Genomic DNA, 143,488 nt, shown 5'->3' on the forward strand with positions numbered 1-143,488 from the left:
CAATGATACTCCAATAACGAGTCCTGATCTTGATATATCTTTAAAAATATTAATTTTAATGGCTATTTCAAGGGCCTTCGTGTTACAGACCACAGGTATTCATTCGCTGCAGCTGAAGAAGTTATCCGGGAGCTTTTCAACATGCAGTCATGCAAGAATCCTAAATAAACATGGCCCCCCACTCTTGGAGTAGCTTTCCAAGGGGTCAGCCTTTGACCTTTCAAGCCATATCTTCCTCCATGTTTCTTTAGGGGAGTTTCTAGTCCTGAGAACTCTTGTGTTGGAAATCGAAGCTCTGGTCCTAGCCGCCCCTTCTCCTGTCCCTACCCAAATCAATGAAGTGGTTTTTGTTTTTGTTTTTGACCTGGAAAGTAGGATATAACATGATGGCATTTATTCATTTATTTTTGCCTAAATGTTCTATAGTCATCTAAGTAAACAAAGGCATTGAGATTTTGTTTGTTTCTAGGGCTTCAAATCAGGGCCCCCGGGAAGTGTCCTTGGGCTTCTTTGGCTCAAGGTTACAGCTCTGTCCCCATTGAGCACAGCTCCAGTTCTGGGTGTGTGTGTGTGTGTGTGTGTGTGTGTGTGTGCCTCACAGGAGATCAAAGTCTCATGGGCTTCCCCCCTCCTGGGGATGACTTCTAAGGAGCTAGGAGGACAGGCAGGCCCAGGCTGCTCTCTTGTTCTTTTAATGCATCATGGAAGTCATGCTGGAGATCAAACCCTAGACCTGAGACTCGGGTCGTGGGACTTGAACTCGGGGCCTAGCCGGTGGACCCTGAGCTCTGCCACGCGGAGCCACAGCTCCCCTCTGAGCTTCCTTGGAGATACAGAGTCTCACGGTCTTCCCTGCCCTGAGCGGGCTTTGAACCGCCATCCCCTGGACCACGGCATCCCCTGGACCAAGGCATGAATTCCCCCCCAGGGGCCCACCAGCCCGTTACCTGTTATTTTAATTCATCCTGAAAGTCAGTCACATGGGAGATTTAAAATTAAAAAAAAAAAAAAATCTAGACTTGGGCCTCTTGTCACCATGAGGGATTTGAGTCACCGGTGACCAAAAGGAATGGATGGCTCCATGCAGGCCGGAAGCTTCCCTTTGTTAGGGCCGGGGAGCAATCACTTCCGGGGCATCTGTGCCGAGCGAGCAGTCACTTCCGGGGAATTCTGTGCCGAGCGGGCCGTCAAACATCCCGGTCATTCTGTGCCGAGTGGGCAGACACTTCCGGGTCGTTCTGTGCCGAGCGGGCCGTCACGTCCGGGTTGCTCTGTGCCGAGCCGGGCAGTCATTTCCGGGTCATTCTGTTCGGAGCCGGACGTCACTTCCGGGGCGTTCTGTTCCGGGCCCGACGTCACTTCCGGGCCGTTCTGTTCCGGGCCCGCGGGCTCCCGCCAGCCCTGTCACTCAGGCCTCTGGTGACGCTGTCGTAGGACGGCGGGAAGGACGTGGCGGACGCCGTGGCCGACTTGCCGGGGAAGGCGGCCATGTCCTCCCGGGCGGGTGACGGCGGAGCAGCAGCGCGTGGAGGCGTCCGCGGTGGCGGCGGCAGCGGCGGAAGCGGCGCGGTGCCGCACGTAGCTCCGGTACGCCTTCTGGATGACGGTGGCCGAGACGTCTTCCTGCTTGAGCCGCAGGGTGGTGGCGATGGGCTCGTACGAGGCCGTGGAGAGGTTGGTGGCCATGAACTTCTCCTCCATGCTGGCCTTGAGGGAGTCCAGCTCGCCCGACTCGCCCAGCACATGCTTGGTGAAGGCGAAGAGGATGTCGAGGCAGTGGATCTTATCCCCGGGCACCAAGGGCAGGTCCATCTGGATCAAGGTGTTCTGGTTGGGCCTGGGGATCCGCAGAGGGCCCGAGGAGGGCGTCGGCGAAGTCGGACAGGGCCGAGTAAGCGATGAACTGCGTGGCCTCCGGGTCGAACTTCTCCCAGGTCTCGTAAAACATGTCGAAGTCGTCCTCGCTCAGGGGCTCCGTGCTCTCCTCGGTGGCCACGTTGAAGTTCTCCAGGATGACGGCGATGTACATGTTGACCACGATGAGGAAGCTGATGATGATGTAGGTGGTGAAGAACACGATGCCCACGGCCGGGTTCCCGCAGTCTCCCCGGGAGCCGCAGCTGTTGGGCAGATCCGGGTCGCAGTAGGGAGGCCCCGTGTTGAGGATGGGGCTCAGGAGGCCGTCCCAGCCGGCCGACGTGGTGATCTGGAACAGGCACAGCATGCTGTTGGCGAACGTCTGGAAGTTGAACATGTCGTCGATGCCGGCTTCCCACCTGACGTGGGGGAAAGAAGCCATGCCGAAGATGGAGTAGATGAACATGACGAGGAAGAGCAGCAGGCCGATGTTGAAGAGGGCCGGGAGGGACATCATCAGGGCGAAGAGCAAGGTGCGGATGCCCTTGGCGCCTCGGATCAGCCGGAGGATGCGGCCGATGCGGGCCAGGCGGATCACGCGGAACAGCGTGGGCGAGAAGTAGCTTTGGATGGAGTTGAGAAGGGCGGAAAACAGCAGACCTAGGGAGAAGGAAGCAGAGCAGGTCGCGTTCGTACCCCTGGCTGTGATCACATTTCCCGGTGCTCCCTCCTGATCCCCGCCCCCCTTTTTTTCCCCCCTTGGGTGTGCTGGTCCTGGGATTTTTTGGAACTCAGGGCCCAGAAGGCTGCTGTCCCTGAGCCTCTTACATTCAAGGTGGGCGCTCTGCCACTTGAGCCACACACCTTCACTTCTGGCTTTTTGGGGTTTTTTGGCTGATGCATTGGACAGAGTCATCTCCTAGACTTTCCCGCCTGGGGCTGACTTTGAACTGCGATCCTCAGAATCTCAAGCCTCCAGCGTGAGCCACCGGGTGCCTGGCTTATTTTTAACACAAGGCTGGATGGAGCTCTAGCACTTGAGCCACACCTCCACTTGCGACTTTTTTGCTTGTTAATTCTAGAGAAGGGTCTCCTCAGAGCTCAGCCTCCTGAGTCACTAGGAAGACAGGTAGGAGCCACCTATGCGTAAGTAAAAAAAAAAAATCTTATTTTGGCCAACACGTAATGTGTGCATGTACAAGCACCGGGCAGTGAACTCCATTCATGTTTGCAATTATCCTCTGTTCCTCGGTAACCCGGCCCCCTGGTATGTCCTACAACCCAGAGCAGCTGGAGGTGATTAGAGGCTAGTTCACATTCCCACAAGGCTTTATCCCTAACATGACACAGACCCTGGATTGTTTGTTTATTTGGGTTTTTTGTTGTTGTTTTGTTTTTTGCCTAGGTCTATAGTGTTTGGCCATGCCTGTTACTCCATTTTGGTTCTGTGCTTGGGGAAAGCCAGGATCCCCTTGTGACCTATCTCCACATTTCCTACTGTGAAGATTGACTCAGTTCCTTGTACACGTTCCCTCGCTCCCCCCCCCACCAGATAATTATATACAGCCTGGTCATAATTATAAAGGGGGGGGGCTAGAAATGGAGCCATGTGGTGGCAACTAAAGCAAGATGGCTTTGAATGGCCAGCTGGCTGAATAATGGCTTTAATTGGGTTCTTTCCTTTCCAGCTGTGTCTGGCCCAGGGCCTAGCCGGGGACTTTTCAGGTAAGTCATGGCCTTTAACCCTAACTGTGAAAAAAGGTTGGGAAGATAGAGAACGTACATGTTCCAATGGACTTTTTTTTTTTTTTACAGTCCTGGGGCTTGAACCCAGGGCCTGGGCACGGTCCCTGAGCTTTGATCAAGGGTAGCACTCTACCACTTGAGACCCAGCTCCACTTCGAGTTTTCTGGTGGTTCATTGGAGATAAGAGTCTCAAAGGACTTTCCTGCCCCAGCTAGCTTTGAACTGTGATCCTCAGATCTCAGCCTCCTGAGTAGCTAGCATGACAGGTGTGAGCCACTGGTGCCTGACCCCAGAAAACTTTTAAGATGCTTTAAGGAAGGTGCAAATAATAGGCTCTTCTTAACATATAACACTTAAAAAAAAACCCACAGAGTTAGAGCTGGGTGCCAGTAGCTCAGGCCTGTCCTCCTAGCTACCCAAGAGGCTGAGACCTGAGCATCACAGTTCAAAATCACCCTGGCAAGGAAGTCTGTAAGACTCTAACTTCCAAATTAAGCACTCCCTAAAAGCCAGAAGTGGAGCTGTGGTTCAGATGGTGGGGCCACTAGCCTTAAGCACAAATGCTTAGGGACAGTGCCCAGGCCCTGAGTTCAAGCCCCAGGACTGGCACAAAGAGAGAGAGAGTTAGATCAGGTACCAGTGGCTCATACCTGCCATCCTAGATATTCAGGAGGCTGAGATCTGAGGATTGGCAGTTCAAAGCCAGCCTGGGAAGACAAATGTTGAGCCACTCTTATCTCCAATGAACTAGCCCAAAGCTGGAAGGGGAGGTGTGGCTCAAGTGCCAGCCTTTGAGTTAAAAAATAAAAGCACCAAGGGCGAATAATGCGAGGGCCCTGAGTTCGATCCCTACTACTGGCACACAGGAAAAGGTGACTTGGTTGGCCCTCTAGTGTTGTAGTGTTGGAAGAGCAGCCAGCGACCCCACCAGTGAGGGCCCCCAGCCCCCCCCCCATCCTTACTCCCGATGGAGAGCAGGACGACGATGAGGTCGAACACGTTCCAGCCGTTGGTGAAGTAGTACTGCCCGCAGAGCAAAGACCTTCAGGACACACTCGGTGGTGAACACCGCCACGAAGAACTGGTTGATCTTGCCCAGGATGCGGGTCTTCTCCTCGCTCTGGTCGTCCGTCTCCACCATCATGGTCACCATGTTCAGGCAGATGAGCACCATGATGGTGACGTCGAAGGCCTGCTTGGTCACGATGTCGAAGACGAAGCCCTGGTACTTGTTCTAGGGAGAGGGGGAAGGAGAGAGGGGCAGAGGTCAGGACCTCCGGGGCAGCAGCACCCCAAACATCTGGAGCACTCAAGAGGCCAAACAACCGGGAAAGACCAAGCTGCCCATCCAGGAGTCCGCCATGTTCTTCCTCTCTGCTTTCCTGCCGACTCCTCAGTCAGGAAGAAGCTCAGCCCTCCAGGATCTCACTTTCAATGGGTTAACTGACTAATTAATGGATTGATTAATCGGTCAGTTAATCCATTGACTAATTAATTAGTTAATTCAGCCATTGAGTACTAGATGAATTAACCAGTCAATCTGCCAATCAACCAGTTTAACTAGTTAGTCCACCAATCAATTAACGAGTTAACGGATTAACCCACTAATGAGTAAACTAATTAATGAACTCACACATCAACCCACTAGCTAATCAATGATTTATCAATTAATATGTCAGTGATTGATCAATGAACTCATCAAACCATTAGTGGATTCATTAGTTAACCAATTAGGCAATTCGTGGATTCATTGATCAATCCATGCTTCACATAAACCTTTCCATCCTTGGACCCAGAAAAACACATCTCCTCCATCTTCAAACTCAAACCCACAACTCCCAGCCCAGGCCTAGGCACATTCTGATAGAAGGAAAACTCTGAGGGGCTCACCAGGGGACGAGGAATGGGTTTCTGGGGTTTTTTTGGATCCCAGCTTCTTCATGGCATTGTAATATTTCTTCTGTTCCTCTGTCATGAAGATATCCTGGCCCCCTAGGTATTAGAGGAAGCCACACGGCTGTTATTAAAGCTTCTTCTATGGGAAGGACCTCCACCCTCCAAAAGATAAGTAAAAAATAAAAATGGTACACCAAGCCAAGGAGCACGGAGAATCTTGCCCAGATTCAATCAATGACCGAGCGGTGGCCATCTTGCATTGGTCTTGATCATTTGGGATTGACTCTCTGCCTGGATCTCTTTATCAAGCATAGTGGGCTGCTAATTTCCTAGGAACTCAGAGAGGCTGCCTGGATGGGGGGATGGATGGGGTGGCGGGGAGATTTGTGAGTTAGGACTCAAGGGGCTGATATACACCTCACCAGGTGCTCCTATCATCCTAGCTACTCAGGAGGCTGAGATCTAGCAGATCATGGTTCAAAGCCAGCCCAAGCAGAAGAGTCTTCAGACTTCTCTCCAGTGAGCTACCAGAAAACCAGAAGTGGCACTGTGCCCAAGGGGTAGAGTGCTAGCCTTGAGCAAAAGAAGCTCAGGGACAGCACCCAGGCCCTGAGTTCAAGACCCAGGGTGCGTGCACATGCACACACACACACACACACGCACGCACACACACACGAAGGTACATGCTCCACTTATCTTTTTCTTCTGTTGATTGAAGTTGTCAATGATGACTCCTACGAAGAGATTGAGCGTGAAGAAGCCCCCGAAGATGATGAAGATGACAAAGTACAAATACATGTAGACACTGTGCTCCCACTCAGGCTGGCTGTCCACCTGAGACCAGACACAAATGAACATGGGGATGAGGCGGGCAGGTGGGTTGGGGTCGTTGCCAAGGGACCGGTGGCTCCCGCCTGTCATCCCAGCTACTCAGGAGGCTGAGATCTGAGGATCGCGCTTCAAAGCCAGCCTGGGCAGGAAAGTCTGTGAGACTCTTATCTCCAATGAAACCACCAGAAAACCAGAAGTGGAGCTGTGGCCCAAAGTGGTAGAGCATTTGCCTTGAGCACAGAGCTCAGGAACAGCACACACACACACACACACTCACACAAATACTTCTCAAGGTGACCATCAAGGGACAAGGAAGTTGGGGTACTTAGCTACAGACTCCCTGAATGGATCATTGAAAGTTACTTCCACCCCTCCCTCCCTCCCTTCCTTCCTCCCTCCCTTCCTTCCTCGATCCCTCCCTCCCTCCCCCCTTTCTTTCTTTTTTTTTTTTTTTTGGCCAGTCCTGGGCCTTGGACTCAGGGCCTGGGCACTGTCCCTGGCTTTTTTTTGCTCAAGGCTAGCACTCTGCCACTTGAGCCACAGCCCCACTTCTGGCCATTTTCTGTATATGTGGTGCTGGGGAATCGAACCCAGGGCCTCATGTATATGAGGCAGGCACTCTTGCCACTAGGCCATATCCCTAGCCCCCTCCCCCCTTTCTTTCTTCTTTTCCTACTTCCTTCCCAGTCCTAGGGCCTGAACTCAGGGCCTGGTTGCTGTCTCTGAGCTCTTTCACTCAAGGTTGGTGCTCTACCACTTTGAGGCACAGCGCCACTTCTTTTTTTTTTTTTTTTTTTTTGGCCAGTCCTGGGCCTTGGACTCAGGGCCTGAGCACTGTCCCTGGCTTCTTCCCGCTCAAGGCTAGCACTCTGCCATTTGAGCCACAGCGCCGCTTCTGGCCGTTTTCTGTATATGTGGTGCTGGGGAACCGAACCTAGGGCCTCGTGTATCCGAGGCAGGCACTCTTGCCACTAGGCTATATCCCCAGCCCCACAGCGCCACTTCTTGTTCTGGTGGTTCACTGGAGATAAAGAGTCTAACACACTTTCCTGCCTGGCTGGCTTTGAGCCTCGATCCTCCCGATCTCAGCCTCTGGAGTAGCTGGGATGGCAGGCGCGAGCCACCTGTGCCAGGTCTTAGAGATTACCTAATGCTCTCAACTCAAAACTAAACAGAAGTTTTTGAAAAGCCCCCCTTCCCGCAAGAGGTGGCATTGTAGAGATATGAGCCCCCCATTTTCTAAAAAGCCAACACAAAGCCAGACAGAAAGCTATGTGCTGGTTCAAAGCCAGCCCAAGGTTGGAAAGTCCATGAGACTTTTTTTTTGTCAGTCCTGAGGCTTGAACTCGGGGCCTGAGCGCTGTCCCTGGCTTCTTTTTGCTCAAGGCTAGCACTCTGCCACTTGAGGCACAGCGTCACTTTCCGGCTTTTTCTGTGTTTGTGGTGCTGAGGAATGGAACCCAGGGCTTCATGCATGCTAGGCAAGCACTCTACCACTAGGCCGTATTCCCAACTCATGAGACTCTTTATTTCCCATGAACCCACCAGAAATCCAGAAGTGGAGCTATGGCTCAAATGGTAGAGTGCCAGCTTTGAGCCAAAAAAAAAAAGCTCAGGGACAGTGCCTACACCCTGAGTTCAAGACCCACAATGGACCAAGAAAAAAATGAACAAATAAATAAAAATAAGAATAAAAAAAAATAAAGCCGGAGAGAACATCTCAGTAGCAGAAGGCAGGTGTGATTGGCCCTATCGTCATTCCATTCCAGGTGCAGAATAACACAGGTTGGGCAGACAGAGAGAAGGCCGGGGCAGCAGGCATTGTGGCCACTCACTTCCCGTGAGTCAATGGCTGCATACATGATGTCCATCCACCCTTTGAAGGTTGCCTGAAAACACAGAGCAGAGCATGCTGAAGGTCGATAGCTGCCCCGATTGGACAATTCCAAGGTCCATAGCTGCCCTGATTGGACACTTCCCAAAGTCCATAGCTTCCCTGATTGGACGCTTCCCAAAGTCCATAGCTGCCCTGATTGGATGTTTCTCAAGGTCTATAGCTGCCCTGATTGGACACTTCCCAAAGTCCATAGCTTCCCTGATTGGATGCTTCCTAAGGTCTATAGCCTCCCTGATTGGATGCTTCCCAAGGTCCATAGCTGCCCGGACACTTCCCAGGCTCAATGCAAGAGCAGATGGGGGCTCGGCTAAGGAGACTTGAGGAGGAAGGAGTTATCTGGGTGAAGTGGTTTTGCACCCCATGCAGATGGAAAGCCACCCCAACGTGGTTCACGCCTAGCTAGCTCAACAGATCTGAGACCTAGAGGATCACGGTTCGGGGAGCCAGCCATGGGCAAGGAACCACCAAAAAAAAATAAAGTGGAAGGGAAGTGACTCAAATGGTAGAGCACCAGAATCTTAAGGGTAGGTGCTGAGGCCCTGAGTTCAAGCCCCAGGATGGGCACATGACACAAATGAAACCAAATAGAATGCTATTAAAGAAATGGAACGTTCTAGAATGTGACAAGGAGCTGGGTACGTACATGTCCAGCTGTAGGATGGACTGGTAATGAAGGTGCTTGGTGCTCTTTATTAAGTATCCCCTTCTATCCCCTCCCCCCCGCCTCCCCCCTTCCTCTCTTTCCACCAGTCCTGGGGCTCAAACTCAGGCCTGGGGACTTTCCCTGAGCTTCTTTTGCTCAAGGGTAGCACTCTACCACTTTGAGCCACAGCGCCACTTTTCAGCCTTTGTCAGTGGTTTATCAGAGATATAAGTCTCATGGGCTTTCCTGCCTGGGCTAGCTTTGAACTGTGATCCTGTAGATCTCAGCCTCCTGAGTATCAGCTAGGATGACAGGCGGGAGCCACTAGTGCCCAGCTTACTTATTTATTTTTCTTTATATGATGGTACTATGGACTTGAACTCAGAGCCTGAACACTCTCCCTTACTCTTTTTTTGGAGGGTGGGGTTATTTGTTTGTTCAAAGGTAGCACTCGACCACTTGAGCCACAGCATCACTTCTGGTTTCCTGGTGGGTCATTGGAGATCAGAGTCTCATGGACTTTCCTGCCCCAGGCTGGCTTCGAACTCTAAACCCTCCAGATCTCAGCCTCTTGAATAGCTCTGGCAACAGGTGGCCCAACCATTTCTCCTATTCGTGGAGTTGCGACTTATCTCAGGGTCTCCCCGTGGTGTCACGCTCTCCTGCAAGATTGTCCAGCCCGGCCAAGTTGTGTGGTCTGTGGTCCCAGAGAATGACCTTCAGCTCTTATGCCATGCTGACCCTCTGTCCCCTTGGCCATTCACGTTCCTCTAGGTAACCCCCCCCACCCAAGGGTTCACCGTTAGAGTGAGCGGGGCAAGGAAGAGACCACGGTAGCGGCCTCGGTGACTCACCACCTGCAGGAGTGCGAGGTAGCCCATGGCCACGTTGTCAAAGTTGACTTTCACGTTGACCCAGAACAGATGTCCCGTGTCATTCTTAAGCACACACTCAGTCCGGTTGTTCACAATCGTCCAATTCACCAGCGAGAATCTTGGTTGGTGTGGCTGATGCACCGCCAGAACTTGCCGGCGAACAGGTTCACGCCCCATGATACTGAAGATGAGCCAGAAGATGAGGCACACCAGGAGAACGTTCATGATGGAGGGGATGGCTCCCACCAGCGCGTCCACCACCACCTTGGGGAAGGGGGGTGGGGACAGAGAAAAGCACCTCGCATGTGTCACTCCTGCTGGCGTCGGTGGCTCATGCCTGGCATCCCAGCGACTCAGGGGGGCTGAGATCTGGAGGATCGCGGTTCGAAGCCAGACCAGGGCAGGAAAAGTCCATGAGACTCTGATCTCCAATGAACCCACCAGGACACCGGAAGTGGCGCTGTGGCTCAAGGGGTAGAGCACTAGCTAGCCTTGAACACGAAAGCTCAGGGACAGCATCTAGGTCTTGAGTTCAAACCCAGGTTTGGGACACTAAAGGTGGCCAAGGGGAGAAAGTTCGAGAGAGGCCTTACCCGCATGCCCTCAAATCGAGACAGAGCCCGCAGAGGCCGCAGGGCACGGAGCGTTCTCAGGGCATTGATGGATTTGACTCGAACTTCAGGATCTTCGCGATGAGGGTCACGAGTGAGATCTGAGAGCCGGCAGGAAACACAAGCTTAGGACTCTAGAAAGACAGCCTGGAGAAAGGAAGAAGACCCCTCTCCAGCCCCAATTCCCAACTCGCTTTTTGGTCAGTCCCGGGGCTTGAACTCAGGGCCTGGGCGCTATCCCTGAGCTCTTTTGCTCAAGGCAAGTGCTCTACCACTTGAGCCACAGCGCCACTTCCTGTTTGGTTTATTGGAGATAAGAGTCTCATGGATTTACCTACCTGGGCTGGCTTTGAACCTCAGTCCTCCTGAGTAGTTAGGATGACAGGTAACTACCTTCCTTTCTTCTTTCCTTCCTTCCTTCCTTCCTTCCTTCCTTCCTTCTTCCTTCCTTCCTTCTTCCTTCCTTCCTTCCTTTCCTTCCTTCCTTCCTTCCTTCCTTCCATTTCTTTCCTCCTTCTTTTTAAATAGAACATTTTTAGGGGGTGACAGTGTCCAAAAAGAAATGTACTCTTCCCTTGACTTATATAACTGTCACCCTCTGTATATCACCTTTATAACAATAAAAAAAATTTTAAATATATTTTTAACCTCACAGGTCACAGTCATCAAGCTGAGAGCTGGTGGCTCACACCTGTCATTCTAGCTATTCAGAAGGGTGAGATCTGAGGACTGTGGTTCGAAACCAGCCTGGGCAGGAAAATCCGTGAGACTCTTTTTTTTTTTTTTTGGCCAGTCCTGGGCCTTGGACTCAGGGGCCTGAGCACTGTCCCTGGCTTCTTTTTGCTCAAGGCTAGCACTCTGCCACTTGAGCCACAGCGCCACTTCTGGCATTTCTGTATATGTGGTGCTGGGGAATCGAACCCAGGGCCTCATGTATATGAGGCAGGCACTCTTGCCACTAGGCCATATCCCCAGCCCCCGTGAGACTCTTATATCCAATAAACTACCAAAAGAAGCCAGAAGTGGCGCGGTGTGGCTCAAGTGATAGAGCACTAGCTTTGAGCACAGAGAGGCTCAGGGACAGCGCCCAAGCCCTGAGTTCAAGTCCCCTGATCCACAAAAATATACCATAAAATGAAATTTTTAAAATGCGGTTATCCATCAATGATAAAGACCCTCCTACCTTAAGGGGCTGGTTACCCACTGAGCCACTCACATTAACAATAAGAAAATCCAGCCAGCACCATGCATTGGTGAAATATTTCTTAAAGCCATAGGCCACCCATTTCAGTAACATCTCAAACACAAAGATGAAGGTGAACACGCGATCTGTATATTCCAACAAAGCCTTCACCATCGGCTTCTGCTCCAGGTGGCAGTCTTCGAAGGCCTGGAGGAAAGGGAAGAGAAGAGCAGGCTGCCTTGACTGATGGACAGACGGACACCCTAGGCCAGGAACCCCCTCCAGTTCTGCCTGTCGATTTTCGGAAGACTGTCTGAATCAATCAGGTTACTCCAGTGTTTTCTTGACTCTAGGGAGGCGAGTTTGGAAAGTGGGAAAAACTTGGTGAGACATAAGCCAAGACTTTATTATGGTCAACAGAGGCATAGATATTCACAGACATTTTATAGGGTTTGCAAAATGCAATCTGAGAAGGGAGATTTTCTCAAATTGGATTTTTGGACATGGACCAAAATGGCATCAAAGGATGTAGGCAAGGAAAAAAAAAAATGTAGTAGATACCCAGAAAGCGCTGAAAGAAAGAAGGTTCTAGATTACTGGTAATCAAGGAAATGGAAATGTAAAAGCGGATAATTTGTGTTGGGCACTAGTGGCTCACCTCTGACATCCTAGCCACTCAGGAGGCTGAGGTCCGAGCACTGTGGTTCGAAGTCAACCTGAGCAGGAAAATCTATGGACTTTTATCTCCAATTAAACACCAAAAAGTCAGAAGTGGAGCTATGGCTCAAGTGGTAGAGCACCAGCCTTGAGCAAAAAATCTCAGGGACAGCGTCCAGGCCCTGAGTTCAAGCCCCAGTACACACACACACACACACACACACACACACACACACACACAGGAATTGCTTGAATAAATTATGGCGCCTTTCTATCCTGGATTATATTGCAGCTATTAAATGAGACATATATGAATATTTTCTAGAGAAAACTGTATTGAGAAGTTACAAATTGCCCAGGTGTGTGTGTGTGTGTGTGTGTGTGTGTGTGTGTGTGTGTACGCGCATGCGCCTGCACTCACGCATTGGTATTAGGGTTTGAACTCAAGGCCTGGGTGTTGTCCTTTAGCTTCTTTTACTGAAGGCTGGTATTCTACTGCATGAGCCACAGTTTCATGTCCAGCTTTTTGTGGTTAATTGGAAGCAAGAGTCTCATGGACATCTGTCTGGGCTGGCTTTAAACCTCAGTCTTCAAATCTCAGCTTCCTGAGTAGCTAGGATTACAGATGTGAGCCACAGCACCCATCTTCAGGCGCGCGCGCGCGCGCACACACACACACACACACACACACACACACACACACATACACTGTTATATAGATATAAATACAATATATAATAAATAAATAATAAATAAATATATAACATCTCTCTACCTATCTACCATCTATCTGTCTGCATATCTATCTATCTGCATATCTATCTATCTATCTATCTATCTGTCTGCCTATCTGCCTATCTATCTACCTATCTACCTATCTCTATCTATCTATATATCTATCAATCTATCTGCCTATCTATTTACCTACCAACCTATCTATCTATCTATCTATCTATCTATCTATCTATCTATCTATCTATCTATCTATCTATCTGCCTATCTATTCTATCCATCCATCTATCTATCTGCCTATCTGCCTACCTACCTTTCTATCTATTCTATCTGCCTATCTATCTATTCTATCTGTCTGCCTATCTATCTGCCTGCCTATCTATCTATCTATCTATCTATCTATCTATCTATCTATTCTATCTACCTACCTATCTGCCTATCTATTCTATCTGCCTATCTACCTACCTACCTATTTATCTATTCTATCTACCTATCTATCTATCTATCTATTGATCTATCAACCTACCTACCTATTCTATCTATCTGTCTACCTATCCATCTCCTATTTAGTCTATCTATCCATTCATCTATCTATCTGCCTATCTACCTTATCTATTGAATCTATCTATCTATCTATCTATCTATCTATTCTACCTACCTATCTGCCTATCTATCTATTCTATCTACCTACCTACCTACCTACCTACCTATCTATTCTACCATCTATCTATCTGCCTGCCTATCTATCTGTCTGTCTGTCTGTCTGTCTGTCTGTCTGCCTATCTACCTACCTACCTATCTATTCTATCTACCTACCTACCTATCTGCTTATCTATCTATTCTATCTTTGTGCCTATCTACCTATTTATCTACCTACCTACCTACCTACCTACCTATCTAGCTATCTATGGGAGGGAAAAGGTGGCCAGGCCTTGCTGAGGAGCAGATGGGAGGGGCAGGGAGCAGCCTGGGCTGCCCTTCCTGGCCTGGGTGGAGGGCAGCCGGCATGGGGGCCTCAGAGGTGCACGTGGGGTAGAAGGCGGCGGGACCCGCACCAGGCCTCACCAGGGCCCCGCTGCTGAGCAGGATCATGAAGACGATGAAGCTCTCGAACCAGCTGTGCTCCACGATGTGGAAGCAGGTTCTGCGCACCTGCCAGGCCCACGGGCACCGCGCGGGGTCTGCCGGGAGGGCCGGGGCAGCGCCGGACACAGCCTGCGAGGAGAGGCAAGGAGTCAGCTCCTGAGGGTGCATGTACACACATGCACGTGTGTGTGTGCCCGTCCCGGGGTCTGAACTCAGGACCTAAGCACTGATCCTGAACTCTTTCCTTCAAGAATGATTCTCTACCACCTGAGCCACAACTCCAGTTCTGGATTTTCATGGTTCATGGAGATCAGAGTCTCATGGACTTTCCTGCCCGGGCTGGTTTTGAACCGCCATCCTCAGATCTCAGCCTCCTGGACAGCTAGAATGACAGGTGTGAGCCACTGGCACCTGACTGACTGATATTCTCTTGAGATTTTTTTTTTTTCTGCTCCAGCCCTGCCAAGAAATCACTCAGTGGGGAAATTCACTTGTGATCTTATTGGAAGAAAATTCTTTCCGGGAATATAAAAGAATGGTCCTCCTTTGCAAACTACACCAGTCCTCTGGCTCCAGTGCACCACGGCTCTCAGGAGGCTGAGATCTGAGGATCACAGTTCGAAACCAGCCCAGGGCAGGAAAAAAAATCCACTTATCTCCAGGGAACCACTAAAAAAAAAAAACTGGGCGTGGAGCTGTGGCTCAAAGGGGTAGAGCCCTAGCCTTGACCGAAAAAGCGAAGGGACAGTGCCCAGGCCCTGAGTTCAAGCCCCGAGATGGACACACACGCACACGCGCGCGCGCACACACACACACACACACACACAGAGGAATTGATGGCGAGGGACTCTGAGGGCATCTCACAGGTCTGTCCTCCAGGACTGTGACCCTTGGTGCTGTATCTGGTTGGGACGCCTTTTTTTTTTTTTTTTTTTTTGCAGTCGTGGGCCTTGGACTCAGGGCCTGAGCACTGTCCCTGGCTTCTTCCCGCTCAAGGCTAGCACTCTGCCACTTGAGCCACAGCGCCGCTTCTGGCCGTTTTCTGTATATGTGGTGCTGGGGAATCGAACCTAGGGCCTCGTGTATCCGAGGCAGGCACTCTTGCCACTAGGCTATATCCCCAGCCCTGGTTGGGACGCCTTTAATCCCAGAGAGATCTTGGGAGGGGCCCTGTGGTTTGGCTCCTCTGGATCTCAGGCCATGGCCGTGGCCACAGAGGTGTCCCTGTGAGCGCTAAGCTGGACGTGGGGGACCCCCCCATACCACACGTGGGAGAGACCTGCGGCTGCTCCCACCCCCCCCACACACACTTTACCTTCTGGAAAGCAGTCCTCAGGTTCTTCCAGATCGTTCGCCAGCTCCGGAATCTTCTTCAGGATCTCCTCGGGGTCCGGACAGTCCACCGTGCTCCCCTCCGAGCTGCTTGTATCATCCGCTTCCTGTGGGCCAGAGCCTCGGGTCAGAGGTGGGGGGGGGCGCTCCAGGCCTGGCGTGAGGATGGGGGCGAGGGATGGCCTCCGGGACCCCACGCCTGGCTTCCTAGCTACTCGGGGAGTGGAGAGCTGGAGGATCACGGTTCAAAGCCAGCCTGGGCCAGACAATCACAGAGAATCTTTATCTCCCTCAGAGCCACCCAAAGCCAGGAAGTGAGGGTGCGGCTCAAGTAGGAGAGCCCCCAACCTTGAGCCCAAAGCTCTGCATTCAAGAGGAGGGGAGAAGGAAGAGGAGGGGATGAGAAAGGAAGAGGAGGAGGAGGAGGAGGAGAGGAGGAGGAGGAGGAGGAGGAGGAGGAGGAGGAGGAGGGGGAGGAGGGGAGGAGGGGGAGGAGGGGGAAAAAAGGGGGTGAAGAGAGAGGATAAGAGGAGGAGGAGATGAGGAAGAGGAGAAGGAAGGGGAAAGGAGGAGGAGGGGAGGAAGAGGAGGAGAGGAGGAAGAGAAGAGGAGGAGAGGAAGAGGAGGAGGAGAGGAAGAGGAGGAGGAGGAAGAAGATGACAAGAAGAGAGGAAGAGAAGAAGAGGAGGAGGAAGAGAGGAGGGAAGGAGGAGAAGAGGAAGAGGAGGAAAGGGAGGAGGAGAAGAGGAAGAGGAGGAAAAAGAGGAGGAGAAGAGGAAGAGGAGAAGAGGAGGAGGGGAGGAAAAGGAGGAGGAGAAGTGGAGGAGGAGAGGAAGAGGAGGAAAAGAAGGAAGAGAAGGGGAAGAGAGGGACAGGAGAAGAAAAGAATGAGGAAGAGGAGGCGGAAAAGGAGGAGGAGAAGAGGAAGAGAAGGAGGAGAAGAAGAGGAGGAAGTAGGATGTGTATCTTCAGATCCTAGGCCTGGGACACTAATATTTCCCCTTCAGCTTAGCTGAGCGTGGAAACAGCTGTTGGGGATAGGAGTACTGGATGGCTGGCTAGCTGTGACCCTGTAATTACACCCATAAAAAAAAAAGCCTGGGTTGCAGTGCACTTGAATATTTAATCAGGGAGCCGTGCCCTGTGGTCTGGTCTGACTCCCTCTTGGCAAACAGCAGCCTATGTAATGTTTCCAGAAGCAATTCAATTAGGAATCGAAGCCATGCTCCTATTAGTAAACCCGATAGCTCGGCTTAATGGATCCAAATGGCAGGGTGGATTCTCTGATCTGTCACCGATAGACAATTCCCAGCCTACCCTAGGGATTGTGGGTCAGAAAACAACAACATGCTCCCCCCCACCCCCCAAAAAAAATCCACATCAAAAAAGAAACCCCAGGGGCTGGGGATATGGCCTAGTGGCAAGAGTGCTTGCCTCGTATACATGAGGCCCTGGGTTCCATTCCTCAGCACCACATATACAGAAAATGGCTAGAAGTGGCGCTGTGGCTCAAGTGGCAGAGTGCTAGCCTTGAGCAAAAGGAAGCCAGGGACAGTGCTCAGGCCCTGAGTCCAAGCCCAGGACTGGCAAAAAAAAAAAAAAAGAAAGAAACCCCAACACCCAGGAATTGTGTCCTGCACACATGGAGGAGCGAGAAGGAACTAGGAGGCGAATGTAGAGCACATACAACAAGGCCAGGTTGCACGTGGGTGTGGTGGGTCGAGCTTGTCATCAGAGGAGGCTGAGATCTGGAGGATCGTGGTTCCAAGCCAGCCTGGGGCAGGAAAGTCTGTGAGACTCTGATCTCCAATGAACCAGCAGAAAACCGGAAGTGGCGCTGTGGCTCCAGGGGTAGAGCGCCAGCCTTAAGGTTAAAAAGAAGCTCAGGGATGGCGCCCAGACCCTGAGTTCAAGTCCCACGACTGACCGCAGAATCAAAAGAAATGAGTAAAGGGAGATGGGGCCCTCACTCACCCGACGGTGGCCTCAGCCACCCTGGCAACCCCGTGTCCCGGCCAGGGTTAATCTTGCAGGCTGAGGCTGGGCAGCCGGCCAGGAGCTGACATTCCTCAGGCAGAAGGACCCAGATAATTTTGGAAATGGATGGTGTCTGGCTTATCTCGGGCCAGGTACACGGGTCCCCCCACACTCAAGGGGCGAGGTGTCAAGTGAAATTCTCGGATCTCGTCATGGAACTGCACACGGCCATTAGGAAGAAGGAGATGCGGGGCAAAGCGAGATCAGCCAGGTTGGGGGCCACGTGGGCTCTCGTGTGAGGAAGCTAGATCTCAAATAACCCTGGAGGGGCTGGGGATATGGCCTAGTGGCAAGAGCGCTTGCCTCGTATACGTGAGGCCCTGGGTTCGATTCCCCAGCACCACATATACAGAAAACGGCCAGAAGCGGTGCTGTGGCTCAAGTGGCAGAGTGCTAGCCTTGAGCAAGAAGAAGCCAGGGACAGTGCTCAGGCCCTGAGTTCAAGGCCCAGGACTGGCAAAAAAAAAAAAATTATCAACATGAACCGCGGGCAATGGACACAAGGGGGGTTCTTCCTTCGTCGCTGTGTTTTTTGGTTTTCTCTTCCTTTCGTCCTGTTTGTTCGTTCATCTGTCTTTGGGAGGGTGAGGTGGGGGGGGTGCATGGGAATGGGGGGGGGACAGAGGGGTGAACAAAGGCAGCCGTGGGCACAATGTGGAAAAATGAACCCTGCAACTCGGGGGTGGGGACGGGAGGGAAAAATTGAGAGAGAGAGCGAAGGAAAGGGTGGGGGGACATTGTCTAAAAAGAAATGTGGGGCTGGGGATATGGCCTAGTGGCAAGAGTGCTTGCCTTGTATACATGAGGCCCTGGGTTCGATTCCCCAGCACCACATATACAGACAACGGCCAGAAGCGGCGCTGTGGCTCAAGTAGCAGAGTGCTAGCCTTGAGCGGGAAGAAGCCAGGGACAGTGCTCAGGCCCTGAGTCCAAGCCCCAGGACTGGCCAAAAAAAAAAAAAAAAAAAAAAGAAATGTGTTCTTTACCTGAATTATGGAAGTAGAGCTCCTCTGCCCATCACCTTCATAATGACGATGACATATTTTTAAAAACTGAATTGATTACAGTGGTTAGAAAAGATACTGATTTTTTTTTTTTTGGTCAGTCGTGGGGCTTGAACTCAGGGCCTGGGCGCGCAGTCCCTGAGCTCTTTTGCTCCAGGCTAGTGCTCTACCGCACTGAGCCACGGCTTTACTTCTGGTTTTCTGGTGGTTCCTTGGAGATAAAAGGGTCTCATGGATTTTTTCCTGCCCCAGGCTGGCTTTGAACCGGGATCCTCAGATCTCAAGCCTCCTGAGTAGCTAGAACGGCAGGCGTGAGCCGCTGGCACCAGGTGACTTTCAACCATTATATGATTCTTTTTTTTTTTTTCCTTTCCAAGATTTGTGAGTTTAACATCTCGAAAAGTTTAGTTTTAAGATTTGTGAGTTTAACATCTCGAAAAGTTTAGTTTTAACGTCGTGTTGGATATTCCTACCTGCTCTTTCAGCCCTAGTTTATTGAGGGTTAGAAGGGGGGGGGGGAAGCAGGGACAAAAGAAAGTTGGGGTGGGGTGGGGGTGGGCAGGAAAGACACCCCGATCATCTTCAGGCATTCCCAACTTGTATCTGCTACCTTTGGAAGCTTTCTGACTTCCCGTGTGTGTGTGTGTGTGTGTGTGTGTGTGTGTGTGTGTGTGTGTGTGTGTGTGTGTGTTTTGTTTCCTTTCTTCCTCGGCTGTCATTTCCCGGGCTCTTCCTCTAGCTCAGGCAGGAGGAAATAACTTGACAAGCAGCACTTCATTGAAGGCTTAAAAAAAAACCATTCTGCCAAGGCGACACCCACAATCCGGACCCCTTTATCTGGTGGGTGTCTCGGTAGGTCCTGGAGTTTGAACTCGGAACCTTGGGCACTATCCCATAGCTTTGTGGGCTCAAGGATGCTGCTCTGTCTCTGGAACCACACCTCTACTTCTGGCTTTTGGTGTGGTTAATGAGAAGGAAGAGTCGCATGGATTTTTCTTCCCCCCGCACCTCGGGCTGGATTCAGATCACGGCCTCCTGAATAGCTGGGATTACAGGCGTGAGCTACCAGGCCCGGCTCCCTCTGCAGTTTTACAAGCAAAGAAGCAAGGGCTCAAGAGAAGCTGGGGAACTGTTTCCAGGCCCCACAGCTGGCTGGGGGGGTCTGCCAATGTTGTAAGAAAGGGGTTGGGAGGGATTCAAGAAGGCCCAGCACGCAAAACGAGGTTACATGGTTGGATTTCATCTGGAATATTTGGTCCTGGGTCCATCCTTCAGCATCCAATCCCTCCAGGACGCTCACGCACTTACCTCGGCAGGGACCTGAGGAATAGTCTTGTCTTTCCATCCGTCCCCCAAGAATGGGCTCAGATCCTCCAAAGATGACCCAGACCCTGGGCTCCTACAGGCCAGGTGGTACTCATGGCTCCCAAACTGCTGCCATTGCTCCTGCGGGTGAGAGAGAGTCCCAGGTAGGTATCTGAGCCAATTGGAGCTGATCACTTTTTTCCAGAGCCAAGGAGCTTTTGCACAAAACTGGAACTAAGGATCTTATTTATGCAACTAACCACACACACACACACACACACACACACACACACACACACGCCTATATATAATGGACATGAAATAAGCATGAAGACTCCCTAGCGAGGTGAATTAGTGTGTAACACCTAGCTCCCTTACTTCAACGCTGTGTGACTTGAGGCAAGAATTTAATCTCTGTGAACATTTTCCCCCCTGACTGCAAAAATCGAGAAGGCAAGATCGACTCCATTGTTATTTAACGAGTGGACTTCGCACCATACTTATAATGTATGATTATGTGATATATAATTATAATTATTCTACATAATTATCTTTAATCATAATAAAGGCATCATATTTATAATAAGTAATATAATAGGTTTGGAACATTATATTTGTAATATATATAGTAAATATATAATAGGATATGTACCATTAGCCAATAATTATAATTGTTATATATAATTGTATACATATTTATGCATACAGTTATAAGTTATATACCATTTTATACAGTTATATATAATTGTTATATATAACAAATATAATTATACAATACAATGTATAATTACATAATATGGATATAATAGAATAGCATGTAATTCTAATAAAACATAACTGTGGTTATAATTAACTATAACTATAATGAAACGTGACTATAGTTGTGTAATTAAATATAATTATACAACATGAATACAATTATATTTAATTGTAAATTATGTATGTTTATATAATATGCTTACATAATATACTCATATGTAATTACATATGAACTATATAATTACATACGTCCATGTGATCATCTACAGTCTGTCATGACGTTATATACACGGTGTGTCTGTCATTGTATCGCTGTTATTTATGTTATTACGTATACAAAGCTATATACATATCGTTTTAAAAATTATCTTTAGGCCACTGTCCAAGAGGGGCGTGAATTCAACATGTCCGTGTATGGGGTTGGATGGCTCTTGATCCATGGCCTCCTTCTACCCCTCCCAGCCCTTGCCTCGGACATTGAATATTATGACTGCTCCCCCCAACCTTCCCTCTCTCAGAGGAGAGGCGTCACCCCGTTCTCAGTCCTCCTGGCATAGGCCACGCATACACACACACACACACACACACACACACACACACGGGTGACCACGCGTGAACTCTCTCGCAGGGGGTGGCTTGAGTTCATGGACACCAGCTGTGAGGATGACATCCCTGTCTGTGAGGCATGAATCTGACCATCTGTCCAAGCCCTCGAGAACCCCAACAGAACTCCACAGGGCCCCCCACCCCCACCCCCGGGCTTGGCCGGCCGCCGTCGCTGAGTTCACCCACGTCCTTCATCCTGGGAGAATGGCGCCCTGCCTTCAGCTGCCACCCGGACAAAGGCATGTGAAAAATGGCAGCTGATAAGAGCAGCTACTAGAATCCCAATGACAGCTATTAAGAACCAGAGAGAGAGAGAGACAGAGAGAGAGAGAGAGAGAGAGAGAGAGAGAGAGAGAGAGAGAGAGAGAGAGAGAGAGCTCTGCAGGCTCCAAGCACAGCTGTCTGAGGCCACTTAGCACCTGGCAGGCGTCCAGGCTGTGTGTGTCCCACAGGCCCCGCAGGAAGTCCCGCCCTCCACAAGGCCCAGGCTGTTGTGTGTGTGTGTGTGTGTGTGTGTGTGTGTGTGTGTGTGCGTCCCACAGGCCCCGCAGGAAGTCCCGCCCTCCACAAGGCCCAGGCTGTGTGTGTGTGTGTGTGTGTGTGTGTGTGTGTGTGTGTGTGTCCCACAGGCCCCGCAGGAAGTCCCGCCCTCCGCCAGGTCCAGGGCCACCAAGTGGCCTGGGTCCCTCCCCCAGGACAGGTTCATGCTCCTGCCTGCCTGTCATCCTAGCCACTCAGGAGGCTGAGGTCTGAGGATGAGGGTTCAAGGCTGGTCCTGAGCAGGGAAATCTAGGAGACTCTTAGCTGCAAGGAGCCTCCAAAGAGAGCCCGGCGTAGAGCATTGATCCATTCAAGGGGGTTAAAGCACCGACCCAGAGTGGAAAAAACCAAGGGAGAGCTCAAGGCCCTGAGTTCAAGGCCCAGGAGTGGTACATACAAAATCATGTCATTTTCCTATGCTATTCCTTGGCAGGAGAGGCTCTGTCAGTAAGTCACGTGATCCTGCTGCCTTCTTCGGGTGCTGGTAGAGATTAGATGGGCCTGCTCTTGAGTAACATGATGCTGATGATGACGATGCTATTACTGTTATGAGCCAGAACTCAAACTCGGTACCTGCTGCTTTTGCTCATTGGTTCATGACCTACCAACTGAAGCAGGCCTTCAACCCCTTTTATGTTGCTGTTGTTTTTGGTGGTGGTGGTGGTGGTGGTGGTGGTAGTGATGGGTGTGTTTGCTAGTCCTGGGCCTTGAACTTGGGGCCTGGGTGCTGTCCTTTAGCTTTCTATGCTCGAGGCTGGCACCCTGCCACTTGAGCCTCAGCTTTCCTTCCTTTTCTTTGGCTGGCTCATTGGAGATAAGACTCTCATAGACTTGCCTGCCCTGGGCTGGCTTTGAACCATGATCCTTAGATCACAGACTCCTGAATAGCTAGGATGACAGGCGTGAGCCACCGGCACCTACTTAGGGGAGGGGCAGTATGCCATTATTTGTTCCGTATAAAACGATTCACATCTGATCTCCAGGGCCGGGGGTGGGCCAAGCCCAAGGTGCAATTGTTCACAGAAGGCCATTTTGAGTCTGCCTTTCCCATTTCCCTGCCTGGGGACTTTGAATGTCTTTTCTTCTAGGACCCACTGAGGTACCATCCATTCCATTGACCTTGATGTGGCCTCCAAGCTTTCTGGATGCCAAAGGTCACCGCTGTTTAATTTCCCCAGCGGTTCTTCAAAAGAGAAAACAAATTAGTGTCAGCTGCCAACCTAGGCATAATGTCTCTCTCTCTCTCTCCTCCCTCCTCAATCATTTCCTTTCTACCCCGAGTCACTCTCTTTCCCGGAAGTCCCTCCCCCAACTTCCGGTGGCGTATCCCCTTCAGGGGAACAACACTTACCCCCACTTCCTTGGGGCTCATTTCCTGTCCTGAACTCTGAGCTTCCTGTTCACCCTCTTCTTCTTCCTCCAGGTCGGATTCCCCTTCGGCGATGGGTACAGAGACCCACACAGTAGGGTTGGTGATGAAGTCGCCATGTTGGTCGTTGGGGTCTCTGAGTGTTGGCATGTCCGAGCTGGCCACCACACCATCCACAACAGGGTGGTTTTCCATTTTGGAGTTGTTGTTGGAGAGTGGAAGTTTCACCACCATCTTGGATCTTGATTGGGGGCCAGCCCCAGTGACAGGCCCTCCTGAAGAATTGGCCGATGGCTTGCCTGGTGCGATGACCAAATATCTGAATCCGTGCCAAGGCCACCTGGAGGTTGTTGACTTCTCCATCATCCTCGGGGGTTGTGAGGTTGTCGGCACTGAAGGAATTGAGCAGGAGGGCGATGAAGAGATTGAGGACCTGAGGAGGAAGCATGGATGGGAGATGTCAACCCAGGGAGCGCCATCTTGGATCTGCCTGCTTAGTGGGGGAATGGTTGGACAGCCACAAGCTGGGTTTCTCCAAGATGCCCAGAGTGCATGGGAAGAGAAGTCTTGAGAATGTTCCAGAATGCCTTGCCATGAGTCATGGGATGAGACCTAGGTATCATGCTGTTTACCAGAGGGGAGGATAGTCATGTTGAGAGAAAGGATACAATGGACGTGAGAAAGCAAGCTTGGGCCTGCCCTGTTGTGTTTTTTTTTAACTATTATTATTTTTAATATTTATTTATTTATGTCAGTTGTGGGGCTTGAACTCGGGGCCTGGACCCTATTCCTGAGTCTCTTTGTGCTCAAAGCTCTACCACTTGAGCCACAGCACCACTTCTGGTTTTCTGGTGGTTTCATTGGAGAGAAGAGTCTCACGGACTTTCCTGCCCAGGCTGGATTTGAACTGCGATCCTCAGATCTCAGCCTCCTGAGTAGCTAGGATGACAGGCGTGAGTCACCAGCAGCAGCAGCAACAGTTGTTTTAGTGTTGACACTGGAACTCTATTTTTTCAATTAAAAACTTTTTGTGCCAGTCCTGGGCTTGAACTCAGGGCCTAGGTGCTGTCTCTGAGCTTCTTCGATGAAAACTAAACTCGCGCCCTAGCACTTGAGCCACTTGCTCCACTTCTGGCTTTCTTGGAGTCATTAGTTAGAGATCAGAGTCTCATGGACTTTCTGGTCCAGGCTGGCTATGAACCACAGTCCTCGAATCTCAGCCTCTTGAGTAGCTAGCATTAAAGATAGAAGCCACCGGCACCCAGATCCTTTTTATTAAAAAAAAAAAATTATTGTTATCCTTGGTGCTGTTTTGTATTGGTAGTGGGGCTTATTTTTAATTTAAAAAGGTTTTGTTAGCTGGGCAATGGTGGCTCACTCCTGTTCATCCTAGCTACTCAAGAGGCTGAGATCTTAGGATCATGGTTCAAAGCCAGCCCAGGCAGGGAAGTCCATGAGGCTCTTATCTCCAATGAACCACCAGAAAACCAGTAGTGGTGCTGTGGCTCAAAGTGGTAGAGCACTAGCCTCGAGCAAAAGAGCTCAGGGAAGCACCCTTGAACTTGAGTTCAAGTCCCATAACTGACAAAAAATTGTTTTCATTTTTCATTGTTATTGTAAATATGATGGACTTATGATGATGTTATAAATATGATGGTTATAGTGGCATAAGGACACTGTCACCCCTTCCTTCGCTCTTTCTCAGTTTTTCCTTTCAGTCCCCACCCAGAATTGGTGTGTGTGTGTGTGTGTGTGTGTGTGTGTGTATGTGTGTGTGTGTGTGTGTGTGTATGCCTAGTACTGGGGCTTGAAATCAGGGCCTGGACCTTGTCCCTTATCTCCATATAACCACAAAAAGCCCCAAAGTGGCGCCATTGGCTCAAGTGGTAGAGCGTCAGCCTTGTGCAAAAGAAGCTCAGGGAACAGAGCCTAGGCCCCGAGTTCAAGCCCCAGGACCTGCATCAAAACAAACACACAAGAACCTTTGGAAAGCTATGGAAGCTCAAGGCTTCTCAGGGTGACTCCGGCATGGCACGGTCCCCCACAGACCACGAGCACCCCCTCCAAATGGAGTCACTTACTCACCACCAGATTACCCAGCACCATCACGGTCAGGAAAAGGATGAGGCAGATGGATTTCTCGCCAACCTCCATGCAAACCCACATGTTCTCAATCCATTCTCCACAGAGGATCCGGAAGATGATGAGGAAGGAGTGGAAGAAATCCATCATGTGCCAACGAAGGCCACTGTCGCCACGAGGGATGACGCGCTCACTGTTGATTTTGTATGGATCGCCCAGGAGCTGCTTGCCAACCAGAGCAAAGATGAAGACGATGATGGCCAGGATGAAGGTCAGGTTCCCCAGGGCCCCCACCGAGTTCCCGATGATCTTGATGAGGGTGTTCAAGGTCGGCCAAGACTTGGCTAACTTGAAGACACGTAGCTGTGGAAAGAAGGAGGAGGAGGAGGAGGAGGAGGAGGAGGAGGAGGAGGAGGAGGAGGAGGAGGAGGAGGAGAGGACACCATGATGCACAGGCTCTGATCATGCAACCAGAGAACTTGACGAATGGATGGGGTTGGGAAGATGTGATTCACTTCAAAATATATGTGCACCAAAGAATCCAGACTCTACAGACAGCAGAGGGTGAAAAAGGACACTGTCCTAGTTTTAGGGGGAGATATTTTGGTACACCACTGTCTCTAGATTGCCAGGGGTACTGGATCGTGATAAAGAGGGGACACAAAATGGCCCACACAGCACAAGGTTCTCCGTCAGGGGCCATTAAATAATGGAGCTGCAGAGTGCACATTCAGAAAGACCTTCTTCTCCTGCTCCTCCTCCTTCTCTTCCTTTTACCACCTCCTCCTCCTTTTCTGTCTCTTTCTCCTCCTTTTCCTTTCCTCTTTTTGTTCCTCCTCTTCCTTTTTCCTCCTCCCCCTCTTCTTCCTTTTCCTCTCCCTCTTCTTCTTTTCTGCTTCTTTCTTCTCCTCTTTCTCCTCCTTCTCTTCCTTTTCTTCACTTCCTCTTTCTAGTCCTCCTCCTCTTTTTCCTTTTCTGCCTCTTCCTCCATTTCTTTCCCCCTTCTCCGCTTCCTTTTCTGCCCCTTCCTCCTTCTCTTCTTCCTTTCCTCCTCTTCTTGCTCTTCTTCTTCCTCCTCCCCCTTTTCTACTTCCTCCGCCTCTTCCTGTTTTACCGCCTCCTCTTCTTCCACTTCCACTTCTTGCTCTTCTTCCTTCTCCTCCTTCTCTTCCCCTTCTTCCTTTTCTGCCTCCTCCTTTTTCTTTTCCTCCTCCTTCTCTTCCACTTCCTCCTCCTCCTTCTCCTCCTCCTCTTCTTCCTTTTCATCTTCCACCTTCTCCTCTTCCTCCTTCTCTTTTGTTGTGCCAGAACTGGGGCTTGAACTTAGGGCTTTCCATTCCCCCTTAGCTTGTTCACTAAGGCTAACCCTCTACCACTTAAGCCATAATAAGACTTCTGGCCTTTTCTCAGTAGCTTATTGGAGATAAGAGTCTCATGGGGACTCTTCTGCTGGGCTGGCTTTGAACCTTGACCCTCAGATGTCAGGCTCCTGAGTAGCTAGCGTGAAAGATGTGAGCCACTGATGCCTGATGCTTATTATTATTTTTTTTGCCAGTCCTGGGGCTTGAACTCAGGGCTTGAGCACTGTCCCTGGCTTCTTTTTTGCTCAAGGCTAGCACTCTGCCACTTGAGCCACAGCGCCACTTCTGGCCATTTTCTATACATGTGGTGCTGGGGAATCGAACCCAGGGCTTCATGTATACGAGGCAAGCATTCTACCACTAGGCCATATTCCCAGGCCCCTGGCGATAATTTTTTTTTTTTTTTTTTTTTTTTTTTTTTTTTTTGGCCAGTCCTGGGCCTTGGACTCAGGGCCTGAGCACTGTCCCTGGCTTCTTCCCGCTCAAGGCTAGCACTCTGTCCCTTGAGCCACAGCGCCGCTTCTGGCCGTTTTCTGTATATGTGGTGCTGGGGAATCGAACCTAGGGCCTTGTGTATCCGAGGCAGGCACTCTTGCCACTAGGCTATATCCCCAGCCCCCCTGGCGATAATTTTTTGAGGAATGATTTCACCATGTCATTCAGGCTGGCCTGAAATTTGCCATCCTCCTACATCAGGCTCCTTGGTGTTGGGGTTACAGGTGTAAACAACCACACCCAATCAGAACATTTCCAATACAATGAGCCAAAAAAATTTTTAGCAAGGTTTCAAAGCCTTAAAACACACTAGTGTATGTTCTCTGACTATAGTAGACCTAAGTCAGAAGCCCATGTTATAATGATAAACTGAAATCAAATTCTTAATTTCAAAATATACATGGTATTTCTAAGTTATCTTTTATGGGTGTGCTGGTACTGGGGCTTGAACTCAAGGCCTGGGCGATGTCCCTGAGCTTTTGTGCTCAAGGCTAGCTTGCTACCACCTGAACCACATCTCCACTTCCAGTTTTTTGGTGGTTTATTGAAGAGTCTCCTAGTCTTTTCATGCCCAGGCTGGCTTTGAAATACAATCCTCAGATCTCAGCCTCCTGAGTAGTGAGAATCACGGGTGTGAGCCATTGGTGCCCAGCTCTAATTCACCTTTGAATCACAGAATAAACCAAAATTGACGTTAGGAAATATTTAACACAAAACAAGAAGGAAATATCGACATGTTAAAGAAGTTCTTAGTGGGAAATTAAAGTGTCAAATGAATATATTGGAAAAGAAAAGCGACTGAAAATTGCATCATAAGATGTGAACAAAGAACAAAATACGTAGCACAGAGAATGTAATTAAGATGTAATGGAGGTTATTAAAAAATGATGAGATGTGGCAGAAGAGATGACTATTTAGAAAGAGAAAAGGCAGCAGAAACATAGGCAATACCGGTTATTAAAAATAGGAACATAGGGAGAGGGAAAGGGGGAGGGGGAGGGGGAATGAGGGAGGAGGTAACCAACAGTACAAGAAATGTATCCAATGCCTAACGTATGAAACTGTAACCTCTCTGTACATCAGTTTGACTATAAATAAGAAAAAAAAGAATTATTTAAAAAATAAAATAAGGGCTGGGGATATGGCCTAGTGGCAAGAGCGCTTGCCTCGTATACATGAGGCCCTGGGTTCGATTCCCCAGCACCACATATACAGAAAATGGCCAGAAGTGGTGCTGTGGCTCAAGTGGCAGAGAGCTTAGCCTTGAGCAAAAAAGAAGCCAGGGACAGCGCTCAGGCCCTGAGTCCAAGCCCCAGGACTGGCCAATAAATAAATAAATAAATAAATAAATAAATAAAATAAAATAAAATAAAATAAAATAAGAACATAGCCAGGAGCTGGTGGCTCACGCCTGTAGTCCCAGCTACCCAGGAAGCTGAGATCTGGAAGACCACATTTCAAAGCCAGCCCAAGGCAGAAAAGTCCATGAGACTCTTTTCTCCAATGAACCATCAGAAAACTGGAAGTGGTGCTGTGGCCCAAGTGGTAGAGCGCTAGCCTTGAGTAAAAGAAGCTCAGGGACAGTGCCCAGGCCCTGAGTTCAAGGCCCAGGACTGGCATATAGACACACACACACACACACACACACTCACTCACACACGCACAGAGGACAATGCCCCCTTGGATCTGTTTGGGAGTTTCCTAGTGGCCAAGAGATAAAGTTACCAAGCGGAAAGTTCGAAGCACAGACAAGCTCCCTTTCTTGGCCAAACCCAGTTCTGACAGGCTCACAGTGACGATGATACAGTCAAAGATGTTCCATCTCTTCTGGAAGTAATAGTAGGGGTCAAAGGCGATTATTTTGAAGACCATTTCAGCAGTAAAAAACGTGGTAAAAACCTGTGGATAGGAAACACGATTTTATCACTTGGGGCTTTTGACTCAGTAGCAATCATGGAGGAACAAAAGACTGTCGGAAAGTCTCATTACAAATAGCAACTCTTGCTGGGCCCCATAGCACATACCTATAATCCCAGCCCTTGAAAGGCAGAGAAAAAGAGAATCAAAAGTTGGAAAACATCCTTGGCTCTATAGATTTGTGTTAACCAACCAGCCAACAAAAGGTAAATAAGGTCAGGTACTGGTGGTTCACACCTGTCATCCTTGCTACTCAAGAGGCCGAGATCTGAGGATCGTGGTTCAAAGCCAGCACAAGGAGGAAATCTGTAAGACCCTTATCTCCAATGAACCAGTAGAAAGCTGGAAGTGGAGGTGAAGTTTAGCCGGGAGGTAAAAAGCTCAGGGACAGTGCTCGGGCCCTGAGTTCAAGTTCCAGTGTGGGCACAAATACAAAGCTAAATACGGCAAATCTTGTGTGTGTGTGTGTGTGTGTGTGTGTGTGTGTGTGTGTGTGTGTATTTTGCCAGTCTTGGGGCTTGATCTCAGGACCTGGGCCCTGTCCCTTAGTTTTTTCACTCAAGGCTAATGTTTTACCACTTGAGCCACAGCTCCATTTCTAGCTTTTTCCTGATTTGTTGTAGATTAAAAAAAAAAACAACTCACGGATTCCTGAGAATTCAAGTGACAGTAATAACTCCTGTGATGTGCAACTAGCTGCTTGGGCTGGCTTCGAACCTCGATCCTCAGGTCTCAGCCTCTTGAGTAGCTAGGATTACAGATGTGAGATGCTGGTGCCCAGCCCAAGGCCTGTACGCTGCTCCTTCAGTTTTTTTTTTTTTTTCCTTTCAAGGCAGGCACGGTGCCACTTGAGTGCTCTCTCTCTCTCTCTTTCTCTCCCTCCCCCTCCCTCCTCTCTCTCTCTCTCCCTCCTTCCTCTCTCTCTTTCTCCCTCTCTCTCAGTTGCTTGACAACCTGAGCCCTATTCCACATTTCTGATACTGGCACTTTGCCAATGAGAGCAACATGTTCCTGAGGAGGCGTGGTCATCCATCAGCCAATGAGAGCAACATGCTCCTGAGGAGGTGTGGCCACCACTCAGCCAATGAGAACAACATGCTCCTGAGGAGGCGTGGTCATCCATCAGCCAATGAGAGCAACATGCTCCTGAGGAGGTGTGGCCACCACTCAGCCAATGAGAGCAACATGTTCCTGAGGGGGTGTGGCCACCACTCAGCCAATGAGAGCAACACATTACTGAGGAGGCTAAGCACTTGGCCAATGAGATCAGCCCATTCCTGAGGAGGCTCAGCACTCAGCCAATAATATCCTCCTGTTTTTGAAGAGGCTCAGCACTCAGCCAATGAGATCAGCCCATTCCTGAGGAGGCTCAACACTTGGCCAATGAGATCCTCCCATTCCTGAGGAGGCTCAGCGCTCAGCCAATGAGATCCTCCCGTTCCTGAGGCGACACAGTGCTCAGCCAATGATATCCTCCCGTTCCTGAGGCAGCTCAGTGCTCAGCCAATGAGATCTTCCCATTCCTGGGAGCGTGGCCCACGTGTCCACCTCTCCCCGCCCTTCCCCGGGCCGCGCACGGCGCAGCCCTGGGGCTCACTCACGATGTTGCCTGTGTGCAGCATGGACTCGAAGGTGCCGGTCATGCCGTGGTGCTCCATGGCCATGAAGACTGTGTTCACCACGATGCACACCGTGATGGTGAGCTCAGCAAAGGGGTCCGTCACCAGCTCAAAGAGGAATGTCTTGAGTCTCAGCCAGGTGGGGCAGCACTCCCAGATCAGATACTTCTGAGCCAAGCTGATCAAACAAGGTGGACACCTCTGTTCCGACTCCTCCAGCTCTGTAACGCAGCCGGAAGTGAGTGACAGCTGTCAATCACGTGTCATCTTGGAGTTTGCACCTCTACCCCCAGCTCATGGCCCAAGTCTCCTTCTATCTTTTTTTTTTTTTTTTTTTTTTTGGACAGTCCTGGGCCTTGGACTCAGGGCCTGAGCACTGTCCCTGGCTTCTTCCCGCTCAAGGCTAGCACTCTGCCACTTGAGCCACAGCGCCGCTTCTGGCCGTTTTCTGTATATGTGGTGCTGGGGAATCGAACCTAGGGCCTTGTGTATCCGAGGCAGGCACTCTTGCCACTAGGCTATATCCCCAGCCCCCCAAGTCTCCTTCTATCAATGGGGGATCACTAAGCTTAACATCTTGCCTCAGTACCCCCAAATCCCCTTGATCACCCCTTCCTTGGCAAATCCCTTTAGCTCTGCCACTGCAAATAATAATAATAGTAATAATAATACTAATCTGTCACCATTGCCGGGAGCCAAGCCTGTAATCCTAGTTACATAGGAGGCTGATCTCAATTCAAAGACAGCCCAGGAGGAGGGAAGATGGCGCCGTCACAATAGGGAGGCACCCCAACTCACTCCAACCGAATAGTGAGCTGGGAACTCCAGCACCCAACACCCCATCAAGAATCCAGCAAACCGATCCAACACCCAGAGGATTAGTAAGGGAGCTGAGGACCTAAATAACACCATTTCCCAAATGGATCTAACAGACCTATATAGAACCTTCCACCCTACAGAGACCCAATACACCTTCTTTTCAGCAGCCCATGGATCATATTCCAAAATAGACCACGTCATAGCCCACACAAAGAACCTCAGCAAATACAAAAGTATTGACATCATCCCATGTATTATATCTGATCACAGTGGATTAAAGGTAACCCTCAACAACAAAGGATACCACAGAGCCTATACACACTCTTGGAGGCTAAACCCCACACTGCTATCCAACACTTGGGCCACAGATCAAATTAAAGATGAAATCAACGAATTCATAAGCCACAATGACAAAGAAAACACATCACAAAGAAACCTATGGGACACAGCTAAGGCAGTACTGAGGGGCAAGATCATTGCACTCAGTACCCACATTAAAAGAATGGAAGCAGAGCAGGTGAATACCCTCACGATGAAACTAAAACAACTGGAGAAACAAGAAATGACAGAATCTAAAATGACCAGGAGGGGAGAGATTACAAAGATTAAAGAAGAGATAAATCTGATTGAAAATAGAAAGACCATTCAACAAATAAATAAGACTAAAAGCTGGTTCTTTGAGAAAATAAACAAAATTGACAGGCCCCTTGCAAGACTCACAAAAAAAAGAAGAGAAGAGACTCATATTCGTAAAATCAGGGACTCCACAGGAAAAATTACGACAAGTACACACGATATTCAAACAATCATAAGGAGCTATTTCCAAAACCTCTACTCAGCAAAAAACAATAATTTTACAGAAATGGATCAATTCTTAGAGAAGTACAAACTGCCCAAACTGAACCAAGAAGAAATAAATCAACTAAATAAACCAATAACTTACAGTGAGATACAAGAGGTAATCAAGAACCTCCCTACTAAGAAAAGCCCAGGCCCAGATGGATTCACCAATGAATTCTACAAAACCTTTAGTGAGGAGCTAATTCCAATACTCCTCAAACTCTTCCGCGAAATAGAAACGGAGGGAGAAATCCCAAACTCATTCTATGAAGCTAATATCATACTCATCCCCAAACCAGGCAAAGATCCAACAAAAAAAAGAGAACTACAGACCAATATCACTAATGAACACAGATGCAAAGCTTCTCAATAAAATATTAGCTAACAGGATCCAGAAACTGATTAAGAATATCATACATCATGACCAAGTAGGCTTCATCCCTCAGTCACAAGGATGGTTCAACATCCGTAAATCAATCAATGTAATTCACCACATAAACAGAACTAAAATCAAGAATCACATTGTTATCTCAGTTGATGCCCAAAAAGCCTTCGACAAAATACAACATCCATACCTATTAAAAGCTTTGGAGAGAACAGGAATAGATGGAACATTCCTCAAAACAATAAAAGCCATATACAACAGACCAACTGCTAATATCATATTAAATGGAGAGAAACTTAAATCATTCCCCCTAAACACAGGAACAAGACAAGGATGCCCACTCTCCCCACTTCTGTTCAACATAGTGCTGGAATCCCTAGCCATAGCAATAAGGCAAGAGGAGGACATCAAAGGGATCCACGTCGGCAAGGAAGAAATCAAGTTATCCCTATTCGCAGACGACATGATCTTATATCTCAAGGACCCAAAAAACTCAGTACCCAAACTCCTACATCTAATAAACCAATTTGGCAAAGTAGCAGGATACAAAATCAATCCACAAAAGTCAGCAGCTTTTCTGTACACCAGCAATAGACAAACAGAAAAGGAAATTATGGAAACAATTCCATTTACAGTAGCCAAAAAAAGAATAAAGTACCTAGGGATCAACTTAACCAAGGACGTGACGGACCTATTCAATGAAAACTACAAAAATCTAATAAGGGAAATCAAAGAAGACACAAGGAGATGGAAAGACCTCCCATGCTCATGGGTAGGCAGAATCAATATAGTGAAAATTGCCATATTGCCCAAATTGTTATACAAATTCAATGCAATACCTATCAAAATCCCAGCCACATTCTTCACTGAAATAGAGAAACCAGTCCATAAATTCATATGGAACAGCAAAAAACCTAGAATAGCCAAAGCAATTCTAGGCAAAAAACATAGTGCAGGAGGTATCACCATACCAGACTTCAAGCTCTACTACAAGGCCATCATAACAAAAACAGCATGGTATTGGTATAAAAACAGATCGGAAGACCAGTGGATTAGAATTGAAGACCCAGAAATAAAACCGCACTCTTACAGCCAACTGATATTCGACAAAGGAGCTAAAGACATACAATGGAATAAACATAGCCTCTTCAACTACTGGTGCTGGGAGAACTGGGCAGCCATATGCAGAAAACTCAAAGTAGACCCAAGCCTATCACCATGCACCAAGATCAACTCAAAATGGATCAAGGACCTCAACATCAGACCTGAATCCTTGAAACTACTGAAGGACAGAGTAGGAAAGACACTAGAACTTATAGGCACAGGAAGGAACTTCCTGAATAGAGTCCCAGGGGCACAACAAATAGGGGAAAGACTCAACAAATGGGACTACTACAAATTAAAAAGTTTCTGCACAGCTAAGGTCATAGCCACCAAAATAGAAAGACAGCCAACGATATGGGAAAGGATATTTACCAGCACAGCAACAGACAAAGGCCTGATATCTGTCATCTACAGAGAACTCAAAAAACTAAGCCCCTCCAAGCCCAATAAACCTATTAGGAAATGGGCAAAAGAGCTAAAGAGAGACTTCACAAGAGAAGATATAAAAATGGCAAAGAAAAACATGAGGAAATGCTCAACATCCCTGCTAGTAAAGGAAATGCAAATAAAAACAACCCTGAGATACCACCTCACCCCAGTTAGAATGGCCTATACTCTGAACTCAGGAAACAACAAATGCTGGAGGGGCTGTGGGGAAAGAGGAACCCTTCTCCATTGTTGGTGGGAGTGCAAATTAGTACAACCACTTTGGAGAACAGTATGGAGGTTTCTCAAAAAGCTCAATATAGTCCTACCCTATGACCCAGCCATACCACTCCTAGGCATCTATCCTAAACAGCAAAACCCAAGATATCAAAAGGACATTTGTACTTCCATGTTTATTGCGGCACAATTCACAATAGCCAAAATTTGGAAACAACCCAGATGCACCTCCATAGATGAATGGATCCAAAAAATATGGTACTTATACACAATGGAATACTACATAGCGATTAGGAATGGTGAAATATTGTTATTCGCAGGGAAATGGTCAGAACTCGAACAAATAATGTTGAGCGAGACAAGCCTAGAACACAGAAAACAAAGGGGCATGATCTCCCTGATATATGACTGTTAACAAAGGGAGATGGAGAGACAGTAGAGACCAAGTCTGTGAACACTGTATATGTGCTTGATACATTGTATATTGCATATGGGTCTACCTGACCTAGACAAGGGATGGAAAAACAGGTTGTAAGATATCACAAGAAATGTACACACTGCCCTACTATGTAACTGTACCCTCGTTGCACAACACCTTGTAAAAAAAATTTTTTTTTTGCTTAATTAATAATAAAAAAAAATTAAAAAAAAAAAAGAATCCAGCAAACCCAAGAACCAGAAGCAACAGAGAAACACAGGAAATGAAAAAGAACACAAAAAGAAGAGCCTATAACCTAAACGGAGTCGGAAAAATCTCCGGGGTACCCCCCACACCCACCCACTGACCCCGGCCCGAACAGGGCCAGGATGGGAAAGGGGACCTGGCACCGGCAAACCAACAGCCAAAAAGGCATGCCAGGAGCGCAGAGTCCAGACAGCAGGACTCCACGGACCCCAGATGGAGCGCAGACCGCCCGAGACAGAAAGCGGCGCGGGACCAAACGGCCGGGAACAGACGTAAACAGCAGGGGAACCCGGCAGCGCAGACGGGGAGAGCTGGACAGGGAGAGCCGGGACCACCACCACCAAACGACCGATCGCCAAACCCCAGCACCCAGCCCCGAAAAGCCCACAGCAGCTCGGGACACACACACAATCCAGGACCAGTAAGTTCCCCATTACCCCCCCCCCAAAACGAGAGACCAGCTCTAGCAGAGACCCAAACCCTACAAAGAAGCTAGAGCTCCTTCCCTCCCCTCCCTATCCCCAGGGAACAAAGGAGCCCCATATCTGGCGGCTCTAGGACCCTACAGCCTCTGGGAGGACACGGGAGATAGCAGAGGCAGAGCAGCGCCCAACAAGGGGACCAGGAAACACCTTAGTCAGGCATCCCCCCAAAGCCCCAGCGGAGGAGCCTGAACCTGGCCACACCAGCCCCGCCCCCTCCTCAGCAGGAGCCCGGGGGGCTGGTAGGCATTGGAAGCCCCATCTGAGGCGCCTGGTCCTTGCAGACTTTTTGAACAACAGTCACAGGCTTGCTGGTGAGAAATACCATCCCAGTTGGGACACCTGGGCCTGAACACACGGCCCTCTCACAGCTGAGGTGCAGAGAGTCTGTGGGCACCAACCCGGACCCGAACACTTGAACCTGCTGGGGTCCATCCATACCGCCCCCCACAGCAGACATGCGAGAGGGCACAAGCACCATCCAACAACTAAGACCAGCATGCCCCCAAAGGAAGCACTAGAGTGCACACGCACGCGCCCCCCGGAGGGCCAGCGTGAGCCAGCGTGCTAGCCCTCCAGCAGGAGGATCTCCTGCCCAACCCCCCGTGGGAGCACACAAGCAGGCAAACTACAACACCCGCTCTGATAGGCGCACTCCGCACAGATGGGCAGGGCCAACCCAGTGGCAGCACCCACGCTGATAGGCGCACTCCACACAGGTGGGCAGGGCCCCCCAGCGACAGCGCCCACTCTGAGAAGCACACTCCACACAGGTGGGCGGGCTGCCCCTCAACAGCAACACCTGCTCAGACAGGAGCAATCCACACAGGTGAGCGAGCCACCTCTCAACTGCAAATCTCAATCTGAGAGTTGAGCTCCTCTGACCATGGTACCGAGGGGAAAAAAGCATCAAAGAAAAGTCTCCACGCCACACTGAATCAGCAACCTGCAAACCCCCACCAGGGGCACACTAGGGTCAGCACAACACAGTGGCAGGACACTGTCCTGCAGAGAAAGACACAGAACCTACCCACCCCAAGTGCAGTGAGGGTGACCACCCTGGCAACAACCGAGACGGTCATGCTCACCCATTGGGCAGTAAGGGTCAACAGCCAAACTCAAACCCAGAGCCAGGACACAAACAAGTCTCCCACTGACGGACCAGCGGGAACCAGCACAAAGCCAAGCCAAGGGTGTCACCTACAGATCTCCAGGTGTGCAAATCACAAAGAAATATTACAAATTTCATGAAAGGGAAAGCCAACTCGCCAGCTCCAAAAAGCAGTACAACTGAAGAGGAGATGGAGAATTAAAAAAAAAAACTGAGGCTATGATAGCAGAAATGATGGAAAGCCTCAGGAACAAATTCAGAAAACAATTCCAGGAGTTTAGAATGGAAGTCTTGAAGGACCTTCAGGAAGTCAAGAAAGGAATGGAAGCAAAAATGGATACAGTGCAAACCTCCGTTAAAGAAGACCTTAACATCCTGAAAAGCGAAATGCATGAAAAAATAGATTTAAAATACAACTCTTTAAAGGAAGAAATTTCCACAATCAGAGCTGATCTGGCAACCATAAATAGCTCCCTGAAATCCATAAACTCCATGCTTGAAACCACATCACAAAGAATAGATCATATTGAAACCCGAATCTCTCTTTTGGATGACGATGCAGCCGATAAGGACCAGAAAATTACCACACTCCAAGAAATGGTAAAGCTCCAGGGCAGACTAATCCAGGAGCTAGTGGACAAAGACAAGAGATATAATCTGCACATAATTGGAATCGAAGAAGGAGCCGAATACCAGAGCAGAGGGCTTCAACATATTTTCAATAGAGTTATTGCAGAAAACTTCCCCAATCTCACAAGGGTCTCACCCAGGTAACCGAAGCCTATAAGACACCTGGCAGACCAGACCCCAGAAAATCCTCGCCCAGGCACATAATCAAGACTTCAGATCTCAAGAATAAAGAGCAAATTTTGAATGCAGCCAAAGTGAAGAAAGAGATTTATTACAATGGGAAAAGGATCCGAATAACAGCAGACCTCTCCACACAAACCTACCACGCACGAAGAGAGTGAAGAACACAATCCAAGTCCTACAGGCCAACAATTGCCAACCCAGAATTAGATATCCAGCAAAACTACAATTCACATTCGAGGGAAAAACCAGATCTTTCCATAGCAAAGAGGATCTAAAGGAGTATGTGAATTAAAAAAACAGCATTACAGCGAATTCTAAGAGGGGAACCCCACCCAACAGAAATTGTACAGGACACACAGACAGAACAGAAAGAAACTACAATAGCCAGAGCCCAACAGAAAGACCAGCTCATTAAAGACAAGGAAAAAAAAGGAGAGGAAAAACAGCCTAACAGGAAAATGGAAGAGGAAAAAACAATCTTATCCTTGATCTCTTTGAATATAAACGGTATAAACTCTCCAATAAAGAGGAGCAGACTGACAGAGTGGATCCGCAAACAAAAAGTTGCCATCTGTTGTCTTCAAGAGACCCATCTTACAGCAAGAGATAAAAACAGGCTCTGAATGAAAGGATGGAGCAAGATCTTCCAAGCAAACGCACCTACCAAAATGGCAGGAGTAGCCATCCTGATCTCAGACAATCTGGATTTCTCATTAAAATAAACTCAAAAAGACAAAGAAGGACACTACATTTTAATACAAGGAAAAATCCAGAATCAAGACATCATGGTGATAAATGTATACTCACCGAACAAAAGAGGCCCTACATATGTCAAGCAAATTCTCACAGAACTACAGAACAAGATAGGCCTAAATACAATCATAGTGGGTGACTTTAATACCCCACTATCTCCAAGAGACAGATCCAACACCCAAAGGATTAGCAAGGGAGCTGAGGACTTAAGTAACACCATATCCCAAATGGATCTGATAGATCTGTACAGAGTCTTTCACCCTACAGAGACCCAATACACCTTCTTCTCAGCACCCCATGGATCATACTCCAAAATAGACCATGTCATAGCCCACACAAAGGACCTCAGCAAATACAAAAGTATTGACGTCATCCCATGTATTATATCTCACCACAGTGGAATAAAGGTAACCCTCAATAACAAAGGATACCACAGACGCTGTACATATTCTTGGAGGCTAAACCCCTCACTGTTATCTAACACTTGGGCCACAGAGCAAATTAAGGACGAAATTGACAAATTCATAAGCCACAACGACAATGAAAATACATCACAAAGAAACCTATGGGACACAGCTAAGGCAGTACTGAGGGGCAAGATCATTGCCCTCAGCACTCACATTAAAAGAATGGAAGCAGAGCAGGTGAACAACCTCACTATGAAACTAAAACAATTGGAGAAACAAGAAATGATCGAATCTAAAATGACTAGGAGGAGAGAGATCACAAAGATTAAAGAAGAGATAAATCTGATTGAAAATAGAAATACCATTCAACAAATAAATAAGACTAAAAGCTGGTTCTTTGAGAAAAATAAATAAAATTGACAGACCCCCTCACAAGACTTACAAAAAAAAGAAGAGAAGAGACTCTCATACATAAAATCAGGGACTCCACCGGAAAAATTACAACAAGTACACACGATATTCAAACAATCATAAGGAACTATTTCCAGAACCTCTACTCACTAAAAAACAATAATTTTACAGAAATGGATCACTTCTTAGAGAAGTATAAACTGCCCAAACTGAACCAAGAAGAAATATATCAACTAAATAAACCAATAACTTACAGAGAGATACAGGGAGTAATCAAGAACCTCTCAACAAAGAAAAGCCCAGGCCCAGATGGATTCACCAACGAATTGTATAAAACATTTAGTGAGGAGCTAATACCAATACTCCTCAAACTCTACCGTGAAATAGAAACAAAGGGAGAAATCCCAAACTCATTCTATGAAGCTAATATTATACTCATCCCCACACCAGGCAAAGACCCAACAAAAAGAGAACTACAGACCAATATCACTACTAATGAGCACAGACGCAAAACTCCTTAATAAAATATTAGCTAACAGGATCCAGAAACTGATCAAGAAAATCATACATCATGACCAAGCAGGCTTTATCCCAAAGTCACAAGGATGGTTCAACATCCATAAATCAATCAATGTAATTCACCACATCAACAGAACTAAGATGAAGAATCACATTGTTATCTCAGTCGATGCCCAAAAAGCCTTTGACAAAATACAACATCCATACTTATTAAAAGCTCTGGAGAGAACAGGAATAGATGGAACATTCCTCAAAACAATAAAAGCCATATACAACAGACCAACTGCTAATATCGTATTAAATGGGGAGAAACTAAAATCATTCCCCCTAAACTCAGGAACAAGACAAGGATGCCCCCTCTCCGCACTTCTTTTCAACATACTGCTGGAATCTCTACCATAGCAATAAGGCAAGAGGAGGACATCAAAGGGATCCACATCGGCAAGAAAGAAATCAAGCTATTCCTATTCGCAGACGACATGATCTTATATCTGAAGGACCCAAAAAACTCAGTCCCCAAACTCCTACACTTAATAAACCATTTTGGCAAAGTAGCAGGATACAAAATCAATCAACAAAAGTCAGCAGCTTTTCTGTACACCAGGAATGTGCAAGCATAAAAGGAAATTATGGAAATAATACCATTTACATTAGCAAAAAAAAAAAAGAATAAAGTACCTAGGGATCAACCTAACCAAAGACATGTGGACCTATTTAATGAGAACTATAAAAATCTAATAAGGGAAATCAAAGAAGACACAAGGAGATGGAAAGACCTCCCATGCTCATGGGTAGGCAGAATCAATATAGTGAAAATGGCCATATTGCCCAAATTGTTATACAAATTCAATTCAATCCCCATCAAAATCCCAGCTACATTCTTCACTGAAATAGAGAAAGCAATCCATAAATCCATATGGAACAACAAAAGACCTAGAATAGCCAAAGCAATTCTAGGCAAAAAAAAGCAGTGCAAGAGGTATCACAATACCAGACTTCAAGCTCTACTATAGAGCCGTCATAACAAAAACAGCCTGGTATTGGTATAAAAACAGACTGGAAGACCAATGGATCAGAATTGAAGATCCAGACATAAAACTGCACTCTTAGAGTCAGCTGATATTCGACAAAGGAGCTAAAGACATACAATGGAATAAACATAGCCTCTTCAACTACTGGTGCTGGGAGAACTGGGCAGCCATATGCAGAAAACTCAAAGTAGACCCAAGCCTATCACCATGCACCAAGATCAACTCAAAATGGATCAAGGACCTCAGCATCAGACCTGAATCCTTGAAACTACTGAAGGACAGAGTAGGAAAGACGCTAGAACTTATAGGCACAGGAAGGAACTTCCTGAATAGAGTCCCAGGGGCACAACAGATAGGGGAAAGACTCAACAAATGGGACTACTGCAAAGTTTCTGCACAGCTAAGGACATAGCCACCAAACTAGAAAGACATCCAACCATATGGGAAAGGATCTTTACCAGCACAGCAACAGACAAAGCCTAATATCTGTCATCTACAGAGAACTCAAAAAACTAACCCCCTCCAAGCCCAGTAAACCAATTACGAAATGGGCAAAGGAGCTAAAGAGAGACTTCACAGGAGAAGAGATAAGAATGGCAAAGAAACACATGAGGAAATGTTCAACATCCCTGGCAGCAAAGGAAATGCAAATCAAAACAACCCTCAGATACCACCTCACTCCAGTTAGAATGGCCTATACTCTGAACTCAGGCAACAACAAATGCTGAAGGGGGTGCGGGGAAAGAGGAACCCTTCTCCATTGCTGGTGGGAGTGCAAATTAGTACAACCACTTTGGAGAACAGTATGGAGGTTCCTCAAAAAGCTCAACACAGACCTACCTTATGACCCAACCATACCACTCCTAGGCATCTATCCTGAACAACAGGCCTCAAGATATCAAAGAGACATCTGCACTTCCATGTTTATCACTGCACAATTCACAATAGCCAAAATATGGAAACAACCCAGATGCCCCTCCACAGATGAATGGATCCAAAAAATATGGTACCTATACACAATGGAATACTATTATAGCGATTAGAAATGGTGAAATATTGGTATTTGCAGGGAAATGGTCAGAACTTGAACAAATAATGTTGAGCGAGACAAGCCTAGAACACAGAAAACAAAGGGGCATGATCTCCTTGATATATGACTGTTGAGGTGGGGGGAGGGGGAGACAGTAGAGACCAGGTCTGGGAAACCAAAAACTTCTTGTCAAATGGTATTTCCCACAGGTTTGGGTCAGCGACCCTACATTATGTAACTAAAACCAAACAATTACTCAACATATAAAGGTCAAAAATAGACCTCTCAGTGTATCACAATAGCTCAAAAGCTATGTATCTACATTCATATAAGACAAGGATAAGCAAACCGTATTTCCGACATTACATTTAAAGCCCTAGGCAAATTTCCTTTGGTGTAGGCCACGTGGCTACTGTATATGTTTTTGGTACACTGTGTATTGTATATATGTCTACCTGACCTAGGGAAGGGAAAGAAAAACAGGGTGTAAGATATCACAAGAAATGTATACACTGCCCTACTATGTAACTGTACCCCTTTTGCACAACACCTTGTCAAAAAATTTTGTTTAATTAATAAATAAATTATAAAAAAACAAAGCCAGCCCAGGCAGAAAAGTCTATGAGACTCTTTTCTCCAATTAATCCCCCTAACCAAAAAAAAAATTAAAAAAGGAGCCAGAAGTGGCTCATATCTGTAATCCTAGCTACTCAAGAGGCTGAGATCTGAGGATCGAAGTTTGAAGGCAGCCCAAGCAGACAAATCCAAGAGACTCTTATCTAAAAAAAAAGCACCCCAAAACAAAACAGGAGTAGGAACTGTGGCTCAAAGGATAGAGCATCAGTCTTGAGTGGAAAAAGCTAAGCAAGAGTGGGAAGGCCCTGAGTTCGAGTCCCAGGAAAACCACATAAGACATTAAAAGAGCCAGTACACACCCCCCAACACACACACACACACACACACACACACACACACACACACACACGAGTAAAGGGAGCAGGCCACCACGGGGAGGAGAACTTAGGATCTCTGAACACAGGAAAGTTGTCTGATATGCCTTCCGCCAGCACAGAGGACCGGAACTCACCCTCAAGGACTGAAGTCATGATACTGACCACACTCATTGCCCTTTGGGCTCGGAAAGGTTCATTCAGATATTCTGCTGACAAGAACATGGGCTTGTCTCCTGGGTCATATGCCTGCGGAGACAGAAAAGGGGGGGAAAAGGCAGAATAAGCCATCCCTCCTCCACCCCAACCTGATGAACCAGGCTCGAGCTCAGGGACAGCACCCAGGCCCTGTGTACAAGCCAAGAAGTTGTCATCTATGAAGTCCAGGCTAAGGATACTCGACTCTCCCCACACACACACAATGGAATTTGTTCTCCACTTGACCTTGAACTTCCCACCTTCAGAACTCTGAGAAACAAACTCCTGTTGGTCATCCGTCTCACTTTGTCTACAGGTAGTCTATCAACAGGAGCTGAGGGGGCTACAACATTGCATAGCAAACTCTTCCATCGTTGAGGCTTTGTCTGCATGTTCTCCGCGAGGCAAGGTTTACTTCTGCAGCACCATCAGCCGAACACCTGGCAAGTGAGCAACTGCAGAGCAGGCAGGCTGCTCCCTTTTTATCCCTAACCCAGCAGGCTCCACCCCTCTGCTCCCATTGGCTGAGCTCAGGCCCCTCTGTTCCCATTGGCTGAGGTCAAGCCTCTCTGTTCCCATTGGCAGCTCAGGCCCCTCTGTTCCTATTGGCTGAGCTTGAGTCCCTCTGCTCCCATTGGCTGAGCTTGGGCCCCTCTATTCCCATTGGCTGAGCTCAGGCCCCTCTGCTGCTATTGGCTGAGCTTGGACCCCCCCCTCCCCTCTGTTCCCATTGGCTGAGCTCAGGCCTCTCTGCTTCCATTGACTGAGCTCAGGCCCCTCAGCTCCCATTGGCTGAACTTGGGCCTCCTCTGTTCCCATTGGCTGAGCTCAGGCCCCTCTTCTCCCATTGACTGAGCTCAGGTCCCTCTGCTCCCATTGGCTGAGCTTGAGTCCTTCTGCTTCCATTGGCTGAGCTCAGGTCCCTCTACTCCCATTGGCTGAGCTCAGGTCCCTCTGCTCCCACTGGCTGAGCTCAGGCCCCTCTGCTCCCACTGGCTGAGCTCAGGCCCCTCTGCTCCCATTGGCTGAGCTCAGGGCCCTCTGCTCCCATTGGCTGAGCTCGGGTTCAGCATCTGCAGAGGATGTTGCTGAATTAACAGGATGGAACTATAATTCAAGGAGCTCCTCCCAGGACGTCTGTCTTCAAGAAAAGGATGGATGTCACTAAAGTGCAACTCACAAGGGCCAAGCCACCTGGCCAAGGCAGGAACCCTTCAGAAAAAACAATTCTCTCCAGATTCACAGAAAGAAAGCTAATTTACTTTGATAGAAAAAAAATGCATTTGCTGACAGTACTACACGCTTTAGTTCCCATGCGTAAATATTTTACCTTTTTTTTTTTTTCATTTACCTGTGTAGATTTTTCCCCCTTTTTTCTTGCTGGCACCTTGAATCCCATAGCATCTAATCACATCGAGGGAACACAATTCTCTAAGATTTTCCTAAGTCGGTAGAGCTCCAATTAATTGCAATTTGCTCTGTTTCCCCCTCGGCTAGTCAGACAGGGCAAATGAAAAACACTCGAGGCCTTGTTACTGCAACCGGAGGGAGAGTTTAAATTAAATCACAGGGCTCAAGCCAATGAAGAGTCTCCCCTGTCTGCTTTCAAGCTCTGTAACTACTCTATTAAGGAATCCAAAGCAGGCTGGATGCTGGTGACTCCTGCTTGTCATCCTAGCTACTCAGGAGGCTGAGATCTGAGGATTGCGGTTCAAAGCCAGTCCAGGGAAGGAAAGTCTTCGAGACTCTCATCTCCAATGAAACCACCAGAAAACAAGAAGTGGCGCTGTGGCTCAAGTGGCAGAGTGCTAGCCTTGAGCAAAAGAGCTCAGGGACAGTGCCCAAGCCCTGGGTTCAAGCCCCAGGTATGACACACATCTAGGGAGCAAATGGGGTGTTCAAACTCACCAGGCCATCAGTGGCTCCAGGAACCAGCTCATTGGAGACAGGCAATGTCACGTCTTTCCCTTCTCCATATCCAGAACCAAAGCTGGGGGGTTGAGACAGGGGGCTTCTGGGAAGGGGGTCTTGCTGCCCTGTACCCCTGCCCATTAGCACAGAGCCCCGGTGGCTTTCGAGTCCTCCATGAAACACTCCATCATCAGTGATCCCGTCCGAGAAGGAAACGTCCCGCCCAGGTGCTCGGAAATGGAACACACTGCTATGGCTGGCTCGGCGTCTCCCTGAAGTAAGGCCTAAGAAAGACTGGGCGTCGCCCCAGATGAGCAGGAAGAGAGATTGGCCGGAAGCTGGTCATGTGATAAATACAGAGCATGCTCACCTCTGCCCACTTCACTTCCCACCACCACCACCATCATCGTCACCATCATCATCATTCTTTTGTGTTGGTGCTAGGACTTGAACTCAGGGCCTGATTGCTGTCCCTTAGCTTTTTTTTCACTCAAGCCTAGCTCTCTACCCCATGAACCACACCTCCACTTCTACTTCTTTGGTGGTTCACTGGAGGTAAGAGTCTCATAGACCAGGTGCTGGTGGCTCACGCCTGTCATCCTAGCTACTCGGGAGGCTGAGATCTGGAGGATTGCAGTTCAAATCCAGCCTGGGCAGGAAAGTCTGAGACTCTTATCATCGATGAACCAACCAAAATGCCAGAAGTGGAGCTATGGCTTAAATAGTAGAACACTAGCCTGAGGGAAAAGAAAAGAAAGAAAGACAAAAAAAAAAAAAAAAAAAAAAAAGCTTAAGTCAGTGCCCAGACTCGGAGTTCAAGCCCCAGGACTGGTGAAAGAAAGTCTGGGAGTGATTTCAGCACCAAGGACAGGGAAATCCCACCCACCAACCGCAGAGCTGCCAATCAGATTTCCCTCTAGGGATGTGGGCCCCGCCCTGTCCACAAACCTGACAAAGTCGGCTTGGTCCTTAAGGGCCACCCATTTTTCCCTACAAACCAGTGCTCCCTGCCTAGGATTACAATGGTGCAATACAGGAGTCATATTGTGCTCTCTAACGTGTGTGTGTGTGTGTGTGTGTGTGTGTGTGTGTGTGCTGCTACTGAGACGATCTCAAGGCTTTGCACTGCTTGAACCACGCCTCCACGTCTGGCTTTCTGCTGGTTCACTGGAGTCTCACAGACTTCTCCTGCCAGGGCTGGCTTTGAACCACGATCCTCAGATCTCAGCCCCCTGAGTAGCTAGGATGGCAGGCTCGAGTCACCAAGCCCCTGGCTAAAAATTCTCCTAATGTCTGTGGCAAACTTCTCCTCACTCCACCACTGCCCCCCACCACCCCAGCTGCCCAGAGAATCAAGGTTCGGAGCAGAGTTTGGACCCCTCACCATCCTGCGCTGGTTGTAAGGCTCCGATTGGGGTGACTTGTTGTCGGCGGAGCCCTCGGACACCCTGGCTTTCACTCTGTGCCTTCTGTGGTCACTGGCAGTTTTGGTGGCCGGTGGTGATTCGTTGTGGGAATGGATTGAGGCTGTGTCGATGCCCAGTGATGCCAACAGCTGAAAAGGGAAAAGAAATGGAACAAAGGCTGGATCAAGATGCAGCTCCCTAACTGAGCATCGATGGCTCCCGCCTGTCATCCTAGCTACTCAGGAGGCTGAGATCTGAGGATCCTGGTTCAAAGCCAGCCCAGCCAGGAAAGTCCATCAGACTCTGCTCTCCAATGAAACCACCAGAAAGCTGGAAGTGGTGCTGTGGCTCAAAGTGGTAGGGCACAAAAGCTTAGGGACAGTGCCCAGTCCCTGAGTTCAAGCCCCAGGACTGGAGGTATATATTTTCTCTGCAAGTGGCACCCCGGCTATCTAACCCCCCCCCCCCCCCTTTACCAACCTCCTGCTCCTTCCGTAGCACCTCCAGGGCCTCCTGGAATTTCTTCTCCTTGGCTTCGATTTCCAGCATGGTGGCTTGGTTCTGCTCCTCGTACGCCATGGTGACCACAGCCAAGATGAGGTTGACCAGGTAGAAAGACCCCAGGAAGATGACCAGCACGAAGAAGACCATGTACATCTTCCCAGAAGCCCTGAGCGTCTGCAGATGCAAGGGAAAGAAGAGAGGCACCCGGATTCCGTAGCTCAGGGGGTCCCCTGTGAATTGTATCAGTCTCCCCTGCTCCCCACTCTGACCTGACAGCCATCCAACGAATCCCCCAGTCTCCTATCGAATCTGTGTGGGGAGCCAGGGGCCGGCGGCTCCCACCTGCAATCCTAGCTCCTCAGGAGTCTGAGATCTGAGGATCGTGGTTCAAAGCCAGCCCGGGACAGGAAAAGTCTGTGAGACTCTGATCTCCAATGAAACCACCAGGAAACCGGAAGTGGCGCTGTGGCTGCGGCGGTAGTGTGCTAGCCTTGAGCAAGAAAAGGCTCAGGGACAGTGCCTAGGCCCTGAGTTCAAGCCCCAGGACACACATACACACACACACACACACACACGCACACGCACACGCACACGCACACACAGCCCATACCTGCTGGTAGAGGCGTTCCCAGGAGTCCTGTGTCATAAGGCGGAAGAGGGAGAGGAAGGCCCACGCGAAGGAGTCAAAGCTGGTGTAGTTATAATCTGGGTTTTCAGAAGTTTTAACACAGATGTAACCTTCAGGGCATTGGCTGTGGTGAGAAGAAAAATCATCATAATTGACAGCCTCTGTGTACTGGGTACCAAGCAGTTCAGGTCAATGGAAAACCCACAGAGTTGGACATCAGAGATCAGAGTTCAAGGTCCTCCTCCTCCTCCTTCTTTTTCTCTTCTTCTTCCTTCTTTTTCTATTTGTCCTGAGGCTTGGACTCAAGGCCAGCACTCTACCACTTTGAGCCACTGCATCATTTCCAGTTTTTCCTGATGATCTGTTGGAGATGAGAGTCTCAAGGACTTTCCTGCCCGCGCTGGCTTTGAACCGCGATCCTCAGATCTCAGCCTCCTGAGTAGCTGGGATGACAGGCGTGAGCCACCAGCGCCTGGCTGACTTTTACTTTGGAAGCCTCGTTGGAACTCCAAATTATATACTTTTTATTTCAAATGCCATTTTACCTACATTACAAAAATCAATTGCCCTAGAAGGATGAAATGCAGACCTGTTTGCACAGTACTGTTGCTTTTTTTTAAAAAGAGTCCCTGAATATCCTTCATTCATCCTTTTTGAAAAATTATCTTTAAGGAGTGGAACAGAGAGAGGAAGGATGAAGAGGAGAGGGAGAGAGAGAGAGAAAGAAGAAGGAGGGAGAGAAAAACAGGAAGAGGGAGACAGAGAGAGAGAGGAGGAGGAGGAGGAGGCAGCTGGGAGGAAGAAAGGGAGGGGAGTAGGGGAAGGGGAAGGGAAAGGGGAAGAGGAAGGGGAAGGAGAAGGGGAAGGGGAGAGGGAAAGAGAGAGAGAGCAGGAAGAGATGTGAGCCTTGCACACTTCCGCTACACCTCGTGGACTCTTGGTGATTCTGTCGGAGAACACGTGTGCGGCTGACAAATTCACACGGAGAAGACGCACATCTCGAAGTTACAAGCTCTCCATTCTCTAGATACAGAGTGGAGTGACTAAATAAGTGGTTCCATAGCGAAATAAATCCTTGCATGAGAAATAAATCCTTGTATGAAGTCACAAGGTCTTGGGGGTTTAAAAGTGAACTCACACACTCCCTGCATGAGATCGATCTAGAATGGCAAAAAGCCATGACTCTCTGTCTCTCTCTGTCTCTGTCTTTCTGTCTCTCTCTGTCTCTCTGTCTCTCTCTGTCTCTGTCTTTCTGTCTCTCTCTGTCTCTCTGTCTCTCTCTGTCTCTGTCTTTCTGTCTCTCTCTGTCTCTGTCTCTCTGTCTCTCTGTCTCTCTCTGTCTCTCTGTCTCTCTCTGTCTCTGTCCTCTCTGTCTCTGTCTCTGTCTCTGTCTCTCTCTGTCTCTGTCTCTCTGTCTCTCTCTGTCTCTGTCTCTCTCTGTCTCTGTCTCTGTCTCTCTCTGTCTCTGTCTCTCTGTCTCTCTGTCTCTCTCTGTCTCTCTGTCTCTCTCTGTCTCTGTCTCTCTGTCTCTGTCTCTCTCTGTCTCTGTCTCTCTCTGTCTCTCTGTCTCTCTCTGTCTCTCTGTCTCTGTCTCTCTGTCTCTCTGTCTCTCTCTGTCTCTGTCTCTCTGTCTCTCTGTCTCTCTCTGTCTCTGTCTCTCTCTGTCTCTGTCTCTCTGTCTCTGTCTCTCTCTCTGTCTCTCTCTCTTTCTTTCTCTCCCTCCCTCCCTCCCTCCCTTCCTCCCTCCCTTCCTCCCTCCCTCCCTCTCTCTGTGTCACCCTGCAGCCTGGGCACTGTCTCTTAGTCTTTTCACTCAAAGCTAGTGCTCCACCAATTTGAGCCACAGCTCCATTTCTGGCTTTTTTTTTCTGGTGGTTCATTGGGAGATAAGAGTCTCCAAAACTTTTCCTGCCTGAGGGCTGGCTTTGAACCTGTGATCCTGCAGCTCTCAGCCTCCCCAAGTTAGCTGGGATGATAAGCGTGAGCCACGGGGCCCGGTTACTAAGTGTCTCTTTTCTGGTGATGGATAACCACATCGCTGTCCAGAGAATGCTGAGCAAAGATGGAGACACCGCGTCGGGGCCGTGGCGGGCTGTGTACTCACCCTGCGTCAGAGCCGTTCCCACACAGCAAGCCCTCCGAGGTGTCATTCTTGGTAAAATACACATCTGCCAAAAGAAAGGAACAAGGGAGGGGCTGGGAAGGTGGCTCAGTGGCAGAGTGCTCGCCTCGCATGCATGAAGCCCTGGGTTCGAGTCCTCAGCACCACAGACACAGAAAAAGCCGGAAGTGGGGCTGTGGCTCAAGTGGCAGAGTGCTAGCCTTGAGCAAAAGCAGTTCAGGGACAGCGCCCAGGCCCTGAGTTCAAGCCCCAGGACCAGCAAAAAACAAAACAAAGGAAAAACAGTGAAGCTAGGTGTCTGTGAATCGTGAATCCTCCCAGCCAGGCCTAATTCAAGGCCTGGGTTCTTTCTTTTAGCTTTTTGGTTTGTTTGTTTGTCTGGTTTTTTTTTTTTTTAGTTCTCAAGCCTGGTGCTCTACCACTTGAACCACACCTCTAACTTCTGGCTTTTTTTGGTGGTTTCATTGGAGATAAGAATCCCATGGAGGTTTTTCCTGCCCATGCTGGCTTTGAACCGCGATCCTCCAGATCTCAGCCTCCTGAATAGCTAGGATGACAGGTGGGGGCTACCGGCACTTGGCTACAAAGGGGTGGAGGGGATTCCGGATGCCCAATTAGACCTAACACAGCAGGAGCATTTCGGGAGGAACAAGTAAGAAGGAAAAAAGAACCAAAATATATCCCTCTACAGACATCCGAGATCCAGAGGGAGTGTCCAGGTTCAGGTCCCAAGAAACCACGGTCTTTCTGTATGTGTTTGGTTTTGTTTGGGAGTCCGTGCTGGGACTTGAACTCAGGACTTCTCCCTCTTGCTTTTTTTTTTCAGTCCAAGACAACCGAGATTTGAACTCAGTACCTGCTACTCGTGCTCCCCGGCTAGCCCTCTACCAGCTGAGCCACCCGGGCCTTCCCTTCCCACTTGAGTTTGTCACTCAAGGAGGGTGCTCTACCCTTTGAGCCACGCCTCCACGTTGGGTTTGGGTCAGCCACTGGGGGATAAAGAATCTCAGGGACTCTTCCTTTCCTGAGGCCAGTTTCGAACCGAGGTCCCCGGGTGCGGATGGTTCAGGATCCGAACTCACATTGCCAGAGGGAGGAGTCGTTGAAGGCCGTGGTGTTCTTGGCGCATTTGTTCTTGAGGTTGCCCTTGAAGAGCTGCAGACCCACCAGCGCGAACACACTGAGGCAGAAGACGGTGAGGATGGTCACATCAGCTAGTTTCCTCACCGAGTGGATCAACGCTCCCACGATGACCTTCAGCCCTGTGGGGGTGACCAACCATGACACCCCGATGCTTGTCGGGGAATGTGGCCTAGCGGTAGAGCGCTCGCCTCGTATACATGAAGCCCTGGGTTCGAGTCCTCACTACCACATCCATAGAAAACGGCCAGAAGTGGCTCTGTGGCTCAAGTGGCAGAGCGCCAGCCTTGAGTAAAAAAAGAAGCTCAGGGACAGTGCTCAGGCCCTGAGTTCAAGCCCCAGGACTGGCCAAAAAAAAAAAAAAAACCCAAAACAAAACAAATAAACAAAGGACAGCGCCCTGGATCTGAGTTCAAGCCCCCATCACTGGCACGGAAACAAACTAGAATCACCACCCACCTGGAATCACAGAGACTGTCTTTAGCGCTCTGAGGACGCGAAAGGTGCGCAGGCCGGAGATCCCCCGGAGGTCTATGGCCGTACCCACATACCTGAGGGCCCAGGGGAACCTGTGAGATCGGCTCTGCTGGGAGAGGACCCCGAGAATGCAGGCGGCACGGTGTGGTGGGGGGGGGGCGATCGCGGTGGGCAAGACCTTCAGAAACCTCGTGGCCCCGCCCTCTGCATGCGGGCATGACTGCTGATGGTTTTCTCTTAGAAAGGATCCTCCATGGTCTGGGAATGTGGCTCAGTGGTAGGGCGCTCGCCTAGCATGCATGAAGCCCTGGGTTCGATTCCTCAGCACCACGGACACAGAAGAAGCCGGAAGTGGCGCTGTGGCTCAAGTGGTAGAGTGCTAGCCTTGAGCATAAAGAAGCTCAGGGACAGCGCCCAGGCCCTGAGTTCAAGCCCTAGGACTGGCTAAAAAAAAAGAAAAAGAAGGAGAAAGGAACCTCTGAGAAGCTGTGCTGTGATCAGCAGGCCCTGGGTTCCACAGAGATGCCTGGGTGTGCAAATAGGCAATCTTTGTTTTATTTTTTGTCAGTCCTGGGGCTTGAACTCAGGGCCTGGGCACTGTCCCTGAGCTTCTTTTGCTCAAGGCTGGCACTCTACCACTTGAGCCACAGCGCCACTTCCGGTTTCCTGGTGGTTTCATTAGAGATGAAGAGTCTCATGGATTTTCCTGCCCAGGCTGGCTTTGAACCAGGATCCTCAGATCTCAGCCTCCTGAGGAGCTGGGATGACAGGCGTGAGCCACCGGCGCCCAGCCAGAGTTGATGACTCTGACTTGCCCCTGCTGGAAATCAGATCACACACACACACACGCACACACACACACACCCTTGCAGAGGGAGCTGGATTACAGATGAGGAAAACCTAATGGGAGAATGATCCTGGAAGCATTAGAAAAGACCCTGCAGCCTGCAGTCCGCAGCCCAGAAGGAGATGGCGCCCGTCACTGGGGGGGGGGGGGGGGGGGGAACGGACGCGGGGGGCGGGGGGGACACTCACGCCAAGGAAATGACACTGAAGTCCAGCCAGTTCCAGGGGTCGCGCAGGTACGTGAACTCATTGAGGCAGAGACCCCTGGCCAGGATCTTGATCAGAGTTTCAAAGGTGTAAATGACAGTGAAGACATTCCTGCGGGAGAGGGCGGCAAGGCAGTTACCTGTGCCAGAGAGAGAGAGAGAGAGAGAGAGGAGCAAGAGGAGGAGGAGGAGGAAGAGGAAGGGGAGAGGGAGGAAGAGGAGGGAGAAGAGGAAGGAGAGGAGGGGGAAGAGGAGAGAGAGGGGGAGGAGGAGGAGCGGGAGGAGGAAGGGAAGGAGGAGGAGGAGGGGGAGGAAGTAGAGGAGGAGGAGGAGGAGGAAGAAGAGGAGGAGGAAGAAGGGGAGGGGGAGGAGGAAGGGGAGGGGGAGGAGGAAAGGGAGGGGGAGGAGGAAGGAGAGGGGAGGAGTGGGGGAGGGGAGGAGTGGGGGAGGGGGAAGAGGAAGAGAAGGAGGAAGAGAAGAGGGGGAGGGGGAGGAAGGAGAGGGGGAGGAAGGGGGAGGGGGAGGGGAGGAGAAGTGGGGGAGGGGGAAGAAGGAGAGGGGAAGGAGGAAGAGGGGGAAGAGGAAGGAGAGGTGGAGGAAGGGGATGGGGAGGAGGGGGAGGAGGAAAAGAAGGAGGAAGAGGGGGAGGAGGGGAGGAGGAGGGGGAGGGGGAGGAGGGGGAAGCCCAAGCGTTTCTCTGCCTCTAGGAAGAAGAGCTAGTGTGCTGGGGTTCCCGCAAGCCAGCCAGCGCCCCCCAGGTGAGGCAGGAGAAGGGGGGAGGGAGGGAGGGCAGATGCAAATGGAGAAGCAGGAGGACAGGCGGGGAGGAGCTGGCAGGCTGGACAGGCAGGGGGAAGGAGCACCATCCTCTCAGTTCATGTGAGGCTTCCTGTCTCTTTCTCCCAAACCTTCGGATGGCAGAAGGTTCTAGAATGGCCTTCCCTCCTCTCTTCTCCCATCAGGCCCCGTGAGCCCTTAGGCCTGGCCACAGATGGGGAAAAAAAAAAAAACCCATGGAAATGGGAACATGTGATCACTGGGAGGAACCAGGATGGAAGCAAGGCCGGTGCTCTACCACCTGAGCAAGGCCTCCTCCCTCCTGTTAACCTGCTGGTTTCTGGGCTGAGACTGAGTGTTGGGATTACAGGCGAGTGCTACCAGGCCTGGCTTTCCACACGTCCTCCACCCCCATGGCTGTCATACATCTGAAACCATTCATCCATCCATCCGTCTGTCCACCCATCCATCCATTTGCCCATCTAGCCATCCGTCCATCCATCTGTCCATCATCCATCTGTCCATCCATCCATCCATCTGTCCATCTATCCATCCATCTGCCCATCTGTCCATCCATCCATCCGTCCATCCATCTGTCCATCCATCCACCCATCTGTCCATCTGTCCATCCATCCATCCCTCCATCCATCCATCCATCCCTTCATCTGTCCATCCATTCGTCTATCCATCCGTCCATCTGTCCATCCATCCATCCTTCTGTCCATCCATCCATCCCTCCATTCCTCCATCCGTCCATCCATCCGGCCATCCATCCCTCCATCCCTCCATCCATCCATCCATCCATCCATCTGTCCATCCATCCATCCATCCATCTGTCCATCCTTCTGTCCATCCATCCATCCCTCCATCCCTCCATCCGTCCATCCATCCGGCCATCCATCCCTCCATCCCTCCATCCATCCATCCATCCATCCATCTGTCCATCCATCCATCCATCCATCTGTCCATCCATCTGTCCGTCCATCCATCCCTCCATCCCTCCATCCATCCATCCCTTCATCTGTCCATCCATTCGTCTATCCATCCGTCCATCTGTCCATCCATCCATCCTTCTGTCCATCCATCCATCCCTCCATCCCTCCATCCGTCCATCCATCCGGCCATCCATCCCTCCATCCCTCCATCCATCCATCCATCCATCTGTCCATCCATCCATCCATCCATCTGTCCATCCATCTGTCCGTCCATCCATCCCTCCATCCCTCCATCCCTCCATCCATCCATCCATCCATCCATCTGTCCATCCATCCGTCCGTCCATCCATCCGTCCATCCATCCATCCCTCCATCCCTCCATCCGTCCATCCAGCCAGCCATCCATCCCTCCATCCATCATCCATCCAGCCCTCCAGCCCTCCAGCCCTCCATCCATCCATCCATCCGTCCATCCATCCATCCATCCATCCATCCATCCGTCCATCCATCCATCATTTCTCTGTGCACCCAAGGGTAGAAAGAGAGTCAGGAGTGTTCTAGACTCCATCCACTCCCCACAGCATGTCTCTTTCTAGAACATTCTTCCCCATTTTGGTGGGGGGAGGGAGGCCTCATTTGAATCTCTTAATTCTTTTGTCAGCACTGGAAGGGATTGAAAATGAAATATGTATCTGTATCTTTTCACCACCAGGCAGATGAGGAGAAGAAGGAGGGAGGGAGGGAGGGAGGGAGGGAGGGAGGGAGGGAGCCATGTCTTAGGGTCAGCGTAATGAAAAGGAAATAAAGACAACAGATGCCACTTGTGTCCTAAAAGATCATATTGGGAAACACAACGGACAAAGCGTCGCTTCTGATGCCTCAACCGGCTGCCATTTAATTTCCCCCTCATTGCCTGAAAAGAAATACATAGCATGATTTTTTTGGGGGGGGGTGGGGAAGGAGTCTGAATTTATCCAGGTGATATTTATGCTCTTCCTCTGGGCTCCTGGTAGAATAGAAAAACAATCCTATTGGTCACACAAGCCAGTCTGCATTTCAGAAATAAACTTACTTCCAAAGGAAATGCTGCTTTTCTGGGGTTTTTTTTTTGTTGTTGTTGTTGTTTTTGCTAGGTCCTATGGAGCAGGAAGATATATAGATATAGATATAGATATAGATATAGATATAGATATAGATCTTAAAAAAGTTATTTATAAAAGGGATTTATAAAAGGGATAAGGGCTCATTCAATTAATATATAATCTGATCAAAAAATAGACTTTATAATTAATTACCTGGGGTGGGTATTTTAGGAACATCTTTAGAAAAAATTTAAATTGGCCCGGGTGCTGGTGGCTCACGCCTGTCATCCCAGCTACTCAGGAGGCTGAGATCTGAGGATCGTGGTTCAAAGCCAGCCCGAGATAGTAAAGTCCATGAGACTCTTATCTCCACTAAACTACTGAAAATAAAAGAAATCTAGAAGTGGTGCTGTGGCTGAAGTGGTAGAGCGCCAGCCTTGGGTGAAAATGCCCAGAGACAGAGCCCAGGCCCTGAGTTCAAATCCCAGGACTGGCACAAAACAACACAAAAGAAGCAAACGCCAAAGTTTGTGCCTAAGAATCAGCTGTGATAAGAAAACAGAAGTAAGAATGAGGATTGAGATCACAACTATCTATCCACAGAGTAACTGCTGAATTAAACTTCCTTCATCCATTTGAGTAAAATCTATTTGCCCAACTTCTTCCTTCCTTCCTTCCTTTCTCCCTCTCTTCCTTCCTTCCTTCCTTCCTTCCTTCCTTCCTTCCTTCCTTCTTTCTTTTCTTTTATCTTTTTCTTTTTGCCAGTATCAGAGATTGAACCCAGGGCTTCATGCGCACAGGACTTTCTTTCTCACGGCTGGTGTTATCCCATTTGAGCCATGCCTCCAGTTCTGCTTTTTGCTGGCTAATTTGGAGTCATAGTTACATGGACTTTTCTGCCCCAGTTGACTTGGAACCATAATCCTCCAGATTCTAAGATTGTAGGCATAAGCCACAAGTGCTTGGAAAGATATTCTTGAATTTATTTAAGTACCTTAAAATGTATCTCATACCTATATTTATATAGGTGAAATATATAAAATTTCTATCATACACACACCCCAAGACTATTAATATGTATTAATAACAGCTTTTGGATTCGTTGGCTGTATAGGTTTTCTATCTAATATAATTCCTCCCTTTATCATTAGTTAATTCTCCCCTTTATTGTTGTGAATGTCGTCTTTCTGTTTTCCTTGCATTTTTTTTCAGTCTTTCCCCCCACCTCACTTTACAGTACGCACTTATATAATTTCTTTTCATTTTGTACTGGCGGAAATATTTGATAGTTCCGTGCTATAAATTATTCTCTTAGCACTTATTTTTTTTTATTCCCTGCCAGTCCTGATTAAATTGGCCCTTAATCTTTACTTCTGGACAAATGTTCTAATTTTAGTTTCCAGTTTGTCCTTTGTTCAAGAGGTCTTTAAAAGAGGTTTAAAAAAATAACAATCAAGAGGAAATATTTCCTTTATTTCCGAACTTACTATATTATCTTATAATTTTACACCATTTACAGAAGTTTTAATTTTACTATTGTGACTTTTGGGAAATGATTTAGATTAAAAACAATTTTTTTTGTCAGTCTTAGGGCTTGAACTCAAGGCCTGGGTGCTGTCCCTGGGCTTCTTTCGCTCAAGGCTAGCGCTCTACCACCTGAGCCATGGCGCCCCTTCCGGTTTTCTGGTGGTTCATTGGAGATAAGTGTCTCACAGACTTTCCTGCCCAGGCTGGCTTTGAACCAAGATCCTCAGCTCTCAGCCTCCCAACTAGCTGGGATGACAGGGGTAAGCCGCTGGCACTCAGCCAATCAATCCATATGGGTTTGTTTGTTTATTCATTGAAGAAAGCCATCTGAGTCTTTATGAAATAAACCCCACAGAAAAATCAGGTACCCCATGGCCCAACACCTTGAATAGGCCCAACTCCTAGCAACTCAGGAGGCTGAGATCTGAGGATCCCGGTTGGAAATCGGCTGGAGAAGATAAATCCAAGAGACTCCAACGAACGTGCCAAAAGGCAGAAGTGGAGATGTGGTTCAAGTGGTAGAGCACCAGCCTTGAGAGAGAAAAGAATCCAAGCGAGCATTTTCAGGCCCTGAATTCAATCAAGTTTCTTGAACCACACACAGAAAACAACAAACAAACCCAAAGAAGAAACCTAATCCTCCTCCAATCAAATCAACAATAGAATTCAGCATTCCACAAACAAGACCAGAAAAGATCAAAGACAATTTTTTTTAAGGGCCTCTTAGGAAAGCAAGAAGGAAAAGCAAGAGGGAAGGCACAGTACGTGGTATGATAGATCAACTCACTCGATTTTTTCTGGAAGTTCATTCTGGGTCATGCACCCACAATTGATCAGAATCGTGGCCGTAATAAATACAGTGAACCAACTGAGAGGCTGTGTTAAGGAAAGATTGGGTTCTAGATCCACATTGTGTCATTTAGGATCGCGTGTATGTGTGTATGTGTGTGTGTCTGTGTGTGTGTCTGTGTGTGTGTGTCTGTGTGTACCAGTCCTGGGACTCGAACTCAAGGCCTGGGCGCTGTCCCTGAACTCTTTCACTCAAGGCTGGTGCTCTACCGCTTTGAGCCACAGCGCCACTCCAGGTTTTCTGGGGGTTCATGTCTGTCATCCTACAGCTCTTTTAAAAGGAGATTACATCTTCTGTGTAATGGAGCCCATGCTGGTGGCTCCCGCCTGTCATCCTAGCTACTCAGGAGGCTGAGATCTGAGGATCGCGGTTCAAAGCCAGCATTGGCAGGAAAGTCTGGGAGACTCTTATCTCCAATGAGCCAGCAGAAAACCAGAAGTGGTGCTGTGGCTCAAGTGGTAGAGTGCTAGCCTTGAGTAAAAGAGCTCAGGGACAGCGCCCAGGCCCTGAGTTCAAGCCCCAGTACCAGCACACAGAAAGGAAAGTTATCTTTAAGTAGTGTACAAAGGGGTTTCTTTTTTTCCTTTTCTTTTTGTCCTTTGGGTGTGCATTTGATATCACAAAATAACCCTTTGGGCTCCAGACCTATGATTCCCATTGTATGTCAATAAAACATGCTAAGCCAATCAAACCATGTCTAGAGTTCGAGCTGAAGTCCTTAGGGTTTCTATTCTGTTTTTAAAATTATTTATTTTTATTATCTTCAAGTAGTTATACAAAAGGGTTTCAATCAATATTATTATAATCATTATTCAAGCATAATATTATCATTATGTATAATTCTATTATATATTACCAGATGATAAATGATTTTTTTTTTCCATCATGTGGCTTGAACTTGGGGTCTGGGTGTTGTCCCTGAGCTCTTCATCTCAAGGCTGGCGCTCTACCACTTGAGCCACAGCGCCACCTTCAGTTTTCTGGTGGTTCACTGGAGATGAGAGTCTCACGGACTTTTCTGCCCAGGCTGGCTTTGAACCACAATCCTCAGGTTTCAGCATCCTGAGTAGCTAGAATGACAGGCGTGAACCATCGGTGCCCAGCTGATAAATGGTATTTTATTTTATTTTATTTTATTTATTCTTGGCCAGTCCTGGGCCTTGGATTCAGGACCTGAGCACTGTCCCTGGCTTCTTTTTGCTCAAGGCTAGCACTCTGCCACTTGAGCCACAGCGCCGCTTCTGGCCGTTTTCTGTATATGTGGTGCTGGGGAATTGAACCCAGGGCTTCATGTTTACGAGGCAAGCACTCTTGCCACTAGGCCATATTCCCAGCCCATAAATGGTATTTTATAAGTAATATAAATAGTGATATTATATAAAATGATACTATCATATAAATTATTATGCGATGTATATTATCACTACTATATAATAATGTAATATAAATTATATATAAATATATACTTTGTAAACGCATATAAATAAATGTGTATGTAAATACGTTTATAAATATATTTGTTTATACATAAACATTTAAATGTATAAATAATTTATATACAAATTATATAAATATACAAATATATAAATAATTTTATAATATTATCATTGTTATAGTTTATATATAAATTATATAGATTATAGTCTAGCAAATAATGATATTATTATAAATAATGATATTATCATTATTAGATAACAAGAACAATGATAATATTATTCTATGCTAACACCGGGGCTTGAACTCAGGGCCTGATTGCTGTCTTTTAGTTTATTGGTTTTTTTTCAGTGTTGGTGCTCTACCACTTGAGACACTCCCACTTCTAGCTTTGGGGCGATTCCTTAGAAATTAAGAGTCTCAGAAGGGCTGGGGATGTGGTTTCGTGGCAGAGTGCTCGCCTAGCATACATGAATGAAGCCCTGGGTTCGATTCCTCAGCACCACATGTATAGAAAAAGCCAGAAGTGGTGCTGTGGCTCAAGTGGCAGAGCGCTAGCCTTGAGCAAAAAGAATCCAGGGACAGTGCCCAGGCCCTGAGTTCAAGCCCCAGGACTGGGAGAGGTGGGGAGGAAAGAGTCTCACAGACTTTCCTGCCCCAGGCTGGCTTTGAGCCAGTCAGATCTCAGCCTCCTGAGTGGCTGGGATGACAGGCGTGAGCCGCCACCATCGCTCCACTGCTGCCCTTGCAAAGAAGGCGGCAGACAGGCAGGGGTGGAGATGGATTTGAACCCGCAAAGGATACGAGTGGACGGACACTTTGATGGCTGTTCTTCGGATGGGGTTGAAAGGACTGAAGAGCCACAGGGCCCGAGTGGCGCTAAACCGAGAGATGGTCCTCCCTTTGTTCAGCACGATAAACGTCTACAACACAAGCAGAGCACAAAGGAGGCATCCTAGCTACTCAGGAGGCTGCGACCTGGAGGGTCAAGGTTCAAGGCCAGCCTGGGGCAGGAAACGTCTGTGAGACTCTGATCGCCAATGAAATCACCAGAAAACCAGGATTGGAATTGGGGGCTCAAGTGGCAGAGCAAATGAGCTCAGGGAGACAGCACCCAGGCCCTGAGTTCAAGGCCCGCCCCACCCCCCAGGACCCACCAAAAAAATACAATCTTCTCATAGAGATTCAAACACAGTATGGAAGAGGAGCTGAGTTAGGACCTGTGGTTTGGTTTCTCAAGGTTTAAGGGGACCCCCCCCCCGACCCTGGGTCTTCAGGCCTCTGGCTGAGAGAGCACAATTCCCTCCTCCCCTCCCCCAGTAGCTCTTACCCGATGGGTGCTGTAGAAAGGATCGAGGTCTTCCAGGGGCTCCCCAATCAGTTCTGCCGGGAGCTCCCCATAAAACCTGGGCAGCTGGTTGCAGGCCTTTAGATCCAGCTGGGGTCTGGGCTTGTCTTCATCCCCCTTCTTCCTCCTGCTTTTCTCTCGGCTCTTCCCGGCAGCCTCCTGGGCCGAGATCCGCTTCTCAATCTCCACCAGGGACTCGGGGGTAAAGCGGCGGAAGTGGGGGGCCGCCTGCAGGGACCCCAGAGGCAGCGCCATCTTCTCATCCTTCTTCAGGAGGAGTTTAGATCCTTCAGAGAAGAAACAGGACCCCAGAGAAATCGACAGTGTGGCCGTAGGCCCTCCCTCCGGGCCTCTCTCTCCCTCTCTTGCTAGGCTAGCACCCCGATTCTGAGCTCACAAGGGCTCCTCTCCCACCCCCAGGGTCCTCGGGGGAGTTGTTTGTCCACCCAGCACCCTGCACCCCCAAATGTGTTTGTTTCCCACCAGCTGATTCGTTGCTTCTTTTTAGGTCTGGGACTGGGACTCGAACCCTGCACCTGCTGCCTTCACTCCTTGCCGAGCCCGTTACCCACCGAGCCACGCCTCCAACCCCACTTCCTGCTTCTTTCTGACATTTGACATTGTGATCTTCCCTCAAACACACACTGTGCTTACACACACACACACACAATATACTCGCATGTACGCACATATACTCACACACACATAAGCTGACATATACCCATATACTTGCATACACACACTCACATACACACGCACACACACGCATACACACACACACACGTTAAATTCCAATCCTTGTTCATCACTAGGACTACCACTGGGCTGCAGGTTTGCTCCGACATTCAAGGAAGGTTTGAGTTCAGAATCGACTTTCTCTAAGTACTTGCTGCCCACAGGTTTCTGTTTTTTTAATTTATTAACGTTTTCAGTGTTTTCTTCCTTTCTTGGAACTTCACTTTAGATCTCTAGATGATTGTCTCTTGGTACAAGGATGACCAATTTCCTTCATAACCAGTTACCTGTAGACAACTATCATCTGTGGTGTGTGTGTGTGTGTGTGTGTGTGTGTGTGTGTTGGTATGGGGCTTGAACTCAGGGCCTTGCTCTCACTTGTGGTTTTTGCTCAAGGCTGAGCCACAGCTCCCCTTCTAGTCTTTCTGGGGGTTCATTGGAGAAAAGAGTCTCACAGACTTTCTTGCCCGGGCTGGCTTTGAACTGTGATCCTCAGAGCTCAGCCTCCTGAGTAACTCAGCTGGGAGAACAGGCGTGAGCCACTGGTGCCCGGCTAATCTGTGAGTGGAGCTGTTGTGCGTGGTGCTGGGTGCCACTGGGTTGCCTGGTTCACAGACTTGTTGAGCTCCCTCCAGCACTGGGGATGATGCTCTTATTCCCATGGCAACGGAGCAAGGACTAAATGTCCCCGGCTCGCGGGATGTGGCCAGACCAGTCCCCGCTTAGGTAAGATTGTTTCTGAGATTTGTTGCTTGTGTGTGTGTGTGAGTGAGAGAGAGAGAGAGAGAGAGAGAGAGAGAGAGAGAGAGTCCTGGGGCTTGAACTCAGGGCCTGGGGTGCACTGTCCCTGAGCTTCTTTTGCTCAAGGCTGGCGCTCTACCACTTTGAGCCATCTATGGCGCCATTTCCGGTTTGCTGGTGATTCACTGGAGATGAGAGTCTCATGGATTTTTTTTTTTCTGCCCAGGCTGGTTTTGAACCCACAGTCCTCAGATTTCAGCCTCCTGAGTAGCTAGGATGACAGAAGTGAGCCATCAGCACTCAGCTTTTGTGTGGGGGTGGACATATGTGTACACATTCCCATGTGTATATGTATGTGCACATATATATATATACACATAAATACATATGTGTGTGGATATTCAGTGATATTGGTGTATGTCCAGCTAAACTCGCCATTGCCCTGAGTTTTTGGTTTTTTTTTTTATTGTCTTTGGGCATCTCACTGTCATTTAGGGGTTCTGAAAATACGAGAACGCTCTTCAGAAGGCTGACAACTGAAGGAGCCAGGCCATTAGGCCTTGCATAAGAAGCTCTTCTTGGGCTGGGAATATGGCCTAGCGGCAAGAGTGCTTGCCTCATATACATGAAGCCCTGGGTTCGATTCCCCAGCACCACATATACAGAAAATGGCCAGAAGTGGCGCTGTGGCTCTAGTGGCAGAGTGCTAGCCTTGAGCAAAAAAAAAGCCAGGGACAGCGCTCAGGTCGAGTCCAAGGCCCAGGACTGGCCAAAAAAAAAAAAAAAAAAGAAGCTCAGGGACAGTGCCCAGGCCCTGAGTTCAAATCCCAGGATGGATGGACACACACACACATACACACACACACACACACACATACACACACACACACACACACACAGAGTGCAATAATTTGGAATGGTCTCCGAAATGAAGCTAAAGAAATCCTTGGGCGACTCAACCTCCAAAATGATGCAGAAGCAAGAGCTGCGCAAACTCAGCTCAGTGCTCTGGCCCTGGTCGGCTATGGACTGCATGTGATGCTGAATGACGGATGGCCGGGCAGGTGGGGTTTTCTGTGAGCCTCAGTGACTAATCGCTTTTGTAGCCGAGAATGACTGGGCCAGGCTGGAACAATGAGAATAACTCCCTCCCTGTGGGAAGCTAAGAAGAGGCAGGAAACAGCGCTGGTGGAAATAGCCCTGGTGTCTCACGCCTGTCATCCCAGCTACTCAGAAAGCTGAGCTCTGGAGGAGGGTGGTTTGAAGGCAATCCAGGCAGAGAAGACCCATGAGACTCATCTGCAATGAACCACCAAAATGCTGGAAGCGGAGGTGTGGCTCAAGTGGTAGAGCACCAGCCTTGAGTAAAAACGGGCTGGGGATATGGCCTAGTGGCAAGAGTGCTCACCTCGTAGACACGAAGCCCTGGGTTCGATTCCCCAGCACCACATATACAGAAAAAGTGGCGCTGTGGCTCAAGTGGCAGAGTGCTAGCCTTGAACAAAAAGAAGCCAGGGACAGTGCTCAGGCCCTGAGTTCAAGGCCCAGGACTGGCAAAAAAAAAAAAACCTAACAACAACAAAAACCAGGAGACAACATCCAGGTCCTGAGTTCAAGCCCCAGAATGAAGATATAAATGAAGCCAAAGAGGAGGAATGTTCCCCCCACCTTGTTTCCCCAAGAAAAGATGTTATTATTCATCACACAATCTAGGAACGATACGGTCCCGGAAACTCAGAATGGCAGATTCAGTCAGGAACTACACACAGGGTTATGACTGACAGAATTCAGCCAGATGCTAGTAGCTGCTACTCAGGAGGCTGAGAGCTGAGGATTGAAGTTCAAAGCCAACCCCAGGGCAGGAAAATCTGTGAGATTAATCAACCAACAGAAAACCTGAGGTGGCGCTGTAGCTCCAAGTGGTAGAGTGCTAGCCTTGAGCAAAAAGAAGCTCAGGGACAGCGCCCAGGCCCTGAGTTCAAGGTCCGTGTCTGGCACCAAAATAAATAAACAAATAAATAAAAGGAAAGGAGAAGATAAAACAATCAAACAATATATGCACCAAATGCACAATTCAGACTTGCGTGCTTTCCCCCGTTTACAACAGGTGCTTTGGTAGCCAAAAGCCACTTAACCTATTTTAATCAAAATTTACACCACTTGCTCGTCCTTTTGCAATTAAATTCAATTAAATACTTAAAAAAAAAAAACCAACTCCCAGGGCTCCATTTTATGCTATCTTTAGCCTGTGGGAATATTTTTCAATATGATTCAGCTGCCCCCAAAAGAACAGCATTCCTTTCATGAGGTGATTTAAATTACAATAGGCCCAAGCAACTGAAGGGGATTCATGTTATGGATAAGAGGTTTGGGGTTTTAAAAATAATAATAATAACTATTTATCTACAACATATAGATGGTGCTTTATTTCTCCTATTCAGGATTCCCCTCCCCATCCACAATTCCCTACTCAACAGGAATCCAGAATACAAGAACCAAAATACATCAGTCACAGACTTCCAGAATTCTTGGAGGAGGGGCTTGGACAAAACTAAATTCTTATCATTTAAGGTCTAGATTTAGTGTGACCAGGTATATTTAAATTAAGTCAATTGACATAGATTGTGGTATTGACCCTTCCTTCCTTCCTTCCTTCCTTCCTTCCTTCCTTCCTTCCTTCCTTCCTTCCTTCCTTCCTTCCTTCCTTCCTTCCTTCCTGGCAAAACTGAACTCTGCCTTGCATTAGGCAAGTGCTCTACCCCTCGAGTCACAACTCCATTTCTTTGACCTTCTGCTTGTTTCTTCAGTTTAGAATCTCCTGGGGTTTTGTTCATCTGTTTTGTTTTTGTTTGGGGGTCAGAATCACCCTTTGACCATGATCCTTCCTTCTGCCCTGTTCCAATCACCAAGCCCCACACACGTGACCACCCAATCCTGTCAGACTTGGGGGGACATCACGGGAGTATTGTGTTTCTTGCAAGCTTCTCTTCTTGCCTGTTCTGTCTGCGCCATGGCTGACGGTCTCATCGTTGCTTTTTGGGATTCAGTCCCAGTTTCCTTTATCTGTCTCTTTTCAAAGAAATGTCATCTTTCCTCCTGTGCCTTTCATTTCCTCTCAGACCTCTCTTCTGCGCCATGTTGGACTGCCTCCCTATTCCTTTGGGCTCTCTCCTCCTGTGAATTGGCTGTTTCTTCTACGCCAGGTTAAATGGCCCCCCTCAAGAACCCAGTAAGGGGGGGAGGGTGCAGAAAGGGAGGGGTGAGGAAAGGCAATCACGGAACTCAGTAGACACTGTGTGGAAAATGAACGGTGAAATTTGTGGGCAGGGACGAGAGGGGGAAACTGAGGGAAAATAAAGGAAGGGGTGACATCATTGAAAAGAGAAGTGAATGAACATACACATCACTTGCATGGTGAAAGGGTAACCCGTCTGCCCAACACCTTAGTAATCACAACAAAGTTCTAGTAAAAAAAAAAAAAACAACAACTTAGTTACAAACATTGATCAAGATGCACTGCACTGCCAGGGCTGGTAGCTCACGCCTGTAACCCCAGCTACTCAGGAGGCTGAGCTCTGGAGGATCACAGTTCAAAGCCAGCCTGGGCAGGAAAGTCCACGAGACTCTCATCTCCAATGAAACCACCAGGAGACCGGAAGTGGTGCTGTGGCTCAAAGTGGTAGAGCACCAGCCTTGAGCAAAAGAAGCTCAGAGACATAATCCAGGCCCTGAGTTCAAGTCTCATCATCACCACCAACAACAAAAATCTACCTAGCCCCAATTTTTTTTAAAATAAAAATGTCACCTAGGGTAGTGGCGGGGAAATCCAGAGTCCATTTTAGGACCCTCAGGATTACATGAACTGGCAGCCGGCCTGACAACCCCTCCCCCCACCCCACAAACCCTTTCTCTCTGTAACTACCTTTGATTAAGCCAAATCTTGCCAACAGGGCACCTCCATCAAAGCCCCTCTGTCCACACAAAGCAACTCGGTAGTTGTTAATCTTCTTAAGCATTCATGATTTCCGCGCTAAATAGATTCCCTGAGAACAGTAATTCCTCTTTGCTTTTGCTAAATTTCTCAAGAACAAACTGCAAATGGTAAGACACATTGACAGGTAGAAATGGGTTTTGGACAAGGTTCAAAAAAAAACCCCAAAAAAACAGAGCCCTGGGAAAAATTGCTTGACAATGTCAAGCAATAAAATGTAGCCCATTATTTCCTCCTCCTCCTCCTCCTCCTCCTCCTCCTCCTCCTCCTCCTCCTCCTCCTCCTCCTCCTCCTCCTCCTCCTCCTCCTCCTCCTCCTCCTCCTCCTCCCCCTCCTCCTCCTCCTCCTCCCCCTCCCCTCCTCCTCCTCCTCCCCCTCCTCCTCCTCCTTCTCTTCCTCCTCCTCCCCCTCCTCCTCTTCCTCCCCCTCCGTCGGAGATCAGGACTTGAATTCAATTCCAATAAGTAGCACTCTACCAACTGAGGCACACCTCCAACCCCATTGCTCTTTTTCTTCTTTAGGGATAGGCAGAGGACTTGGGAAATTCTTGTGTTGCTCAAATGGTTTCTGACATTGACGGAATCCATCTTTTGCACACAAATTGTGTTCTGAGTTAGTCCTTCAATTCTGCTTCATTCTGATAAACCTGGACAGAATTATGTATTTCCTTTTAGGCTGAAGGTTGAATATAGCTTAAGGAGATCTCTCTCTCTCTCTCTCTCTCTCTCTCTCTCTCTCTCTCTCTCTCTCTCCTTCCTTCCTTTCTTTCTATCTCTTCCCTCCCTCCCTCTTTCCCTTCCTTCCTTCCTATTGTGGGACTTGAACTCAGGGCCTGGGCACTGTCCCTTAGCACTTTCAACTCAAGGCTGGCGCTCTACCACTTGAGCCACAGCGCCACCTCTGCTTTTTGCTGGTCAGCTCAGAGAATACCAGAATCCCACCTTCCTTTCAGCTAGGAATGTGTCTCACTCGGGGTCAAGCTCACACCTGCTGCTACATTTGTGTGTGTGTGTGTGTGTGTGTGTGTGTTCCAGTCCTGTGGCTCGAACTCAAAGCTGCCTGAGCACTCTCCCTGAGCCTTTTCACTCTAAGGCTAGCACCCTGACACTCGAGCCACACGTACATATATACAAACCAGCACACACATCTGTGCACATACATATATTGCATATATACACATGCATGCATTTATATATGTGTATGTGCACAGATATGTACATATAATCATATGCCCTTGTGTATAGACATGCACATGTGTGCATATATACGCCTGTATGTACATGGATGCATGTATGTATGTATATATGTATGTATGCATGCATGCATGTGTGTATGTATGTATGTATGTGTGTGTGTGTGTGCGTGGTGGAGACAGAATCCTTGCCCCTCAGGAGCTCACATTCTGCTGCAAGAAACAGACAGACAGACAGATAGACAGACAGACATGAAAGCAAGCAAGACTATTTCCCAGAAATAGTTGCTCTTAGTTGTCTCCCATTTGCTTCTGCCTCCCTTTCGGAGAGTTCTAAATGATTCTGGAAGGTTCTTGAAGGTTCTAGAAGATTCTAGAAAGCTCTTCTAGCTTGGCCAGGCTCTGCTGGTGACCACGTTGAGAGAGAGAGAAAGAGAGAGAGAGAGAGAGAGAGAGAGAGAGAGAGAGAGAGCCAACCTGAGGCAGGCACTCCAGCAAGAAGCCTAAACCAACAGGGGAAGGGGCAGGGGTGAGGGCAGGGAGAGAGATGGAGTCTCTGCAGGATGTGGAAGGGAGATCAGACTTAAAGCAAATGACTGGGCAGAATGGACAACATTGTGGATACATCCTGATTAAGACAGAGGAGAGTGATCAGAGCAAAGGGAAAGGGTTCCTGCTTCTTCTCATGATTTCCGATACCAATAGATGGTGCTACCCTTATGGGTCTGTGTCCTGAGAGGCAGAACCCATAGGAAAGAACCCATAGGCGCTTGAATTCTCTGGAATTTTCCCGACTTGACTGGCGTTTCTAAAACTAAAGAATGCATAACTGCATATGCCCTGATTCCATGATTATTGTTTCCCCCCCCCCCACCTAAGAGTATTTCCTTGGCTATATTATTTATTTTTTTGTTTGTTTATTTATTAACAAATTTAACTGGGATCCAAGCGCTGACGGTTCACACCTGTCATCCTGGCTACTCAGAGGCTGAGAGCTGAGGATTGAGGTTCAAAGCCAGCCCTGGCCCAGGAAAGTCCGTGAGACTCAGTTCTCCAATGAAACCACCAGGAAACCGGAAGTGGCGCTGTGACTCAACGTGGTAGAGTGCTAGCCTTGAGTAAAAAGAAGCTCAGGGACAGCGCCCAGGCCCCGAGTTCAAGCCCCAGGACTGACACACAAAAATACATTCCTCAGCTCCCGTGAACTATAACAGACCATTCTCAGATTTCTCTTCCATTTCTCTCCGGTGATTATTTATCTTCACACACTTTCATGTGCCTGAGGAGGCAGGCATATGAACTAAACCATTTCCACTCCCATGCTTCTCTATCATCATTATTATTGGATTGCTAAGTGAGTGTCCAGGAAACTAGGAAATTGCCCATTTAAGACCACTCTAAATCCTTCCTAACATTTTCCCAACCATCTTTATGCCCTTTCAAAAACAAATTTGCCCATCAGTCTGGAAGTAATTCATTCCTCTGTGTCACCACAACCCTCTCCCCACAGCACGCGCTCAGAAAATGCAACCTTTCGGCTTCTGATACTGAAGAGAAAATGCATAATTCCTTCTACTTCTTCTTACAAAGCCAATAAAACTTGACTCCACCTAGGCCTCAAACCCATCATAGAATTTTTTTTCTCTCTCTCTCTTTTTCTAGATTTTTCTTCTGGCCCCAATCCAACCAATAAAATCATGATGAAGAATCAAAAGTATGCCGGGGGTGGGGGGGGGGGGGGTGCGCTGGGAGCTCACATCTGTCATCCTAGCTACTCAAGAGGATGATCTTGAAGATCACAGTTCAAAGCCAGCCCCGGCAGAAAAGTGCCCGTAAGACTCTTATTTCCCATAAACCCCCAAAAAGCCAGAAGTGGAACTGTGGCTCAAAGAGGTTGAGCGCTAGCCTTGAGCAAAAGAGCTCAGGGACGGTCCTGAGTTCAAACCCCACAACTGACCCCCCCAAAAAAATGTAAATAGAAGATGCTGGATGCTGGTGGCTCAGGCTTGTCATACTTAGGAGGCTGAGAGCTGAGAAGTATGGTTTCCAATTAGCCCAGGCAGACAAATTCCAGAGACCTTTTTTTTTTTGGGCCAGTCCTGGGGCTTGGACTCAGGGCCTGAGCACTGTACCTGGCTTCTTTTTGCTCAAGGCTAGCACTCTGCCACTTGAGCCACAGCACCGCTTCTGGCCGTTTTCTGTATATGTGGTGCTGGGGAATCGAACCCAGGGCCTCGTGTATCCGAGGCAGGCACTCTTGCCACTAGGCCATATCCCCAGCCCTCGAGAGACCTTTTTTTACCTTCACTAAACCAGTGGAAAAAACTGGAAGTGGGGCCGTGGCTCAAATAGAGTGGCAGCCTTGAGCAGAAAAAAAAATACCAATAAATAAATAAAAAGGCTCTGAGTTCAAGCCCCAGGACCCGCACATAAACACATTCAAAAGTATGTGTCTTTGGATTACGGAAAGGAAATCAAAGCAGAAGAGAACCAGGGAAAAAGTGGAACCCCGGTAATGTCAGCAGAAGTCATTCTTCTGGATTATAGATTCCAAGCCAGCAATGAGGCGCAGCTCGTTTGAGATCTGTCTAGGACCGTGTGAAAATGCTTCCTCGTAGGCTGAAAACTCCCTTTGACCATCTATCGGTCTGATTGTCTCAGGAGGGGTTTCTCTACAATTAAGCTACCAGAATGTTCCAAAGAGCAGTTCAAAGAATACTCCAGAAACTGTCAAATCCTAGACAATCAGATTCCGTGAACAGAGCATGGGGCCAGGAGTTTTACAATGAGAGAGCAAGAGAGCGAGCGAGCGAGAGAGAGAATCTTCATTTTCTTGAGGAGTGTGATCAAGGGTAAGATGGTAGCTGTCTTGATTCTGACCTGAACCTCACTGTTGTCTCAAGTTTGAGACAAAACTCATCCACTAAAGACAAAAATTCCTGGGCTGGGCACCAGGGGCTCCCGCCTGTCATCCTAGCTACTTAGGAGGCTGAGATCTGAAGGATCAAGGTTCAAAGCCAGCCCAGGTAGGAAAGTCGAGGAGACTTCTCTCCAATAAACCAAAAAGCTCAGGGGAAGTAGCCAGGCTCTGAGTTCAAGTCCCAGGACACACACACACACACACACACACACACACACACACACACACACACACACCCCAATGGAGAGAGCAAGGATGGGTGAAGGCAGTCATGATATTCAATATATATATGGAAATGGAGCCAGGTCATTTGAGCAGATGGGTGGGGCTGGGGTGGTGGAGGAGGGATGGGAGGGGTGACATCAATCGAGGTGCATTGTACCCACAAATTGACATGTCAGATTGAAACCCCTTTGTACAACTACCAAATAATAATACATTAAAAAAAATCTCAAAGAAGCCATGGGATTTGTTTTTCCCTCTAAAGATCACATTCTTCTGTCAACATTTCCTTTTAAAGAACTGTGGATGTTGGGGGGGGAACCATGCATTTCAGAAAGCCTATAAAACATATTTGGGGGGGCTGGGGTTCAGGGACAAAAGTCTCTCATTTCCGCCCAACCATATCTCAAATATAGCTCTTTTTACATTCGCCACCCTAGACAGGGCCTCTAACTCCCATAACCAAACTCTCTCTCTCTCTCTCTCTCTCTCTCTCTCTCTCTCTCTCTCTCTCTCTCTCTCTCTTTCAGAATGGCCGCCCTGGCTACCTGAAGCTTCTAGAACATACCATCAAGTTTCACACTTGCTTGACAGCAAGAAGAAATTCCACTGGATGTCTATTAATTTTTTTTTTGAGAGATAGCTCATCCTCCCCCACCTTCTTTTTTTCTTTTTCTTTTCTTTTCTTTCTTTTTTTTTTTTTAGAAAAACTTACACTTTTTTGTTCTTCTCCATGAAGATGGCGGGTCTGATGGAAAACTTGCGGTGTTTTCTGTTCAGGCGAATACCAGGGAGTCCTGCCTTGGGAGCTGTCCCAATCTTCTTTCTCATGATGAGTTCCAGCCTGAAATGCTCATCTCCAGAAAATGCACTTTAGATGCAAGCAGGGAGGGAGGGAGGGAGGGAGGGGAGGAAGGAGTTGGGGTTGGGGGGTTGGGGGGGGCAGGGATGATGGGGAGAGGCTGTATGCTTATGTGTGATTAGATAGTAGAGCAGCAAATGTGATTTTAAATGATCTCATGGGACAAGCTGAAATCTAAGGAAGTGAAGACTGCACTTAAGATTCTCCCCAAAGCCTTGGACCAAGCCTGGAAAAAAAAAAAAAAAAAAAAAAAGACTCCTTGACAATAGCATAGAGCTGTTTCCTACAACGGCCCATTCCAGTAGCGTAATACTCCATTATGTAGCACTTTCCTCTACCTGCAGCTTTGTTTCAGAGTAAATAGTCAGTATATTAAAAGATTTGTTTTGACACCTTATCTTTTTTTTTTTTTTTTTTTTTTTTTTTTTTTTTTTAGCCAATGGTGGTTCTTGAACTCAGGGCCTGGGCGCTGCCTCTGAGTTTCTTTTGCTCCAGGCTGGCGCTCTACCACTTTGAGCCATCTGTGGCGCCACTTCCGGTTTCCTGGTGGTTCGCTGGAGATAAGAGTCTCATGGGGACTTTCCTACCCAGGCTGGCTTCGAACCATGATCCTCAGATTTCAGCCTCCTGAGTAGCTAGGATGACAGGCGGGAGCCACCGGTGCCCAATTACACTTACATACATATTTATAGCTTGTGTTTTTCTTCCTTGAGCTGGGCATGGCGGCTCACGTCTGTAGTCCTAGCTCTTCAGGAGGCCGAGCTACAAGGATTGGGGTTTGAAGTCAGCCTAGGGAAGACAAATCCCAAAAGGCTATTTTCAATGTTTTGTCTTTATAAAAATGGTGTATTTCTAGCTTGATGATGGTGGTTCATACCTGTCATCCTAGCTCATCCAGGAGGCTGAGATCTGAGGATCACGGTTCAAAGCCAGCTCCGGCAGGAAAGTCCATGTAAGACTCTTCTCTCCAATGAACTACCAAGAAAGCCAGAAATGGGGTTGTGGCTCAAGGGGTAGAGTGCTAGCCTTGAGCACAAAAGCTCAGGGACAGTGCCCAGGCCCTGAGTTCAAGCACCTCGACCAGCACAGAAAAGAAAAATTATGACATTGTATTATCTTTAAGTAGTCTTGCAAAGGGGTTACCACTCAATCTGTCAGTTTATGAGAATAACGTATCTCGATCAATGAGCATCTGTCCCAATCCTCGCCCATCCCCTCAGTCTTCCTAGTCTCAGAGGCTATATATTGACTATGATGCCTACATTCTCTTCCCTTCTTTTTTCTCTTCATTTCTCCGCCTCTCTCTCTTGGACCTTCCCCCATACACATCTTTCAAGTGCCAGCTTCCTGGTATTCATTCTGTTGGACTCTGAGTCAATTTTCTAAGAAGTGACACCATGTGAATTTTCCCCTACACATACCATACTTCAGTTAATCTGCTTGTCCACCCTGTGTGTGTTTACTTCCATAATTATAAATTACATCTAGCTCCCACGTAGGAGAGAAACCCTAGGTCACTTGTCTCTCTGGGCCTGACTTACAGGAAAGACATTTACTTCCAATTCACTAATGGAAAGAAAAAAAAAAAGCCAGAAGCAGAGATATGGCTCAAGTGGTCAAGAAAAAGAACCCTAGCTCTTGGTAGCTCACGCCTGTAATCCTAGCGAGTCAGGAGGTTGAGATCTGAGGATCGAGGTTCAAAGCCAGCCTTGAGTGGAAGACCCAAGTGAGCGTGTAGGACCTGAGTTTTCAAGCCCCAGTACCAACACACACACACACACACACACACACACACACACACACACAAAAAAATGTTTTAGAGTAATTTTCACATCTATGTTTACAGATTCGTGATGGAAGAAAAGTGAGTGTCAGCACCCATTCTGCCCCTGATAAGTATGGGGTCTTGGATACATTGTACATTGCCATCTGTTGTTCTCTGGGCCTCCTCTGGGGTACCTGTGGCTGCACCAGTTGGGTTAGCGGAGCTCCTGGTTGCTAACTGACTGGCTCTCTCGTTCCGTCTGTACAAAGAAATTTCACTTTTTTTTTTTTTTTTTTTTTTGGCCAGTCCTGGGCCTTGGACTCAGGGCCTGAGCACTGTCCCTGGCTTCTTTTTGCTCAAGGCTAGCACTCTGCCACTTGAGCCACAGCGCCACTTCTGGCCATTTTCTGTATATGTGGTGCTGGGGAATCGAACCCAGGGCCTCATGTATACGAGGCAAGCTCTCTTGCCACTAGGCCATATCCCCAGCCCCGAAATTTCACTTTTAAAAGAAAAGAATCAGTAGCCATTTCTGCCCTTGCAGAAATTCTACAGCACAAGTCTGCATGGGTGAATCTCTCCTCTTCCCTGATGGGAAGTAAACCACTTCTGCGGGGGGGCGGGGGTAGTAAACCACTTCCGGGGCATTAAACTACTACTTCCAGGGTAGTAACAGCCCAAGGAAGTAAAGCACTTCTGGGGTAGTAAACATCTGAGGAAATGAACCACTTTTGGGTTTCATTTCAATACTCTAGCCAATTTTTTTAAATGTATTGCTACTATAAAGGTGAGGTACAGAGGGGCTCCACTTCCATGAATCAGGTCATGAGCAAATTTCTTTTTGGACAGTGGCCCCCCCTTCCTTCACTTTCTCCCTATTTTTCCCTCCTGTCCCCACCCACAAACTTGTAGGGTCCATTTTTCCACATCGTGTCCAGTGAGGACCACAGCTGCCTTTGTTCACCCTCTGTCCCCCCATTTCTGTGTCCCCCACAAAAGACAGATGAACAAACAAGAAGAAAAGAAAACCAGCAACAAAAGAAAAACAACCTCTTGTTTCCATTTCCTGGAGTTCATTTCCATAAATATCATTTCATATGATCAGAGGCTCAGAGACCTTGACGCGCCTTTCTGCTCCTCCCCGACGAGTCTCCTCCTGGGTTGATTTCTTAATATGGCTTTGTTTTTACCATGGCCCAATGAAGTTCTTTTGCTCCTTGATTCGCCAGGTTTGTGCAAAACATTTTTTGTCTATTTGTGACAATCTCTGGGCTTGAACTCGGGGCCTGGGAGCTGTCCCTTAGCTTTTGCACTTTAGGGTAGCACTCTACCACTTGAGCCACAGCTCCATTTCCAGCATTTTGCTGCTCCATTGGAGGTAAGAGTCTCAGGGACTTTCCTGCCTGGGCTGGCTTTGAACCTCGATCCTTAGGTCTCTGTCTCCCCAAGTAGCTGGGATGACAGGCGTGAGCTACCGGCGCCTGGCTAAATAGTTTCTCTGTGTGAGTTGGAATGGAAGCTTGAGGGTACAGAGAGTGAAAACATGAAGGGCACATTTTGTACCCACAAGCCAGGAGGGGAAGGGTCATAAAGCCAGAGAATCCATTCATGGCTAACAGCAGAGAGGACTAACAGATGTTCTTTTACGTTTTCCTGATGTTAGTCCTAGGATTTAAACCCACGACCCGAGCACTGTTCCTGAGCCTTTTTTTTTTTTTTTTTTTTGCTCAAGGTTAGCACTCTACCACTTGAGTCACCACAGAATCCCAGTAGTTTATTCGACATAAGAGCCTCACAGACTTTCCTGCCTGGGCTGGCTTCGAACCACGATCCTCAGATCTCAGCCTCCTGAGTAGCTAGGATGACAGGCGTGAGCCACCGGCACCCAGCTCTACTGGATATTCTATAGAGAGAAGAGAATCAGAAATAAACCGCAGGGGTGGCTGCAAGAATTAGTGACTATATCAAAGAAAGGCCACTGACCCATCTACTTTATTTATTAATTTATTATTTTTGTCGGTCCTGGGGCTTGAACTCTCACCCTGGGCGCTGTCCCTGAGCTCTTCAGCTCAAGGCTGGCACTCTACCGCTTTGAGCCACCGCTCTCCGAAACTTTCCTGCCCTGGGCTGGGCTTTGAACTGTGATCCTCAGATCTCAGCCTCCTGAGGGGCTAGGATGGCAGGCATGAACCCTTGGGCTCGGGCTCTGGCTCACGTCGACCCCCCACCCACCCACCCACCCCTCTGCTTTCTGTGCTCCTGTGAGCAGCTCCATCTCCTCCCCTCCTCCCCCTCCTGCTCTCCCCCATGATGGGAGGAAAGGAACCCAGCCAGGGACAAGGCCTCTCTGTCGGGGGAAACCGAACAACACCAGGCAAAGGCAAACCGCCTGGTTTCCATGACAACCTGCCCACCCACTTCCCTGCGGGCTCTGCAGCCCCCTCTGGTGCCCTCGGTGGCCCTGGACTTTGGCTGCCTGAGCCAGGCTGGAGGCCTTACAGCTGCTTCCGCCTGCAGGGCCAAGGCAGGTGACAGGCAGATCAGGCCCCCAGGCTGGCTGCTCACTCTCTGTGAAGGGAAGGAAGCTTCGCCCACCCCACCCCCCCCCAACCCTCCCTTCCCTGCTTGGTTCCCATGGGGACGGCTGTGGGCGCAGGCTGCCCAGGGTCAGACACCCCAATAAAATGGCCCTGCCCACTCAACCAGCTCCTGTGAGCTTCAGAGTCTCTGGAAGGAAGATCATTTCATTTGCTTTTGAATTTTATTTTTATTGCTATTATTTGCCAGTCCTGGGATTTGAACTCAGGGCCTGGGCGCTGTCCATGAGCTTCTTTTGGGCTCAAGGCTGGCACTCTACCGCTTGAGCCACAGCGCCACTTCCGGTTTTCTGGTGGTTTCACTGGAGATAAGAGTCTCACAGACTTTCCTTCCCTGGGTGGCTTTGAACCAGGATCCTCCAGATCTCAGCCTCCTGAGTAACTGGGATGACAGGTGTGAAGCCCTAGCACCCTGCTTTGTTTTTCAAAAATATTATTATTATTATTATTATTATTATTATTTTGTTATGTTTTGTTTTGTTTGTCTGTCGTGTGGCTTGAACTCAGGGCCTGGGCCCTGTCCTTGAGCTCTTCAGCCCAAGGCTAGCACTCTACCACTTGAGCCACAGCGCCACTAAAATTATCATTCTTCATTTGTTTGGTCAGTCCTGGGCTTGAACTCATGGACTGGGAACTGTCCCTGAGCTTCTTTATGCTCAAACTAGTGCTCTGCCACTTTGAACCACAGCACCACTTCTGGCTTTTTGTGGTTCAATGGAGATCAGAGTCTCACAGAGTGTTCTGCCCAGGCTGGCTTTGAACCACGATCCTCAGATCTCAGCCTCCTGAGTAGCTTGGATGACAGGCGTGAGCCACCAGCACCTACCTTTTTGTTTTGGCCAGTCCTGGGCCTTGAACTCTGGGCCTGAGCACTGTCCCTGCTTCTTCCTGCTCAAGGCTAGCACTCTGCCACTTGAGCCACAGCGCCACTTCTGGCCGTTTTCTGTATATGTGGTGCTGGGGAATTGAACCCAGGGCCTCATGTATACGAGGCAAGCTCTCTTGCCACTAGGCCATATCCCCAGCCCTAGCTTTTTTTTTTTAATGGATACTGGGGCCTTAGAACTCAGGTCCTTGTGCTTGCTGAGTAATCAGCTCTCTCCTACTTGATCCAAAATCTCAGCCCTTTGTGCTTTGGTGGGGGGTGGGGATCTTTGTGTGCCTGTTGTTTTGCTTGTGGTTTTGTTCTGGTAATGGACTCATGCTTTTGTCCCATACATTTTGGAGCATGATCAGCCTATCTCCTATGGAGGAAAAGCTTGGAATTCTTGCCCTTTGCGTGAGTAATCCTACACATTCTGGGAAGAAAGAAGAAAATCCCCTTTCCTTCACCGTGAACAGAGCAGATTAAGCATTATGTAAATTTGAATACAAAAAGAAATTGCCTTTTTTTTGTAGCTCGAGTTTCTCCTGACAATAGAATAGGAGATTTTTTTGGGGGGTGGGGTTGCTGTTTGTTGTTAAGAGCCATAACCACTGTTCTTATTATTTTTGGAACTGAATTGTTTTCGAGTCATCCTTGATCCTTGGTTTTCATAAATTTCCAAGTTAAGAGAGGGTGGAGGGAAAAATAACAGAGAGAAGAAAAGGCTTCTTGTGGAAATGGTAGAGAAACCTGAAGGCAGTGTTCTCACAAAATGGCTCTCCATTGTGCTCAGAGATAACTCAAAGGAAATGCCTTGTCTGGTAGAAATTGTGCAGGAGGCAGGTAGAGAGGTTTTCCTAAGGACAGAAAACACTGGAGATGTCAGGCCTCTTAGCAGGAGGGAAAGCAAAGATTAAGCCAAAAGCAGAATGTCCATGGCCCATGCCTGTCCTACTACTCAGCCCAGCTACTCAGGAGGCTGAAATCGCTGGGATCGCAGTTGAAGGCCAGGAAAACCTGTGAGACGCTCATCTCCAGTGAACCAGCAAAAAGTCAGAGACGGAGGTGTCGTGGCTCAAGTGGTAGAGCACCAGAATTGAGTGGAAAAGCCAAGGACTGGTGTTTATACCATAAGCTCAAGACTCAGTACTGGGACAAGAAGAGAGAATGAGGGGCTGGGAATATGGCCTAGTGGTAGAGTGCTCGTCTCGTATACAGGAAACCCTGGGTTCGATTCCTCAGCACCACATAGATAGAAAAAACCGGAAGTGGCGCTGTGGCTCAAGTGGCAGAGTGCTAGCCTTAAGCAAAAAGAAGCTCAGGACAGTGCTCAGGCCCTGAGTCCAAGCCCCAGTACTGGAAAAAAAAAAAAGAAGAAGAGAGAATGAAAAAATAGAGAGAGACATAGGAGACAGAGGAAGAGACACAGAGAGAGGTAGAGAGACAGCGAATCAGGGAGACGACTTGAATTGAATCCAAATGGACAAAGGAAATTCAGAGTGGCAGCTAATGGATATTTGAATCTAAGATGAAATGTGAGTCCTAAGAGCATTTCAATATAATATATATTTAATTGAAATGAACTACACTTCTTCAATCAAAAAATAAATGACATTAGCGATTCCAAGCAGAGTGAGAATTGCTCTGGGCCCTTTTCAAATTTCTCCCTCTTGAGTGCTTATTTGCCAAGAGCCCTGGGCCCTCAAATATTTGCTGAGTGAATGATAGAATGAATGAATGATATGGAATGGAAGTTGACAAGGAGAAGGTTCCAAAACTGTGCTCCTTTGGAGGCAATTTATCTCCCAGGCTCTTTAGGTTTTTCTACAGGGAAAAGATCCCACCTCAATGATCAGAATAGGATGAGAAACTGAGCCAAGGAAGGGTGTCGTAAAGAAGGTGAGGAAGGGCTCATTCACCCAAACTAGAAATGGGGTCCTCTTGATCCACGAGCCAATCAGAAAGCTACAGGCAGCTGGGCACTGGTGGCGCACACCTGTAATCCTGAGAATCACAGCCGGAAGCCAACCTGGGCTGGGAAGTCCCAGTGAGACTCTTAGCACCAACAAACCACTCAGAAAAAGCCGGAAGTGGCGCTGTGGCTCAAGTGGTGGAGTGCTAGCCTTGAGCACAAAGAGGCTCAGAGACAGTGCCCAGAGTTCAAGCCCCAGGACTGGCAAAATAATAATAATAATAATAGTAAATAACTTAAAAATAAAGTGACAGATTAAGGCAGATGTTGGTCACAAGGCTTGGGCAATGCCCAGTTGAGAAAAAAAACATCGTTGTAGCAGAAGTTACGGCAGAGCTGGCTCTGTGTGTGTGTGTGTGTGTGTGTGTGTGTGTGTGTGTGTGTGTGTGTGTGTGCCGTTGCCTGGACTTGAACTCAGGGTTTCACACTCATGTTGCTTTTCCATTCAAAGCGAATGCTCTGCCACTTGAATCACGCCTCCACTCCTGCCTCTCTCTTTCTTTGGGCTGGCTCACTGGAGATAAGAGTGGCATAGACTTTGCTTCCCTGGCTGGCTTTGAACCCAGATCCTCAGACTGCTACCCCCTGAGTAGCAGGAATGATGACAGGTGGGAGCCACCTGCCTCCACTCCCAACTTTTCATCAACTCGGTTCTGCTGAAGAAACTCAGAGCTTGTCCGCCCCTGTCCGCTCGCTGACCAGTCATGACCCCATCATCAAGATGTGGTCAGGGCACCGGAGAGTCGCACTGTGCACCCTTAGATGCCTGCACCCCATCTTTGTCACCCCCCACGCCCCACCCCCCACCCCCACCCCCCACCTCCCCCCTTGGCTCAGGCAGAGCGGCCGTGGCGCTGTCCGTGGTGCTGACCTGCATGGCTAGTGCTCATCCATGGATTTCCTAAGGGCACAGTGGAAAGGCCCCTGGTTTCCCATGAAGTCTAGCAGGGCAGCCACAGGCACAGCCACAGGGGGGCTCTCAGGGTGACATCGCGGTGACCATGGGCAGGACACACTGGTGGGCCCCGGAGAGGCCGAGCTAGAGAAAGAGAAGGAGGGAGGGAGGGGAGGGTGGAGGAAGGGAAGAAAGGAGAAAGAGAAAGGGAGGGATGGAGAAAGAAAGGGAAGGAGGGAGGGAGAGAGACAGAGAGAGGAAGCAGCCGGGATGGGCCTGGTGCCTGTCAGACAGTGTCCTGAGTGAGTTCTAGGTCAAGGCTGAACCGACCCCTGAGCTCCATCCTAAACAACAAGCAAACAAACAAATCAGGGCCAGTAAACAAACAAACATATCCTATATCCCAGTGTTATCGCTGCTGGGATTTATTTTTTCTGCTTTGTTCTACCCCTGCCCCAGGCCTGGGTCATGTGAGAAGCAGGGAAAGGCCCCGTGGGGCTGGATTCGCGCTCTTATAAATAAAACCATTCATTTCACCCCCAAAGGATGGAGCCTTCTTGGGGTTTGATCTCAGGGCCTGGGTGCTGCTGTCCCTAAGCTTTTTTTTTTCTCTCTCTTTTCTCCTCCAGGCTAGTGCTTTACCACTTGAGCCACAGCTCCATCCACTTCTTGCTTTTGGGGACAGCGGGGGGTGGGTGGGGGGGGGGGGGTTCATGGAAGAGAAGAGTGACATGAACTTTCCTAGCCGGTCTGGCTTCGAACCTTGTTCCTCAGATCTGAGCTTCTTGAGTCCCTGGGATGACAGGTGCTAGCCATGCAGCAAGGCCTGGCCTCTCCACACAGCCACCATGGTGACTGGGTTCATCCAAGCGCCACCTTGTATGGGAGCTGATAGGAATGCAGGCTGTGGGATTCGAGGGAGGAAAACAGGGTCATGTTTGCATGACCTGAAATGTGCCCTCCAGGCTGCTTGAAACACCTCGTTCTACTTTCTCACGGCGGCTCTTGTCACTTGCGAACTGGGGCCAGCAGCAGTGCCCTTCTCTGATTGGCTGGATGACAGGCAATGCCCTTCTCTGATTGGCTGGATGACAGGTAGTTGCAACAGAAATGCTCATCTCGGATTGGCTGGGTGGCAGGCCACGCCCCTATGGGCCCTGAACTCAGGACTTCAGGCTCTTGCTTCGCTTCTTCACTCAAGGCTCGCTAGTGCTCTACCACCTGAGCCACGACCTCCACTTTCCTGCTTTGATGTCAGGCACTTATTAGAGACAGGACTCTCAGGAACGTTCCCACGATCCTCCAGATCTCAGCCTCCTGGGTAGCGGGGATGACAGGCATGAGACACCCCTCCCCGCCCCCCCCCTCCCCACACTTGGTTTTCACTCGGCATATCTCTTGCGGGTTGAGTCCCCCAAAAAACAGACATAGGATGCGTGATGACCTTGAGCCATTCTGCTCGGGCCCCACCTTCTCTCTCCACGACAGGTGGGCATGCCCGAGGGGCCCCCACCTCCAATGAGTCTCTGACACCCGCCCCTTGGCAGTGAAGGGAGAGGGAGCCACTCCCATTGGTCTTCTTACTACGGAATACCAGATTGTTTCATTATTTATTTTTTTGCCAGTCCTGGGGCTTGAACTCAGGGCCTGAGCACTGTCCCTGAGCTTCTCTTGCTCAAGGCTAGCACTCTGCCACTTGAGCCATAGCGCCACTTCTGGCTTTTTTCTGTGTATGTGGCGCTGAGGAATCGACCCCAGGGCTTCATGCATGCTAGGCGAGCGCTCTACCACTGAGCCACCTTCCCAGCCCCATTTGATTATTTTTTAAACTCTTTTTAAATTGATGTTTTGGACTAAATAAAGCCATTCTCCCACTCCAACTGAGCTTATAATGGAGTCTAATTTTATAAAGAAGCCAATTAACGGCTTTGTAAATATAAAAGAAAAGATCTCAGCTGGGGTTTTTTTTTTTTCCTTTCCTTTCTTTCTTCTTCTCCTTTCCCCCTTGACCAATAAGATCTCAGAAGGAAGTCCTGTAAAAAATGTCAGATTTCCCTCAGGCGCATAACGAGACTTCTTGGAAGACAAAAAGAAAAAAAAATAACAGGAAATGACTCAGGAAAAAAAAAAAAAACAACTGAGACCACTCTACCATACAAAAGGCCCCTGCACAGTAATGCCTGGCTGCTAGCCTTGACCAACAACAGGGAGGAGAACGCCCAGCCCACGAGGAGGGCCCGGTGTCCATCTTCTCAGGCAGGAGACACTGTGGGGCTTTAGACTACAGCTGGCAGCGCTGCTTTCCAGAGCTGGAAGAGCATTCGCTATCTCAGACAGAATTAAGTCAAGAAAGAATGCTAAGTGCACCACTCAGTGGTACCAATCCTCTGTGTGTGTGTGTGTGTGTGTGTGTGTGTGTGTGTGTGTGTGTGTGTGTGTGTACCAGTCCTGAGACTTGAACTCAGGGCCTGGGCCGGTCTCCCTGAGCTTTTGTGTTCTACCACTTGAGCCACAGCTCCACTTCCAGCTGGTTCCTTTGGAGACAAGAAGCTCATGGACTTTCCTGCCCCAGGGCCGGTTTTGAACCGTGATCCTCCACATCTCAGCCTCCTGAGTAGTTGGGATGACAGACAAGCATTCTCCCTGGCTATTACCTCCCTCCATGGGGGTGGGGAGGGGGGGAAAGGGGGGAGATGTCATTGCCTCGGGTGGACAGTGACCCAAGGAGATGTTGGGACAACTGAGATTCAACCTCAAAAAAAAAGAGGGAGAGAGCCAGGCGCTGGTGGCTCACACCTGTCATTCTAGCTACTCAGGAGGCTGAGGTCTGGAGGATCGCAGTTTGAGGCCAGCCTGGGGCAGGAAAGCCCGTGAGGCTCTCCTCTCCAATGAAACCACCGTAAAACCGGAAGTGGCGCCATAGATGACTCCAAGTGGTAGAGCGCCAGCCTTGAGCTGAGAAGCTCAGGGACAGCGCCCAGGCCCTGAGTTCAAGCTCCGCGATCAAAAACGAAGAAAAAAGAAAACTAAGCTGGTTCTACAAAGGCCCAGTTAAACAGCAAAATGTGGGAAGTGGAGGTGTGGCTCAAGTGGGAGAACACTCGCACTGAGCTTAAAAAGAAACAAAAGCTAAGGACCAGGTTCCCAGGCCCTGAGCACGAAGAAGAAAGAAATTGAGACAGACAGAGAGAGAGAGAGAGAGAGAGAGAGAGAGAGAGAGAGAGAGAGAGAGAGGAAGAGAAGAAAAGAAGAAGGAGGGGGAGGAGGAGGAAGGGAGGAGGAGGAGGAGGAAGAGGAGAAGAAGGAGAAGAGGAGGAGGGGGTGGAGGAGGAGGAGGGGTGGAGGAGGAGGAGGGGAGAGGAGGAGAAAGAGAAGAGGAGGAGGAGAAGGAGAAGAGGAGGAGGGGGAGGAGGAGGAGGGGGAGGAGGAGGAGGAGGAGAAGGAGGAGGAGAAGAAGAGGAAGGGGGAGGAGGAGGAGAAGGAGGAGGAGGGAGGAGGAGGAGGAGAAGAGGAGGAGGGGGGAGGAGGAGGAGGAGAAGGAGGAGGAGGGAGGAGGAGGAGAGGGAGGAGGAGGAGGAGGAGGAGGAGGAGGGAGGAGGAGGAGAGGGAGGAGAGGAGGAGGAGGAGGAGGAGGAGGAGGAGGAGGAGGGGAAAGAGGAGGAGGAGGAAGAAGAGGAGGAAAAGGAGGAGGAGAAGGAGGAGGAGGGGGGAGGAGGAGGGGGAGGAGGAGGAGGAAGGAAGGAAGGAAGGAAGGAAGGAAGGAAGGAAGGAAGGAAGGAAGGAAGGAAGGAAGGAAGGAAGACAGACGAGGCCCAGAGTGGGGTGGCTTCCCCCTTGTCCCCATCAAGTTGCTGGGGAAGCCAGGACCAAGCTGCTGCCCTTTGCAGCTCACAGTGAGGAAAGAAGGGTGGGGTTGCTTTCTGGGATGGTGGGAGGGCAGAACGGCAGTAACTCAGACTCCAGAAGGCTCTAGAGGACAAAAAGAAAGAAAGAAAGAAAAAGAAAAGAAGGGAAGGGAAGCCACAGAAGGGCTCATCGGAGCTGTCTCTTAAGTACCATTGACGTGGACGCATTAAACTTTCAGCAGAATGTGTTTGCCGGGTCTGTAGGGAGGCAGGAGAGTGTCTGTCATTTCCCTACCTCCTGGCGGAAGACGAGGCAGGGGAGAGGCAGAAAGGCGAATCTCTGGACCCCAGGGTGTTCCGCCATCTCTCCTGGGATGTAAGAGAGAGAGAGAAGAGATCCTGAGAACAGAGCCAGAATGGAGAACGCCCAAGCACCATCCGATCCTTGTGCCAACCCCAAATAGCCATGTGCGCACACACACACACACACACACACACACACACCAAAAGGGCTGCCCCAAAAGGCACCCTCCACAGGCTAGTCTGTGGGGGTGATTGCGGGGGTGTAGGTCCTGCCCCAGGCTGGCTTTGAACCGAGATCTTCCCATCTCAGCCTCCTGAATAACTAGGATCACAGGTAGGGGCCACCAGCACCCGCCTCAAATGTGTTTTTCTCACTCTAGGCCCTTTGCCTTCTGCTATAAATTTTAGACTCAATTTGTTAAATTCTACAAAAGAATTTAAAAAAAAAAAACAACAACAACAACAAACCACGCAGGAACTTTGAGATTGCTTTTAGGGGGGAAATGGATATCACGGTGATAACCTCCACTGATCCCTCATGACTCTATGGAAATGCATTTGCTCTTCAAATAATAACTATATCCTGCTACTGCCCAGTGGCTCACGCCTGTCATCCTAGCTACTCAGGAGGCTGAGATCTGAGGATCACGGTTCAAAGCCAGCCTGGGCAGGAAAGTCCATGAGACTCTTCATCTCCAATGAAACCACCAGGAAACCGGAAGTGGCGCTGTGGCTCCAGTGGTAGAGCGCCAGCCTTGAGCTGAAGCGCTCAGGGACAGCAACCAGGCCCTGAGTTCAAGCCCCAGGACCGACCAAAACAAGAAAGAGATCAATCCATCACCACAGTGATTTGCCTACTACTTTGCAGCAATACCAGGCCAGGATGGCCGGCTTGAGATCTGCAGGCTGATGTCACAAGTTCGGATCCTGCCAGTAGCACCTAGCGGGTGTTTGACCTCGAGCAAGCGTCTTAGGTTCTCTTTGCACAGTTCCCTTTCCCCGCCTGTTTAATAGCAGCTGTCTGCTCCTTCCTCATAGAGACGAGGAAGAGAGCTTGGGGGGGGGGGGGGCGGGGAGATTCACGGGGGGGGGGGGGGGGTGTGCATTCCAGGGGAAATGCCTACGGAGCCCAGGATAAGTGTTCAATGAACGCCGGCTCTCGTTCCTGGCTGTCTCTTTGATGACTTGATGATGGGAGAGACACGGGGTTGGCCCTTGTTGAATAAGCCTGGAGCTTCAGTCTAGGTTGCTAAGCAACAAGCTCCCTAGAACCTGTGGTCCCTGGTTCTAGGAGAGATGGGGAGGGGCAGAAGGGGAGGGGCGGTACAGGATGTCAACATCCCCCAGGGCTTTTGAGCTCAGACAGGGCGTCCTGAGCTTGGGACCCCCTAACCCAGCAGGGGGTAAATGGAATATTTCCAAGGCGAGTTCCCATCTTTGTCTTTTTGTTCGGTTGGTGTTGGGTCAGTCCTGGGGCTTGAACTCACGGCCTGGGCTCTGTCCCTGAGCTCTTTGAGCCACAGCTCTACTTCTGGCTTTTTTCTGAGTCGTGTATTGGAGATAAAGAGTCTCAGGGGCTTTCCTGCCCTGGGCTGGCTTTGAACCCGTGGCCCTCAGATCTCAGCCTGACTGGGATGACAGGCGTGAGCCAAGGGAGGCCTGCGATGGCGTCTTGCTTCGGGTCTCCTGGGTGTCCCCGGGCCAGGCGGCACGAAGTTCCAGCCCACTCGGGACGCACACCAAAGGCCTGCTGCCACCTAGCGAGGGAAGTCGGAAAGCCGAAGGGGAGGAGGGTGGACGGGAGCCCCCTGGGGAGGCCGGGAGGAGGGTCCACACTGGGCAGATCACATGACCCGAATGACAGGCCACACCTAGCGAGATCCCTCCCACCTCCAACCACAGGGCAGAGCCTAGAGGGATGATGGTGATCTGAGCCTCCTCCTCCTCCTCCTCCTCCTCCTCCTCCTCCTCCTCCTCCTCCTCCTCCTCCTCCTCCCTCCTTCTCCTTCTGCTCTTCCTCCTCCTCCTCTTTCTACTCCTTCTCCTACTTCTCCTCTTCCTCCTCCTCCCCTCCTCCTCTACCTCCTCCTTCTGCTCTTCCTCCTCCTCCTCCCCCTATTCCTCTTCCTCCTCTTTCTCCTCTTCTCCTCCCTTCCTCCTCCCCCTCCACCTACTCCTCCTCCTTCTCCTCTTCCTCCTCTTTCTCCTCCACCTACTTCATCTTCTCCTCCTGTTTGTTCTGATGATTAGTATTATCTTTATGTCATTCTGCAGAGGGGTTTCGATTCACAACTCCGTTTGTGAGTCCACTGGACCTCGGTCAGTGCCCCCCTCCATCGTTCCTCCGTCTTTCCAACCCCATCCCTCTCCTCACTCAACCCGAGCTCACTGCACATTAGGACCGCCTTTGCCCGCCCTCCCTCCCTCTCTCCATTCATCGCCCCCCCCCGTACCCCTGAACCTCCTCTTCCTCCACAAAACGTAATCTCAGGAGACTGAGCTCTAAGGATCATGGTTCGAAGCCAGCCAGAGCAGGAAAGTGAAGGTTGTGACTCAAGTGGTAGAGCACCAGCCTGGAGCAAAAATAAACAAGCTCAGGGACAACACCCAAGCCCTGAGTTCAAGCCCCAGGAGTGGCGTGCGGGTGCACACGCGCGCACACACACACACACACACACACACACACACACACACACACAGAAACCATGCTTCCACTTCCAGCATTTATTTGTTGAACCGTCAAGTCGGTGGTTCCAAGGCGTCACACCACTGGAATCAGCCGTCCATGAACACGTCTGTGTCTCCACGCGTGGGACCCTGTACAAGCTTCCATATCTCCCTAGTGTTTACCTCCAGCTCCTCACCTAGGAGGGAAAACACGTGCCTTTTGTCTCTCTGAGGCGAAATATCATTTTTTTCCTAATTTAAATGAATTTAAATTTAATTACCTTGAAAGCAATATCATTGTTTTCCCAGATCCCTTCTATTACCCTGCAAGGGGCATCCTAGCATCCTTCCTGATGGGTGAGTAACCTTTTTCTATTGCATATAGACACACGCACACGTACACATACACACATACCTGTTCATATACAGACGTACGTATACATACATAGTCCCGTGTGTGGGTAGGGGAGGGTGAGTGCCTGTGGCTATTTGCAGGTTAATTGGAGATACTTATTTTCTTTCCCAAGCTGGCTTTGAACCGAGATCCTCAGATCTCAGCCTCCTGAGTCACTGGGACGACAGGCGTGAGCCACCAGCGCCCATCAGGCACCAAGCACAAGAACCAGAGCGGGAAGTAGAGGTGTGGGTTCAGGAGGCAGAGCTCCAGCCTTCGGCAAAAGTATTTGTTCTACAAAGCCAAGTGAAAGCTTGAGTCCCTGACTTCGTGCCACAGTCTCCTCCTCGCCATCGTCATCACCAGTCATCATCGATATCATACCTCAGAAAGCCGGAGACTCACTCCTATCATCCCAGCTACTCAGGAGGCTGAGATCTGGAGACTTGTGGTGAGAAGGGAGCAATGGACAGAAATGTCGTTGAGACTCTTATCTCCAAGTGAGGCCACCAAAAAACTGAGCTGGAGGCATGGCTCGAGTGGTAGAGCGCCAGCTGAAATTCAAGCCAACAGGAGGTCTTATATTCAAGCCCCAATGGTGTTGGAGGAGGAGGAGGAGGAGGAGGAGGAGGAGGAGGAGGAGGAGGAGGAGGAGGAGGAGGAGGAGGAGAAGGAGAAGGAGAAGGAGGAGAAGAAGGAGAAGGAGAAGGAGAAGGAGAAGGAGAAGAAGAAGAAGAAGAAGAAGAAGAAGAAGAAGAAGAAGAAGAAGAAGAAGAAGAAGAAGAAGAAGAAGAAGAAGAAGAAGAAGAAGAAGGCAGCAGAGGACTGCATTAAAATACAGCTTCTACACCCAGGAAATGATAGGAAAACATTGGCCCTAGTATCTTTTTGTTTTGTTTTGCTTTGTCCCAGTCCTGGGGCTTGAACTCAGGGCCTGAGCACTGTTCCTGGCTTTCTTTTTGCTCAAGACTAGCACTCTACCACTTGAGCCACAGCGCCACTTCTGGCCATTTTCTATATATGTGGGGCTGAGGATTCGAACCCAGGGCTTCATGTACACGAAGTGAGCACTTTACCACTAGGCCACCTTCCCAGCCAGGCCTAGTATAATGAAATGCAAAGGGAAACCTTGTTTCTTCCTTTTCATTTATTCGTTTAGTGTACACAATACAGATTGTAACTCATAAAAGGCATCGTGCTCACGGACAAACCATGAACCGTGAGATGCAGGTGAAATCGTTAATGGTCATGAAAAAGAGATGTCCTAAGCCAATCAACCACTGACAGTGTTTGAATTTGTATCTTAGCATGCAAAAGGCTAATATATAATAAACCACATGGGGGGGAAGGGCCCTTGCTTAAGACAGAGGTCTTAAGCAATGTACCTAAGAAATCTCTGAGAACACAACTTTTAAAGGTGTTTCCATGGAACGACTGAAGGACAGAGTAGGAGAGATGCTAGAACTTATAGGCACAGGAAGGAACTTCCTGAATAGAGTCCCAGGGGCACAACAGATAGGGGAGACTCTCGACAAATGGGACTACTACAAAATAAAAAGTTTCTGCACAGCTAAAGACAAAGCCACCAAACTAGAAAGACAGCCAACCATATGGGAAAGGATCTTCACCAGCACAGCAACAAAGGCCTACTATCTGCCATCTGCAGAGAACTCAAAAAACTAAGCCCCTCCAAGCCCAGTAAACCAATTAGGAAATGGGCAAAGGAGCTAAAGAGAGACTTCACAAGAGAAGAGATAAAAATGCCAAAGAAACATATGAGGAAATGTTCAACATCCCTGGAAGTAAAGGAAATGCAAATAAAAACAACCCTCAGATACCACCTCACTCCAGTTAGAATGGCCTATACTCTGAACTCAGGCAACAACAAATGCTGGAGGGGGTGCGGGGAAAGAGGAACCCTTCTCCACTGTTGGTGGGAGTGCAAATTATTACAACAGTACTAATCTGGAGAACAGTATGGAGGTTCCACAAAAAGCTCAGCATAGACCTACCCTATGACCCAGCCATACCACTCCTAGGCATCTATCCTGAACAACAGGTCCCAAGATATCAAAAAGACATTTTTGCACTTCCATGTTTATCCCTGCACAATTCACAATAGCCAAAATATGGAAACAACCCAGATGCCCCTCCACAGATGAATGGATCCCAAAAATGTGGTACCTGTACACAATGGAATACTACATAGCGATTAGAAATGATAAAATATTGGTATTCACAGGGAAATGGTCAGAACTTGAACAAATAATGTTGAGCAAGACAAGCCTAGAATACAGAGAACAAAGGGGCATTGTCTCCTGGATATATGACTGTTAGGGTAGGGAGTGAGTGGACAGTAGAGACCAGGTCTGCGAAACAAAAATCTTCTTTTCAAATGTTATTTCCACAGGTTTGGGTCAGCGACCTTACATTATGTATCCAAAACCAAACAACTACTAAACTAAAAAGGTTTAGAATAGACCCATCAGTGGATCACAATAGCTCAACAGCTATGTGCCCGTGATGACGTAAGACGAGGATAAGCAAAAAGAGCTCCAAGAGAAGGACACCGGAGGATTCTACTGTTGACGTTACGTTTAATGTTCTAGGTGAATTTCCTTTGGCTTACGCTACGTGGTTACTGTATATGATTTCGGTATACTGGGTATTGTACATATGCCTACCTGATCTAGGGAAGGGAAAGAAAAACGAGGGTGTAAGATATCACAAGAAATGTACTCACTGCCTTATTATGTAACTCTACCCCTTTTGCACAACACCTTGTCAACAAAATTTAATTAATTTTTTTAAAAAAAGTGTTTCCATGGACTTGCTTGTCCGATTCTCTTGTCTATACTGGGAACTGTATTGCAAGCACGCAGACGATAACAATCTTTTGCCCAGCCCCCCCCCCCCCAATTTGGCATCTTTTTTTTCTATGTAATAACAGTCAGGGAGCTTTTCTCTTATATCTTTATTTAAAAAAAAAAATAAAACAAATACTGAAAGCCGGGTGCCAATGGCTCACGCCTGTCATCCTAGCTACTCGGGAGGCTGAGATCTGAGGATCACGGTTCAAAGCCAGCCCTGGGCAGGAAAGTCCATGAGACTCTTTGTCTCTAATGAACCACTAAAAATGCTAGAAACAGAGAGCTGTGTCTCAAGTAGTAGAGCGCCAGCCTTGAGGAAAAGAAGCTCAGGGGCCCTGAGTTCAAGTCCCAGGACTGACAAAGAAAAACAAAAAGCTAAGGGACAGTGCATAGGCCCTGAGTTCAAGCCCCACGGCTGCTAGAAACAAGAAAAAAGTCAAGAACAGTGCATAGACCCTGAGTCCAAGCCCCACAGCTGAGAGAAACAAGAAAAAGCTCAGGGACAGTGTGTAGGCCCAGAGTTCAAGACCCACACCTGACAGAAGCAAATAAAAAGCTCAGGGACAGCACATAGGCCCTGAGTCACACCTGACAGAAACAGAAAACAAATTTCAGGGACAGCACCCAGGCCCTGAGTTCAAGCCCCAGGACTAACACCTAAGAACAACAACAAAACATCCCAACGACCGTAGTAGTAGTAGTAGTAGTAGTAATAAGAGCAATCAAAGCAGAATGACCGAGTGAAAGCCCTTGGAACTCCAGAGGCCCAGGCTGCGGGGCCGGGGAGGCAGCCATCGGAGTCGTAGTTGAAGGCAGCTCAGTCGTAGTGAACTTTGCCCCTGGCCGGCTCCACGTGGGGCAGCTCTCCATTGCAGAGGGCGACGGCGGCGGCGGAGGCCGGGGAGGGAGGCCGGACCTGGGAGGCCGCCCTGAGCAGGTGCTTGCGGTAGGCTTTCTGGATGACAGCGGCCCCCTGCTCCTCCTCCCTCCTCTTGGTGGTGCTGACGATGGGCTCGTAGAGCTGGCGGGAGGGATTGGCCTCCATGAACTTCTCCTCCATCATGGCCTTCATGGTATCCAGGCCCCCGGAGTCCCCCAGCACCCGGGTGGTGAAGGCGAAGAGAACATCCATGCAGTGCAGACGGTCTCCACTCACCAGGGGCAGATCCATCACCAGGAACTGGAACTTGTTGGGCTTGGCCACCCGCAAGGGCTCTGGGAGGGCGTCGGCGAAGTCGGACAGGGCCGAGTAAGAGATGAACTGCGTGGCCTCGGGGTCGAACTTCTCCCAGAGCTCGTAGAAGAGGTCGAAGTCGTCCTCGCCCAGGGGCTCCGTGCTCTCCTCGGTGGCCGTGTTGAAGTTCTCCAGGATGACGGCGATGTACATGTTGACCACGATGAGGAAGCTGATGATGATGTAGCTGACGAAGTAGACGATGGCCACAAGGCGGAGGTGACGGCGATCGGGGTCCCCCACCGCCGAGCTGCTCAGCATGGGGTCCAGGAGGCCGTCCCAGCCGGCCGACGTGGTGATCTGGAAGAGACACAGCATGCTGCCGGCGAAGGTCTCGAAGTTGAAGATGTCATCCAGGCCCGAGGCCCTGGGCACCTGCGAGAACCAGTTCATGCCGAAGATGGCGTAGATGAACATGACCAGGAAGAGCAGCAGGCCGATGTTGAACAAGGAAGGCAGGGACATCATGAGGGCGAAGAGCAGGGTTCGAATCCCCCGGGCCCCTCGGACCAGCCTGAGGATGCGGCCGATGCGGGCCAGGCGGATGATTCGGAAGAGCATCGGAGGAAGGGAATCGCGTGGCGCTCCAGATAGGAGACCAGCGTGCCTGGGGAAGAGAGGAGAGAGGGACACGCTTGAGTTTCCTGGATCAAACCCAACCTGACTCCCACCTCCAACATACCAGTGAGGTGCATTCGCTCCCCCACCCCTTTTTCTTTTAATTTTTCCATATCATTTAAAATACATATGTATATACGTCAGCATGTACATGCATACAATTATAAGTATAATTATTAAGTATATACATACATATATATAATTTTCTTGTCATTATTAAGGTGTTGTCCAGAGGGGTTTACCATTTATAAGTCAGGTAATGCGTACATTTTGTTTGGGGGGGAGCGGGGGGGGGGAACAATGTCACCCCTTCCTTTGCTTTCAGTGGGGGCCAACCTTTTCTAACCAGGACTTGGTCATTTCTACAATGGGGGAAGGAAGTGTCTCTCCATTCTTTCAGTTAACAAACAATAATTTCCAAAGGCTACACCATTTTACACAGGTGTCTGCCCTGTCTCTCTGTCTCTCTCTGTCTCTGTCTCTCTCTCTCTCCCTCATTTCTCTGTTCTTATTTTTTTTTAATAATTCTATTGTTATTCTAAAGGTCATGGACTGAGGGGTTATACTTACATAAACCAGGTAAAAACTACATTTCTTGGGGTGGGTTAATGTTATTTTTTAATATAATTTTATTATTACTAAGGTATTGTTTTTAAATGTACATAAAGTATATTAAGTATATATAGTTATTATCAATCCATATAATTATAAATGTATGCGATTATATTAACTAAGTATATGTAATTGTTAAGTATTATAATTATTGTAAGTATATAAAATACACAAGTATATATAAATATATACATACATAATTATAAATACGGATAATTATTAAGTATTACATGTACATATGCTTTTGTTTTGTTTTGTTTTGTTTTTTGCCAGTCCTGGGACTTGAACTCAGGGCCTGAACACTGTCCCTGGCTTCTTTTTGCTCAAGGCTAGCACTCTACCACTTGAGCCACAGCGCCACTTCCGGCTTTTTCTATATATGTAGTGTTGAGGAATCGAACCCAGGGCTCCATGGATTTGTGGCAAGCACTTTACCACTAGGCCATATTCCCAGCCCAAGTACATATTCTTAAAGATATCTAGGCATCTACAATTACATTAACTATCAGTATATACAATTATTAAGTATCCCAATAACTATAAGTATATATAATTATGTAAGTTTATAAAATACGTAAATATATCTAAGCATGTACATATATACAATTATAAGTATAGATCATTATTAAGTATTATATTAAATACATATTAAACATTATATACAATATTTTAAAATAGTAAGGTGTATTTTAAATAAATAAATATATCATCTCTCCTCCATCTTCTCCTTCCTCCTCCTTCTTTCTCTCCTCTTCTTCTTCCTCTTTTCTGTCCTCTCTCTCCTTCTCTTCCTCCTCCTTTTTTTTTTGGTCAGTCATAGGGCTTGAACTCAGGGCCTGGGTGCTGTCCCTGAGCTTCTTTTGCTTGAGGCTAGCACTCCACCACTTGAGCCACAGCGCCACTTCTGGTTTTCTGCTGGTTTCATTGCAGATAAGAGTCTCACTGACTGTCCTTCTCAGGGTCTGGCTTTGAACCATGATCCTCAGATCTCAGCCTCCTGAGTCATTGGGATGACAGGCAGGAGCCACCAGTGCCTGTTTCTTCTTTCTTTCCTTCTTCACGCTCCTTTGTCCTCTCTCTCCTGTCTCCCTCGCCCCTTCCTCCCCTCTCCCTTCCTCTTCCTCTCAGTTCTCAGGGACAGAATCTCACCACGTTGCCCAGGCTTGGCCTTGCTCTTGAGATCTTCCTACTCCAGCCTCTGCATGCTACGTCACCGGTGTGAACACCGGGCCCCGCTGGGATGAGATTTTTTTTTTTTACAAGATCACGTGGATTACAAAAAAATTATGATCAGAGATAACCACAGACGAGAATGCCACCTCCAGAAGGCCAAGAGTCTTCCGGACTTTCCTGCCTGGGCTGGCTTTGAACTCTGATCCTCAGATCTCATCCTCCTGAGTAGCTGGGATGACAGACGTTGAGCATTGGTGCCTGCCCTTTATCATTATTTTTTATTCTTTTGAGGCGTTTAACCCCAATCATGGTCATAAATCTGGAAGGAGCTGGTGGCAATTGTGGGGGAGGGAGGTAGTTATGGAGTTTTTGTACAGCCATCATCCATTTCCTTCCAAGTCCAACCGAGGTCTCAGGAAAGTCAAAATACATAGCTAAATCAATGGAGGAGTGACTTTTCAGCGTGGGGTTGTGGACAGTTCAAGAAATGGTGTCTCGATGTGCAGCTTCGGGCAAAACGGCTGAATATTTGGCCGAAAATGTCCCTCTACCCTGCTCTCTCATTGTCTGTATTGCAGGCAAGGGAGGCGGGGATCTCAAACCAGGGGTCCCATTTTGGCCCAAATATTGGAGGAATGGCTGGAACCTGCTTGCCTTGCGTTGCCGTGGCCTTGGGCTGGGTGTCGGTGGGGGGGGGGTCCTCTGAAGCCATTAGGGGTCACACTTGGTTAAAAAAAAAAAAGGTTTCTGACACCACCTAATGACAAAAGAGAACAAGCAAGGGTGCTGCTTTCTCCCTAAATTGGCTCAGTCATGCCCAAGAAATTACGTGTGTGTGTGTGTGTATGTGTGTGTGTGTGTGTGTGTGTGTGTGTGTGTGTGTGTGTGTGTGTCTGAGTCCTGGGTCTTGAACTCAAGGCCTGGGTGTTGTCTCTGAGCTCTTTTGCTCAAGGCTGGCGCTCTACCACTTTGAGCCATCTATGGCTCCACTTCCAGTTTTCTAGGGATTCCTTGGAGATCAGAGTCTCACGGACTTCCCTGCCTGGGCTGGCTTTGAACCCTGATCCCTCCAGATCTCAGGCTCCTGAGTTGCTAGGGTGACAGGAGCAGAGTCCCCCGATGTCCAGCTTTAAGTCTAGCATGGACGGTGGGCAATAGTTACTTACTAATAATAGAAAGGACCACGACCACACAATCAAATAAGTTCCAGCCATTGGTGAAGTAGTACTGCCTCAGAGCGAAGATTTTGACGAGACACTCGATGGTGAAGATGACCACAAAGGCCGTATTGAGGTGGTCGAGGACCACTTTGGTGTGGGGCTGGTTGTTGGACTCCACCATCATGATTATCATGTTGAGGACAATGAGGGTCATGATGATGACGTCGAACACCTTGTGGGTGACCACGTCAAACACGAAGCCTTGACATGGGTTCTGAGGAGAGAGGAGGAGGAGGAGGACGAGGAAGAAGAGGAAGAAGAAGGAGGCAGAGGAGGGGGAGGAAATGGGGAAGGAGGAGAAGAAATTACTGATCATCATTGAGGAAGAATAAAATAACATCCATGCCCCAAACAATATTTTTTAAAGGTACCAAAGGCCTGGGAAGGTGGCTCACTGGGACAGTACTTGCCTAGCATGCAGGAAGCCCTGGGTTCGATTCCTCAGCACCACATACCCAGAAAAAAGCCAGAAGTGGTGCTGTGGCTCAAGTGGTAGAGTGCTAGCCTTGAGCAATAGAAGCTCAGGGAGAGTGCCCAGGCCCTGAGTTCAAGCCCAGGACTGGCAGGAATAAAAAAGGTACCAAAATCTGTGCTTTCCTGTAGGTAAGGCAGTTTGCTTTGAAACGCTAACCAAAACCAGGCAGCAGCGGCTCACGCCTGTCATCTCAGCCACACAGGAGGCTGAGATCTAGAGGATTGCGGTTCAAAGCCAGCCTGGGCAGAAGAGATCAAGAGATGCTTCTCTCTGATTATCCAGCAAGAGCAAAACAAAACCAGAAGGGAGGCATAGATCAAGCGGTAGTGCACCAGCCTTGAGTGAAAATACAAGCTAAGCAAAAGCAAAAGGCCCGAGTTCAAGCCCAGAACCGGCATGTGGGTGCACACGCGCGCTCACACACACACACACAAACACACACACACACACACACACACACACACACACACACACACACACGATCCACTCGCTCTCACCAGCGGCCTTGGGATGGGTTTTTGAGGCTTTTTGGTTCCTAACTTTTTCATTGCATTATAGTATTTCTTCTGCTCTTCTGTCATAAAAATGTCCTGGCCACCTAGGTACACGGAAAACATGAGAGCTGATTATTTTTTAACAGTTTCAGGTAGAGTGTGGGCTGGATGGATGGATAGATAGATAGATAGATAGATAGATATGCCTATATCTATAAATTGCCATAGACTTTTGCATCTTTAGGACTAATTTTCAAGTTACATTACAATTCTATCAACCGGTCCTAAAATTCCAATCAGAAATCGAAGCAGCCATAAGCCAGGGTAGAGCTGAAAACAAGTAGCTTTAAAGTGGGCGGGGGGGTGGGGAAGGACAGCTGGACACAGATAGCTCACGCCTGTCATCCCAGCTACTCAGGAGGCTGAGATCTGGAAGATCAGGGTTCAAAGCCAGCCCAGGGCAGGAACATCTATGAGACTCTTTATCTCCAATGAACCAGCAAAAATCAAAAGTGGCTCTGTGGCTCAGCCTTGAGCAAAAGAGTTCAGAGACAGTGCCCAGGCCCTGAGTTCAAGCCCCAGGACTAACATCAAAAATGAACAAAAAATCCAGACCCGTTCTTAAGGGGGGGAGAGAAAAACTTAAGTATCTTCACTATCGAGCTAGGTTTTCTTCATTTCTGAAAATGTAGAGAGAAAATCACTAAAATGTCACTTAAAAGGGAGCAGAATTCTTTTTGCTCCCCTCCTTCTCTTTTTTCCTTCCTCTCTCTCTCTCTTTTTCTGTCACTCGCTTGCTCGCTCACTCCCACTCTTTCTTTCTGTGTCAGTCCTGGGGCTTGAACTCAGGGCCTAGGCGCTGTCCCTGAGCTCTTCAGCTCAAGGCCAGCGCTCTACCACTTTGAGCCACAGCGCCACTTCCGGTTTTCTGGTGGTTCATTGGAGGTCAGAGTCTCCCAGATGTTCCTGCCCTGGGTTGGCTTTGAACCTCGATCCTTCAGATGACAGCGTTGAGCCACCGGCGCTGGGCTTTGTTTTACCCCTCATTTTCATGGTGTCTTCCAGGCCTGGATGAAAAGCTCCTTTTCTGTCTTTCAGCAGATCTACACAACAGCCTAGGTTGGAATTATAGCCCATCAATACGGATGGAATGTACCCACTGATGGAATTTGAGCAGCTATATTGATGGACTATAATCAAATTCTCAATGAATTACAATGTATAATTATGGTTTATATAAAGTATGATTTCTGTAGTTGATATTCATTTTAACCTAATTGATATCATACCTACATCTTATAGTATATATAGCATGTGTGATACAGGATAGATATATAGATTATAGTGATATATCATAAGGTGTGTATATGTTATATTACATATAATTACATGCACACATGTAACATATTCATTTACAGATAATATATGTCATGTGAGATATATTATATATCCTACATTCTACATACATTATACATGTGTGTAACAGTATTTATTACTTATTTTGTGGGACAGATTATGTGTATTCGCTCATGTATCGTATGTTATTTACATTATAACGTATACACTTGGTATAAATTCTAGTCTGTCGCTTATCGTGCAATTCTATTATTCCATTGAGGTTTCAAGGCCAAGGGCCTTGCACACTTATCTTTTTCTGCTGTTGGTTGAAGTTGTCGATGATGACGCCAATGAAGAGGTTGAGGGTGAAGAAGGAGCCGAAGATGATAAACACCACGAAGTAAATGTAAGCGTACACATTCGCCTCAAACTTCGGCTGCTGTTCTTTCTGTCGCAGGTTTGTTTGTTTTTGTTTTATTTCAGTGAGAGAGAGGGTGGAAAAAGAAACGATTATTTTTTTTTTTGCCAGTCCTGGGGCTTGAACTCAGAGCCTGAGCACTGTCCCTGAGCTTCTTTGTACTCAAGGCTAGCACTCTGCCACGTGAGCCACAGCGCCACTTCCGGCTTTTTCTATACATGTGGTGCTGAGGAATCGAACCCAGGGCTTCATGTATGCGAGTCAAGCACTCTACCACGAGGCCATATTCCCAGCCCCAAAAGAAACTATTATTGAAGAAAAAAGAAGGCAACCCCATGACATGTTCTAGAAAACCCAGGCATTTCTCTGCAGCTTTTGTTTTGTTTTTTTGTTGGTTCATTAGAGATAAGAGTCTAGTCAACTTTTCTGTCCCGGGCTGTCTTTGAACCACAATCCTCATGATCTCAGCCTCCTAAGTGGCTAGGACAAGAAGCATGCTCCTTCTGCCTTCATTGATTTCCCCCCCGCCTCCCCCGCCCCCCCATCCAGCATAGAGAACGAAAACTGAAACTGCAGAGAAAATTCAGCTAGGGGAGCCTCACAAACGAACGCATCCTTACCTTTTTCATGAGGTAGTCGTATTTCATCATTTTTGTTCCCGCCCCCTCCATCACCACCACCACCCCCACCCCCAAAAAAGAAAACAACACCACAATGCAGAGAATGCTGGAATTATGGTGCAGAGAGTTTGGGACTGTCTCACGTGTGTGATGCATGACAAATAACCCTAGTTTGACCCCCAACATTCCATGACATGGTAGAACACACACTCACCCCTTGAGAGTCAACAGCAGCATCCATGATGTCCAACCAGCCCTTGTAGGTGGCCTGTGACAGAAACACGGGGACGTGGGTAGACCTGGAGAACTATTACCCTCCCACCCGGGCTGTGGTAAAGCCAGCCAGGCCCAGTGGAAGCAGGGGGCAAATCAAGACCACACTCCATTTTGCCAGGATGGTAGTAAAGGAACACTGGCGGCTCCTTCCTGTCATCCTAGCTATGTATAGAAGAGGCTGAGATCTGGATGATCACAGTTCAAAGCCAGCCTGGGCAGGAACGTCCACGAGACTCTTAATGAGCCTGCAAACAAGCCAGAAGCGGAAGTGTGTGGCTCAAATGGTCGAGAACCCAGCCTTTGCTCTCCCTGACATCTGCTTCCTTTCTGGCAAGGTTAGAGGTCAGAGGACAGAGGGTCAGATAGCTCCTGAAGGGACCTGAGGGATTGAGGACCAGCACTCAACCCCTAGCTAGAGAGACTCGGTGCAGGGGTGATTCCAGGATCCATTGAGATGCCCATGAAGAATTCAGATGGGGGGGTGGGGGGAATCTGGGAATGCGGCTTAGTGGTAGAGTGCTCGCCTGGCATGCATGAAGCCCTGGGTTCGATTCCTCAGCACCACATAACACAGAAAAAGCCAAAAGTGGCGCTGTGGCTCCCGTGGTAGAGTGCTAGCCTTGAGCACAAAGAAGCTCAGGGACAGAACCCAGGCCCTGAGTTCAAGGCCCAGGACTGGCAAAAAGAAAGAAAGAAGAATTGAGATGGCAACTCAATATCCTCACAGGACCACTGAACCTCTCTCATCAGGCCGTGGCATTTGGTCATTTTATCCCAGGAAGCTGGAGATCAAGAAAGGGGGTGAAGGGGACAAGATGGAGGAGCCTAGGCCTTTGTTTGGCTTTGGCTTTTGTGTGTGTCTGTGTGTCGATCCTGGGGCTCGAACTCAGGGCCTCACACTCTCGTTTGTTTGGCTTACTTCTGCTCCTGAGCTGGTGCTCTCCCACTTGAGCCGTTACCCTCCATGTGCGCATTTGAGGGGTGGAAGGAAGCGGGGCGGGGGGGGGGGGGTTGTTCACCGAAGGGAAGAGTCTCAAGGACGTTCCTGCCCAGGCTGGTTTAGAACCATCATCTTCCTATCTCGAGCGTCCCAAGTCCGCTGAGACAACAAGCATGGGTCAATGGCACAAGGCTGAGGGATGGTTTGGGGTTCCCACAGGTGAGGAAGAGGGGGTGCTTACCACCTGGAGCAGCGCAAGGTAGGCCATCCCCACGTTGTCGAAGTTCACGGGGGGGTTCCTCCATTGGTAGCTGCTGTTCTCACACTGGGTACGGTTGGCAACGTCGGTGGAATTTATGTATTGGTTTATATCTGTGCCGTTAATGCACCTCCCAAACTTTCCGGAAAAGAAGTTGACTCCCAGGATGCAAAATATGAGCCAGAAAATGAGACACACGAGCAGCACGTTCAGAATCGCCGGTATGGCGCCGATGAGCGCGTTGACCACCACCTCCAGAGAAAAATAGGAAAGAAAAAGCATTAATTTTTGCCTCGAGACAAAAAAAAAAACTTATTTTGTTTGGTCAGTGGCGGGACTTGAACTCGGGGCCTGGGCACTGTCCCTGAGTTCTTCAGATCAAGGCTGGCGCTCTACCACGTTGAGCCATCAATGGCGCCACTTCCGGTTTCCCGGTGGTTTCACTGGAGATGAGAGTGGCACGGACTTCCCTGACCCAGGCTGGCTTTGAACCGCGATCCTCCAGATCTCAGCCTCCCTCCTGAGTTGCTAGGGTGACAGGCGCGAGCCACCAGCGCCGACGAAAGGCCCCATCTTCCCAGGTGGGCCCGAGAAATATGTCTGGATTTCCATTCCCAACGCCGTGGCAATTCCTGCCCCCCCCCCCCGCCTCCCCGCTCCTACTGTGCTTCAGAGTCACTTGAAAAGCATCCCGTGACACCCGAGCACCTGGGGCCCACGCGCGTCATCCCCGGCTTCTCGGGAGGCTGAGATCTAGAGGATCGGTGTTCACGTGGAGCCCAGGTAGAAAAGTCTGTGAGACTCTCATCTCCAAGGAACCACCAGAGAACCGCAAGTGCCGCCATGTGTGGTTCAAGTGGTAGAGCGCTAGCCTTAAGCCAAAGAAGATCAGGGACAGTGCCCGGGCCCTGGGTTCAAATCCAGTCCCCCACCCCACTCACCGACAGCAACCGGGTTTCCCCGCCTTTCCCCCGTGAGCTGAACTCCTACCCCTCCACCTGAACAAATGCATGCTACCTTCATTCCTTCAAACTGAGACAGCGCCCGCAAGGGCCTGAGCGCTCGGAGGGTCCGGAAAGATCTCCAGCTCTTTAAATCGATGAGACTCACCACAGACACCTGAGGGGAGAGAAAGAGGCTATAAATGTCCCTGCTGGGGGGGGCTGAGAGAGCCCCCCCTAGAACCTCAGAGCCCTCTTCTATTTATTTATGCATTTGTGTATGCATTTATTTGTGTATGCGTTCATTTATGCATTGATCTGCTTGTGCGATCATTGTTGCATGTGCTTGTTGATGCAGGTGTTTCTCTGTGCATTGTTTATTCATTTATTTTGCCCCAGTCCTTGAACTCAAGGCCTGGAGCCTGGGGCCGTGTCGCTCAAGGTTGGTGTTCTACCACTGGAGCCACGCCTCCCCCTTTTCAATTTTTTAGGGGAGTCCCTGAAATCCAAGAGTCTCTGGGATTTTTCTGCCCGGGTTGGCTTTGAACTTGGCCCTTTGTGGGTTCATTGGCAATAAGAGTATCTCGCAGAGGTTTCCGCTCTACCCCCCCCACCCTTGGACTAAGGGGTGGATTTGAACCTCCATCCTCAGATCTCAGCCTCCTGAGGGATCTTGGGTGACAGGTGTGAGCCATCAATGCCCAGCTCATAAACTTCTGTCTACTTCCTGAGAAAACTCATGTTGAGCTTGGGGGCAGAGCCGGGGCACGGGGGGGGGGGGGGGGGGCTCACGCCTGTCACCCAAGCCACCCAGGATCGTGGTTCAAAGCCAGCCCAGGCAGACAACTCTAAGAGACTCTTTCTAACTGACCAGCAAAAAGCCAGATGCTTTTTGTAGCTCAAGTGGTAGAACCTTAGCATTGAGCAAACTATACTAAAGAGAGAGGGAGAGCACCCAGGCCCTGAGTTCAATCCCCAGTACCAGCACAAAGAGAGAGGGAAGCAAGGAAGGAGAGAATGGAGGAGGGAAGGAAAGAAGAAACGTAGGGAGGGAGGGAGGGAAGAAGGGAGGGAGGGAGGGAGGGAGGGAGGGAGGGAGGGAGGGAGGGAGGGAGGGAGGGAGGGAGGGAGGGAGAAAAGGAAGGAAGGGATGCAGGAAGGAAAGAATAGAAAGGAAGGAACAAAAGAGGAAGAAGGGAGGAAGAGACAAAAGAAGGAAGAACAGAAGGGAGGAAGGAAAAGAAAGGAAGAAAGAGAAGGGAAGAAACCAAGAAAGGAAGGAAAAGCAGGCAGGAGAGAGGAAAAGAGGATATTCAAAACCACTTCCAGTCCCCACGAGACAGAGAGTGCTTGTAGAGAGAATTAAGTGGGAGGCGGAGGGTTGGGGTGGCGACTGGACCAATGTCAGTGTGTGAGCGACGGGCCCAGAGCATCCGGGCCCCCCAACTCCTGAACATCCCATGGGGATCGGGTGGACGCAAAGGCCACTGGGCACAGAGATCTGGAGACAAACAGAGGAGAGAAAGAGCAAGTCTCCTCCTCCTCCCTCCGCCTCCTCCCTCTCCTCCTCCTTGCCCTCCCCCCTACTCCACCTCCCCTTCTCCACCTCCTCCTCCTCCTCCTCTTCCTGCTCCTCCTCACCCCTCCTCCCCCTTCCCTCCTTCATCCCCTCCTCCTCCTCCTTCTCCTCCTCCTCCTCCTCTTCCTGTTCCTCCTCCCCCCTCCTCCTCTGGCCCTCCTTCATCCCCTCCTCTTCCCTCTCCTCCTCCTCCTCCTCTTCCTGCTCCTCCTCCCCCTTCTCCTCCTCCCCTCCTTCATCTCCTCCTCTTCCTCCTCCTCCTCCATCTCCTCCTCCTCCTCTTTCTTCATCTCTTCCTCCTCTTCCTCCCCCTCCTCACCATCCTCCTTTCCCTCCTTTTCCTCTCCCTCCTCCTACTACCCCCTCCTCCCCTCCTCCATCTTCTCCTCCTCCCCCTCCTCCTCCCCTCCTTCATCCCCTCCTCTTCCTCCTCCTCCTCCTCCATTTCCTCCTCCTCCATCTCCTCCCCTTCCTTCATCTCTTCCTCCTCCTCCTCCATCTTTTCCTCCTCTTCCTCCTCCTCCTCCACCATCTCTTCCTCCTCCCCCTCCTCCTTTCCCTCCTCCCCTCCCTCCCTCCTCCTCCCCCCTGACCCCCGCCTGCTGAGGACGCAGAGTTCATCCACTCACGATCACAATGATGAAATCCAGCCAGCACCAGGCACTGGTAAAATACTTGCCGAATCCGAAGGCCACCCACTTGAGACCCATCTCCAAGATGAAGATGAAGGTGAAAATGTTGTCCGTGCAGTTGAGGAACTCCTGGATCTTCCCTTGCTTGTTGAGGTTGACGTCCTCGAACACCTGCAGCGAGAGAGCGCATTGAAAGTGTGCAAAGTTGTTCCTCCTCCCCCCCCTCCTCCTCCTTCCCCTCCCCTCCTCCTCCTCCTCCTCCTCCTCCTCCTCCTCCTCCTCCTCCTCCTCCTCCTCCTCCTCTTCCCCCTCCTTCTCCTCCTCCATTCACGTCCTCTTCTGACCCATTACTGGGGCTTGAACTCAGAGCCTGCGCACCGTCTCTTAGCTTTTACACCCAAAGCTGGCTAGCGCGCTACCATTCACATCACACCTCCATTTCCAACTTTTTGCTAGCTAATGGCAGACCCGAGGCTCACAGACTTTCCTGCCCGGGCTGGCTTTGAACCACGAGCCTCAAATCTCAGCCTCCTGAGTGGCTGGGGCCCAGCCTAGAAGTCCCTTTGGGCTGCTAGCCTAAGTTATTCTTTCCCCCACCCCCCACAGGCCGGAGAGAGCTCCCAGATGGAATGACTCTGCAAACTGGGTGGCCCTCCAACTCTAACCCCGTTTCTGGTCTCCCCACATTATTCCGGCCCTGGAAACTGGGTGACCCTCCAACTCTAACCCCGTTTCTGGGTCTCCCCCCACATTTTTCAGGCCCTGGAAACTGGGTGGGTGACCCTCCAACTCTAACCCCACATTTCTGGTCTACCCACATTATTCAGGCCCTGGAAACTGGGTGGGTGACTCTCCAACTCTAACCCCACATTTCTGGGTCTCCCTGTCACATTATTCAGGCCCTGGAAACTGGATGGGTGACTCTCCAACTCTAACCCCACATTTCTGGGTCTCCCTGTCACATTATTCAGGCCCTGGAAACTGGATGGGTGACTCTCCAACTCTAACCCCACATTTCTGGGTCTCCCCACATTTTCCAGGCCCTGGAAACTGGGTGACCCTCCAACTCTAACCCTGTTTCTGGGTCTCCCCACATTTTTCAGGCCCTGGAAACTGGGTGACCCTCCAACTCTAACCCTGTTTCTGGGTCTCCCCACATTTTCCAGGCCCTGGAAACTGGGTGACCCTCCAACTCTAACCCTGTTTCTGGGTCTCCCCACATTTTCCAGGCCCTGGAAACTGGATAGGTGACCCTCCAACTCTAACCCCACATTTCTCAGGCCCACATTTTTTTTTCCTCCCCACATTTTTCAGGTGCCTCCCCCCCACCCCCACCCCCACCCCCCCCCCGCCAGGTTCCCTCAGCTCCCACGCTGCCCAGCCAGGCTCAGGAAGCCAGGTTTCCCCACCAGAGTGCCACTGCTCAGCAGGATCACGAAGATGATGAAGCTCTCGAACCAGCTGTGCTTCACGATTTGGTAGCAGGTTTTCCGCAGGCTCCACCACACCGTCCAGGGCGAGCCGCCCTTGCGTCGGCCACAGCAGCGGAAGCACCAGCTGAGACCTGAGGGAGGAAGAAGCCCAGCCAGCCACTCAGGAGGATCCGGGTTCGAAGCCAGCCCCGCCGGGGGCATCGGGAAGTCCATGAGACTTCTTCACTTCCATGAAACCCCCCCCCACCGGGAAACCGGAAGTGGCGCTGTGGCCACTCCCAGTGGGAGAGCGGCCGGCCAAAGACCCACCACCGGGAAGAATTAAAAATAACAAATAAATAATAGATAAAACCGAATCATCAGAAATGACTGCTGACCGTGTATAGAGATGGCTTAGCACATGGCAGGCGCTCGCCCACGTGACCCAGGCTTTCTCACCTGGTACCCATGATGCTTTGCGGCGGGCTTAGCACACGGCAGATGCTCGCCCACGTGATCTCGGCTTGGCCATTACCCACAGTGCTTTGCAGTGGGCACCATGTGGCGGGCTTAGCACAAGGCAGATGCTCGCCCACGTGATCTCGGCTTGGCCATTACCCACAGTGCTCTGCCGTGGGCGCCATGTTGACTCCCTATCGCGTGGCAGACGCTGTCCCGCCTGGTCTAGGCTTTCTCACCTGGTACCCATCATGCTTTGCGGCGGGGCGCCATGTGGCGGGCTTAGCACCCGGCAGACGCTCGCCCACGTGATCTCGGCTCGGCCATTACCCACAGTGCTCCGCCGCGGGCGCCATGTTGATTGTCGGCTTTCCTCACCCGGTACCCATCATGCTTTGCGGCGGGGCGCCATGTGGCGGGCTTAGCACCCGGCAGACGCTCGCCCACGTGATCTCGGCTTGGCCATTACCCACAGTGCTCTGCCGTGGGCGCCATGTTGACTCCCTATCGTTCATGGCAGACGCTGTCCCACCTGGTCTAGGCTTTCTCACCTGGTACCCATGATGCTTTGCAGTGGGCGCCATGTTGCGGGCTTAGCACACGGCAGACGCTCGCCCACGTGATCTCGGCTTGGCCATTACCCACAGTGCTTTGCAGTGGGCACCATGTGGCGGGCTTAGCACAAGGCAGACGCTCGCCCACGTGATCTCGGCTTGGCCATTACCCACAGTGCTCCGCTGTGGGCGCCATGTTGATTGTAGGCTTTCCTCACCCGGTACCCATAATGCTTTGCGGCGGGGCGCCATGTTGCGGGCTTAGCACATGGCAGACGCTCGCCCACGTGATCTCGGCTCGGCCATTACCCACAGTGCTCCGCCGCGGGCGCCATGTTGATTGTCGGCTTTCCTCACCCGGTACCCATCATGCTTTGCGGCGGGGCGCCATGTGGCGGGCTTAGCACCCGGCAGACGCTCGCCCACGTGATCTCGGCTCGGCCATTACCCACAGTGCTTTGCAGCGGGCGCCATGTGGCGGGCTTAGCATACGGCAGACGCTCGCCAAGGGAGGAAGGGGGGAAGGAAGGAAGGCTCTCCTGATGCGACAAAGAAGAGAAAATCTACTCAAAAGAGTGAGTTGTGCGGCCGCGCATGGCCGCTTACCTTTGGGCAGACATCTCTGCGGCTGCTTTTTGGGGGGAGCCATTCTCGGTAAAGTCCCCATGCCGTGGTGTAGATCCACCGTGCTGCACTCGGAGAGCACGCTGACAGCGTCGGACTTCTGCACGGGAGAGTGAAGGGAGAGGGGTCTCACTCGCCAGGACTCTGCCTCACCGAGAGGAGGGGGGGCGGGCACCTCTCTCCTTGTTCCCCTAAACTTGCTAGGGGTGAAATCAGCCAGCGACAAAGGGGGGTGGGGTGGGGTGGGGGGAGAGGAGAAAGCAGGCCTCCCATGGGGGTCCTTGGCCAGGTCCTCGGTCAGCCAGCCTGACCTCCCGAGAGAAGTCTCCACACAGCAGGGCGGGTGAGGATGCCATCACAGCCAGACGCTGGTGGCTCGGGCCTGCCATGCTAGCGACTCAGGAGGCTGAGATGGGAGGATCCCGGTTCAAAACCAGCCCCGGAGCAGACCAATCTGAGAGACTCTTTTTTCTGGGAGTCCACCCACAAAACAAAAACAAAAGCCAGAGGGGAAGTGTGGTTCAAATGGTAGAGCACCGGCCAGAAAAAAGTCAAAGGAGAGGGACAGGTCCTGAGTTCAAGTCCCAGTACTGGCACACACACACACACACACACACACACACACACAGAGTCTCCAGTCTTTTCCTTTCTACACACCACCACCTGATTACAAAAGCCAGATACCAAGTAGGCTGTTCCTTCTACTGACACTGAGCTTTGTAGCTATCTCATAGGAGACTGGGGCGTGCCGATTGCATCGCACTGATGTTGTGCATTTTGGTAATATCTATAGAGATATTTTCAAATGATCCCAACTTGGGAGCTACTCGTGGTATGGAGTCATTACAGAGCAAAGACACTGCTGGACATTCTACAGTACACACACACGCACCACAACAAAGAACGGTCCGACTTCCAATGTTAGACCATATATATGTTAGCGTATATAGCACATATTAGACTATTATACCTGTTAGACTATAATTGCATATTATATATGTTAGATTACATTATATATTATACATGTTAGACTATATATCATATGTTAGACTATACATTATATATGCTACATGTTAGATGATACATGTGTGTATATTATATGTGTTAGAGTATGTATTACATATTATAGATGTATATATTGTATGTGTTAGGCTATATATTACTTATATATGCTAGACTATATATCATATATTACAGTATATATTATATATTAGGTTATATGTTATATATTAGGATATATATTATATATTAGGATACATATTATATATCATATGCTACACTATACTTTTTTGTTAGACTACACATTATATATTAAACTGTATATTATATATTAGACTATTATGTATGTTAGACTATGTATTGCATATTATGTATGTTAGACTATATAGTATATATTAGGCTATATATTATATGTCATATGTTATACTATATATTTTATGTTAGACTATATATTAATATTAGATTGTATAATATATATTAGACTATTATATATGTTAGGCTATATATTGCATATTATATATGTTAGACTATACATTATATATATTTATTGAAAACAATTTGTGACAGTACTGGGGCTTGAACTCAAGGCCTTATGCTCTCACTTGATTTTTTCACTCAAGGTTGGTACTCTATCACTTGAGTCACACCTCCACTTCTGATTTTGGCTGCTTCCTTGAAGATAAGAGCCTCACGGCCTTTCCTGCCCAGGCTGGCCTCGAACCAAGATCCTCCGATCTCAGCCTCCTGAGCAGCTAAGATGAGAGGTGTACGCCTCCAATGCCCAGCTCTGTATCTTTGTGTAAGACTCTGCCCTTGTGGTCTTTCCATACTTGGTTTCTGGTATATTCTATGATGGCTATTCTGGACAAAGTAGGGGCAGGAATCACGTGCTCCTTCTGACAATCCACAGGGAAAATCACCTTCCGTAGGTTCTGTATGGCCACAGTTGCATCTTCTTCGGGAAACACGTCCATTTCCACAGCAAGTTCTCCTGGGCTGGACGGCACTTTGGTCTCCTCAGTGGGACCACAGGCCTGACAACACAGTTCAGAGTGGAATTAATATTCTCTCTGGACATCTCACTGGAGATGACACACACTTGTCTTTCTGTTTGCTATGAGAATAATCTGTGACATTATTTTTATTTTTCTTGTCTTAAAACACTGTTCTTAGCTGGGCACCAGTGGCTCACGCCTGTCATCCTAGCTACTCAGGAAGCTGAGATCTGAGGATCGCAGTTCAAAGCCAGCCTAGCCAGTTAAATGGAAAAAACCCGTTGAGATTCTTATCTCCAATGAACCACCAAAAGAGCCAGAAGTACAGCTGTGGGTCAAGTAGTAGAGTAGCAGCTCTGAGTGAAATAAAAAGCTAAAGAACAGTGCCCAGACCCTGAGTTCAAGCCTCAGTCCTGACAGAGAGAGAAAGGAAAGAGAGGAGGGTGGGAGAGAATGAAGGATCAAAGGAACCAAGAAGAGGGGGAGGGAGGGAAGGAATAAAGGGAAGAAGGAAGAAAGGAATGAAGGAAGGAAGGAATGAACAAAGGAAAATAGACTGAAATTCAACAACCATAGAAGTGAATAGAATTTGAGCCATGATCAAATTTGTCCTTCCTCACCGTCACCCTAATTTTATGGCCACTTGCTCTAGGCAAATGTGGCCAAGAAGATGGGCTTCCAATCCCTTTGTCCAAAACCAAGGTATACTAGATCTTTTCAGGAGATCAGACTACCGTGTGTGTGTGTGTGTGTGTGTGTGTGTGTGTGTGTGTGTGTGTGTCCTGGGGCTTGAACTCAGGGCTTGGGCACTGTCCCTGATACCTTTTGCCCCAGGCTAGTGCTCTACCACCTTGACCCACAGCGCCACCTGCAGATTGTTTTCTAAGTAGTTTATTAGAAATCAATCTCATAGACTTTCCTGCCCTGGGGTTGACTTTAAACCATGATCCTCCAGATCTCAGCCTCCTGAGTAGCTAGGACAGCAGGCAGGAGCAACTGGCACCCATCTGCCTACCACATTTAAACATCCTTAACCTCCTCCCCTGATGGTTAGACTCAGGCAGGTGATAACTCTAGCTCTCCATGTCTGGTGAGCACTCAGGTACCACATGAGCCTTCCTACCTGTCGTTCAGCCTCAGATTGCACAGTGGTGGACAAGGCATTATCTCTATCTGAATCTTCGACATCCACTTCTTCCTCTGCGAGTGGGGCCAGTCGAATCCGATCGTACTCTGGGCCTGAGGTCTTCCGGGCTGGTGTGAAGCCATCAAGTTCCTCCCAGGACTTTAATCCTCCTTTTTTCATCTTGGTGACCAAAGGATTCCTATCTTTGTTCTCAGCAACGTAGTTTTCTGTCGTCTCTCCTGGCTGGGGTAAACGTTGCCTCCGGCATGCCTTGCAGAAGAAATGCTCAAGAGTGCGGATCAGAAAAGCAAAGGCCCGCCGGAACCGGTCCATGGCCAGCTGGACTTTGGTCTTCCTGGCCTCCCCATCTGGATGTCCGTACCTCTCCTCGTTGCTGAAGGAATTGAGCAGTAATGCGATGAAGAGGTTGAGCACCTGTAAGTGGGGTCAGGAAGAAAGAGCATCGATGAGGGAAACTGAGGTACCAATGACATTCAAGAACAAAATCCCCCCCACCACGTCCACTCCTATCCCAAGAGACAAACTCCAAACAAGGAAAGATGGGTGTCAGTGGCTCACGCCTGTCATCCCAGCTGCTCAGGAAGCTGAGATCTGAGGATCAAGGTTCAAAGCCAGCCCCGGACAGGAAAGTCCATGAGACTCTGATCTCCCATGAACCACCAGGAAACCGGAAGTGGCGCCATATGTGGCTCAAGTGGTAGAGCGCTAGCCTCGAGTCAAAGAAGCTCAGAGACAGAGCCCAGGCTGTGAGTTCAAGTCCTGGGACCCACACGCACAAAATAATCATCATAATAAACTAACATATAACATCTCACCACAAGTTTTCCTATCACCATGATGGACACGAAGACAATGATGCAGACCGGCTGGTTGTTGTTAGGGTGCGTGCGCATACATTCCCACATGTTCTCGATCCACTCCCCGCATAGGATGCGGAACACCACCAGGAAGGAATGGTAGAAGTCTCCCATGTGCCAGCGCCGGTAGCACGAATAGTCCTTCTCGGTGCAGAATTTTCCCACCTTCAGGGCACCAAAGTTATTGCCAAAAAGCTGCATGCCCACCACTGAGAAAATAAACACCACGATGGCCAGGACCACGGTCAGATTGCCCAGCGCTCCCACCGAGTGGCCGATAATCTTGATCAATATGTTTAAAGTGGGCCAGGACTTGGCTAACTTGAAGACCCTTAACTGTGGAAAAGCAAGAACAACCCCCAAATCAATAAATCAACAGAAAAGGAAAAAAATAAACCCAGTTCAAGGCAAATGATCTTCCTCAATGATAGATGAGGTGACTTTAAAGTTCTCTAGGGAGCCAGGCATCGGGGGCTCACGCCTGTCATCCCAGCTAGTCAGGAAGCTGAGATCTAGAGGATCATGGTTCAAAGCCAGCTGTGGGCAGTAGGATCCACAAGACTCTTTATGTTGTTGTTGTTGTTTATTTGTTTTGTTTTTGTTGCCAGTCCTGGGGCATGGACTGGGGGCCTGAGCACTGTCCCTGGCTTCTTTTTGCTCAAGGCTAGCACTCTACCACTTGAGCTACAGCACAGCTTCTGGCTTTTATCTATATGTGCGGTGCTGAGGAATCGAACCCAGGGCTTCATGTATATGAGGCGAGCACTCTACCACTAGGCCATATTCTCAGCCCCATGACTCTTATCTTCAATAAACTACTCAGAAAAGTCTGGAAGTGGTGCTGTGGCTCAAGTGGTAGAGCACCAGCCTGAAGCCAAAAAAAAAAAAAAAAAGGAGGGTGTGGTTAAAGTAGAAGAAAAGTTTGGAAAAATTTTAGGATGAAAAAGTACACACATACACACACACACACACACACACACACACACACACACACACGTGGCTCACGCCTGTCATTGCAGCTGCTGTAGGAGGCTGATATCTGAGGATCTTGGTTCAAAGCCAGCCTAGCAGACAAAAATCCATGAGATTGTTAATGTCCAATCCATTAGCCAAAAGCTACAAGTAGAGGTGCATGGCTCAAGGGATAGAGTTCAGGGACAGTGGTCAGGCCCTGAGTTCAAGGCCCAGGACTGGCAAAAAACAATCCAGGCAGGAGGCATGGCTCGGATGATAGGACATCAGCAAAACAAGGAAGGCGAGTGAGTATAAGGCCCTAAATTCACACCCCAGTATCAAGAGAGAGAGAGAGAGACGGAGAGAGGGAAGGAGGGCGGGAGGGAGGAAAAGAAGGAAAGAAGGAAGGAAGGAAGGAAGGAAGGCTCTCCTGATACGACAGAGAAATTCTACTCAAAGAGTGAGTTCGGGGGGCTGGGAATATGGCCTGGTGGCAAGAGTGCTTGCCTCCAACACATGAAGCTCTCGGTTCGAATCCCCAGTACCACATATATGGAAAACGACCAGAAGGGGCGCTGTGGCTCAGGTGGCAGAGTACTAGCCTTGAGCGGGAAGAAGCCAGGGACAGTGCTCAGGCCCCGAGTTCAAGCCCCAGGACTGGCCAAAAAAAAGAGTTCAGGTTCCAGTACTCATATGAGAGGGGAGGAAAAAGAAAGTCAGAGGGAGGGAGGAAGGGGGAGATAGGTAGATGAGAGATACATAACAGATGGATGGATGAACGGACGGATGGATAAATAGATGCAATAGACAGACAGAGAGGCAGGCAGGCAGACAGACAAATTACATACATAGATAGATGGATACATAGATTGTTGATAGATATAACGGACAGACAGATAGGTAGATGAGATAGGTAGATGATTGATTGATGAGATAGGCAGATGGTTGATAGATCCATTGGATGGATAGACTGCTAGATCCATTGATAGATAAATAGACCGGGATAGGGATGTAGGCAGATAGATTTAAGCATAGATAATAGGCAGATAGATGATATACATGCATGATATATAGAAAAGATAATTAATAGACACATAGATTATAAATTGATAGATGAAAGGAAGGAAGGGAGGGAGGGAGGGTGGGAAGGGGAAAGAGGGAGGGAGGGAAGGGGAAAGAGGAAGGGAGGGAAGAGGAAAGAGGGAGGGAGGGAAGGAGGGAGGGAAGGTGGGAAGAGGAGGGAGGGAGGGGAGGAAGCTCACCACTCTGAAAGATCGAAGGAAAGACCAGCTTTGATTGGAGAGATTGATCATGACATCAACAAAGCTCAGAAGAGCAACAATGCAGTCGAAGATGTTCCAGCCATGGCGGAAGTAGTGGTAGGGATCGAGTGCAATGATCTTTAGGAACATCTCCACGATGAAAATGCCGGTGAAAACCTGCCGTGGGGCCCAGGAGAAGGAGGCGATGAATGAGCTGAGTGTCCTTCCCAGGCTAAGTGTTGAGGAATGGTTCAGGATGAGCCGTGAGCCCTGGTGGCTCACGCCTGTCATCCCAGTTCCTCAAGAGGCTGAGATCTAGAGGATCGCGGTTCAAAGCCAGCCTGGGTAGGAAAGTCCGGGAGACTCTTCTCTCCAATGAACCATCCAAACAGAAAGCCTGAAATGGAGTTGTGGCTCAAGTGGTAGAGCCTTGACTTAAACACAAAAGCTCAGAGACAGTGCCCAGGCCCTGAGTTCAATTCCCAGGACCAACACAAAAACAAATAAATAAAGGAATAAAGGAATCATTCTGGGGATCCCCATGCCTATGTGAAGGAGCCAAGCTTAGAAGGACACAAGTGAGGGGTTCCTCTCCTATATGAAGCTAGACCCAAAACATAAATATATGTAAATGTGTACATGTTACACACACATACATGTATGTGCTTATATAAACATATGTGTGTATAAGAGATGGGTGAGCTAGATGATAGATAGATAGATAGATAGATAGATAGATAGATAGATAGATAGATAGAGATTAGATAGGGAGATGATAGATAACATAGACAGATGATAGATGATTGATGGAGATGTAACAGGCAGACAGATGGACAGGCAGACAGACAGGGAGATGATAGATAACATAGACACAGACAGACAGATGATTAATAGATTTAATAGACAGGTAGGCAGGCAGGCAGACTATAAACATAGATGGATGATAGATGGACAGACAGACAGATGATAGATGTAGGTAGATGAGGTGGTAGATGATTGATAGATCCATCAATAGATGATAGATGATAAGTAGGTAAATAATAGGTACAAGCATAGATAATAGGCAGATAGATTATATACATGCATGATATATATACACAAGATAGATAATTAATAGATACATCAATTATAGAATTGATAACTGAAAGGGAGGGAGGGAGGGTGGGAAGATGTTTGTAATTCTAAGACTGTTTAGAGAGGAATATTGGAGAATAAACACTGAAATACTTTGCATATGGGAATAAAGATGGGGGGGTATTGTTAACCTCACTAAAAGCCATTGGCGACTCAGGGGCATGGGGAAGGAGGGTGAATGAGGGGGATCCATCTGATTAAAATCCTGGGCATGTAGGGCCCTTTGGACAATGCACATACCCTTTTGGATCCTTTTTGTTTTGCATTTTGATGATGATCTTGAAGTCACATTGCACAGGGTGGCTTCAATTCCACATATCACTTCACAAGTACAGCACAACGTGTGTGTGTGTGTGTGTGTCAGTTGTGGCCTGGGTGCTGTCCCTAAGCTCTTTCACTTTGAGCCACAGCGCCACTTCTGGTTTTCTGGTGGTTCATTGGAGGTAAGAGTCTCATGGACTTTCCTGCCCTGGCTGGCCTTGAACCATCAGATCCTGGGCTCCTGAGGTGCTAGAATGACAGGTGTGAGCCACCATCATCATCCCAATTTGGATTTGGGGGTTGTTGTTTTTTTGCCACTCCTAGGGCTTGAACTCAGGGCCTGGGTGCTGTGCCTGAGCTTCTTTTGCTCAAGGCTAGCACTCGACCACCTGAGCCACAGCTCCATTTCTGTGTCTGTGGTACTGAGGAATCGAACCCAGGGCTTCATGCATGCTAGGCGAGCGCTCTACCACTAAGCCACATGCCCAGTCCTGGATTTGGGTGTGTTTTTAGAGTAGTGATCTCTTCCCTGTACCACTTGTGACAGGAACCCAAGGCCTCATTCCCTTTAGGTCACTTGACCAACCTTCCAAGATGGCTACCGAGGTGCTGAGAGGCAGAAATTACCCAGTTGCCCGTTCTCAGGATGGTCTGGAGATTCTCCTCCATCTGGTGGTTCTCCATGGCTAGGAACACGGTGTTGGTGACGATGCAGAGAGTGATGGCCAGCTCGGTGAAGGGGTCCAGCATGATGATCCTCAGCACCTTCTTGATGCACAGCCAGCGGGGGCTACAGTTCCATACCAGGTACCTGGACGCCATGTTTTCCCCACAAGGGAGACAAGGCTCCTGGGATTTTTCTTTTTCTAAGGAAGAAACGGAAAGAATTCAACTTCAACTCGCCAAGCAGTGAGGCTGAATGACTTAGGTTTTTTATTTTATTTATTTTTTTTTTTTGGCCAGTCCTGGGGCTTGGACTCAGGGCCTGACCACTGTCCCTGGCTTCTTTTTGCTCAAGGCTAGCACTCTGCCACTTGAGCCACAGCGCCACTTCTGGCCATTTCTGTATATGTGGTGCTGGGGAATTGAACCCAGGTCCTCATGTATACGAGGCGAGCACTCTTGCCACTAGGCCATATGCCCAGCCCATGACTTAGTTTTTGTTTTCCTTTGGTCAGTGATGGGACTTGAACTCAGGGCCTGAGCACTGTCCCTGAGCTTCTTTGTGCTCAAGGCTAGCACTCTACCACGTGAGCCACAGTGCCACTTCCGGCTTTTTCTGTGTATGTGGTGCTGAGGAATCAAACCCAGGGCTTCATGTATGCAAGGTGGGCATTTTACCACTAGGCCACATTCCCAGCCCACTTTACCTCTTTTGTATTCTACATTTTTTTTGGGTTGGTCCTGGGGCTTGAACTCAGGGCCTGAGCACTGTCCCTGGCTTCTTTTTGCTCAAGGCTAGCACTCTACCACGTGAGCCACAGCGCCACTTCCAGTTTTTTCTATATATGTGGTGCTGAGGACTCAAACCCAGGGCCTCATGCATGCTAGGCGAGCACTCTACCACTAAGCCACATGCCCAGCATGGAGGAAGCATTGTCTCCAAACCACTTTGCTTACCATGCCTTCAAGAGGGAGAAGTTATTCTTTGTAGGATGGTATGGAAGATTGCACACACACACACACACACACACACACACACACACACACACGTAAGAAATGTGGGTGCAGTGAAGTGGGGAAGACTCCTGGAGGACCAGGGAGGGAAGAATGGACACAAGATTGGAGTCAGATTCCCCGCCCCCCCCGCCATGGACTTAGTGGTGGGCCTCACCTTGTATGGTGATGGTAAGAATGCTGACAGCGCTCAGTGCTCTCTGCCTTTGCAGGGGGTCCGCGTGTTCATCAAACAGATCCATGGGCAAATTCTGGGACAGCCGCTTGGTTTGCTGGAGAAGATGTGACTGCAAGAAAAGCCATCATGAGGGCTGGGAATATGGCCTAGTGGCAAGAGCGCTTGTCTCCTATACATGAAGCCCAGGGTTCGAATCCCCAGCACCACATATATAAGAAATGGCCAGAAGTGGCGCTGTGGCTCAAGTTGGCAGAGTGCTAGCCGTGATCAACAAGAAGCCAGGGACAGTGCTCAGGCCCTGAGTCCAAGGCCCAGGACTGGCCAAAAAGAAAAAGAAGAAAAGCCATTGTGAACAGACATACATTCATTTATTTATGCCAGACCTGGGTCTTGAACTCAGGGAGCGTCTTTCACTCAAGGCTAGCGCTCTACCACTTGAGCCACAGCACCACTTCCCATTTTCTCATGGACTCATGAGAGTCTCATGGACTTTCCTGCCTGGGCTGGCTTTGAACTGTGATCCTCATAGCTCAGCCTCCTGAGTAGCTGGGATGACAGGCGTGAGCCACCCGTGCCCTGGTGGAACTGTGTATTTTTTAAGTCTGTTTCTGGTTCCTCGTGAATAGGGACCAGGGTGCACGGTTCAAGTAGACATTAGTAAATAAATGGGACATTGGAGAGACAAGCAATGGCATGCAGGTGTGTGCAGGTGGGTAAATGAGGAAATGAAGGAAAGAATCCTTGGTGATTGATCGTCAGGACAGCGACCTGCCCTCCCGGCTCCCACCCCACCCACCACACCGCAGACATCTTGAATGGCTTGCACAAGACTTACATTTCTGGGAGATTCCTCCTCAGAGTCGGATCCTGGAGCATTGTCTTTTCTAGCTTGCTTTAAAAAGAACGATTTCCTTTTCTTCTTGCCAAAGAACTTCCTTTTTGTGGGGGAAAAGGATGATGCTTGAAGGGAATTCAGTGATGTCCGGTCCATTCCCATAGCAACCAGAGCCTTAGGGGGCGGAAAACAATTAACAAAGGCAATGAAGGAAGTTGCGGGCTAGTGGCTCACGCCTGTGATTCCAGCTCTTCAGGAGGCTGAGATCTGGAGGATTGGGGTTCAAAGCCAGCCTGGGGCAGGAAAGTCCATGAGATGCTTATCTCCAATGAAACCACCAGGGAACCATAAGTGGTGCTGTGGCTCAAGTGGTAGAGCGCTAGCCTTGAGTAAAAGAAGCTCAGGGACAGCACCCAGGTCCTGAGTTCAAGCCCCGGGACTGACAAAAATAATGGTATATACCAAATAAAATAATTTTTAAAAGGAGAGGAAGAAGAAAAGGGAAGGGCATGGGAGAAGAGAAGGAAAGGAGGAGGGAAGGGAAGAGGTGGGAAGGGATGGGAGCAGGTTCACCTCCTTCTCCTCCCGGAGCAGCTGCTGAGCCTCCTGGAACATTTTCTCCTTGGCCTCGGTCTCGGCGGCCACGTTTCTGTTCTGTTCCTCGTAGGCCATGGTGACCACGGCCAGCGTCAAGTTCAGCAGGTAGAAGGAGCCCAACAGGATGACCATCATGAAGAAGAACACGTAGTACAGCCCCGAGGTGCGCAGCGTCTGCCGGGGGACAGGGGCCACATGTGTGGCTTGTTTGCATTCTCCTTTGCATCTCATTTGCATGCCATCTGGAAGATCATGGTTTAAAACCAGCCCAGGCAAGAAATGTCTGTGAGACTCTGATCTCCAATGAACCACCAGGAAACTGGAAGTGGCGCCACCGAGGGCTCCAAGTGGTAGAGCAAAACAGAGCTCAGGGACAGCACAACCCGGGCCCTGAGTTCAAGTCCCAGCACTGACACAATACATATGAGCTGATTAGATATTATAATTGATTAAAAATAAATTTAAAAAGGCAACAGATATGAGGCGTGGAAACCTTCAAGCTGTAGGAAATCTGGAGATGATCTTGACAGGGACAGGAAAGTTGTCTTGAATAATTCTATCAATATAGTGGCTTTCTTTTAGTCATCTGAAAGAATTCCTTTTCTTTCTTTTCTTTTGGTCTGAGACTGGGATTTGAACTCAGTACCTGATGCTTTTGCTCATTGGCTAGTGCTCTACCAACTGAGACAGGCTGCCAACCCCAGTGGAAAGAGATAACCAAAATGGGAGGGGTTTTTTTGTTCATTGTTTTAGTTGGCAGTGGGGCTTGAACTCAGGGCCTGGGCGCTGTCCCTGAGCTTCTTTTTGCTCAAGGTTAGCCCTCTACCAGTTTGAGCCACAGCTCCACTTCCAGTTTTCTGCTGGTTCATTGAAGATTTGAGTCTCACAGACTTTCCTGCCCTGGCTGGCTTTGAACCACGATCCTCCAGATCTCAGCCTCCTGAGTAGCTGGGATGACAGGCGTGAGCCACCAGTGCCTGGCACATGTTAGATTTTGTTTGTTTGTTTGTTACTAAATAATAGATCAGCAAGGAGATTGTGGAGGAGGGAGAAGGAAAGAGATTATTGGTAGCTGACCTGTCTGTAAAGTTTCTCCCACGAATCTTGGGTCATGAGCCGGAACATAGCGAGGAAAGACCACCCGAAGTTGTCAAAATTCGTGAAGCCATGGTCAGGATTTATTTGGGTTTTATTGCATTTCGAATTACTGGGACAAGATCTAGATTGGGGAAACAGAGAAGGAATCATTTCCCCCGTTTTCCCAACCCAACCCTTTCTCCATCCATAACTCTGTATTTTATTTTCTGGTGCCAGTCTTGGGGCTTGAACTCTGGGCCTGGGTGCTGTCCCTGAGCTCTTTTTGCTCAAGGCTAGTGCTCTAGCCCTTGAGCCACAGCGCCACTTCCGGTTTCTGGTTGTTCTTTGGAGATAAGAGTCTCATGGACTTTCCTGCCCAGACTGGCTTTGAACCACGATCCTCTAGAGCTCAGCCTCCTGAGTTAGCTGGGGAGACAGGCGTGAGCCACCAGTGCCTCACTGTGACAGTGTTCTTTAGAGAGAACTTGACCTGCCATCACAAATCCCTAGAAGATCCCGAAGGCAGGATCTATAGAGGCCCCACACACCTCTGCCTTCCAAGAACCCACACTGTCATCTTAAATAGCACTACTTGCTGATTATTCTCCAATGGATTGATTAATGCACTCATATTAGCCAGCTTCTAATGGAAATATAAAGTGTAATCCTAGCTACTCAGGAGGCTGAGATCTAGAGGATAGAGGTTCAAAACCAGCCCAGGAAGGAAAGTCTATGAGAATCTGATCTCCAATGAACCACCAGAAAACCGGAAGTGGCGCCATATATGGCTCAAGTGACAGAGCGCTAGCCTTGAGCAAAAGAGCTTGGAGATAGCGCCCAGGCCCTGGGTTCACAACTGACCCAAAAGCCACAAAAATACTGGCACTGTTTGAGAAGTGTCACCATTGCTTCCTCCATACATGAAGACACTGTTGCACATCATTCTAAAAGGCCTGGAAGTGTCCTGATCGGTAGCAAAATGGAGCATTTTAACCTCTTACCTGCTACCAAGCCAGTGGCCACACATTATGAAATCTTTGCTCTTGTTTTCTTTCACAAAGCAAGACTCTGAGAGAAGGGGAGAAAAATGGAATTTCAGATTTAAAAAACACTGAAAAGAAAAAGAGAACATATGACACATTCTCCACTTACTCCCATTCATCTACCCACCCATCCATCCATTTATCCATTCACCCATCCACTTACCCATCTATCCATCCATCCATTCACCCATCCACTCAACCACCTATCCATCTATCCATCCGTCTGTCCATACATTTATCCATCTATCCACCCATCCATCTATCAACCCAACCATCCACCCATCCACCCCTTCACCCACCCATCCATCCATCCATCTATCCACCAACCTACCCATCTATCTCCCCACCCATGCTTCCACTTACCCACCCACCCACCCATTCATCTATCCATCCATCCATTCATCCACCCATCCACCCACCCATCCAACCATACATCCATTCATCCAGCCACTTACCAACCCATCTACCTATCCATCCATTCTACCCACCCATCTATCCATCCACCCATCCATTTATCCATTCACCCACTCACCTATCCATCTATCCATCCATCTACCCATATATTTATCCATCCATCCACCCATCCATTTATCATCCCACCCATCCATTCATCCACCCATCCATACATATACTCACCCATTAACCCACCCACCTACCTCCAGCATCCATCTATCCATCCATCTACCCACCCACCTATTCACCCATCCACCTACCCACCTATCCATCCATCCATTTATCCAGCCAGCAAGCCACCTATACATCAGCTAGCCAGTCAGCCTGAGTAGGCAAATCTGAGACTTTTATCTCCAATTAAGCAGCAAAAAGCTGGAGGTGGAGGTGTGGCTCAAAATGGTAAGAGCCAGCCTTGAGGGGAAAAAAACAGCTATGGGATAGTGCCCACGCCCTGAATTCAAGTCCCAGTACTGGGAAAAAGAGGAGGAGGAGGAGGAGGAGGAGGAGGAGGAATAGCAGTAATAGTAATAATACTTTTTTTAAAGGAAATTCTATCATATGCTAAGACCAGGGTGAACCATTAATTAACAGTAGATCACTGAAAGCAGATAACTCACTATCTAAAATGTAGGTAATGAAAAGTAGGCCCTGCACACCCTGAAGAACCACAGATGGGCTGCTTACCATTCGTGTTCCAGTCAGTAGTATTGATACAGCTGTCTTTGACACACTTCTGGTTCAAATTCCCCATGAAGAGCTGCTGACCTACCAGGGCGAAGATGCTAAGCACAGAACAAGGTGAGCACCATCACATCGACCAGCTTCTTCACCGAGCGCAGCAAAGCCCCCACGATGACCTTCAGGCCTGAGGAGAAGGGCAAAAGGCTGCAATTGCACTCAGCAAATTAGGCAAGAAGGGCACAGATGGGCTCACACATGGTCCTCCTAGCCACTCAGGAGGCTGAGATCTAGAGGATCGTGGTTTGAAGCCAACCCTGGTAGACAAATCCAAGAGACTCTTGTCTCCAATCAACCAGCAAAAAAAAAAAAAAGAAAGCCAGAAGTGGAGGGGTGGATCAAGTGTAGCGCTCAAAGCCAAATAAGAGGAGGAGACTGAATTTAAACCCCAGGACTGGAGACTGAGATCTAAGGATCCTGGTTCAAGCACAGGAAAGTCTGTGAAACTCTTTTTTTTTTTTTTTTTTTTTTTTTTTTGGCCAGTCCTGGGCCTTGGACTCAGGGCCTGAGCACTGTCCCTGGCTTCTTCCCGCTCAAGGCTAGCACTCTGCCACTTGAGCCACAGCACCGCTTCTGGCCGTTTTCTGCATATGTGGTGCTGGGGAATCGAACCTAGGGCCTCGTGTATCCGAGGCAGGCACTCTTGCCACTAGGCTATATCCCCAGCCCTCTGTGAAACTCTATCCCCAATGAACCACCAGAAAACCAGAAGTGGTGCTGTGGCTCAAAGTGGTAGAGCGCTAGCCTTGAGCTGACGAGCTCAGGGACAGTGCCCAGGCCCTGAGTTCAAGACCCAGTACTGACACCCACATATACATACACAGAGCCAGGCACCAGTGCTCACACCTGTCATCCTAGCTACTCAGAGGCTGAGATCTAAGGAATGCGGTTCAAAGCCAGGCTGGACAGACAAATCTGAGAGACTCTTATCTCCATGAACCACACCAAAAAAAAGCCAGAGGTGGAGCTGTGGTTCAAGTGGTAGAGCACAGCTTGAATGAGAGTGTGAGGCCCTGAGTTCAAGCTCATTACCAACACACACACACACACACACACACACACACACTTTCTAAGAGCCACTGGTGAAAATAAAATCACTTACCTACACTACTGAAATGGCTTTCAAAGCTCTGAAAACACGAAAGGTCCGAACCGGGGTCAGAGGGGTCTGGAAGGCAACAATCCTGTCAAGTAAACACAAAAAAAAAATCTGTGGAAGGACTGCTTCTGGAAGGTTCTGTGTGATCTGTCTCCACCAAGGGCTGAGGAAAGCGGAGGCCCCCGTATCTCCTGTGCAGGCCCAGGACAGAGAATCCCTGAAAGGGACACTGCTGTTGGGCTGCATTGATGGGTGCAGAGAAATCCTTAAAATAAGCTGGGCATGGTGGCTCACGCCCGTCATCCCAACTACTGGGGAGGCTGAGATCTGGAGGATCGAGGTTCAAAGCCAGCATGGAGCAGGAAAGTCCATGAGACGCTCATCTCCACTGAACCCCCAGAAAACAGGAAGTGGCGCCATAGATGACTCAAAGTGGTAGAGTGCTAGCCTTGAGCAAAAAGAAGCTCAGGGGACAGCGCCCAGGCCCTGAGTTCAAGCCCCAGACTGACACACACATACACACACACACACACACACACACACACACACAATCTTAATTATTTTCTTACGCTGTTCCAATGACAATGGAATCCAACCAGTTCCACGGGGTCTCGGAGAAACGAGAATTCATCCAGGATAAAACCTCTGGCTAATATTTTTATTACAGCTTCGAAACTGTAAATTCCCATGAGATGTATCTATGAGAGAAACCATTCCGAAGAGGAAGAGACGGAATGAAAGATGGCGGGGAGGGAGGGAAATCAACGCCTTACCCAGCCTTGGTATTTTATTCTATTTCAATGAAGGATGGAACATCCGGGTCTTGGACCAAAACCACCCTTCTGGTGAGTTCTAGAACGTAGGATTTCTGAGAGACAGCTGAGGATCACATGACAAACCTACTCTCTAGCGCTTAGCACCCCATTTTCTTTCCTTTCTTGTTCCCTTTTGTGCCCAGAACGAGGTTGGAATTCAAGTCCTTGCACTCTTACTTGGCTTTTTCCATCCAAGCTGGGTGCTCTACCACTTGAACCACACCTCCACTTCCGGCTTTGGGCTCATCACTTAGAGCTGAGAGTCTCAGGATTGTTTCGTTCTTTCCCTATCCAGGCTGGCTTTACACTAACAACTGTTATCCTAGTGACTCAGGCTGAGATCTGGAAGATCACAGGTTCAAAGCCAGCCCAGGGCAGGAAAAGTCCGTGAGGCTCTTTTCTCTAATGAACCAGCAAAAAGCCGGAAGTGGAGCTGTGGCTCAAGTGGTAGAGCGCCCGGCCTTGAGAGGGAGGTAAAGGTTTTTCAGGGCAGCACCTGGGCCCTGAGCTCGAAATAAGGAAGGAGAAATAAATACGTACTCGGGCACTAGAGGTGTCTGGGGTTTTGTCCCTGGAGAGAGCCATGAACACACAGTTGATGATCACTGTACATATGATGAACATACTGAACAAAGTGACAGGGGCGGCCATTAAGGCAGACACACTGCAAAGAAGAGCCCGCCCATCCTCTGTGGCCACAGAACTGGAGCTGGATGTCACCAGGCCACCATTTCGACCTTGTGTCTGTTCTCAGACAGTGAAAGGTGGCTGAGAAATCAAACTAAACCCATACCCCCATCCCTCTCTCTAGACAATGAACTTTGATGCCTGGATGGGACTTGAACTCAGGACCCTGGGGCCTTTGGTTGGGTATCTATCCAGTTCGATGATGAAGGAAAAGGACTAGGTGGAGACTGGGCGGGGTGTGGGGGCTCACGCTGGTATCCCAGCTACTCAGGAGGCTGAGATCTGAGACTCAGGGTTCAAAGCCAGCCCAGGGCAGGAAAGCCCATGAGACTCTTATCTCCAGTGAATCCCCAGAAAGCCAGAAGTGGCACAGTGGCTCAAGTGGTAGAGCGCTAGCCTTAAGCAAAAGAAGCTCAGGGACAGCGCTCAGGTCCTGAGTTCAAGCCCAGGCCTGGCATAATCATCACCATCATCATAATAATACTTGATTGAGCATAATAATGCCTTAATGTATCCCCTTTTGAAACCAAAGACCCACCGCAGACAGCTCAGAGCGACCACACAGAATCCCAGCGGCTCAGGGTTTGTACAACCCCATCCCTAGCTGCTTCCAGACAACCACTACAGGAAAATACATCCGGACTCATCAGAAAGATATGAATGGACGGAGATTTTGATAGCGAGGCTTCTGATCGGGTGGAACGGGCCCAGGATAAACAAGGCCCGCTTGGCGCTGAACCGGTAGATGGTCCTCTTCTTGTTCAGTACCCATGAATGTCTGCAGGCAAGCAACACACACCACACACATTATGGCCATGATGGCCGGGCGCCCAGGGTTGATTAACGCCGGTCATGGCATCCTAGCTACTCAGGGAGGAGGCTGAGATCTAGAGGATCCTGGTTCCAAGCCAGCCCAGCCCAGGCAAGGGAAATCTACCAAGAGACTCTGATCTCCAATGAACCACCAGAAAACCGGAAGTGGCGCTGTGACTCAAGCGGTAGAGCACCAGCTTTGAATGAAAGAGTTAAGAGACAATACTCAGGCCCTGAGTTCAAACCGCAGGATCAACACACACACACACACACACACACACACACACACACACACTCGCTTTCTGATCAGATATGTAGTGACTCTTCAGGGCATACAGATTTTCTCTCTCCAACATGGTGGCCTGGAATTCATAGCCAAGTGCTCGCTGGAGCTGTGACTCAAGTTGGTAGAACCCCTATGTACTAAGTGCAAGGCTGTGTGTTCAAACCTCAATAGAGATGGGGTTGTTGGTCCTGGGGCTTGAACTCAAGGCTTTGGGAACTGTGTTTTTTTGGCTCAAGGTTGGCACTCAACCACTTGAGCCACAGCTCCACGTCCGGCTGTGTGTGTGTGTGTGTGTGTGTGTGTGTGTGTGTTTGATTGGAGATCAGAGTCTTTCTCATGGACTTTCCAGCCTGGATTCTTGGCCTCGAATCGCCACCCTCGGGACGTCAACCTTCCTCTTAGTAGCTAGGGTGACAGGCCCATCAGCTGCGGGCCAAATGAAAGCCTTCGTGTTGACCTGGGAAATGGGGCCCAGAAGAATCAAAATAGCAAGCAAGTGTGGATGCTCATAGTGTGTGTGTGTGTGTGTGGTGTGTGTGTGTGTGTGTGTGTGTGTGTGTCAGTCCTGAGGCTTAAACTCAAAGACTCTCCCTGAATTTTTTTTTTTTTTTTTTTTTTTTTTTGGCCAGTCCTGGGCCTTGGACTCAGGGGCCTGAGCACTGTCCCTGGCTTCTTCCCGCTCAAGGCTAGCACTTCGCCACTTGAGCCACAGCGCCGCTTTGCTGTTTTCTGTATATGTGGTGTCGGGGAATCGAACCTAGGGCCTCGGGTATCCGAGACAGGCACTCTTGCCACTAGGCTATATCCCAGCCCTCTCCCTGAATTTTGTTTTCATTTTTTGGTGTGTTCTTGTTTCTTTATTTTGTTTGGTTGTTCCAGTCCCGGGATTTGAACTCAGGGCCTTGGGTTCTGCCCCTGAGCATTTTATTTTTTTTTTAACTCAAGGATGGCGCTCTACCACTTGAACCACAGCTCTACTTCTGGATCGGGGGGGGGGCGGGGGGAGAGTTGGTGGTAGTCTATTGGGAGATAAGAGTCTCACAGCCTTTCCTTCTGCCTAGGCTGGCCTTGAACCCTGGTCCTCCAGACCCCGGCCTCCCTCCCGAGTAGCTGGGATGGCAGGTGCGAGCCCCCCCCCCCCCGGGGCCCGGCTGCTCCTTTGCCTGCCCCCCTCTCTCTCTCTCTCTCCTGTCCCCACCTTGTGGTTCCGGTAGAAGGGGTCCAGGTCCTCCAGGGGCTGGGCCACCAGCTCGCGGGGGATGTCACCGTAGAGCTTGGGCAGCCTCCGGGAGGCCTTGAGGTCGAGCTGCGGGCGGAGCGGCGTCTCGGGCCCCAGCTGCTCGCCTCGCTTCTCCTTCTCCTTCTGGACAGCGAGCCGCTCTCAATGGCCGCCAGGGAGTCGGCCGTGAAGGGCCGAAGTTCCTCTTGTCCGGGAAGATGATGGGGTAGCAGCGGTCCTCCATCTCCACCTGGGGGAGGAGAGCAGCTGCACACCCCCAGGGCCCTGTGCACATACCTTCAGCACACCCCCAGCATCGTGTGCACTCCCTCAGCACTGTGTGCACACCCACAGGGCCATGTGCATAGGCTGCGTGCACACCCAGCACCCTGTGCGCACACCTAGCAGTAGGTGCACATTTCCATGCCATGGACACACCCCCCATCACTGCGTGCACACACTCAGTGCCATGTGCACACCCTCAGTGTCCTGTGCCACCCTCAGAGCCATTTGCACGCCCTCAGTACTGTGTGCACACCCTCAGCAGTGTGTCCTCGCCCAGGCACTTGGAGAGACAGGAAGAATGTGGCGTGTTGTGGGTCTTTCTCTCTCCTCTCTCTCTCTCTCTTTCTCTCTCTCTCTCTTTCTCTCTCTCTCCTCTGTCTCTCTTTTTTCTCTCTCTGTCCCTTTTCTTTCTCTCTCTCCCCCCCACTTGTCTCTCTTTCTCTCTCTCTCTCTCTGTCCCTTTTCTTCCTCTCTTCTCTCTTTCCTATCTCCTCTCTCTCTCTCTTGCTCTCGCTCCCTCTCTCTGTCTCAATGCTGGCCTGGGACTTGAACTCAGGACCTGGGCACTACCCCCTTTGCTTTATCATTCTAGTGGGTGCTGACAATGAAGCTTGAACTCAGGGCCTGGGCGTCCTCCCTTCGCTTTTTCTGCTCAAGGCCTGCGCTCCGCCACTTGGACCACAACCTCCACTTGTGCCTTTTTGCTGGCTCCTCGGAGCTAAGAGTCTCTTGGACTTGTCTGGACCAAGCCTGGCCTCAAACCACCATCCTCACGCCTCAGCCTCCTGCAGTCTCCAATGACAGGCAAGAGGCAGCGGCGCCCGTTGAGACTGGAGCCCAAGCATCAAACACAATGAGCGGCCCAGCGCTGTGGCTCACGCCTGTCATCCCAGCTACTCAGAAGGCTGAGATCCGGAGGACGGCGGTTCAAAGCCAGACCTGGCAGGAAAATAGCCAAGAGACTCTTAGCCTCCAATGAACCAGCAATAATAATAATAATAATCAGAAAAACAAAAACCAGACGTGGAGGTGTGGATCAAGTGGTAGAGCAACAGCCTTGAGTGGGCAAAACAAACAAAGTAAAACCACAAGGCCCCTATATTAAGTTTCCAGTAGTGGCAACCCCCCCCAAGAAAATAAGGTAAACAAGTAAATTCAAGACATTCACTTGGCAATTACCACAGCAGACAGCCTAGCAGGCCAATATGGCTATTTAACCACTTTGGGTGGTGGCTTTCGCTTTGCCTTGTTATTCATGGATGTGACCAAAAAAAATGCCATCTCTTGCACCCTTCCTAGAACTGATTTTTTTAAAAAAACAAACACAATGAATAACTGAGGATCAGATTTTTTTTGAATTTTTTAACACCTCCAGATTACCCTTCGAACCCCCAGTTCCAAGATGAAGAATGATGATAGCTCTCTCTTTCTCCCACAGAGAAATCCCGGATATCAGTCTCTGGATTTCTCTACCGGAAAATACATAGATGATTACTTTAAAAAACAAAAACAAAAACAAAAAGGAAAATACATCGAAATTGGAATCTAGTCGACAGAGCTGCACTGTAGCAACGTCTTCAAGAGACTGGATCTGAACCTACAACCCAAGAGAGCGAATCCCACTTGCGACACCGAACAACAAAAACTCAGAAGATGTGAGCCATCTTCTCACGAAAGTGTCACACACACACTGTCCCTGTGCCCCCCCACACACACACACACACAAATATCTGCCACACACCATGCATCCATTTATCCGATTTCCTGACTTGGATTTGCACAACTCCAACTGCTTATCCAAAAAGAGTGATTCCCCCCCCCCCCCCAATCACAGGGAAATCATTCACTAAAGAAATGATCATCAGCCTTGCAAGTCCCCAGGCCTGAAAAGACCAGAAAACAAACAAACGAACAAACAAACAGAAATAAACCAGGAAGGCAATGGAAGCCCAACAGGCCTTTCTTACCTTGGGTGGTCACAGATCAAGAAATTCCACACGACCCCCCAACCCTGACCATCCACTGAGGTTCTCTCGTGGGTCCGATCTTCCCACCCTGGGATCTCAGATCCTGGCAGCCAGGCTGATGCTCTGTGGTTAGGGAGGGAGGGAGGGAGGAAAAGGCGCGAGCTGGAGCAACTGGCGGAGGAGCAAATGGAGCCAAGGCCGGGGTTTGGGAGAGAGCCAGAAGGGATGTTTTTAGAGGAGCCGGCTGGGAAAACCCTGCTACTGGAGAAGTCGTTCATAGGCTGCTGACTTCCTTACATTTTTATACCCGGGGAGCTGCACCCGCCCTTAATCACTGCTTAATCTAACGCTGACAGAAAGCATCATGAATAAAGAAACAGGTTGTTAGGGATTCTGCGACCCCCTCCTTCCTCTCCCTTCCTTCTCCTCCCCCCCCCGCCCCCTCACAGGCCTCATGCAAGCGGGGTGAAGAAAAGATAGAATATTCTATGCGGGCTGCCTCGGCTGAACACTTGAGGCGAGAAACTACAACGCAGGATTCCCAGTTCGCCTCTCCTGGGTGCCAATCCTGGGATTCGAACCCGGGGCCCCAAGCATTGTCCTTTGAGCTTCTTATTCAGCGCTCTACCTCCACTTCCAACTTTTATTTTGCCTGGGCAGAAAAGCCCACAAGACTCTGAATCTCTAAGGCACCACCAGAAAACCGGAAGATGAGTCTCCCAGAGCTTTCATCCTCTAGATCTCAGCCTCCTGAGTTCACTAGGATGATGGGCTTGAGCTCCAACCAGCGCCCAGCTCATACTTGCTTTTCCCTTAGGCAATTGACATGCATATCCCAGGCCTTGAAATGTTACCTGTTTGCTTTCATGGTAGCCAGGGGAAGGGAGAGGATGCCACAAAGATTCTCCCTCACCCCACCCCACCCCCACCCCAAGCCACCAAAACAGCGCTACCAAAACTCCACCGGGCCCATCCCATGAAATCGCTAGGTGAATGAAAACCAAAACACCAAACACGAAGGCTGAGAATTAGGGGCAACGCTTAACTCTGCCAGAGCAAGGGAGAAAAAGCTGAAATGATTTGACTCTACCGCTGCCCAGCTCTAAGCCCAGTGTTGGTGGCTCACGCCCGTCATCCCAGCGATCAAGAGCCAGAGAACTGGGCTGGGGATATAGCCTAGTGGCAAGAGTGCCTGCCTCGGATACACGAGGCCCTAGGTTCGATTCCCCAGCACCACATATACAGAAAAAACGGCCCGAAGCGGCGCTGTGGCTCACGTGGCAGAGTGCTAGCCTTGAGCGGGAAGAAGCCAGGGACAGTGCTCAGGCCCTGAGTCCAAGGCCCAGGACTGGCCAAAAAAAAAAAAAAAGAGGCAGAGAACTGGAGGATCACAGTTCAAAGCCAGCCCTGGGCAGGCAAGTCCGTGGGACTCTGATCTCCAATGAAACCCACCAGAAAACCAGACATGGCGCTGTGGCTCAAGTGGTAGAGCGCTAGCCTTGAGCAGGAAAGCTCAGGGAGAGCGTCCAGGCCCTGAGTTCAAGGCCACGACTGGCATTAAAAAAAAGAATTTATTTTTCAAAGAAGGAAAATAAGCTCTAAGATAGTGGAGGGATCAGTTAATTTCTCTGAGGCGTAGCTTCCTCCTTGTAAAATGGCACCATTCTTTCAAGGCTTCTCCGGCTTAAGGAGGGAATCGGGTAATAGCTATAAAAGCTGTTGGCAAAACACAGCGTCTAATTGCTAAGTGCCTGTTGATTTTTTTTTCTTTTATTGGCAGTTGGAGGGGGTTCATTGTGGGGTTTGGGGGGATTGGTTTTGTGTGTGTGTGTGTGTGTGTGTGTGTGTGTGTGTGTGTGTGTGTGTACACCGTCCTGGGGCTTGAACTTAAAGCCTGGGTGCTGACCCTGAGCTCTTTTGATCAAGGCTAGCCCTCTACCACTTAGAGCACAGCGCCACTTCGGTTTTCTGGTGGTGCCTTAGAGATCAGAGTCTCGTGGGCTTTCCTGCCCAGGCTGGCTTTGAACCTCAGTCCTCAGATCTCAGCCTCCTGAATAGCTAGGATGACAGGTGGGAGCCACCAGCCCCCAGCTGACAGTTTTGTTGTGGTTTGGCTTGTTTTTGTTTTGTTTTTTTTTTTCCAATTAGGATTTAGTAATTGTACAAAGGAAAAAAAAAAAGGATATTTCCATGACTTTCTTATGCCTTCCGCCCTCCCCGGGCCCCTTTTTTCCTTTTATTCCAGTCCTACGACTTGTACTGAGCTTTTTCTACTCAAGGTGAGGTGCTCTACCACTTAAGCCACACCTCCACTTCCGGCTTTTTGACTTCAAGCTAACTCTCAATGAAGAGACCAAAGGAAATGAGCCAATTACTTAGCATTAATGAGCGTTTCTTACACGGATGACCACACATGCATTTGAAGAGGTTAGAAGCCTCTAACTCTATTATCTTAAAAGGCTCTGGGTTGTGGGGCGGGGGAGGATTGGGGGGGGGGTGGGGTTCTTTATTCCTCTCCTATCAGCCTCGTTTCCGGTGATTATTATTTTTCAAAACGATGAGGTTGCACTCGTTTTCTTGTCACCTCCTAGGATCCGTTCTCATTCCCGGGATCAGAGAAATGCAAATCCAAGAAAAGCTGAGATCTTGGGAGGATCGTGGTTCAAATCCAGCCGGGGCAGAAAAGCCCATGAAACTCTCATCTCCAATGAACCACCATAAAAGCTAGAAGTGGCACTGTGTGGCTCAAGGGGTAGAGCTCTATAGAGCCTTGATCAGAAAAAAAGGCTCAGGGACAGTGCCTAGGCCCTGAGTTCAAGCCCCAGGACTGGCAAATTAAAAATAAAAAGCTAAGAGTCTCAAACACGTTCTCTCCACCACCCCCATGACCCCAAAGCTGGCTTCGAACCTCTGTCCTTCCGATCTCAGCCTTCGGGGTGGTGAGCATGAGCCATTGATTCCCTCCGTCATAGTGGAAGGCAGAAGGGAATGTTGCCAGCCTGGATCTCATAGGGGGCTCGGCCTCCATGGAAAAGCCCAGCCCAGCCAAGGGACTGGCTAGGAGTCAAATGGATATAATTAACTTAAAGAATCACAATCAACTTGTTGTCCTGCTTTATAATAGGTTACCCTGGCTCCATTTCTTCTTGGCTCGGGCCTCTCGTTGGGAAGAAAGGACTGGAAAGCCTTAAAGCGACAGCTAGACCAGTTTTAAAAGGAGGAGGGGGCGGGACAAAAGGTCTAGTGAAACCCCCAGCACCCGTGGCTCACGCCTGTCATCCCCACCTACGCAGGAGGCTGAGATCTAGAGGATTGCGGTTCGAAGCCAGCCCAGGCAGGGAAGTCTGTGAGACTCTTATCCTTGATAAATTACTCCAGGAAAAAAAAAAGCCAGAAATGGAGCTCTAGTTCAAAGTGGTAGAGTGCTGCTAGCCTTGAGCATGGAAGGAAGGTCCGAGGTAGCACCCAGGCCACGAGTTCAAGCCCCACCACCGACAAAAAGGGGGGGGGGGGGAAATCTAACCTTTTAGCATGGTTCAGATGGCTCACGCCTGTTATCCTCGTTCCTTCAGGAGGCTGAGATCTGGAGGATCACGGTTCAAATCCAGCCCCAGGGCAAGAACATCTAGGAGGATTCTTGTTTCCACCTAAGATCAAAAGGCAGAAAGTAGAGCTGTAGCTCCAGTGGTAGAGTTCCAGCCGTGAGCATATTTTTTTTTTAATTTTTTTTTTTTTTTTTTGCCAGTCCTGGGGCTTGGACTCAGGGCCTGAGCACTGTCCCTGGCTTCTTTTTGCTCAAGGCTAGCACTCTGCCACTTGAGCCACAGCGCCACTTCTGGCCATTTTCTGTATATGTGGTGCTGGGGAATCGAACCCAGGGCCTCATGTATATGAGGCAGGCACTCTTGCCACTAGGCCATATCCCCAGCCCCTGTGAGCATATTTTTTTTAATAACAATAATGAAATACATTTAAAATGGACCGTGCCCAGGCCCTACATTGAACCTGTCAACCCAAACTCAATAACGTATGATGGCAGCAAGCACCTGTAAGACGATTTCTTAGAAATGCACGAAAGAACAGAAGAAGCGAGAAGAGATCTCGCAGGCTATTTTGTTGTTTTTCTAGGACCCATTACTTTTCACTTGCTTTTCTCTGTGTGTTTCCTTGACTTGCTAGAAAATGGAGGCTTCTTCTTGCTCAAGGCTAGCACTCTACCACTCGAGCCACAGCGCCACTTTGGGCCTTTTCTGTGTAGGTGGTGCTGAGGAATCGAACCCTGGGCTTCAAGCATGCAAAGCGAGCATTTTGCCACTAAACCACATCCCCAGACTTATGGGTAGGGATGGGAGGGGAAAAATGGGAGAGGATGAGGGAGGAGGGAACACTGTCCCAAAAAGAAATGTGCTCCTGACCTGACTTATGGAACTGTCACCACTCTGTCCGTCGTCTTTATGGTATCAATTTAGAAACTTGAAAGAAAGTAAAAGCCTCTGGGGATGAACTCGGTGATGCAGAACGCACTGGTTGGAGGAGGAGGCAGTGTCCCAGAAGGAACCAGCCAGCCGCCATTCCTCCTGACTCTGGAGAACACACACACACACACACACACACACACACACACGCCATCATAGGCTATCTCCAGTCTGACACCCTTTAAAAGAATAGCTCCCGACCAGGCGCCATGGCTCACCCCTGTCATCCCAGCTACTCAGGAGGCTGAGATCTGGAGGATCAGGTTCAAAGCCAGCCCGGTGGGAAAGTCTATGAGACTCTGATCTCCAATGAAACCACCAGAAACCGGAAGTGGCTCCAAGTGGTAGAGCGTTAGCCTTGAACACAAGAGCTCAGGGACGGTGCCCAGGCTCAGAGTTCAAGCCCCAGGACTGGCACGCACACACACACGCACACACGCACACTCACACACACACACAATTCCTCTTTTCCTAGAGCCCATCAGAGATCTGACTTGCACCAATTTCTTCTAGCCCTTTAAAGAGCAAATAACGAACCAGCTGCAGATAGCTCACATCTGTCTTCCTAACTACTCAGGAAGACGAGATAGGAAGATTTTTGTATTTGTATCTACAAGTCATAATTATATTTTATATAAATTATATCGATATGTATTAGATATAATACATTATATAATATATATTATCTTTAGATATAATGATATACATTATATTTGTGTTTATATATAACATAATGTATATAAACAATATGTATTATTTATATATTATATTTGTATGGTTATATTTACATGTAGTCTTACATACATAATTATGTTATTATATATCATGTAATATATCATATATGTAATATATGATGCATAATAACTATTATAAATTATTATATGTTATATATCATATAATATATGTCATATAATATTATATAATAAATATTATATATTTATATGTTATGTTTTACATAGTATTTTTATATAATATAAAATTTATGTAATATAGTATAAATAATAATGTTATATGTTTATATCATATGTGTTCATATAAGATTTATTATATAAAATATATATTATGTAAATATATTATCTATTATTCATTAAAATACATATATTTATATAATTATTCTGTACTGTATATATTATATAATATAGTACACATACTATGTTATAACATTTTACGTTTGTTATATTCTACAGTGTGTATGCAATTTACATATCAATCTTTTCTTTTCATATAATTTAGATACATATGCGTTCTGCGTCTTTTATACGTAAACCCCATTTTTACATAGCGATCCTATATGTTTACGTACACGTGTTGCCTTTTTATAGACGTGTCCTATTCCTGAGGACACACGTGGGCGGGTCCATTAGAATTCACACTCCCGGGCATTGACAGCCCAGTAGATAGAGTAGCACTCCCTCTCTCCTTTCCGTCTTCCTATCTCGTCACCTTCTCTGATGCATTCGGGGGGGGGGGCCCCCATCCTGGCTCCCAGGGGGCCTTTGGATGGGAGTGAGCCTTGTTCTTTCTCCCCTCGTGAGGGGTGAATGCTGGTGTAGGGCACTGATGAAGGTCTCTGCCTGTGTCTCTCAACACCCGGCCTGGAGCTCAGCAGTAACACGCTCGTGTCTCATGTCGTGCAACAGCTGCTTCCAGAAAAAAGGACACTTGTGCCTCAGTGGGCCTGGCAGGAGGGTGGGGAGAGAGGAGAGAGAGAGAGAGAGAGAGAGAGAGAGAGAGAGAGAGAGAGAGGAGCTTCCCTCTCACTAAAAGCTTAGGAAATACACAGCGCCGAGTTCCAAGCCACAGAACACTCACAAGGGCCAAGGAAACCCGAGATAGCTGTTAATGGCAGCTCTGGAGCAGGGATGAATTATTCCTTCAATCACTTGGTTTCTGCTCTCTGTTGGGATGCACGGGTTCACTGGAAGAAAAGGAAATGGCTTGCAGAAAAGAGCTTCAGGGCCTGGCTGCTGCTTTGGGGTGCAGAGGTGGTGGGGGGGGCGGTGATAATAGCTTCTAGAACCTTCTGCATCTAGAACTTTGGCCATCTGGAGTGCTGGCTGTGTTTACTAGTTACTATAGCTCTGCTTCCCCGCCCCCCCCCACCACCACCACTACCGCAGGGCCTGAGCCATCAGCAGGTGTAAAGGGGAGAAAATGGAAGAAAAGAGCTATGTGGTCAGGTGTCACTCAATAACTGGGTTCCCCCCACCCCCGCCACAAGCAACTCTCACCCTAAAGAAAGCCAAGTGGAAAACAAGTGCAAGTAAGCTCACCCTGGCTAAAGTGTGAGGCTGGGATTGGGAGGATGGAGGTCTGAGGCCAGCCCAGGCAGAAAAATACGTTTTCAAAAGTCTTCCTCAGGGCTGGGAAGGTGGCTTAGTGGTAGCGTGCTCGCCTGGCATGCATGAAGCCCTGGGGTTCGATTCCTCAGCACCACAGACACAGAAAAGGCTGGAAGGGGTGCTGTGGCTCAAGTGGTAGAGTGCTAGCCTTGAGCAAAAAGAAGCTCAGGGACAGTGCTCAGGCCCTGAGTTCAAAGCCCCAGGACCAGAAGAAAAGAAATGTTAAAGCTATAACAGTGTAAGTTTGAAAGCCCATATCGCTCTCTAAACATATATTTGAGTTGTGTGCAATCTTATATGTACAGATTACTCTCAGCTTTCGGTTTTACCTGAAGAAAATGGTGTAATTGATTTTCTTTGCCAGAAAGGAATAGGCAAAACTATGGCTTTTCTATTTTAAAACTGTGGATCTTAAAGAAGAGACTTTATTTTTTTTTTAAGCCAAATGCTGTTGGCTCACACCTGTCATCCTAGCTACTCAGGAGGCTGAGATCTGAGGATCATGATTTGAAGCCAGACAGGGCAGAGAGAGAGAGAGAGAGAGAGAGAGAGAGAGAGAGAGAGAGAGAGAGAGAGAGAGAGAGAGAGAGAGGTGTTGTTATGGCCAAAAAAAAAACCCAAAAAAGCTGGAAATGGAAGCATAGCTCAAATGGTAGAGTATCAACCTTGAGTTTAAAGAAAATAAAAAAACGAACTAAGGAACAACCAGCCTTAAGACCTTGAGTTCAAGCCCCAGGGCTGGCACAGAAAAAAAGAAAGCAAAAAAAAAAAATGAAATGAATAACTAATGCTTAAGAGTGAAATTCCAGAAAGCCAGAGGCAGCTCCATTTGAGAAAACTTCCATAGAAAAGCAGGAGATCATGTTGCAATGAATGGCAGTTTAATTGATGGCTGACACCTCTAAAGCAATAAAGGAATTCAGGAGAAACAATAGGAGAAAAGGTCTCACGTACAAAGAGACAGAGGGAAAAAATATCAAACCTGCCAACCTGTAATTCTGTACTGACAAAACTGAGCAAACAGTGAAACAGACAGTTTCAGACAAAAGCCAAGACATAAGCCTCATCTAGAAGATACTCAACCAAAGAGAATTCTGAAAGAAATATTTCGAGGAGCAGAAACCTTTTTTTTTTTTCCTACCAGGAAAGTCTGAGACTCTTAAAAGGATCGTTGTGGGGGTGAGGGGAGAATGGTTTAATAGGAAGATATCCCTTTTAAAGGGATGGGGAATAAAAACAGGTTAATATGGAAATAGTCCTTAAAGGGATAGTGAATTTTTTAAAGTTAATATGTAAATAGCCCTTAAAGGGATGGTGTATTAAAATCAGGTTAATATAGAAACAGCTGTTAAAGAGATGGTGAATTAAAAGCAGGTTAATATGGAAACAGCTGTTAAAGGGATGGTGAATAAAAACTGGCTACTATGGAAATAGCCCTTAAAGGGATGGTGGCAAAAACAAATCACTATCTTCCTTGAACCTTAATTACATATCCATGGGGTAATTCAGAAAGCTGGACAGATTGGCCTAGGGTAGTTTCAGTATGAATTCAGTGTTGGTAGATTGGGAAAAGCTGTAACCAGGGCAGATCCAGACTCCTGGCCCGACCGATTGTTTACGAATCCGTTTTCAGAACAGTTTTTAGTCCGCTTCATCCATGAACTCTAGAAAGGGTTCAAGACATTCGGTGCAATTTTTGTGTGTGCCAGTCCTGCAGCTTGAACTCAGAGCCTGGGTGCTGACCCTGAGCTCTTTCGCTCAAGGCTATTGCTCTACCACTTGAGCCACAGCACCACTTCTAGCTTTGGGTGGTTCGTTGGAGATAAGAGTCTCACGGACTTCCCTGACCAGGTTGGCTTTGAACCTCCATTCTCCAGATCTCAGCCTCCTGAGTAGCTGGGATGACAGGCGTGAGCCACTGGTACCCAGAAATGGATTTTTGTTGTGTGTTGTTTTTGTTTTAAGGTAAAGCGATTGTTCCCCCAATGCAATACATGAGAGTAGCCATCGTGGAAACCACAGAGAAAATCCCAGCTAAAACCCACAGAGGTAAGCAAAGCCCAATTCAAGCTGCCTTAACTTTCCAACGGCTATAATGAATCCAACAGGGAAATTTAAAAACAAAAAAGAGATCGCATTAATTCAGAACCAAGTGCCAACAGAGCTGGGTACTGGTGGCTCACACCTGACATCCTAGCTACTCAGGAGACTGAGATCTGGAGGATCACAGTTCAAAGCCAGCCCAGGCGGGAAAAGCCAACGAGACTCTTATCTCCCAACACACTGCTCAGAAAAAGCCAGAAGTAGTGCTGTGGCCCAAGTGGTAGAACACTAGCCTTGAGTACAAAGAGACTCAGGGACAGTGCCCAGGTCGTGAGTTCAAGTCCCAGGACCGGCACAGAAAGAAAGGGGGGAAAAAAAAACTGCCAATGGAGGGCAACAATGAGTACAATGAGGACCAAAAAAGCCAAGTTGTTGAAGAGGAAGCAAACAGCCCTGGGTCTGCTCTCTGTCTCCAGGCCCGGATAGCCACAGCCTGCAGAATTTCCAGAACTCTTAATACAGGAAGAGGACGGTTGTTTCCACATTGGAAAAGGAAATTAGCTTCGATCCCAACAAAGTGCACGCAGCTTCCTGGCCTACTCACAGGTCATTTCTTCTTAATGACTTAATAGACGCTGGACAAAAAGGTTGTGTGAAGCTGGGCGCCGGTGGTTCACACCTATAATCCCAGCTATACAGGAGGCTGAGATCTAGAGAATCACGGTTCAAAACCAGCCTGGGCAAGAAAGTCCAGAAGACTCTTCTCTCCAATGAGCCACCGGAAAAGCAGAAATGGAGCCTTATATGTGTCCTGTGGCTTAATGCTGGTATAGCACTGGTCTTGAGTAAAAAGCTAAGAAACAGTGTGCCAGGGCCCTGAGTTCAAGCCCCAGTACCAGCACATACGAAGAGGAGGAAGAGGAGGAGGAGGAGGAGGAGGAGGAGGAGGAGGAGGAGGAGGAGGAGGAGGAGGATTGATGATGATGATGGTGGTGATGATGATGATATAAAATAAACGAAAGTCACGCTCCCAACCCAAGCCATTAGCTTTCCAAGCCTCCCACAGTCGCCTCTTTCCAATCTCCAGTTTGCACCTTTCCAATAAACACATCGCCTCTTTTGATTACAAGAGAATTCTCTCTACCCTAATTGACTTCCAGGCATTAAAGTTTTACCGAAATGATCTCAGAGCTTCTCTGGGGAGTCCAGGGAATGTGCTCAGAAATCCTGGCCTTCGGGACCCTGAGGCTTTGCAAGAGCGTTTCCAAAAGTGGGGCTCTCTGTCTTCACAGAGCACCTACTGGGGATCCTAAGAGAGCACCCGGAAATAAAGGACCCAGGCGGCCCCCAGGGGCTCACGCCTGACATCCCAGCTACTCAAGAGGCTGAGATCTGGAGGATCGCAGTTCAAAGCCAGCCCAGGCAGGAAAGTTTGTGAGACTCTTCTCTCCAATGAATCACCCAGAAAAGCCAGAAGTGGGGCTCTGGCTCAATGTGGTAGAACACTAGCCTTGAGCAAAAAAAAGAGGGGGGGGCTCAGAGAAAGCGCCCAGGCTGTGAGTTCAAGCCCCACAAACACACACACACACACACACACACACACACACACACACACACACACGAAATCAAAAAGGATATACAACTTACCAAATATTACATCTCCCAGCTGGGACCTGACCCTAACCCGGTGGTGCTTCTCGTTACTTTAAGAATAGGTAGGGTTTTACTTGGGTAACTTTTCACTTTTCTTTTACTTTTTTTTTTCCTTTTTGTCTAGCCATCAGCGGTGTGACTTTCTACGTAACTCTCTTCATTGTCACGCATTTGTCATTTAATTAGTCCCAGGACACATACAATAACCCCTGACTCTTTTTTTTCTCTTTAATTGTCGGTCATGGGGCTTGAACTCAGGGCTTGAGCTTCTTTTACTCAAGGCTAGCGCTCTACCACTTTGAGCCACAGCGCGACTTCCAGGTTTCTGGTGGTTCATTGGAGATCAGAGTCTCCTGGACTTTCCTGTCCCAGGCTGGATTAGAACTGAGATCCTCCAGCTCTCAGCCTCCTAAGCAGCTAAGAGGACAGGCGTGAGCCACCAGCACCTGACAAAAAAGGAAATGTTCATTCTTCCAAAGAACACAGCCGCTCCACTTTCTAAATGTGCCCCCCCTCTTCCCAGGCCCTATTTAATTTCTATGATGGATACATCTGCTTTCTAATTAACCAACATGAGAAAAACTGATTTTTCTGCCCAAGTGGATTGCTGTTAACAATTCCTGCTTTAGCCTGGTGGTCTGGCTCTTGTTGATTATCCCACTGAGACAAAGTCAGCAGATAAAGGAAAAGAGGAATTGCTTTGAGATAAGGAAGGATTTGGGAAATGTGAGGTGTCTGTCTTAAACTGGATTTTCCAGAATGGAATGAAAAACCACGCCACAGAAGGTTCCAGAGAAAGCAGGGGCTGCCGGTGTGTTGTGAGATTGCTTTTGTACCTGCTCATCTCACTTCAGAGTCTTTGAGTGGTAAATACAATACAAATACAATGTAAATACAATATAAATACAATGTAAATACAATCTTCCACTACTCAGAGTGGCCAATCAGAAGCCCTATCCAAACTAGCCAATCACAAGCAGATTGTGAACCTGAGCTCGGCCAATCTGAGCAGAGGGGCAGGGCCTGCTGCATGAGGGATAAGCTATGTAAATACATTTTACCCTGTTCACACTGGCCAATCAGGAGCACATTGTGCACCTGAGCTCAGCCAATCCGAGCAGAGGGGCGGGGCCTACTGCATCATCATAGTAAACCTGGGGGTTTAAATGTTGGCTGATATATTGGACTGAGAATCTGAGTGGGAATGTTGAGCAGGGCTGTCTGAGATCTGAAGCACACCAAATGTTTCTGTCAAATCTATATTTCTAGAAACAATAGAAGTAGAGTCAAGACAGTGGTTTAGAGCCAGGCACCAATGGCTCACGCCTGTCATCCTAGCTACTCAGGAAACTGAGACCTGAAGGATCACAGTTCAAAGCCAACCCAGGCAGGAAAGTCTCTGAGACTCTAATTCCCAAGGAACCACCAGAAAATTGGAAATGGCACTATGGTTCAAGTGGCTGAACACCAGTCTTGAGCAAAAGAAGCACCCAGGCCCTGAGTTCAAGTCCCAGGACTGGTTTAAAAAAAATGTGTTCCGGGCTGGGGATATGGCTTAGTGGCAAGAGTGCTTGCCTCGTATACATGAGGCCCTGGGTTCAATTCCCCAGCACCACATATACAGAAAATGGCCAGAAGGGGCGCTGTGGCTCAAGTGGCAGAGTGCTAGCCTTAAGCAAAAAGAAGCCAGGGACAGTGCTCAGGCCCTGAGTCCAAGCCCCAGGACTGGCAAAAAAAAAAAAAATGTGTTCCTTGCCAGAAGATTCCCTGCTTTGAAAATTCTATTTCAGGTGTTGTTTTCTCTTCCAGATCTCTGTGTAGGTAGCAATGCTCAGTAATAAGCAATGATGTTCATCTCTTCCTTTTTTTTTTTTTTGTTGGCTCATTTCTATAGTTTCTCCTGTAATTATGTTTGCCTTACGGAGGATGGCTAAAAATGTACCTGCAGCTAGAGACTGGAAATGCAAGATAAATGCTTGATTAACTGCAATTAGGGGGTTCCTGAAAATAAATGCCAGGTTGACAGTTTGTGCTGTTCATCAAAAAGCATTAGCAGAGGCGAGAGGGGCATCTCCTTTGGGTTTTTTTTTTTTTCCTTCTTCCTTCTTTAAAAACAACCAAATGTAGAAAAGCCATCAAAAATGTTACCAGTTAGAGATAGATAACAGATTCAGGCATTAACAGTGTCTGCTAATCCTTTTCCTCGTCAGGTAGGATGAATTGAGTGATCAAGAGCACATTTCAAAGCTATAACCCAGACAAAAATTTTATATGTTTATAGGGAGAGAGAGACATTATATGTGATATACATCTATAACAGATATATATCTTTTGGTTTTTTTTTTTTTTTTGCCAGTCCTGGGGCTTGAACTCAGGGCCTAAGCACTGTCCCTGACTTCTTTTTTTTTTTTTTGCTCTTCCACTTGAGCCACAGCACCACTTCCAGCTTTTTCTATATATGTGGTGCTGAGGAATCGAACCCAGGGCTTCATGTATACGAGGCGAGCACTTTACCACTAGGCCATATTCTCAGTCCCTATAACAGATATGTATTATATCTGTAATAGATATATTACATATATCTATGTAGATATATTCTATATGATCTCTATCTATAATAGATATATGATATACCTCTATAACAGGTATATATGATATGTATGTATAAAAAATATATGATATATATAATAGAAATATATTATCTTTATCTGTAATAGCTATATTTTATGATATATCTATGAGATATATGTGTAATAGATACATAATCTTTATCTATAATAGATATATTATATATCTATAACAGATATATATGGTCTCTATAATATATATGACCTCTATCTATAATAGATATATCATATATGATCTATATCTATAATAGATGTATATGTATAGTCCTAGACAAATATATAACTACACACACACACATACGCACACACACACATATCTATCTTTGTGTATCCTGCCGGGCACTGGTGGCACACACTTGTCATCTTAGCTACTCAAGAGACTGAGATCTGAAGACTGAGGTTCAAAGCCAACCTAGGCAGACAAATCCTCAAGACTCTTATCTCCCAGTAACTACCAAATAGCTGGAGTAAGAGAGATGCTATCCTTGAGCCAACGAGCCAAGCCAGAGACCTCAGTCCCTGAGTTCCAGCCCCAGAACGCGGACATAACACAAAATAGATATTCTCAGTAACTGCAAGGTTCGGGCCTGTTTCAGATGCGATTTGTTATCATTCATATCTGTGTGTGTGTGTGTGTGTGTGTGTGTGTGTGTGTGCGCTCGCGCGCGCGCCATGGGGCTTGAACTCAAGGCCTGGGCACTGTCTCTGAGCTTCTTTCACTCAAGGCTGGTGCTCTACCACTTGAGCCACAGCACCACTTCCGGTTCACTGGAGATAAGAGTCTCAAGGGTTTTCCTACCCTGGCTGGCTTTGAACCACGATCCAGTGTCTGGCCTCCTTGTATTTTTTTTTTAATTCAATTGTCAGTATACCTGCAAGCCAAACTTCTAGAAGAGCAACTACTCTATGCCCCTCCAAAGTCATTTTACTGATTTGCCTTCTCACTCAGAGTTGGTAAAAAGATGTTTTTTCCCACCTCATCTGAACATAGTCTCTTATTAAAGTTTCAGATCCTTTCTGATCGGTACATGAGAACTGATATCGATATAAATATGTCTTTTCCTTCCTTATAAGTGAGAAGAGGGCTGGGAATATGGCCTAGTGGTAGAGTGCTTGCCTCGTATACATGAGGCCCTGGGTTCGATTCCTCAGCACCACATATACAGAAAATGGCCAGAAGTGGCGCTGTGGCTCAAGTGGCAGAGTGCTAGCCTTGAGCAAAAAGAAGCCAGGGACAGTGCTCAGGCCGAGTTCACAGCCTAGGACTGGCCAAAAAAAAAAAAAAGTGAGAAGAATATTTACATATCATTGAGGCCATAGATTTTCTTTCTCTGGGAGATGTCTGTTCATAATGCTATGGTTCATTTTTTTTGCTAATGTGTTTTGGGAAAAAAATTTTTTTAGTACTAGTTTATAAGAACTCTTTGCGGGGGCTGGGGATATAGCCTAGTGGCAAGAGTGCCTGCCTCGGATACACGAGGCCCTAGGTTCGATTCCCCAGCACCACATATACAGAAAACGGCCAGAAGCGGCGCTGTGGCTCAAGTGGCAGAGTGCTAGCCTTGAGCGGGAAGAAGCCAGGGACAGTGCTCAGGCCCTGAGTCCAAGGCCCAGGACTGGCCAAAAAAAAAAAAAAAAAAAAAAAGAACTCTTTGCATTTATTCTTAAGGATATTAGCCGAGATGGCCAGTTTCTCAGAAACATGATCTCTCTTGTGGCTGGGCACTGGTGGCTCACGCCTGCCATCCCAGCTACTCAGGAGGCTGAGATCTGAGGATTGAGGTTCAAAGCCAGCCCAGGCAGGAATATCCATGAGATTCTCATCTCCAATGACCCAGCAAAAAGCTGAAAGTAGAGCTGTGGCTCAAGTGGTGGCACCCCAGTTTTGAGCACAAAGAGCTCAGGGACAATACCCAGGCCCTGAGTTCAAGCCCCAGGACTGGCAAATACATATGTATATGTATATATATATATAATATATTAAAAAGTTCAAGGCCAAGTATATTCCAACTGCGTGGCTTCATGGGAATGCAGCTGGGCTTAGAAAGAGCATTTTTTCCCCCTTACCTCTCTCATTCACCCGGCCTTGCCAGGCAGATTTAACTAATGGAAGTGCAAGCAGGTGGGGGGGGGAGGAGTGTGCATTAGCCTGTTACCAAGGAAACCGCCCCGCCCACCACATTTCCCCATTCAGTGGCTTTGTGCAGGACAAATTAGCAGGGCATGGAAGGTTTTACAGCCTGAATTTTGATCGCAGCTTGAAAGGTACTCAGGTTTCTGCTGGGAGATGTATACTCACTCCCAGCTTCTGGGGCTAGCCAATTTGGTGGAGACACTGATCGGGGGTGTGTTTTGCTTTTTTTTGCGGGGGGGAGGAGGGGTTGTCATGTTCCTGGCCTTAAAAAGATCTCCTGACATCTTGCTTTTAAGTGAAGCTCCCCCCTCTCCCCCAAGTGCTGAAGGAATTCAGTTAAAAGCTGGGAGTTGCAGAGTTTAAGCAGCAGGGGACAAGTCAGGGTTTGGAGGGGGTTTTTTTTGTTGTTGGGTGTGTGTGTGTGTGTGTGTGTGTGTATACTGGAACTTGCTTCACTTTCTTTGCTAAAGTCTGGCATGCCACACTCCACTTCTGGCTTTTTTTGTGTGTGGTTTCATTGGAGATCAGAGTCTCACAGACTTTCCTGCCCAGGCTGGCTTCGAACCACAATCTTCTAGATCTCAGCCTCCTGAGTAGCTGGGATGACAGGTGTGAGAGACTGACACCCTGGCTTCTGCTTATCTTTTATAAGAGACTTAATGCCATGGGTAGTGAGCGATGACTCTATTCACCAAGCCAGCAAAAGAAAGACGGAATAAAAGCCGGGCGCCGGTGGCTCATGCCTGTCACCCTAGCTGCTCGGAAGGCTGAGATCCCGAGGACCAGAGTTCAAGGCCAGCGGGGGCAGGAAAGTCTGAGAGACTCTGATCTCCAGTGAATTGCAGAAAAAAAAACGCAGAAGTGGTGCTGTTTGGTTCAAGTGGTAGAGCGCTAGCCTTGAGCAAAAGCAGCTCAGGGGACAGCACCCAGGCCCTGAGTTCGAGCCTCAGGACCAGCAAAAATAAAAACAAAAAATGCGACATACTTTTCTATGGATGGACCCACAGGTGTGGACCCCATTGCACACCCTTTTCCTTTATTTTTCTTTCCCTGAAAAGGTACAGCAAGCAACTTGCCCCCAAATGGTACTTTATATTTTATTATTATTATTATTATTATTATTATTTTAGATCTGAGACCCAGATTCAAACTCGGTTGCTGCCACTTTGCACTCACAGGCTAGGGCTCCTTCTGCCTGAGCCAGGCCTGGTGAGGGTGGAGTATTCAACGGGGCTGTGTATTGGAGACTGGTAGCTTTCCGGGCCTGCGTGGGTCTCTGCTGCCCTCCAGAGGCAAGAGGTATGTAAAATAAAATAAAATAAAATAAATTAGTAAAGTTTAAATAAAATAAAAAATAAACAAAATAAATAAATAAAATAAATTAGTAAATTTAAATAAAATAAAAATAAATAAAATAATAAAATTAGTAAATTTAAATAAAATAAAAAATAAACAAAATGAATAAAATAAATTAGTAAAGTAAAATAAAAAATAGACAAAATAAATAAATAATAAAATAAATTAGTAAATTAAAATAAATAAATAATAAATAAAATAAATAAAAAATAAAAGAGGAGCTAGCAAGGCGCCTTGAGGCGCGCGCCACAATCCCAGCTCCTCAGGAGGCTGCGATTCGGGGAAAAAGCCGGACGCCAGGGCCGTGGCTCAAGGGGTAGAGCGCCAGCCTGGAGCAAACAGCAGCTCGGGATCAGCGCCCAGGCCCTGAGTTCAAGCCCCGGGACTGGCGATCGTCGCAATCATCATCATCATCATCATCATCATCATCATCATCATCATCATCGATTAACCCATCTTTAAAATGTCCAGCAGGAGAGGATGGGGGAGCGGATGACCCCGTGTGGAAGGAAAATGTACTTATTCTGGGATGTCTGGACAGGTAACCCCCGTTGGCGTGACACCTCTAAGACAACGATAAATAATAAATAATGACAATAAAATGCGGAGGCTCCCGCCTGCCTTCCTAGCTACTCGAGGAGGCTGAGATCGGAGGCTCTGATCTCCCCCGTGCACCAGCAAAAAGCCAAAAAGGGAGCAGGCCAGGGTAGGCCGTGAGTTCAAGCCCCAGGGCCGGCAGGGACGCGCGTGCGCATGCGCGCGCGCTGGCTCCGCCCCCCCCCCCTCCCCGCCCATCACCTGGACAACCCTAACCGTCTTCCTTCACCCGGCCCGCCCTGGGCCAACAGGGAGGGCGGAGAGGGGCGGGACCTCCGGTCCGTGAGCCCCTTCCCGGAAGTGACGCCTCAGTGTCAACATGCAAGATGGCGGCC

The 143,488-nt window shown here is 48.7% G+C and overlaps 3 protein-coding genes across 4 annotated transcripts in view; 1 reads left to right on the forward strand and 2 right to left on the reverse strand.

The window, feature by feature from the left end:
• Window positions 1–1,355: 1,355 nt before the first annotated feature.
• Window positions 1,356–60,089, reverse strand: Scn10a (sodium voltage-gated channel alpha subunit 10). Its single transcript, XM_048334485.1, is given in 36 exon segments — window positions 1,356–1,553; window positions 1,555–1,860; window positions 1,862–2,517; window positions 4,566–4,629; window positions 4,631–4,837; window positions 5,494–5,526; window positions 5,528–5,599; window positions 6,196–6,333; window positions 8,166–8,219; window positions 9,725–9,864; window positions 9,867–9,918; window positions 9,920–10,009; window positions 10,339–10,418; window positions 10,421–10,457; window positions 11,573–11,746; window positions 13,994–14,125; window positions 14,127–14,143; window positions 15,330–15,453; window positions 19,696–19,833; window positions 22,955–23,218; window positions 23,220–23,399; window positions 25,052–25,411; window positions 28,630–28,803; window positions 30,423–30,661; window positions 42,581–42,692; window positions 44,550–44,846; window positions 45,937–46,107; window positions 46,439–46,636; window positions 47,073–47,214; window positions 49,195–49,258; window positions 50,295–50,474; window positions 50,812–50,903; window positions 51,865–51,993; window positions 56,990–57,070; window positions 59,291–59,409; window positions 59,817–60,089. Coding segments are annotated over 36 exon segments (5,787 nt in total).
• Window positions 60,090–89,487: 29,398 nt separating this feature from the next.
• Scn11a (sodium voltage-gated channel alpha subunit 11) lies at window positions 89,488–125,956 on the reverse strand. Its single transcript, XM_048334670.1, is given in 33 exon segments — window positions 89,488–90,479; window positions 90,482–90,511; window positions 93,474–93,741; window positions 94,500–94,604; window positions 96,145–96,282; window positions 97,087–97,140; window positions 98,330–98,599; window positions 99,365–99,466; window positions 101,497–101,670; window positions 102,909–103,063; window positions 104,531–104,648; window positions 106,468–106,581; window positions 107,666–108,103; window positions 108,505–108,882; window positions 110,763–110,939; window positions 112,785–113,023; window positions 113,992–114,121; window positions 114,848–115,021; window positions 115,421–115,618; window positions 116,522–116,663; window positions 117,523–117,589; window positions 118,702–118,804; window positions 118,806–118,885; window positions 119,860–119,939; window positions 120,424–120,461; window positions 120,463–120,552; window positions 121,210–121,303; window positions 122,015–122,124; window positions 122,126–122,134; window positions 123,654–123,835; window positions 123,838–123,870; window positions 123,873–123,924; window positions 125,927–125,956. Coding segments are annotated over 32 exon segments (5,328 nt in total). The 5' UTR covers window positions 123,919–123,924; window positions 125,927–125,956.
• Window positions 125,957–143,459: 17,503 nt separating this feature from the next.
• Wdr48 (WD repeat domain 48) overlaps window positions 143,460–143,488 on the forward strand; it is a 22,460-nt gene continuing 22,431 nt past the window's right edge. The window contains exon 1 of one of the 2 annotated variants that reach the window (XM_048334674.1): window positions 143,460–143,488. This exon is cut by the window's right edge and continues 39 nt beyond it. In XM_048334674.1, coding sequence (XP_048190631.1) covers window positions 143,480–143,488 — 9 coding nt within the window. In that variant the 5' untranslated portion in view covers window positions 143,460–143,479. The other variant, XM_048334675.1, reaches the window with a different exon arrangement.

The sequence above is a fragment of the Perognathus longimembris genome, chromosome 26 (assembly GCF_023159225.1).
Source record: "Perognathus longimembris pacificus isolate PPM17 chromosome 26, ASM2315922v1, whole genome shotgun sequence".
Classification (NCBI taxonomy): Eukaryota; Metazoa; Chordata; class Mammalia; order Rodentia; family Heteromyidae; genus Perognathus; species Perognathus longimembris.